Genomic DNA, 144,179 nt, shown 5'->3' with positions numbered 1-144,179 from the left:
AGGGCCTGACTGGTTCTGAGAAAAATAGTGAGGCTGAATTTCTGAATCTACACCACTGATCAGAGTTTGTCCCGTGGGTCCCAGGGCTTTCGGCATGCACCTGCCAACCTCCCCCCTCTCTTGTGAAGATTTGCACACGCATGGGGGGTTATCTTAGTTTGTCCCTTGCTGTCTTAATTCTCCCTTTTTTCTAACTTGTTGGCTTCAGTGACGTGATGTTCTGTCCTCTGCATCTTAGAAGAGAAGGGTGTTCAGGTTGACTGCTTTGTCATGAACCGAAGAGTGTGGGCCACAGGTGCTGTGTTAGGATGAATCCAAGTCAAGTCTCATGATACAGTATCGGACTTCTGCTTTCAGAATTAGGGAGCAACTAGAACCCTGTGGAGCGGACATAAGGCAGAGACTGTAGAGGGATTGGCCCTCTGTGATGGAGCGATGGAGGCTCAGGTGGTGGAAAATAGTGCTTGGTAGATCTCGTAGGGCTGACTGGGATGAGGCTCAAGCCTTTCCACACAGCTCTCTTCCAGTGAGAACTGGCTGACACCAAGCCAGCACTGACTAGACGGTGCTTTCCTTGATATGTGTCAGCTTCTGTGGTTCCGAGTCTCTCAGATTTCCTCATGGTCTTCATGCTCTCTCTTGGTCATTTTTATTTTATATATTCCATTCTATGAATTTTAGTATCTGAATCTGACCTTGCTCTTCCTCTTCTATTTTTTGACTTCTTTTGGTCATCTTGTATTGATCTCTTATTCAGATCTTCATATTAATAACTGAGTGCAATGGACATTGAGCTTGGGCAAACATCGGGAGACGGTGAGGGGCAGAGAGGTCTGGTGCGCTGCTGTCCATGGGGTCACAAAGAGTCAGACATGACCGGGCAACTGAACAACAACAACAATTAATAACTCACAGTGAGCTGGCTCCAGTATAAGGCAACAGAAGAGCAGTTTCTACAAATTATAATGACATATTCTAGCTCAGGATTCTAGCATCTAGCCTGTCATAGATAGGCATTCCACAAATATTTGTTGAATGAATGAATAAATAAATGAATCAAAAATAGTCTTTAAGCTTCCATAACATGCACAAAACCACATATTTTTAGCAATAATCACACATTTTTATAACATAATTATCAGTCATATTACCTTGAAAAGAGAGTATAAATGTATGGATATTTTTGATATGTTTGAAAGCAAAGCAGAGCATACACAAAACATAATAATAGTAGGTAACTCAGACATCTATAGGTCAGTGCCGAAAGAAGGGTGTTACAGGTTAAATGTATAAGTGATAAACATGTTAAGTAAATCTCAATGGCTCATAAATAATAAAGCATAATGTACTTTACATACAGCAAACTGTGTAAGTAATATTGCACTTCACTTTTTTTTTATTTTATTTATTTTATTTTTTTTTTATTTTTTTTCCCCTAATTTTATTTTATTTTTAAACTTTACATAATTGTATTAGTTTTGCCAAATATCAAAATGAATCCACCACAGGTATACATGTGTTCCCCATCCCGAACCCTCCTCCCTCCTCCCTCCCCATACCATCCCTCTGGGCCGTCCCAGTGCACCAGCCCCAAGCATCCAGCATCATGCATCGAACCTGGACTGGCAACTCGTTTCCTACATGATATTTTACATGTTTCATTGCCATTCTCCCAAATCTTCCCACCCTCTCCCTCTCCCACAGAGTCCATAAGACTGTTCTATACATCAGTGTCTCTTTTGCTGTCTCGTACACCGGGTTATTGTTACCATCTTTCTAAATTCCATATATATGCGTTAGTATACTGTATTTATGTTTTTCCTTCTGGTTTACTTCACTCTGTATAATAGGCTCCAGTTTTATCCACCTCATCAGAACTGATTCAAATGTATTCTTTTTAATGGCTGAGTAATACTCCATGGTGTATATGTACCACAGCTTTCTTATCCATTCATCTGCTGATGGACATCTAGGTTGCTTCCATGTCTTGGCTATTATAAACAGTGCTGCGATGAACATTGGGGTACACGTGTCTCTTTCCCTTCTGGTTTCCTCAGTGTGTATGCCCAGCAGTGGGGTTGCTGGATCATAAGGCAGTTCTATTTCCAGTTTTTTAAGGAATCTCCACACTGTTCTCCATAGTGGCTGTACTAGTTTGCATTCCCACCAACAGTGTAAAAGGGTTCCCTTTTCTCCACACCCTCTCCAGCATTTATTATTTGTAGACTTTTGGATCGCAGCCATTCTGACTGGTGTGAAATGGTACCTCATAGTGGTTTTGATTTGCATTTCTCTGATAATGAGTGATGTTGAGCATCTTTTCATGTGTTTGTTAGCCATCTGTATGTCTTTTTTGGAGAAATGTCTATTTAGTTCTTTGGCCCATTTTTTGATTGGGTCGTTTATTTTTCTGGAGTTGAGCTGTAGGAGTTGCTTGTATATTTTTTAGATTAGTTGTTTGTCGGTTGCTTCATTTGCTATTATTTTCTCCCATTATGAAGGCTGTCTTTTAACCTTGCTAATAGTTTACTTTGATGTGCAGAAGCTTTTAAGGTTAATTAGGTCCCATTTGTTTATTTTTGCTTTTATTTCCAATATTCTGGGAGGTGGGTCATAGAGGATCCTGCTGTGATGTATGTCGGAGAGTGTTTTGCCTATGTTCTCCTCTAGGAGTTTTATAGTTTCTGGTCTTAGGTTTAGATCTTTAATCCATTTTGAGTTTATTTTTGTGTATGGTGTTAGAAAGTGGTCCAGTTTCATTCTTTTACAAGTGGTTGACCAGATTTCCCAGCACCACTTGTTAAAGAGATTGTCTTTAATCCATTGTATATTCTTGCCTCTTTTGTCAAAGATAAGGTGTCCATATGTGCGTGGATTTATCTCTGGGCTTTCTATTTTATTCCATTGATCAATATTTCTGTCTTTGTGCCAGTACCATACTGTCTTGATAACTGTGGCTTTGTAGTAGAGCCTGAAGTCAGGTAGGTTGATTCCTCCAGTTCCATTCTTCTTTCTCAAGATCGCTTTGGCTATTCGAGGTTTTTTGTATTTCCATACAAATTGTGAAATTATTTGTTCTAGCTCTGTGAAGAATACCGTTGGTAGCTTGATAGGGATTGCGTTGAATCTATAAATTGCTTTGGGTAGTATACTCATTTTCACTATATTGATTCTTCCAATCCATGAACATGGTATATTTCTCCATCTATTAGTGTCCTCTTTGATTTCTTTCACCAGTGTTTTATAGTTTTCTATATATAGGTCTTTAGTTTCTTTAGGTAGATATATTCCTAAGTATTTTATTCTTTCCGTTGCAATGGTGAATGGAATTGTTTCCTTAATTTCTCTTTCTGTTTTCTCATTATTAGTGTATAGGAATGCAAGGGATTTCTGTGTGTTGATTTTATATCCTGCAACTTTACTGTAGTCATTGATTATTTCTAGTAATTTTCTGGTGGATTCTTTAGGGTTTTCTATGTAGAGGATCATGTCATCTGCAAATAGTGAGAGTTTTACTTCTTCTTTTCTAATTTGGATTCCTTTTATTTCTTTTTCTGCTCTGATTGCTGTGGCCAAAACTTCCAAAACTATGTTGAATAGTAATGGTGAAAGTGGGCACCCTTGTCTTGTTCCTGATTTTAGAGGAAATGCTTTCAATTTTTCCCCATTGAGGATAATGTTTGCTGTGGGTTTGTCATATATAGCTTTTATTATGTTGAGGTATGTTCCTTCTATTCCTGCTTTCTGGAGAGTTTTTATCATAAATGGATGTTGAATTTTGTCAAAGGCTTTCTCTGCATCTATTGAGATAATCATATGGTTTTTATTTTTCAATTTGTTAATGTGGTGTATTACATTGATTGATTTGCGGATATTGAAGAATCCTTGCATCCCTGGGATAAAGCCCACTTGATCATGGTGTACGATCTTTTTAATGTGTTGTTGGATTCTGATTGCTAGAATTTTGTTAAGGATTTTTGCATCTATGTTCATCAGTGATATTGGCCTGTAGTTTTCTTTTTTTGTGGGATCTTTGTCAGGTTTTGGTATTAGGGTGATGGTGGCCTCATAGAATGAGTTTGGAAGTTTACCTTCCTCTGCAATTTTCTGGAAGAGTTTGAGCAGGATAGGTGTCAGCTCTTCTCTAAATTTTTGGTAGAATTCAGCTGTGAAGCCGTCTGGACCGGGGCTTTTGTTTGCTGGAAGATTTTTGATTACAGTTTCAATTCCCATGCTTGTGATGGGTCTGTTAAGATTTTCTATTTCTTCCTGGTCCAGTTTTGGAAAGTTGTACTTTTCTAAGAATTTGTCCATTTCTTCCACGTTGTCCATTTTATTGGCATATAGTTGTTGATAGTAGTCTCTTATGATCCTTTGTATTTCTGTGTTGTCTGTTGTGATCTCTCCATTTTCGTTTCTAATTTTGTTGATTTGATTTTTCTCCCTTTGTTTCTTGATGAGTCTGGCTAATGGTTTGTCAATTTTATTTATCCTTTCAAAGAACCAGCTTTTGGTTTTGTTGATTTTTGCTATGGTCTCTTTTGTTTCTTTTGCATTTATTTCTGCTCTAATTTTTAAGATTTCTTTCCTTCTACTAACCCTGGGGTTCTTCATTTCTTCCTTTTCTAGTTGCTTTAGGTGTAGAGTTAGGTTATTTATTTGACTTTTTTCTTGTTTCTTGAGGTGTGCCTGTATTGCTATGAACTTTCCCCTTAGGACTGCTTTTACCGTGTCCCACAGGTTTTGGGTTGTTGTGTTTTCATTTTCATTCGTTTCTATACAAATTTTGATTTCTTTTTTGATTTCTTCTGTGATTTGTTGGTTATTCAGCAGCGTGTTGTTCAGCCTCCATATGTTGGAATTTTTAATAGTTTTTCTCCTGTAATTGAGATCTAATCTTACTGCATTGTGGTCAGAAAAAATGCTTGGAATGATTTCTATTTTTTTGAATTTACCAAGGCTAGCTTTATGGCCCAGCATGTGATCTATCCTGGAGAAGGTTCCATGTGCGCTTGAGAAAAAGGTGAAATTCATTGTTTTGGGATGAAATGACCTATAGATATCAATTAGGTCTAACTGGTCTATTGTATCGTTTAAAGTTTGTGTTTCCTTGTTAATTTTCTGTTTAGTTGATCTATCCATAGGTGTAAGTGGGGTATTAAAGTCTCTCACTATTATTGTGCTATTGTTAATTTCTCCTTTCATACTTGTTAGCATTTGTCTTACGTACTGTGGTGCTCCCGTGTTGGGTGCATATATATTTATAATTGTTATATCTTCTTCTTGGATTGATCCTTTGATCATTATGTAGTGACCTTCTTTGTCTCTTTTCACAGCCTTTGTTTTAAAGTCTATTTTATCTGATATGAGTATTGCTACTCCTGCTTTCTTTTGGTCCCTATTTGCGTGGAAAATCTTTTTCCAGCCCTTCACTTTCAGTCTGTATGTGTCCCCTGTTTTGAGGTGGGTCTCTTGTAGACAACATATGTAGGGGTCTTGTTTTTGTATCCATTCAGCCAGTCTTTGTCTTTTGGTTGGGGCATTCAACCCATTTACATTTAATGTAATTACTGATAAGTATGTTCCCGTTGCCATTTACTTTATTGTTTTGGGTTCGAGTTTATACACCGTTTTTGTGTTTCCTGTCTAGAGAATATCCTTTAGTATTTGTTGGAGAGCTGGTTTGGTGGTGCAGAATTCTCTCAGCTTTTGCTTGTCTGAAAAGCTTTTGATTTCTCCTTCATACTTGAATGAGATCCTTGCTGGGTACAATAATCTGGGCTGTAGGTTATTTTCTTTCATCATTTTAAGTATGTCTTGCCATTCCCTCCTGGCTTGAAGAGTTTCTATTGAAAGATCAGCTGTTATCCTTATGGGAATTCCCTTGTGTGTTATTTGTTGTTTTTCCCTTGCTGCTTTTAATATTTGTTCTTTGTGTTTGATCTTTGTTAATTTGATTAATATGTGTCTTGGGGTGTTTCTCCTTGGGTTTATCCTGTTTGGTACTCTCTGGGTTTCTTGGACTTGGGTGATTATTTCCTTCCCCATTTTAGGGAAGTTTTCCACTATTATCTCCTCAAGTATTTTCTCATGGTCTTTCTTTTTGTCTTCTTCTTCTGGGACCCCTATGATTCGAATGTTGTAGCGTTTAATATTGTCCTGGAGGTCTCTGAGATTGTCCTCATTTCTTTTAATTCGTTTTTCTTTTATCCTCTCTGATTCATTTATTTCTACCATTCTATCTTCTAATTCACTAATCCTGTCTTCTGCCTCTGTTATTCTACTATTTGTTGCCTCCAGAGTGTTTTTAATTTCACTTATTGCATTATTCATTATATATTGACTCTTTTTTATTTCTTCTAGGTCCTTGTTAAACCTTTCTTGCATCTTCTCAATCCTTGTCTCCAGGCTATTTATCTGTGATTCCATTTTAGATTCAAGATTTTGGATCAATTTCACTATCATTATTCGGAATTCTTTATCAGGTAGATTCCCTATCTCTTCCTCTTTTGTTTGGTTTGGTGGGCATTTATCCTGTTCCTTTATCTGCTGAGTATTCCTCTGTCTCTTCATCTTGTTTAAATTGCTGAGTTTGGGGTGTCCTTTCTGTATTCTGGCAGTTTGTGGAGTTCTCTTTATTGTGGCGTTTCCTCACTGTGTGTGGGTTTGTACAGGTGGCTTGTCAAGGTTTCCTGCTTAGGGAAGCTTGTGTCGGTGTTCTGGTGGGTGGAGCTGTATTTCTTCTCTCTCCTTTCTAAGAGTTGGGTTGCTTTTCTGGGTGCCTGATGTCCTCTGCCGGCATTCAGAAGTTGTTTTGTGGAATTTACTCGACGTTTAAATGCTCTTTTGCTGAATTTGTGGGGGAGAAAGTGTTCTCCCCGTCCTACTCCTCCGCCATCTTGGCTCCTCCCCCCCTTTTTATTTTATTTTTAAACTTTACAATATTGTATCGGTTTTGCCATATATCAACATGAATCCGCCACAGGTATACATGTGTTCCCCATCCTGAACCCCCCTTCCTCCTCCCTCCCGGTACCATCCCTCTGGGTCGTCCCAGTGCACCAGCCCCAAGCATCCAGTATCGTGCATCGAACCTGGACTGGCGACTCGTTTCATATATGATATTATTCGTTTCAATGCCATTCTCCCAAATCATCCCACCCTCTCCCTCTCCCACAGGGTCAAGAGATGTTTGGATCAATTTATAAGCTTGACACTCAGAAATGAGTGATTCCTTCAGGATTCTGTTTTTCTGGCACAAATTCCAAGAGAAACAAGTATAGTTTTACACTTTGTCTCTGTTCTTCTTTAGTTATAAAATAATTTCTTCCTGAGGGATAAAGGGATGTCAAGACTTCCCTACTTCCAAGTTTTCCTGACACTAAGCTATAGCAAATGGGTATCTGGCTAACATCCTTCCCATGCCTGGGAAAATACCACAATACTTTTTCTCCATATGAGCACAGACTTATCAATACTGAATTCCAGGTAACTCTTTTACTGATCTTACCTGACATCTTCAACTTAGGTTGTTTCTTACTTGAGGAAAAATATCATTTGATAAATACTAGTCTCCATCTCATTGGCATATTTTTTTTTTATAATAGTGATTTTTCTTTTCTAAAGGGCCATTTTACCGAACACTGCCCAGTTCACAGGGTTCCAGTGAGGATTCTGAGGGGTTTTCTTTCTTTGGGGGACACTTAGTTACTGATACTGCCTGAGGCCTAGAGTCATTCTCAGCTCCTTGGAAGCCCAGAGTTGAGATGTCTATGTTTTGGGGAAGAGAGCAGCAGAAAGAGCATCCAAGTGCCTCCATGGCATTTTAGTCAGGCCCTACATGGGGCTACCTTCTTCTTGCTCCAAAATGCACTGCTGGACTCCAACTTGCTAGTGATCCTCTTGGGTGCAACTTCCCAAGGGCTATGGCTATGTCAGTCCTGCTCACTACTAAGAGCTCAGTTCCTAGAAGTGCCTGGAATAGAGTGTGTGCTCACAGATGGTGGAGGGAAAGAAGGAAGGAAGAAAGGGGGGAAGGGAAGAAAGGGGGGAGGGAGGGAAGGAGAGAGGAAGATCAGCTTATTACCCATTCTTACTGCCCTGTTTCTCAGGCCTGCACATTCTGGTGCTGTTCGCCACTCTTATTCAGTGATTTGAGTCCATCCCCTGTACCATTCTACTGAATCATTTGTCTTGATGTCTGTCTGTCCCCTTTTGTCTCTTGATTCCCATTCTAGTCAGTCAGTTCAGTTGTTCAGTCATGTCCGACTCCTTGTGACCCCATGGAATGCAGCATGCCAGGCTTCGCTGTCCATCACCAACTCCTGTATTTTGCTCAAACTCATGTCCATCATCGGTGATGACATCCAACCATGTCATCCTCTGTCGTTCCCTCCTCCTCCTGCCTTCAATCTTTCCCAGCATCAGGGTCTTTTCCAATGAGTCAGTTCTTCCCATCATGTGGCCACAGTATTGGAGCTTCAGCTTCAGCATCAGTCCTTCCAATGAATATTCAGGACTTATTTCCTTTAGGATTGACTGGTTTGATCTCCTTGCAGTCCAGGGGACTCTCAAGAGTCTTCTCCAACACCACAGTTCAAAAGCATCAATTCTTCGGTGCTCAGCTTTCTTCATAGTCCAACTCTCACATCCATACATGACTACTGGAAAAAGCATAGTTTTGACTAGATGGACCTTTGTTGGCAAAATGATGTCTTTGCTTTTTAGCATCCTGTCTAGGTTGGTCATAGCTTTTCTTCCAAGGAGGAAGCATCTTTAATTTCATGGCTGAAGCCCCCATCTGCAGTGGTTTTGGAGCCCCCCAAAATAAAGTCTGTCATTGTTTCCATTGTTTCACCATCTATTTGCCATGAACTGATGGGACCAGATGCCATGATCTTGGTTTTCTGAATGTTGAGTTTTAAGCCAACTTTTTCACTCTCCTCTTTCACTTTCATCAAGAGGCTCTTTAGTTCTTCACTTTCTGCCATAAGGGTGGTGTCATCTACATATCTGAGGTTATTGCTATTTCTCCCGGCAATCTTGATTCCAGCTTGTGCTTCATCCAGCCAGGCATTTCGCATGATGTATTCTGCATAGAAGTTAAATAAGCAGTGTGACAATATACAACCTTGATGTTCTCCTCTCCCAAATTGGAACCAGTCTGTTCTTCCATGTCTGGTTTTAACTTCTGCTTCTTGACCTGTGTACAGATTTCTCAGTAGGCAGGTAAGGTGGTCTGGTATTCTCATATCTTTAAGAATTTTCCACAGTTTGTTGTGATTCACACAGTCAAAGGCTTTGGCATAGTCAATAAAGCAGTAGATACTTTTCTGGAACTTTCTTGTCTTTTTGATGATCCGGTTGATGTTGGCAATTTGATCTCTGGTTTCTCTGCCTTTTCTAAATCCAGCTTGAACATCTGGAAGTTCATGGTTCATGTACTGTTGAAGATTGGCTTGGAGAATTTTGAGCATTACTTTGCTAGCATGTGAGATGAGTGTAATCGTGTGGTAATTTGAATGTTCTTTGGCACTGCCTTTCTTTGGGATTGGAATGAAAACTGACCTTTTCCAGTCCTGTGGCCACTGCTGAGTTTTCCAAATTTGCTGGCATATTGAGTTCAGCATTCTCACAGCATCATCTTTTAGGATTTGAAATAGCTCCACTGGAATTCCATCACCTCCACTAGCTTTGTTTGTAGTGATGCTTCCTAAGGCTCACTTGACTTCTCATTCCAGGATGTCTGGCTCTAGGTAAGTGATCACACCATCATGATTATCTAGGTCATGAAGATTATTTTTGTATAGTTCTTCTGTGTATTCTTGCCACCTGTTCTTAATATCTTCTGTTTCCATTAGGTCCATCCCATTTCTGTCCTTTATTGTACCCATCTTTGCACAAAATATTCCCTTGGTATCTCTAATTTTCCTGAAGCCATCTCTAGTCTTTATCATCCTATTTCCCTGTATTTCTTTGCATTGATCACTGAAGAAGGCTTTCTTACCTCTCCTTGCTATTCTTGGAACTCTGCATTCAAATGGGTATATCTTTCCTTTCCTCCTTTGCCTTTAGCTTCTCTTCTTTTCTCAGCTTTTTGTAAGCCCTCCTCAGACAACTATTTTGTTTCTTGCATTTTTTTTTTCCCTTGGGGATGGTCTTGATCCCTGCCTCCTGTACAATGTCACAAACCTCTGTCTATAGTTCTTCAGGCACTCTATCAGATCTAATGCCTTGAATCTATTTGTCACTGGCACTGTATAATCATAAGGGATTCGATTTAGGTCATACATGAATGGTCTAGTGGTTTTCCTTACTTTCTTCAATTTGAGTCTGAATTTGGCAATAAGGAGTTCATGATCTGAGCCACAGTCGGCTCCTAACCTTGTTTTTTGCTGACTGTATAGAGCTTCTCCATCTTTGGCTGCAAAGAATATCACCAGTCTGATTTTGGTATTGACCATCTGGTGATTTCCATGTGTAGATTCTTCTCCTGTGTTGTTGGAAGAGGGTGTTTGAATGACCAGTGCATTCTCTTGACAAAACTCTGTTAGCCTTTATCCTGCTCCATTTTCTACTCAAGGCCAAATTTGCCTGTTACTCCAGGTACCTCTTGACTTCCTATTTTTGCATTCCAGTCCCCTATGATGAAAAGGACATCTTTTTCAGGTGTTAGTTCTAGAAGTTTTTTGTAGATCTTCATAGAACCATCTAACTTCAGCTTCTTCAGTGTTACTGGTTGGGGCATAGACTTGGATTACTGTGATATTGAATGGTTTGCCTTGGTAAAGAACAGAGATCATTCTGTCGTTTTTGAGATTGCATCCAAGTACTGCATTTCAGACTCTTATGATGGCTACTCCATTTCTTCTAAGGGATTCTTGCCCACAATAGTAGATATAATGGTCATCTGAGTTAAACTCAATCATTCCAGTTTATTTTAGTTCAACGATTCTTAAAATGTTGATGCTCAATCTTGCTATCTCCTGTTTGATCACTTCCAGTTTACCTTGATTCATGGACCTAACATTCCAGGTTCTTATGCAATATTTTTCTTTTACTTCCATCGCCAGTCACATCCACAATTGGGCACTGTTTTCACTTTGGCTCCATCTCTTCATTGTTTCTGGAGTTATTTGTCCACTCTTCTCCAGTACCATATTGGGCACCTACCTACCTTGGACGTTCATCTTTCAGTGTCATATCTTTTTGCCTTTTCATATTCTAGTGGACACATCTAATTTCTTGACGCTCTAAGGGTTGTGGCTTTTGTATTCTCTAGTCATTAAAATGTACTAAGTAGATTGCTTTTTGCCTGGGGTAACAATAAACCCTGACTAAATTACTTTAAATGGCAGGAATTATTAATATTTCCCAGAATAAGAACTCCAGAGGCAGAGCAGCTCTGGGTGTGATCTGATAAGGGCTCTGCCTCCTCTGTGTTCACTCTTCCCCCTGACCTTCCCCTAACTTCCCCACCACCACCCCAGTGTCTTCACTAAACCACCTGTTTATGTAGAACCAGAGCCCTGCACTGGGTCTACACCAACCAGAGTCCCTTCCTTGGGGCTTGGGAGAGACAGACTCCCTTGAAGTCTTTGAACTTGAACTTAAAGCTGGGGAACTCCAGGAAAATTGACCTCTCATTAACAAGGAAGAAGGGAGTAAGTGTTAGGAAAACAATGGTCTTAGTTAAGTTACTCCAGCAGCAGATCCTAAAGCACTGTATAAGTTAGGAGAAGGAACCAGGAAACACTGGGGAAGAAGGGAAGTGAGAAAAAGAAGGGGAGGTCGCTAATAAAGGGCACATCGTAGGTCAAGTTACAAGAATGGGCGGTGAAGTTAACCAGGCTAGGGGTGCTGGGGTGGATTTGGTTCTTCTCAGAGTTACCCCACCAGGTTGTGCTGGGGGTTCCTCCAAGGGGTGCTCACCCCCGCCTCCGCCCCCCACTTCCAGCCTATGCCGGGGGAGGCCCTCTGACTGGGAGCTGTGGATGCTTCCGGTAGAACCGGTGCCCACCGGATGTGGGAGGGGCGCTGACAGCATCTGCTCCAGGTCAGGGCAGGCTGTGCCGCAAACACTTGCTGTTTAAATTTGTAATTTCATTCTTAGACTTTTGGAACCCCAGGGCCAGACCCCAGTCTAATCTAAAATAAATGTAATCTTCATCAAACCATGTGCCTTATAAACAGGAACAGTTGTTCCTACTGAGCCGCAGAGATTTTTGGAAGGAATTCCGTGTTCCTGATTACCCTTGAGACTCAGATGTCAACTTGGAGAACAAGTGGTGGCAGGGGTGGGCCTGTGGGGAGGCCTGCATCAGATGCTTTTCCATTTTTAATTCTTTTGTATAGTGCTGTATATATTTTTTTAACAAGGCATAATGTTTTCAAAGGAAATATCTTTTTAAACGGGAATGACAAGTAGCTATAAGAACTTTTTCAAAGACTCAGTTTTTAAAAATTAAGACAATACTTTTAGAGCAGTTTAAGGTTCACAGCAAATTTTAGGGGAAGGTAGAGATTTCCTGTATACCTCTGACCCCACACAAACATAACCTCCCCCATTATCAAGTTCCGCCCCCTCCCCAACCCTGCCACTATGGGGCGGAAGGGGAGGGTGGTACATTATAGTCACCCCAAGTCCACAGTTTACCTTACCACTCACTCTTAGTGTTATACATTCTATGGGTTCGGACCGTGATGTAGTCATTATGGTACCCAAAGTATTTTTAATGCTCTGTTCATCTCTTTATCCTCAACCAATCTCTGGCAACCACCAATCTTTTCACTATTTCCATAGTTTTGCCTTTTCTAGAACACTATACAGTTGAAATCATGCAATATATATTCTTTTAAAATTTCTTTCACTTAGTAATATGCATTTATGGTTTCTCCATGGCCTTTCATGGTTTCTCCATGGCCTTTCATGGTTTCTCCATGGCCTTTCATGGTTTGATAGCTCATTTCTTTTTATTCCTGAATAATGTTCCATTGTATGGATGAACCACAGTTTGTTTATCCACTCACCTCCTGAAGGACATCTTGATTGTTTCCAGTTTTTAACAATTATGCATTAAGCTACTATAAATATCCATGTGCAGGTTTTAATTTCAACTCCTTTGGGTAAATACTAAGGCACATAATTGCTTAATTGTTTCAGAGTATACTTATTCTTGTAAGAAACTGTACAAATGTCTTCAAGAATGGCTTTCCCAGTTTTCATCCCCCAGCTATGAATAAGAGCTCCTGTTACTCCATATCCTCACCAGCATTTGGTGTTGTCAGTATTCTGGATTTTGCTATTTTAATAAGTGTATAGTAGTAGCTCATACTTTTAACTTGCATTTCCATGATAACATATGATATGGAGCATCTTTTCATATGCTAACTTGCCATGTATATATCTTCTTTGGTGAGGAGTCTGTTAAGGTCTATGGGTCTAGTTTTAAAATCAGGCTTTTTGCTTCTTACTGTTGAGCTTAAGAGTTGTTTGCATATTTTGGGTAACAGTTGGGTTTTGCAAATACTTTCTCCCAGTCTGTAGCTTGTGTTTCTGTTCTCTTGACAACATGTTTCACAGAGCAAATCTTTTAGTTGTAATGAAGTCTAACTTACCAATTATTTCTTTGCTGCTATCTGAAAAGTCATTTTCATACCCAAGGTCATCTAGATTTTCTCTTATATAATCTTCTAGAAGTTTTATAGCTTTGCATTTCACATTTAGGTCTATGATCTGATTTGAATTAATTTTTGTGAAGGGGTAAGGTCTGTTTCTAATTTCACTTTTTTATGTTTATTTTTATGTTTATGGGAGGTCCAGTTGTTCCCCCACTATTTGTTGAAAGACTATCTTTACTGTATATTGTCTTTGCTCTCCTATCAAAGATTCAGTTCAGTCACTCAGTCGTGTCCAACTCTTTGCAACCCCATGGACTGCAGCACGCCAGGTTTTCCTGTTCATTACCAACTCCCGGGGCCTACTCAACACATGTCCATCGAGTTGGTGATGCCATCCTACCATCTCATCCTCTGTCATTCCCTTCTCCTCCTGCCCTCAAGCTTTCGCAGCATCAAGGTCTTCTTCAATGATTTAGTTCTTCGCATCAAGTGGCCAAAGTATTGGAGCTTCAGCATCAGTCCTTCCAATGAATATTCAGGACTGATTTCCTTTAGAATGGACTGGTTGGATCTCCTTGCAGTCCAAGGGACTCTCAAGAGTCTTCTCCTACACCACAGTTGAAAAGCATCAATTCTTAGATGCTCAGCTCTCTTTATAGTCCAACTCTCACATCCATACATGAGTACTGGAAAAACCATAGCTTTGATTAGATGGACCTTTGTTGGCAAAGTAAAGTCTTTGCTTTTTAGTATGCTGTGTAGGTTGGCCATAGCTTTTCTTCCAAGCAATGTCTTTTAATTTCATGGCTGCAGTCACCATATGCAGTGATTTTGGAGCCCCCCAAAATAAAGTCTGTCATTGTTTCCATTGTTTCCCCATCTATTTGCCCTGAAGTGTCAACGATTACTTGATTATATTTATGTGGGTCTATTTCTGAGCTCTCTATTCTGTTTCATTGATCTAGCTGTCCATTCTTTCATCAATACCACACTGTCTTGATCATTGTAGCTTTAAAGTAAGACCTGAAGATGGGTGGATTTGATACTCCAACATTTTTGTGTTTCTTTCTTATCTTCCTTTGGGTCATGATTCACCTTTTTAAAATTTTCTCCTTTCCACAATATTTTGTCTTTCAATATTATATTGGTTATTCTGAATGTTTTGCCTCTCCATATAAATTTTGTAACCAATTTGTCAATATTCAGAAAATAACAAGCTGGGATTTTGATCAGGATTGCACTGATCATATAGATCAAGTTGGAAAGAACTGATATCTTAATAATATTAAGTCTTCTTATCCACGAACTTGAAATATCTTTCCATTTATTCAGTTTTCCTTTGATTTTGTTCATCAGAGTTTTATAGTTTTTCTCATATATCTCATGTACATATTTTGTTAGATTTATACCAAAGTATTTCATTTTGGGGGGTGTTAATGTAATGGTGCTGTGTTTTTAATTTCCAATTCCACCTGTTTGTTGCTGGTATATAGGAAAGTGATTGGTTTTGCATATTAATCTTGTATTCTTCACCCTGACTATTATCACTTATTGGTTTCTATAGGTTTTTGTTGACTCTTTTGGATTTTTACACTGTCAGTCATATCATCTTCAAACAAAAGAGAGTTTTATTTTTCATTCTCTCTCTATATGTGTATTATATATATATATATCCTTTATATACACATACATATATACCATTTTATGTCTTATTGCATTGGTTAGAATTTTCAGTATAATGTTGGAGTGGTAAGAGGGAGCATCCTTATCTTGCACCTGATCTTAGTGGGAAAACTTAAGAGTTTTTCCACCAGGAAGTATATTTTTGCACTGGCCATTAGCTATAGATTTTTTAATAGATATTCTTTATCAAGTTGAGGAAGTTACTCTTTCACATTTTTCTAAACTAGGAAAGTTCAAATGGAATCTCTTTCTGGAGAGGGCATCAATAACTGTGAAATAAGGAGATTCATTTCGGTGTTGTGATGGGTTGAATTGTGTCACTCCCATGTTTACAGGTTGGTGTCCTAACCCCAGCACCTCAGAATGTAACCTTATTTGGAAATACGGTTGTTGTGGTGTGACTTGTTAGGGTAAAATGAGGTCATCCTGGAGCGGGTGAGCCCCTACTCCAATAGAACTGGTGTTCTTATAAAAATAAGTGGTGAAGGGACAGACCCACAGCAAGAAGGCCATGTAAACGTGAAGACAAAGGTGCAGGAGATAAGCCTGCATCTGGAAGCCAAGCAATGCCAGAGAAGTGCCAGCAGCCAGGAGGCAGGCTGGGAGCAAGTTCTCTCTCAGAAAGAACCACCCCTACTCAGACCTGATCCTGAACTCCTAGCCTCCAGAACTGTGAGATTATACACTTTCAATAACTTTCAATGATTTTCTTCAGTAATTTTCTTTTGTGAAGCTGTGTAACCCCTCCCTTGCTGTGACTGATGACCAGATATGACCTGTTTGTTTAGTGAGGCTGGTTAGACCAATGTTAGAGAAGGCGAGTGAGCCTCAGAGGGGAGATTAGGTCACCTTGCCAGGAAATTTGGGATACCAGGGCTGCGGTTGGGGGTGGGGAAGGAGATGAACTACAGTTCTGTGATTCAGCTCAATTTCTGTTTTAAAAGGAGTCTTTGGGACTTCCTGGTGGTCCACTGGTTAAGAATCTCTTTTCCAATATAGGGAACTTGGCTTTGATCCCTAGTGAGGGACTAAGACCCCCACATGCCATGGAGCAACTAAGCCCAGTACGCTCTGGAGCCCGAGCCCCCAACTAGAGAACCTGAAAGTCGAACTAAGACCTGACACAACCAAATAATAAATATTTAAAAGAAGAAGTGACTTTAAAAAAAAAAGGAATCCTTCAACGGCTTCTCAAAAATTATTCAGCTCCCCCATTCAATAAATGTTTCTGCAAAAGTTCATGTGCATATCAAGTGTGCTACTCTGCGGGGAGAATGTATTGTTTTCAGCAGACGTTCAGTGCAAAGTAGAAAAAGTGACGTTGACAATGCTTTGAAAATCTCTTTGTCAGATAGTATTGGTTTTTTGAAATGGTGTTAAAGAAACTGTATTGGGGCTTCCCAGGTGGCGCTAGTGGTAAAGAACCTACCTGCCAACGCAGGAGATGTATGAGATATGGGTTCAATCCCTGGGTTGGGAAGATCCCCTGGAGGAGGGCATGGCAACCCACTTCAGCATTCTTCCTGGAGAATCCCATGGACAGAGGAGCCTGGAGAGCTACAGTCCATAGGGTCGCAAAGAGTTGGACACGACTGAGCAACTTAGCATGCATGCATTGTTTATGTTTATGATATTGAAATACTCTGCACCAAGCAATTCTTTGCATTCCTTGCTCATAATGCTTTAAAGGCACCCAGGTGGTTATTATTGTTTCTACTTTGCAGATGATAAATCAGAGGCTTAGAGAGGCTAAGTAATTTACCTGAGTTCATGAAGCACATAGAGGGTCAGGACTCGTATCTGCCTCTGTCTTGCTCTGAAGTCATGTTCTTCTTAATCTCAGTCTCCTGCCTCCTAATTTGATAGTAGTCTTTTTTGTTTTTCCTGGCTGCACCCTGCGGCATGTGGGATCTTAGTTCCCCCACCAGGGATTGAACCCTCACCCCCTGCACTGGAAGTGTAGAGTCTTAACCCCTGGACAGCCAGGGAAGTCCCTTGATAGTAGTCTTTTGTTTGGGTTTCATTAAAGCCAGCTGTAAGTGCCAACTATGGTAGGAGGCATTTTTACATGGTAAGGGACTATAAACAAAGTCATCTGAATGGTGTTCAGGCCTCCCTACCCTACTCCATAAGCGTTAGAGAGGGAGGGAGGGTGTTATTACTGGTACATTGGGCTCCAGAGTGATAACTGGGTTTACTTGGGGCCAACCTGGACATCTGGTCCTCTTCCTTCAAGTTTCCCTGGGTTTTCCTCACCTCTCCCACATCATATCCCTTAAACCTCCCTCCAACCTTCCTCTTGGCCACATGGGCCTCATTTCTGGGTGGTGAACACATGCCTGCTGGTTTCTGTCTCAAGGAGTTGGCTGTCCTGCTTGGAATGCTTCTCCCGACCTTCACAGGCCTCCCTTCTCACTGCTGAGTGTTTGTGTGTGCTCAGTCACGTCTGACTCTGTGGCCCCATGGACTGTAGCCCACAAGGCACCTCTGTCCATGGGATTTCCCAGGACAATACTGGGAGAATACTGGAGTGGGTTGCCATTTCCTACTCCAGGGGATCTTCCCAACCCAGGGACTGACACTGCATCTCTTACATCTCCTGCACTGGCAGGTGGGCTGTTTACCACCAATGCCTCCTGGGAAGCCTGCCACTGCTGAGACTTCAATTCAGATATTCCCCCACAACAGCTGCCATGGTGGATGTCCAGGGCTCTGCATCCCCATCCTTCACTCACCCACTTCCATCACAGCCTCCTTCATCTCCTCCCCAGCAGCTGGCATGTTTCTTTTTCTGTGGGTCCACTGTCTGAGTTCCTCCACCAATGACAAGCTTCTGGGGAGGGGGATACTTTATCTTATTCACTGCATGACTGGTAGCAGTTTCTCAAAACACGCATGTTGCTTAGCGGGCTGCCTTTTAGAAATAGCAGCTATGCAAAAAGCTCTCCTGTCTGGAAGAACAGAGATGCTTTTGTATGGAGCATAAGGATCTGGGCCCGTCTGCCTCTTCATCCTCACTAACCATCCAGCTCCTGCCAGCTCTAGTCCTTCTTATAGTCCCTCCTGGTGGAACTTTCCTTCCTCTTTCATTATCACACCTTTCCTTCTTGTCCTGGGCTGGCACCTCCACTGGAATTTTTTCATTTCTCTAAGCCACACCCTCATCATGTCCTGCATTTCTATGACGCCAGCACCCACCACACTTTGTAATCTTTGTCTGGCTAATTGTACCTAGATGCTACCTGGGGCATTGCCCTTGCTCAGTGAATGAATGAATACACAAGCATGCAGATCTCTTAACATATCTGCTTCACTCCACACTCTCTTGGATTTTTACATCTTTGCCTTTATCCTAAAAATATAACAGTTCTACACACCAGGCATCAGCGCCGGATTTATCACCACCTCCTGATTCATCTTCAATTTCTAGATGTTACGAGATCCTGCTGCCCGCAGCATTAGTGCTAAGCTAAAAACCTGCAGCCTCTTATTAGCTCTCCACATCTAATGAGTCACCACATGCGGTACTTGTTTGAAACTGTCTTGCTTTTTTTCCAGTGCCTGCTGCCAGGTATCTGCTCTCTTTTCCCTTTAACAGAAAGTCTCCTTATTGCCATCATTATGGTCAAAATTGGTGACTACACCTGCTGTCGGATTTTAGTGGCTCTCATGGAGTGCAATCAGCTGTTGCTTGAGCTGTCTCATTTCAGCATTAGAATATTGGTAGATCACATCCTGCCTGGCACAGGGCAGCAGATACACTGTCCCAGAAGCAAGCTAGATGTCCTAAATATCTCTGAATTAGTCTGATGCTGAAGTCAAGATTATGGGTGTACATGTACCCCCTGACCTCTGCCAGCTGTACACCAGATGATCGTGGAGGATGGGTGTGAAATAGTGGAAACTTTTACTTCTCATTTTCTTATTTGTAGTCAGGCTAGGGATTCTAATTCTTTAAGGATGTTTGTATATACAGAGACCATTCATCATCGTTCCTGTGGAGAAGCCATGTATTAGGAGCCCTGGACCAGGACTGTATGAGTCAGACCTCAGCCCCTACATGCTTGTTATCAGGGCTTCCCTGATAGCTCAGTTGGTAAAGAATCTGCCTGTACTTCAGGAGACCCCAGTTCAATTCCTGGGTTGGGAAGATGTGCTGGAGAAGGGATAGGCCACCCACTCCAGTATTCTGGGGCTTCCCTTGTAGCTCGGCTGGTAAAGAAACTGCCTGCAATGTGGGAGACCTGGGTTCAATCCCTGGATTGGGGGAAATCCCCTGGAGAAGGGCAAGGCTACCCATTCCAGCATTCTGGCCTAGAGAATTCCATGGACTCACGGAGTTGGACACGACTGAGTGACTTTCACTTTCATGTGCTGCTTACCTGACCCAGGGTAAGGGTCAGTTTCCTTGCTTGCAAAGTATAAATTTTAGAAGTAGACAATCTGGAGGACTCCCGAACACGTGATGTGTTTCCCATGTATGATGGACTACATCCTCCTCCTCTTCCTGCTCATCATTCCATTCTGGTTGCTACTCAGTCAACAAAAGCAGAGACACATCCATCTGGTAGATCGTGTGTGTGTGTGTGTGTGTGTGTGTGAAAACAGATTAAATTTTAATTACTACCAACATCACACTTGCATTTGGCCTAGGACAAATCACATTCAGTGGAGGAAGAAATGATGAAAGTATCTCATCACATTTTAAAGCTATTTAAAAAGTCATTACAATTCATATCCCTGTTCTATTTCTGCTTACCTGTCCCCCTTCCACAGCACGCTGTTTTGGCAAATCGCAGTCAACAGGTGGTTTATTGCAGCTGCTCACAGGTCTGTACAGTGAACTAAAGGAAATTTCTGAATACTTTTTATTTTTAAGAAAACTACAGAAGTAACACATGCTAGCTGTAACAAATTTAAAGAATACAAAAGAGAAAATAAAAATTGTAGCCCAAACCAAGCAATTAAAAAGAAACCTTTTCCATTCCAATCCCGGAAGGCTTGCATGTTAAGTCATTTCGGTCGTGTCTGACTCTTTGTGACCCCATGGACTGTAGCCCACCAGGCTCCTCTGTCCATGGGATTCTCCAGGCAGGAATACTGGAGTGGGTTGCCATGCTCTTCTCCAGGGGATCTTCCTGACCCAGGGATTGAACCTGAGCCTCTTATGTCTCCTGCATTGGCAGGCAGGTTCTTTACCAATAGTGCCGTCTGGGAAGCTCAATTCCAATCCCAACTCCAAGGAATTACCATGGATAACATTTAGAAGTGTATTGGAGTATATCCTTGTATATGTCTCTGTTTGTCTCTCTATGTGCTCGTCCCTAAAAACCAACAAGTCTCATTTTATCTGTGACTCAGGGCCCAATTCAAATGGCATCTTAATGTCCTTGATTGTTCAGATAATTACTTCTGTAAGTAAACCTGGGTTCCCTGAAGTCTTTATTTTTTAAAAATATTATTTCTAACTTTATATTTAGTGTTTTATTTACATACCGATCTTCCCTGTTACACACAAACTTCTTGAGGATAATGTATGAGTCAAGACTCATCCTGTTGTAAGAGAGACAGCCACAGCTTCAGCAAAACAAGACAAGTATTACCTCAGGACTCCGAGTCCAGAAGGCTTCAGCTATGGCAGTCCAGGGCCTCCACCTCCTTCTCTCCTGAGCTCTGCTTTTCTCAGCAGGACCTCTTCCTTCTCATAGGCTTTTGTTCCCATCCTTTTCACTGAAAAATTCCTTTTGAAAGAGCATCTCTTTCTTGATAAATCTGGCAGAACAGTCCCAAACAAGACTCTTACTGGTCTATCTTCAGAAGCTGATCTGTCCTGAGCCTGTTACACAGAGTAGAAGACAAGAATGTGCTGATAGAAGGCCTGGGTCGTGGTTACTAACTTGTGCCTGAGTACATGCTGGAGGAGAAAGCAGAAATGGATGCCAGGGATCCAGAGATGCACTGGTGATGGGTCCTCATCTGACTTTGCGTCATCTATGGTTCTCATGGGGTGGTCTGTTGTGCACTTGCTTAGTACTGAATAAATATTTGCTGAGTGAAATGACCACATTCATTAATTACTTTCTACTCAGCAGCAGGTAAAGAAGGTACAGTGATCTTTCTTCAGGTATGGAAGAGAAGTATAGAACTCTTTGAGGTCTATTAATAGAATTAAGAGGACCACGTTTGCTGTTTAGAATTGTTTCTTTAAAAGAGTTCCATGAAGGACTTCTCTGGCAGTCCAGTGATCAAGACACTGCCTTCCAATGCAAGGAGTGCTGGTTCTATCCCTGGTTGGGGCGCTAAGATATCACCTGCCTCACAGGCAAAAAACCAAAAGATAAAACAGAAGCAATATTGTAACAAATTCAATAAAGACTTTTAAAAAATGGTTCACGTTTAAAAAAAATTCCATGTAACTGATTTCTTGTAGAAGGAAAAGAAAGTTGAGGGGGAAGGGGTACCTATCTCTTGTAGCAAAAAATGGAGAGAGAAAGGTACTTATCTGAGATTGCTTCCCTGTGCCCTCCTGTCTCACTGTCCCCTGGCTCTGCAGCAAGATGGCACTGGCAGCTTCCTCCCCACTCTGGTTTCCCACCGGCGTGGCTTACGGGCAGCCCCTGTGGAAAATCAGGGGCAGGAAGTGGGCAGGGGAGGGTGTGGGCTCCTCTCACCTTTGCATTGCCAGGTCATTCTGGGCTGGCTGCAAGGCTCTTCAAAAAGCCAGAGTGTTTCATCAGATCAGATTAGTTGCTCACTCGTGTCCGACTCTTTGCGACCCCACGAATCGCAGCACGCCAGGCCTCCCTATCCATCACCAATTCCCAGAGTTCACTCAGACTCACGTCCATCGAGTCAGTGATGCCATCCAGCCATCTCATCCTCTGTCATCCCCTTCCCCTCTCACCCCCAATCTCTCCCAGCATCAGAGTCTTTTCCAATGAGTCAACTCTTTGCATGAGGTGGCCAAAGTACTCGAGTTTCAGCTTTAGCATCATTCCTTCCAAAGAAATCCCAGGGCTGATCTCCTTCAGAATGGACAGGTTGGATCTCCTTGCAGTCCAAGGGACTCTCAAGAGTCTTCTCCAACACCACCGTTCAAAAGCATCAATTCTTCGGTGCTCAGCCTTCTTCACAGTCCAACTCTCACATCCATATATGACCACAGGAAAAACCATAGCCTTGACTAGATGAACCTTTGTTGGCAAAGTAATGTCTCTGCTTTTCAATATGCTCTCTAGGTTGGTCATAACTTTCCTTCCAAGGAGTAAGCGTCTTTTAATTTCATGGCTGCAATCACCATCTGCAGTAATTTTGGAGCCCAGAAAAATAAAGTCTGATACTGTTTCCACTGTTTCCCCATCCATTTGTCATGAAGTGATGGGACCAGATGCCATGATCTTCGTTTTCTGAATGTTGAGCTTTAAGCCAACTTTTTCACTCTCCACTGTTACCTTCATCAAGAGGCTTTTTAGTTTCTCTTCACTTTCTGCCATAAGGGTGATGTCATATGCATATCTGAGGTTATTGATATTTCTCCCCCAAATCTTGATTCCAGCTTGTGTTTCTTCCAGTCCAGCGTTTCTCATCATATACTCTGCATATGAGTTAAATAAGCAGGGTGACAATATACAGCCTTGACGTACTCCTTTTCCTATTTGGAACCAGTCTGTTGTTTCACGTCCAGTTCTAACTGTTGCTTTCTGACCTGCATACAAATTTCTCAAGAGGCAGATCAGGTGGTCTGGTATTCCAACCTCTTTCAGAATTTTCCACAGTTTATTGTGATCCACACAGTCAAAGGCTTTGGCATAGTCAATAAAGCAGAAATAGATGTTTTTCTGGAACTCTCTTGCTTTTTCCATGATCCAGCGGATGTTGGCAATCTGAGCTCTGGTTCCTCTGCCTTTTCTAAAACCAGCTTGAACACCAGGAAGTTCACGGTTCACATATTGGTGAAGCCTGGCTTGGAGAATTTTGAGCATTACTTTACTAGTGTGTGAGATGAGTCCAATTGTGTGGTAGTTTGAGCATTCTTTGGCATTGCCTTTCTTTGGGATTGGAATGAAAACTGACTTTTTCAGTTCTATGGCCACTGCTGAGTTTTCCAAATTTGTTGGCATATTGAGTGCAGCACTTTCACAGCATCATCTTTCAGGATTTGGAATAGCTCAACTGGAATTCCACCACCTCCACTAGCTTTGTTCGTAGTGATGCTTTCTAAGGCCCACTTGACTTCACATTCCAGGATGTCTGGCTCTAGGTCAGTGATCACACCATCGTGATTATCTGGGTCATGAAGATCTTTTTTGTACAGTTCTTCTGTGTATTCTTGCCATCTCTTCTTAATATCGTCTGCTTCTGTTAGGTCCATAGCATTTCTGTCCTTTATTGAGCCCATCTTTGCATGAAATGTTCCTTTGGTATCTCTGATTTTCTTGAAGAGATCTCTAGTCTTTCCCATTCTGTTGTTTTCCTCTATTTCTTTGCACTGATTGCTGAAGAAGGCTTTCTTATCTCTTCTTGCTATTCTTTGGAACTCTGCATTCAGATGCTTATATCTTTCCTTTTCTGCTTTGCTTTTCACTTCTCTTCTTTTCACAGCTATTTGTAAGGCCTCCCCAGACAGCCATTTTGCTTTTTTGCATTTCTTTTCTATGGGGATGGTCTTGATCCCTGTCTCGTGTACAATGTCACGAACCTCATTCCATAGCTCATCAGGCACTCTATCTATCAGATCTAGGCCCTTAAATCTATTTCTCACTTCCACTGTATAATCATAAGGGATTTGATTTAGGTCATACCTGAATGGTCTAGTGGTTTTCCCTACTTTCTTCAATTTCAGTCTGAATTTGGCAATAAGGAGTTCATGGTCTGAGCCACAGTCAGCTCCTGGTCTTGTTTTTGCTGACTGTGTAGAGCTTCTCCATCTTTGGCTGCAAAGAATATAATCAATCTGATTTTGGTGTTGACCATTTGGTGATGTCCATGTATAGAGTCTTCTCTTGTGTTGTTGGAAGAGGGTGTTTGTTATGACCAGTGCATTTTCTTGGCAAAACTCTATTAGTCTTTGCCCTGCTTCATTCCATATTCCAAGGCCAAATTTGCCTGTTACTCCAGGTGTTTCTTGATTTCCTACTTTTGCATTCCAGTCCCCTATAATGAAAAGGACATCTTTTTTGAGTGTTAGTTCTAAAAGGTCTTGTAGGTCTTCATAGAACCGTTCAACTTCAGCTTCTTCAGCATTACTGGTTGGGGCATAGACTTGGATTACTGTGATATTGAATGGTTTGCCTTGGAAACGAACAGAGATCATTCTGTCATTTTTGAGATTGCATCCAAGTACTGCATTTCGGACTCTTGTTGACCATGATGGCTACTCCATTTCTTCTGAGGGATTCCTGCCTGCAGTAGTAGATATAATGGTCATCTGAGTTAAATTCACTCATTCCAGTCCATTTCAGTTCGCTGATTCCTAGAATGTCAACATTCACTCTTGCCATCTCTTGTTTGACCACTTCCAATTTGCCTTGATTCATGGACCTGACATTCCAGGTTCCTATGCAATATTGCTCTTTACAGCATCGGACCTTGCTTCTATCACCAGTCACATCCACAGCTGGGCATTGTTTTTGCTTTGACTCCATCCCTTCATTCTTTCTGGAGTTATTTCTCCACTGATCTCCAGTAGCATATTGGGCACCTACTGACCTGGGGAGTTTCTCTTTCAGTATCCTATCATTTTGCCTTTTCATACTGTTCATGTGGTTCTCAAGGCAAGAATACTGAAGTGGTTGGCCATTCCCTTCTCCAGTGGACCACATTCTGTCAGATTTCTCCACCATGACCCGCCCATCTTGGGTTGGGTGTTTCATAGGTTTGGATAATAGTTCTTTCTGTTTGCTGTTTCAGTCCCAAGGATGACAGTGGTTACCAATACTGCGTGTGGATGGTTTTCATAAACCCCCCTCACACCTTTATAAACACAGCTGATCCTTGAATAACACAATTTGAGCTGCACGGGCCCATTTACATACAGATTGTTTTCAGTACTAAATACTACAATCTATACGGTCTGCAGTGGGTTGACTCCAAGGATACCAGGGAACCGAGGATAGTGAGTTATACTGAGGTTTTGACTATGTGGAGGGTTGGCACCCCCAGCTCCTGTGATGGGGGGGTCAACTGTACTGTACTCCCCTAACCCTCTTTAAATTTTCAGGTAGATTCATATATATGCATTTAATATACTATATTTTTTTCCTCTTTCTGACTTACTTCACCCTGTATGACATGGCCTAGATTCAACTACATCACTACAATGGACTCAATTCCATCCCTTTTTATGCCTGAGTAATATTCCATTGGGTATGTGTCCCACTTCTTTATCCATTCATCTGTTGATGGACTTCTAAGTTGTTTCTATGTTCTGGGCTATTGCAAACAGTGCTGATATGAACATCAGGGTACACGTGGAATCTAGAAAATGGTACTGATGAACCTACTGTGGGGCAGGGAGAGAGACGCAGGCCACGGGGGATGGGCTTGTGGACACAGGGTGGGAAGGAGAGGGTGGGAGGAACTGAGAGAACAGCAGTGACATATACACCGTCACTGTACAATAGATAGCCAGGCGAAAGCTGCTGTACAGCACAGAGAGCTCAGCTCAGTGCTCAGTGATGACATAGATGGGTGGAATGAAAGGGTGGGAGGGAGGTGCAAGACAAGGGAAATATATATATACATATGGCTGATCCATGTTGCTGTACAGCAGAAACTAACACGACATTGTAAGGCAATTATATTCCAATAAATAAAAACCGTCAGATAGAGTGTTCTCTACATTCCTGCTGGTACTTGCCCAACGAAAATGGAAAACAAACAAAAAATCAAAGCCTATATGCTGATAAACTTAAGGTGTTTATTTTAGAGGGTGGAGTGGGGAGGATGACAAGTTGGTTTCTTGAGAGCTGCATCTTTGGAACCCTGAGTCTTCATACACTGTAACATTTGCCTCATTAAAACTGCCTTTGATGGTCTTTTTTTCTGAAATCTATTGGTACAAAAAACTTTTTAAGAAATAACATTATTCCAGGCCCAATAGTCTGTGGCATTTATGAATTTTAATATTTTGAAAGCTAGAGTTTTACTTCTAGAGACAGAGAAAGCATAAATCCATTGGTTCTCTTAACTTAACGATATAAGAAAAGAGGAGGTAGAGAAAATGTTTCATTGATCACCACTGCATTGAAATTGTTTTTATGAACCTATTTTCAAGGAACTAGCGAACAAGTCCATTTTTGTGGGGCTCGAATGAGAAAAGATGCCAGGAGTTTTAAAAAAGAAAAGTGTTTCTCTCCTTTCAAGTAAAGAAAATTAATATTAAGGGATTTCAAATGACTGTCTGCAAGCATTGTGACCAGGTACGTAGTTTCATCACGTTCTTTGGTTTTAAAGTGAGTTACTTCTGCAGCGAAGGTAAGGATGTATTATTCTCCTTCACCGTGACATTTACTCCCAGGCTGTTTATGCCAATGTGGCTGCTGAGAAAGTCAGTGCTTTTTCTTGTTCTTTCTTTTTTCATTCTCTTTCCATTTTAAAGGCATACATGTGAGTCATCTGACCCAGGTTGCTCACGAACTATACAGCATATGGTTGGGGTAAAGAACGTCGTCTTTTGTTCAACAGTTTTTTTATTTCTTTCCAGTCTTTTGCTTCTCTGGTCCTCAAATAAGGCTAATTACAAAGGGGAAAAAAAAAAGTGGGACTGTTGGAGAGGGAGGCTTTAAAACCATTCCTTTTGCAGCAAGGAACAAAAGAGAGTACCAAGGGCATGGCTAGGCCTTAACAAAAAAGAAAAGAGAAAAATCACCTAATGAGGATGTCGAGATAAGTGCTTGTGAAGAAAACTGGCAAAAAAGAGCTTTTAGTCTAAAATCCATAAATAAGTGTGCATCAGATGGGTACTAGAACATTTTTAACAAGACAGGCCATGAAAACTCTATCCCTCTATGCAAGAGCTGCACGCCTGACAAAAATCTCCTTTCTTTACAAGACATTTTTTCTTTCAAATATTAATTTAAAAAGAAATACTTGAAAATTAAGATGTTTTATTCATGTCTCTGAATCCATTATAGAGTGGGTACCACATAAAGAATTGTTTTTGAGATATAATTATCAATGCTGCTGGCTTCTTAGAGGTCAAAGGTTTTGCATGAATATATGAAGAAAAGCTGAACGGAGGATATGTTGACCTTGGAGACTTTCGTAGCATTTTCACTGTTCAAATGGAAGAAGCAGTAGACAGCGTTGAAGTTGTTAACTCTATACAGCTCTTCTGTCTTTTCTGATATGTTTGAGCATTGCCTCCTCTCCTGAAATTGGGAGACTTGTTTTGCTGTATTGGAAGCAATGATGATTCAGACATACAGAATATGACCTGCCCACCTTTGGTTGTTCCCTCAGCCAGTGCAAGAATCTTTTCTAAATCAGTGGTTTACCTGGGCAGAAGCACCTCGGCTCTGAGATCAAGCAGATTTGTATTCAAACGATGCTGTTACTGTCCTCCCTCTGTATCTGCAGGACCCCTGTGGATACCCAAATTAGTAAACATTCAGGTCCCTCATATAAAATGGCTCACTGAACTCTGCCTTCTGTGCCCATAGGTTCTACACCCCCAGATTCTGCATTTGCAGGTATGGAGTGCCAACTACATTTACTATCAGTATTGGCCAGATTACTTTTGTAGGCTCACTTATCTCATTTATAAAACTGGAGATAAAAAATATGCCTATCAAATATTTATTGTGAAAATCAAATGAGAAGATATTTGCAAAGTGATTAGCATACTGCTTTGGTGCATGGAAACAACCCAGTCGCTCAGTAGTATCTGACTCTTTGTGACCCCATGGACTATACAGTCCATGGAATTCTCCAGGCCAGAATACTGGAGTGGGCAGCTATTCGCTTTTCCAGGATATCTTCCCAACCCACGAATTGAACCCAGGTCTCCCACATTGCAGGCAGATTCTTTCCCAGCTGAGCCATGAGGGAAGCCCAAGAATACTGGAGTGGATAGCCTATCCCTTCCCCAGGGGATCTTCCCAACCCAGGAATCGAACCAGAGTCTCCAGCACTGCAGGCGATTATTTACCAACTGAGTGATCAGGGAAGCCCTAATAAATGCTATCATCATAATTACAATCTCATTGCAATCCTGAGAACCTGCACTGTCCTAAACAGTGGTTCACAACCCTTCCAGACTCAGTGCCACAAAGATGAATATCAGGCTCCTGATACTCATAGGTTACAAAAAAAAAAAAAACAAACAAGAAACCCTACCTGTAAATAAAGGAGAGAGAAAAAGAAAGTAGTTTATAATGAAAGAGCCACATGTTTACTTAAATTAGAATCCATACCAGTTTGAGAACTACAAAACTGACTGTCTGGTATTGAAACACCAGAACCAACTTTGCAGTTAGGAGCATGATATTTCAAAATGGAGAACATGTCTTTGTAAAATTATGAACAAAACTAAGGGCAGTCTTCCACGGATTTACATGATAGATACATTTCTGGAAAGGTCAGTGAATCTAAGAGTTGTGCTAAATATACTTTGTGTTACTATGAAAAGCAAAGTTAAGTTTTCATCATTTTAGCTTTCATCATTAAGGCTGACAAGTGACATAACTGAGTGGAATGCAAACTAAGAGGGGATATCCAAGAAATAACTACATACTTGTGTTACCGAAAGTGGGTCTGGCTGCTTACCACTCAGAAGTCAATAAAGAGGCAAGGATGGTGGAAAGGAACGTTAGATTTATTTCAGAGGCTGGTGGACTTCTGTCCAAAGGCTGAATCCCCAACCACTGACGATCAGTGAGCAAGAGCTTTTATAGGCAGTGGGAGGGGCTACATGCAGAGCATGGTCAGCTCTGAAATGTGCTTTAAGCCATAAACATAAAACCAGCAGTGATACACATTGTAAGCAGTTATACTCTAACAACTTCATTAGATAATTTCTTTATCCTAAACACTGGAGTCAAAAGGAAAATGATAAAATCTTTTCATTAGAGTTAAAAAAATTTTTTTTACTAATTTTTTTTTTCTGAGATGACTCAGGGGCCCTCTGGAAAACTCAAAGTTAGCTAGAGAAACAAACTTACAATCTTATCAAAAGCAGCTCAATATTCCAGGAGAACTTTTGTTCTCTTAACAGAGAGAGAAAACAAAATTGTCTTGCATCATTTCTCTGTTAATAACAAAATTCATTTACTTACCTAATTAAATTCAATCTAATCTTAATTCTGACAGTGCAAAGAATTTTTTCTTAAAGTTCCTTTTTCACAAATATTTTATCACTTTGGATCCATATTAATTTATCCCTTATTTTCCTATACATAAGCAACCAGCCCCAGGACAAAATTATTATTTTTTTCTCAACAAAAATCTCTAGTCTTTATAACTTCTCTTGCTGGCAGCACATATCCTACTTCCTGTACACAGTGAAATGCATCCCTTGTCATTTTTACATGTTACAATTTTTAACCCTTGAAAACCTTAACAAAACCAAGAAACAAGTAATTGAATGGTTATACCAGAACTTTCTGACTGGCAAACTTAAGAACATATTTCATAAACTCTAAGAAATATATTTTTTCATAATACAATGTCTCTTTTATGGTACAAGATGTGTGTTTAATAAACCTAGCCTTCTTTCCTCTCTTTTGTTTCCTTGGCTTGTAGTTTTACTTATTAACCCAAAGCTGAAGTCTCCACAAAGTGGGTTGTTTGCATCTTAAGGACATGATAAGAGTTAACTTCAAGCTTTCTCTTAGTCATGTTTCTGTTCTCTCAGGGTCAGAATTCTGAAAGCAACATTTTATCAACCTAACTTTCTTTAATTGCATATGCAGAGAGAATCAGTTTTGGAGTTTTGAAAGTTTCATCTTAGACAATTTTCTCCAGAGCCTAAATAATACATGGGCAAAAAGTCATCCTTCTTTTTTTTTAGTCATGGTTTCATAGCTTAATTTTTTCTGAGTTGAACCTGAATTCCTCATTTTACAAAAAGCAGCAAGAATACCAATCCCACAAATGGAATACACACTCACACACCAGAAGACAGAACTATCACAAACCCTCCAGAGGAGGACCGACATGGAGTCCCAGACAAACACTTGTCAACACAAATGAGCCTCAATCGCAGACACACGTCAGAACCAACTGGCAAAAATGCCCAAACAGCACACTTGGTGCTCAGAAGAGAAGCTGGCCGGATGCACACTGGTGGACTTACTGTCTCTCGTCCAGAGGCGTCTTTCCACTCTACCAAGGAAAGACTACCCTGGCCACCAGGGCTGAGCAGGGGAGAAACAGGGAGGAACCCAGAAACAAAGCTTTGGCAGCTGCTAGGAATGGCCCTCAAGTCCACTCCTGCGGCCAGGAAGCCAGGAGCAATAGGCTTCTCACGGGCTTCCCAGGTGTCATCATGGCGGTGGCTCCACTTGGGAAAGCCTCCGGAACAAGATACCGTGAGAAACGCAGCTTCCTGTTGGTGCCAAACTCTGTTATTGAAAGTGGTTCCAGGTGCCCACAGCTCAAAAGCCAACAAAGAGGCAAGGCTGGTGGAAAGGAAAGTTTGCTTGTTTTCAAAGGTTGGTAACCAAGGGGTGGGAGGACACCTGTCCAAAGGCCAACTCCTTCCTCCCCCTGCTGACAAGCAGTGGGCAAGAGCTTCTATAGGTGGAGGGAGGGGTGGCATGCAGACAGCGCAGTAAGCTCGGCAGTCATGGTGAAACTGGTCATCAGTTATCTGACCAGTGCCATTCTGATTATTTTCAGTACAGTTCATCTTCAGTCCCAGGGCCAGTTTGCTCCCATTTCTTTGAGGCCAGTTCTCAGAATTGTGGGAGCTTATGTAATGGCTACAGTCTGATCATCACGTAGTTAATTTCTTCCACCTGGTGAAGGTTTTAGTCTCTATAAGACAGCTCACAGGATATGGCTCAGAATATTATCTGTAGCCTTTGAAAAAGAACTAATAAATGTCCTTCACTATGCGTAATGACTAAACTATTACTATTTAGTCTTATTGGGACTGTTTTTCTTTGCTTCTGCATTTTCTCACCTCTGTGACTAAATTTATTCTTTGGCCAAAGATTTTCTACATACGAAAGACTGGCGAAGGACGTGGCAGGGAAGGACCATAGAGTCCTGCTCTGTATCCGTTTCTCTTCTGGGTATGTATCTGGAAGAGATGGAAAGCTCGAATCTGAAAAGATACATGCACGCCGTTGTTCACAGCAGCACCAGTCACAATAGCCAAGACATGGGAACGACTACATGCCCATCAACAACAACTGGCTTAAGAAGATGTGCTGTGTGTGTATACACACATCTTCTTAAGTGTATATATATACCCACACTCAATGGAATGCTATTCAGCCATAAAAGAATGAAATAATGCCATTTGTAGCAACATAGATGAGCCTAGGCATATTATACTGAGTGAAGTAAGTCAGACACAGAAAGACAAATATCGTATGATATAACCTGTATGTGGAATATAAAAAAAAAATACAAATGAATCTACATACAAAATAGAAACAGACTCACGTAGAAAAACTTACGGTTACCAAAGAGGAAAGGGAGGAGTGGAGGATAAATTAGGAATTTAGGATTGACAGATACACACTAGTATACATACAATAGATAATTAATAAGGATTTACTGTAGAGCATAGGAACTATATTCCATATCTTATAATATCTTGTAATAATCTGAAATATATATGTGTATATACATGACTGAATCACTATGTTGTATACCTGAAACTAGAACAATATTGTAAATTTATGTTTACAACTATACTCCAATTTAAAAAAGTTATATTGCTGAAAATCAAAACCAAAAAACCTGAATCTGGTGACTTTTAACAGCAGAGGTATATTCCTTGCTCATCCTTGTCATCACAGTTCAGCCAGGTTCTCTGCTTCTAACCTGGTTTGATACCCATCATTCCCAAAATCGCTGGGCTCACAGCAGAGGGACTGGAGCTCTGGAGGCCTTGCACAGTAGTTTAATGTTCTAGCCTGTAAGTGACACAAGTTACTTTCACTCACTGGTGGCACCCCTGCCCAACCAGAGGAAGTCAAGCCATTGTGCAGAAGACTACAGGTTGGAAGTGAAATGAAGTGAAGTGAAGTCGCTCAGTCGTGACCGACTCTTTGTGACCTTATGGACTGTAACCTACCAGGCTCCTCTGTCCGTGGGATTTTCCAGGCAAGAATACTGGAGTGGGTTGCCATTTCCTTCTCCAGACAGATTGGAACTATTGGATAAATAGCAGCAAAAATTACCGAGGCAGACTGAATAATGGCCCCAAAGATATAAGGTCCTAATACTTAGAACCTGTGAAAATCACCTTATTGGAAAAGGTGGGATTAAGGTAAGGAGCCTGAGCTAGATCCTAAATACACAAAAAGTATTCAAATAAGATGGAGAAGTTGTGATATTGTAATTTATTATAGGAAATATATATATTTTATCTTAATTCTGTTCCTGACACGGAACCCCTAAAGCTCTTCAAATTTCCTGTGTTGAGAGCTATCAAGGTGTCTTTTGTTGTGTTAATGAATGACTTAATAAGCCTCTGGGCTCCTCCCCACAAACCTGACCGGTGTGCCTCTTCTATCTTTCTGTTCCTGAGCTCTATTTTTCCACAATAAATGGGTGGTCCAGTAAGTACAATGTTTCTTTGAATTTTGTGAGCTGCTCTAGCAAGTTAATCAGACCCAAGGAGGGGCTTCATCAGAAGCGCCCATGGCAACTTGGACTTGCAGTTAGCACGACTTTGGGGGAGGGGCAGAACGGCCATCCTGCAGGACTGGGCCCTTGACTTGTAGTATCTAACACACCTTCCAGATAGATGGTGTCAGAGTTGAGTTCAATTACAGGACACCCTGGTGACAGAGAGGTGCTTGGCAGTGTGGAGTAAAAACAGATATCGGAATCAGTGTGGAAATCTTAGAGACCAAGGGAGATTTGACACACAGAAGAGCAGGAGACAATGAGATCTTGGAGGTAGAGTGGAGGGATGTGGCCACAAGCCAAGGATCCTGGTGTTCACTGGGAGCAATTCTCCCCTAAGCCTCCAGAGGGAGCACTACCCTGCTGGCACCTTGGTTTCTGCCCAGGGATACTGTTTTGGATTTCTGGCCTCCAGATCCGGAGGGAATAAATCCCTGTTGTTCTGCACCACCCGGTTTGTAGTAAAACAAATAGAACGAAAGTATGGGGTACTGTAAATGTGTTTAAGACTCACTTTGGGACAGCTAAACCAGTCTCTTGAATAGTCACATGACCATGACCACATTAAAAGCAAGCCAAGATGCTAAGCTGCTAAACATAGAGGCAGGAGAGACACGTGGACTCAGGGACTTACAGGACTGAAAGAATCACAGTGGCATTCTGCAGCAGTTGGCACCGCACTATCCTCAAGACCTGGGAAAATTCTCATTACAAGTTATAGTGTTAAGTTTGGAAACAACCAAAATTTTCAATGACAGATAAACAGATAAAGAAGATGTGGTACATATTAATATATACAATGGAATATTAGTCAGCCATAAAAGGAACAAAACTGGGTCATTTGTAGAGATGTGGGTGGACCTAGAGTCTGTCATACAGAATGAAGTTAAGTCAGAAAGAGAAAAATAAATATATATTAACGAATATATGTGGAATCTAGAAAAACAGTACAGATGAGCCTACATATAGGACAGCACTAGAGATGCAGACACAGAGACTGGACATGTGGATCTGAGCTGGGGGAGGGGGAAGAGGAGGGTGGGACGAATTAGGAGCTTGAGATTGACATATATTCATTACCATACGTAAAACAGGTAGTAGGGAGCCGTTTTATAGCACAAGGAGCTCAGCTTGGTGCTCTGTGATGACCTAGGGGGTGGGATGCAGCAGTGCGGGGAGGAAGGTCCAAGAGGGAGGGAATATATGTATATATATAGCTGATTCACTTTTTGTACAGGAGAAGCTAACACATTGTAAAGCAATTGTGTGTGTATTAGTCGCTCAGTCATGTCTGACTCTTTGTGACCCCATGGACTGTAGCCAGTCAGGCTCCTCTGTCCATGGAATTCTCCAGGCAAGAATACTGGAGTGGGTTGCCATTCCCTTCTCCAGCAGATCTTCCTACCCAGGGATTGAAACTGGGTCTCCTGAATTGCAGGCAGATTCTTTATCTTCTAGGCCATTTATCTTTACAGGGAAGCCCTGTAAAGCAGTTATACTCCAATAATTAAAAAAAAAAAAAAATAAGAACACAGAAAGAAAGAAGTTTATCTGTGGATAACCTTTCAAAAAAAAAATACTATGGTCCAGGGGAATGTAGATGTGTGCAAGAAACTGGCCCAAAACTGGCAAGAAGAGAACAGCAATAGATGAGTCTCTGGTCTGTAGTCTGGGAGAAAGTCGACTGACTGACAACCAAGATCTCTGGAGGGTCTGGGTGCTTCTCAGGTGTTGCTGGCAGAAGGAAATCTAGTCGGCACCTGGATTCCTGAGGTCAAACAGATGGAGACACAAACCACCGTGACCTGGCATTTAAAGGAAATGTGACAAGAAAACAAATTTTAAGATCACAGTCCTTACAAAGCTTGGAAAAACATACAACACTATGGTCTCATTATACTAACAGAGAGACTTAGGCTCACAGGAGTCAGAGTCTCAGTTTCTCTGTCTTTACAGTCAGTAAGGTAGACAAGATCGTATTAAGGTTCTGCTTGGTGGAGGGAACCCAGCAGGGAGCCGGGAAGCGGGGTGGACAGTGAAGGAGTGTTTGCTGCAAATCTTGCTAAGTGCAGACAATCATTCAATACCTGCTTCTTTTTTTATTTAATCCAGGCTTCTAGGGTTTTGTTTTGTTTTTTAAAGTCTTGTATTGAATTTGTTCCAATATTGTTTTATTTTGGTTTTTTGGCTGCAAGGCATGTGGGATCTTGGTTCCCCGACCAGGGATTGAACCACTGGACCACCAGGGGAGTCCCTAGTACCTGCTTTCCTGTAAAACTTTAAGGTTGAGAATTACTGCCTTGTTGCTAAAATGTAGTATTTATTGCTGAGGCTTTTGTTGCCTGTTGTTTCTGCCTTCTGACAAACCTGCTTTGGGAATTGGCCAAGAAATGCTAGCTTGCTCCTGGACCAAGCCAGGGCATGTCACTTTCTCACCTGGAAAGAACCCCTCCAGAAAAGGCCATTTCTCCTTGTATTACCTACTGGTCTACCACCAACCTCTAGGCCAAAGCTGTGAATATATATTTTCTGTCAGCCTCCTGTGTGTCTGCTCCAGGACCCAGCCTGAGCCTGAAACTTCCTTTGTGCCGGGGAAACTTTCAGACTGGCCCCACACTCCCCACTCAGCTTCTCCGTGGGCAATAAAGCAGCAATTTCTGGCACCAATGTCCAAACAGCAAATGAGAAGTGATGGTTTGCGTGGAAAGTACTGTCTGGGAGACAAGAGAAAGAGGCAGCGCTTGTGACAGAGCTGTTCACACTTTCCCTGCACAGCTGGGAGACATTAGCTGATCTCTCCAGACTGGTCTGCTTTCTGGCACCGGTGAGTTAAAACCCCCCAGAGCCTCCAAGGTAAGCTGGACTTCTATCATATGCATTTAGCAGCTAAATCAGCAAAAGTCATTTTCAAATATTCATGCAAAGCTGAATCTTTACCCAAGGTCAGAAGTTCAATAGAAGTTAGCACACACACACGCGCACACACACAAAAAGGATTTGCGGGCAGGAGGCAAGAAAAGAAACAGAAAATATGGATAGATTATCTCAGTTCAAAATCTGCTTTTTCTTGGAGGGGGCTTGTGCTCTGGAAAGTAGATAAAAAATAGTTCTGCAATAAATAGTGTGGAGTATATAATATGATAGAATGATGGATATAAATAACATTTCTATGTATGTCGAATTCCACATCTGACACTATTAAAAGCAGGTTAAACACTTGAAATTTAGTAAATAACCCCCATTTTAGAATGTTTTCTTCACTATACTTATATTGAGCAGTCTGGTCTACCTCCATCAAAAGCTGTCAACTGATTCTATACAAAAGTAATAGGAAAAATATGTTTACAATAAAATCTATTTAGTAGCAAAATGTGGGGGGCTCAGTCGCTTCAGTCATGTCCTACTCTTTGTGACCCCAAGGACTGTAGCCCACCAGGCTCCTCTGTCCATGGGGAGTCTCCAGGCAAGAATACTGGAGTGGGGTGCCATGTCCACCTTCAGGGGATCTTCCTGACCCAGGGATTGAACCTGTGTCTCCTGCGTCTCCTGCATTGTAGGTGAATTCTTTACCCACTCAACCACCTGGGAAGCCCCAGTAGCAAAATATGCAGTCTGTATTGCTTTTGTTGACATATCTTAAATCAGATACCAGAAATGTTTTTTATGAACACCTTTAAGATCTTGTGTTATTTGCATAGTGGAAGGGAAAAATACAAAACAGAGCCTCAGAATAGAAAAGGCTGGATTCCAGCCCTACCTCATGATCAATTAACAGTGAGATTTTCAGAGTGTCATGTGACTCTGAAGCTCAGTGTCCTGCTTCCTTCACTATAATGGGAACTTAATTATGAAAAATTCTACTTTTCTCAATATCAAGTGATCTACTAACAGCTTTTGATACCATAGTCAGGTGCTATCTCTTTTTGTTTCAGTTCAGTTCAGTTCGGTTGCTCAGTCGTGTCTGATTCTTTGTGACCCTATGGACTGCAGCATGCCAGGCTTCCCTGTCCATCATCAACTCCCGGAGCTTACTCAAACTCCCGTCCATTGAGTCAGTGATGCCATCCAACCATCTCATCCTCTGTCATCCCCTTCTCCTCCTGCCTTCAATCTTTCCCAGCATCAGGGACTTTTCCAGTGAGTTAGTTCTTCACATCAGCTGGCCAAAGTATTGGAGTTTCAGCTTTAGCATCAGTCCTTCTAATGAATATTCAGGACTGATTTCCTTTGGGATGGACTGGTTGGATCTCCTTGCAGTCCAAGGGACTCTCAAAAGTCTTCTCCAACACCGCAGTTCAAAAGCATCAATTCTTCAGCGCTCAGCTTTCTTCACAGTCCAACTCTCACATGCATACATGACCACTGGAAAAACCATAGCCTCGACTAGATGGACCTTTGTTGGCAAAGGTCCTTTTGTTTATACCCACCTTATTCCAGAAGAAATTCCAAGTTGCTCTATGGGCAGCTTATAGGATTTTGAGGTAGCCCCTAGATTTTAAGTGGTTTTCTTAATCTAAATGGCAACATCAGAATGGATATTGAAAGTGTCAGTTCTACCTTAAGATGGCTTGCAACAGAGTTGAATCTAGAAATTTTCATTTATAACTTGCACCTAAATAATTTCATCTTGCTCACTTAAATGATTTATGTATTCCCTTCTGCCCCAACATAGATAAAAATTTTAAAAAGACAAACATCTTTCCATATGTTAATGATATAATCTTAATATTACAATACAAGAATGGCCTCAAGGACTAATGGGGGCTTCCCTGGTGGCTCAGATGGTAAAGAATCTGCCTGCAATGCAGGAGACCCATGTTTGATCCCTGGGTCAGGAAGATGCCCTGAAGAAGGGAATGGCAACCCACTCCAGTATTCTTGCCTGGAGAATCCCATGGACAGAGGAGCCTAGTGGGCTACAGTCCATGCATCGCAATGAGTTGGACATGACCGAGCGACTAACACACACAAGGAGTAATGGCACCTGCTGGCAAATTGCTAATTTAAACAAAAAGAAAAAAGAATTCTACTCAAAAAGACCATACTTTTGGCGTTTATTTAATAGATCTGTGGTTTCTCTCTTTTCTAGAGCCAGGGGCTCATCAGAGCAGAGCTAGAGAGACTGAGAGACAAATAGAAACAGCTCTGGCCTGGCCCATTCCTCAAAGAGGAGCATTTTTATTGGTGGTAGTTTTATTTATTGGACTTGCACATAAAATTCATTTAAAGATAAGGATTTCTTTTTTAATTTTTATATTGGAGTAGAGTTGATTTACAATGTTGTATTAGTTTCAGGTATACAGCAAAGTAATTCAGTTATACATACACATATATCTCTGCTTTTTCAAATTCTCTCTCCTTTTTTTTTTGCCTTACCACCCCATGTGGCATGCGGGATCCTAGTTCCCTCACCAGGGATTGGGAGTACAAAGTCTTAACCACTAGACCACCAGGGAAGTTTCTCAAATTCTTTTCCCATTTCTCTGTTTTTAATGTTACAAAAGCTTTTTATTTTATTATATTATTTTTTATTGACATATAGTTGATTTACAATGTTGTATCAGTCTCAGTTGTACAGCAAAAGTGACTCAGTTTTACACATATATACATTTGTTTTTCAAAATATTCTTTTCCATATTCTGTTTACCCCCAGGAGATAGGATATAGCTACCAGTGCTATACAGAGGGCTTCCCAGGTGATTCAGTGGTAAAGAATCTCCTGACAAGCAGGAGACTTGGGTTTGATCCCTGGGTTGAGAAGATCCCCTGGAAAAGGAAATGGCAACGCACTCCAATATTCTTGCCTGGGAAATCCCATGGAGAGAGGAGCCTGGTGGGCTACAGTCTCTGGGGTGGCAAAGAGTTGGACACGACTGAGTGACTGACAGCAGTGGCATCAGCAGCTGTACGGTAGGACCTTGTTCATCCATTCTCAATGCAATAGTTTGCATCTGCTGCTGCTGCTAAGTCACTTCAGTCGTGTCCGACTCTGTGCAACCCCATAGACGGCAGCCCACCAGGCTCCCCGTCCCCGGGATTCTCCAGGCAAGAACACTGGAGTGGGTTGCCATTTCCTTCTCCAATGCATGAAAGTGAAAAGTGAAAGTGAAGTTGCTCAGTCGTGTCTGACTCTTCGAGACCCCATGGACTGCAGCCTACCACGCTCCTCCGTCCATGGGATTTTCCAGGCAAAAGTACTGGAGTGAGTTGACATTGCCTTCTCTGAGTTTGCATCTACCAACCGCAAATTCCCATCTTTCCCCATTCCTTGACAAAACAAAACAAAAAACAAGAACAAGAGTAAAAAAGCAAACAAAAAACCTGATTTAGTTGAAAAGAGGCAAACCAGGAGCAAGGAGAGCAAATGTTGACCATATTTTTTGGCCCATGATTAAATTTTTAAAACTGTGTTGCCAATATTAAAAGACAAGTCATTTTACACAAAAATCTGGATTTCTGGGTCTCTTGACAATTGGGGAGAACTGAAATCATTGGTATTTCATTCCCATAGATAACCCGAGCTGGGTGCTGGCTGCCCCTTTAGAAAGTCAGAACCCACCAGGTCACCAGGTCCCCACACATCTGTAGCCAGAGTTGAGGTGTTCTGTAAAGAGAGCACTCTGAGAGTACAAAGAAAGAAGCAACAGAGGGTTAGTTCTGACAGCACCCAGCTCACTACATCTGGCATGTCGCCCAAGAGGCACGCCTGCTCCAACTCCAGCTTTGTGGCTTAGACAAATTGAGCTTGAAGGAACAGAACTCAACAGCTTTCACCAGGGCATGGTGCAGCTTCAGACAGATGGGGGTTCAGCTGCCTGATCTCCTTGGTAGCATTTTATGAAGAGAGGCTGGTGCTGGAAGGGTTAACTTCAGGTAGAACCAGGACGGCATCAGTTTCCTATCACGTATCTAAGGATGGTTGATTGCAGCCCTGATTATATCTGGAGCTTCCCTGGTGGCTCAGCAGTAAAGAAAGAATTCGCTTTCAATGCAGGAGCTGCAGGAGACATGGGTTCGATCCCAGGTTTGGAAAGATCCCCTGGAGAAGGAAATGTCAAACCTCTCCAGTATTCTTGCCTGGAGAATCCCATGGACAGAGGAGCTTGGTGGGCTACAGTCTATAGGGTTGCAGGGTCAGATGTGACTGAAGCAACTTAGCATGCATTGCTTTTATCCAACAGTCCGGCATTTTCCTCCTTCTCCACCTTACAGTGGTCTCAGAATCTCAGCGGAGATGAGTCAGTTCTGGAGGGTTGTGTAAAGAGTTTTTCAAACCTATTTGTATCGTGACCTGCAGTATGGACTGTATTGGGCCCTGTATACACACAAACTCACATGCACACAAGTTTTGTGTTCTGGCACTTGCCCTTGCTGAGTACAAATATCCCATTTTCTATTCAAATCTAGTGTTTCATTTTAGAAGTGCCGGTTTTCATCTACTACGCTGATTTCACAACTCCTTCTAGATCATGATCTGAAGTTTGAAAAACATGATTTAAGAGACACGTTTATTTATCTCCTAGGTTTTTAAAGTTCTCTCTCTACACTAGTGGTCATAAGAAAGTAAGGTCTATCTGTTATTATCTTAGGTCCTTTTAGATGTGCTATAGTTATGTGAATTATGTGAAATAATTATGTTCCACTTTGCTTTTATTTTTAGGGATTTAAAGGAAATCTGATGTATTAGTCAGGGTTCTCCAGAGAAACAGAACCATGAGAATATCTACTGATATATAAGAGGAGATTTATTGGGCTTCCCTAGTGGTTCAGACAGTAAAGAATCTGCCTGCAATGTGGGAGATTGTAGGTTTGATCCCTGGGTCAAGAAAATCCACTGGAGAAGGGAATGGCTACCCACTCCAGTATTCTCACCTGGAGAATTCCATGGACAGGGGGCCTACAGTCCACAGGGTTGCAAAGAGTTGGACACGACTGAGCACTTTCCTTTTCAAGAAGAGATTTATTATAGGAATTGGCTCCGTGATTAGGGAGGCTGAGAAGTCTCATGATATGCCATCTGCAAGCTGGAGACCAGGAAAGCTGAGGTGTAGTTCATTCTCAGTCCAAAGTCCTGAAGAGACAGATGGTAGAAGTCCCATCTAAGCCTGAAGGCCTGTGAACCAGGACCACTGCTGGGGGTGAAGACAGTGGGTGCTCAGTTCAGACTGAGAGTCAATTCGCCCTTCCTCCACCTCTTGTTCTCTGGCCCTCCGTGGACCGCCTGACGCCCACCTGCACAAAGGAGGTAGAGAATCTGGTTCAGACCGGTCACCAACTCAAATGCTAGTCTCATTCACAAACACCATCACAGACACACCTGGGAGGGATCTTCAGCCATCTGTCTGGGAATCCCTTAGCCCAGGAAAATGAGCACACAAAATCGACGATCACTTTTGGGCTAACTTGGTTTTCTTTAACATAAAATGTTTTCATGAAATCAAAGACAAACTACGAAACTGATTGCACTCAGATAAGTGGGGATTCCATCTCCTTCATTTTCACCTTGTGTCTGCCTTCCCTTTATACGTAACTATTTATTTTTATTTTTGGTTTATTGTTCCATTTAAAAGATCACATGTACATTTATACACCTTATCTTTTAGAAAGGCAGTGTAGTATAAACACTATTCTAAAGAGGATCATGCTTAGAAGGCTATAGGAGAAAGTTCTCCAGGTTTTAAGTTGCAACTCTTATAAAAATAGTTGTTTTTATTATTAAAATTCAGTACATTTGATATAAAATCACAACTGTTAGGCTAGAACTCTGGTAACCTGAAGAGAAACATTTCATTCAGTTAATGATTATATTTTCAGCATTTGCTATATGCCAGGTACTGTTTTCTTGATCCTCATGGTATCATCATTAGTTATCCATTTTATGTACATGTGTGCTAAGTCACTTCAGTCGTATCTGACTCTTTGTGACTCTGTAGACTGTAGCCCACCAGGCTCCTCTGTCCCTGGGATTCTTCAGGCAAGAATACTTGAGTGGGTTGCCATGCCCTGCTCCAGGGATCAAACCCACATCTCCGGCATTGCAGGTGGATTCTTTACCGATGAGCCACCAGGGAAGCCCCTATCTATTTTATAGATAGTGTCAATAGTGTATATACGTCAATCCCAATTCATCCAGCACAGGCAACTCTACTCAACGCTCTGTGGTGACCTAAATGGAAAGGAAATCCAAAAAAGAGGATGTATATGGAAACAAAGTGAATGTCTGATTCACTTTGCCGTACACAGAAACTAACACAATATTGTAAAGTAACTATACTCCAATAAAAAGTAATTAAAAACATAATAATCCTCATGACTACCCTATGAGTAGTGTCATTATAAACTTCATTTTGGAAATGGGGAAACTAAGGCAAGATGGGTTAAGAAACTTGCATTCTGAAATCCCAGCTACTAAACAGCAGAGCTGGGCCCTGTGCTAACATGCTGGGCTCAGAGCTCAGGCTCTTAGCTGGCACCTGCCCTCCAAGGCCAAACCGTTACCAGTGTCCTCTTGCTTCCTATTGTCAGCAGCTTTCCCGTGAACATCCTGAACATTAGTTTTAGTTCTCATCATTTAGGATTTTCTTGTAGGATCATTTCTCTAAATGAATTTTTGAGTTGAAAGGTAAACATATTTTAAATTAAGTATTTTGTAATTTTTTAAAAATTATCTTTAGCTCAAGAAAGTGAGAAAGAATCCTTTTGAGTATACTGACAATGTGTCCCCATGAGGTTTTTTTAAATTCAACATAGAGTAAAAACTATCAAATTTAACTATATGGTTCAGTGTTTTGACAAATGTATACAAATGTGTAAACCCAGGTAACCACAAACATAATCAAGAAATAGAACATTTCCAACAACCCCAGAAGTTTCCTTGTGCCCACTTGCACATCCTGCAAGTTTTGAGAACTGATTTATTTTACTTGAAGTGCTCTGTTTAGAGAGAGAGAGAAACTCTTTGGAAACAGGCCATCTCATTCCCAAATGAAATATCTCCAGGCAGAAATTAATTTTTGTAATTGTCTGTCTTCTTTTCTGCTAGAATCCATGTCAGAAAGCATGGACTTGAAGCTGTCAATATTGAAACTGCTTTCACTATGGGAGCTGAAGGCCGCATCCACTGGGCTCTTGACACCAAGCCTAAATTTCTCATGTTTCATGGCCACGCCTACCACAAGCCCTGACTTTTTGTATGTGTATATTTGACTTTCATTTTGATATAGAAACACTTAAGTAGCTATAATGCCTGTTTCCCTGTGGAAGTGTTGTATATCTGTCCAAAAGATGGGAAATTTCAGTTGTTGAGTGATCAGGAAATGTCACTTTTAATCCAAATATAAAAATAAATCCTATAGACATGACCAACTAAACTAGTGTGTAATTATGGAATTTTATAACTTTAAATGGTCATCTATGTACAAGAAAACTAAAAGCCAAAATTAAGTGAAAATGGCTGGTACAAGGTCCTGCTATTTAAGGAATAGTTGGGATACTGCTGGGGATATATCCAGAAGGAAAACTGTAATTCAGAAAGATACATGCATCCCAAATGTTCACTGCAGCTCTGCTTACAATGGAAGCAACCTAGGTATCCATCAACAGATGGCTGGATAAAGAAGATGTGGCACATGTACTACTCAGCGATAAAAAAGAGTGAAATAATGCCATTTGCAGTGACACGGATGGACCCAGAGATGATCACACTAAGTGAAGTTAGAAAGACAAATAGCGTATGATATCAATCATATGTGGAATCTAATTTTGAAAATGATATAAATGCACTTATTTACAAAACAGAAACATTTCAAAAACAAACTTAGGGTTATGAAAAGGGAAATATTAGGGGAAGGGAAAAATTAGGAGCTTGGGATTAACATACACACACTACTATTTATAAAATAAATAACAAAGACCTTCTGTATAGCTCGGGGAATTCTACTCAATATAAAGACCTGTGTGGGTAAAGAATCTAAAAAAGAATGAATATATGCATATGTATTAATACAACTGAATTACTTCGTTGTATGCCCCAAACTAACACAACATAAATCAACTGTACTTCAGTAAAATAACAGGAAAAAAGAGAAGTTGGGGTAAAAACTTTTCCAATGGGGTAACCTGCCTCTTCTTCTCACACCCCAGCCCACCAGCCCCATCTCGTGTTCTTTTCATTGGTATTATGCTGCCATTCCACATTGGCATTCCTCGGGTATGACAGTTCCCAGACAAAAATGACAAGCATTGTATTCACCGCACTATGAGGAACTTCTCCTGGCCCTCATTCGGCACTGTCACTCAGACATCACTTACAAATCAGCCTTACTGTACCCATCGTCCACTGATTTGGTACAGCACACATCTGCTCAGGGCTTCCCTGTGGCTCACCTGGTAAAGAATCCGCTACAATGCGGGAGACCTGGGTTACAACATGTGTCAGAACTGTGGAAAACATGTAGGACACTTCTCTGCAAAACCGAACTTTTGCTGCCAATCGCCACAGAATGGTTCCACCTAGTTACCAGTTAGAAAGGAAGCTGCTGCATGCTTTCTGGAACATTCCCTTGTGACCACGTGGGGAGTCCCACAAAACAGTTTGAACTCTGTAACCTTGAAAACTAGGGACTTTTTAATTGAAAAACAAAGCATGTCTTTTTGAAAATAAGAATAATAAAATAGTAAATAAATACAATGAAAATTGTCCCCAATATTTAAAGATTGAATCTCAGGTTTAAAGATTGTAACCCAGGTCTCCCGCATTGTAGCGGTTTCTTTACCAGGTGAGCCACAAGGGAAGCCCTGAGCAGATGTTTATTAATATTTTGATGTATACTTCCCCAAACTTAAAATTTCAAGTATTTACTAGTTTAGTTTTCATAGCACAATCTATACATGAGCAACATTTCTTCCTATTAGACATAATACGGTACATTGATCAATGGCACAGACCCAAGATTACCTGATGACCATCTAGGATCTGCCAATTACTAGTTGTGTGACCGTGAGTAAGTTAATCTTCCTGTGCTTCAGCTTCCTCATCTGAAACACAGTGATAATTTCAGTGCTTGCTTCCTAGGGTTGTGGCCAGAAGGAGACGAGTTAATATATGTAAAGTATTTAGTAGCAAATGACATATTATCATTGCAATACCATCATAACTGAATTTATTTCTAGGGCAGGAATAGAGACACAGACATGGAGAATGAACTTGTGGACACGGGCTGGAGCCAGGAGGGTGGGATGAATTGAGAGAGTAGCATTGACTTATATACCCTGCTGCTGCTGCTAAGTCGCTTCAGTCATGTCCGACTCTTAGCGACCCCATGGACTGCAGCCTAACAGGCTCCTCCATCCATGGGATTTTCCAGGTAAGAGTACTGGAGTGGGTTGCCGTTGCCTTCTCCGATATATACCCTACTCTGTGTAAATAGCCAGCTAGCAGAAAGCTGCTGCATAGCTCAGCTCAGTGCTCTGTGATGACCTAGAGGGGTGGAATGGGAGGGGTGGGAGGGAGGCTAAGAAGGGAGGGCACATATGTGTATTTAAGCCTGATTGTTGTATGGCAGAAACCAACACAACATTGTAAAGCAAATATCCTTCAGTTAGAAAATTTGTAAGGAACCAATATTATCACGACTATAAAACCCTTTAGCCAACACAGTTTCACTGAACATCCCCCTTGCTCACCATCTCCCCAGTTCCGACCCCCTCTGCAGGGATGACCCAGATTAGACTCACAGCAAAGAATCCAACCTTCCCAGTGGTGTGATCTCTAAGGATAAATTTATGAGCGAGTTCTGGCTCCCACTAGCGTTAAGAAGATTAAGAGAAGGAAACACTTTGAGCATCTTAAGGATGCTTTGTGGATGGAGTGAAAGTAGAGAGGGGCAGGAATTGTTGGGCCGAAGTGAAATGGTTTCTCAAATGGAGAAAGTGACTGACTGTAAAACGCCCTGCTTCTTCTGCAGCTTTGGGCTGGAAAAAGCAAATAACCTCAGGGCTGCTCTGGTCAATCTTGACTGTTGCTGCCAAGGCTGGGTACCATGGTCTTTACACACTTCTACGATGATACGTCAAAGTTTGTACCTTTACCTGCATAATTAGGGACAGTAAAGTCAGACTGTCCTCTCTTCCATTGCAGAGACTTTTGTCCTCTGAGACTCAACCTCAAACATCTTCCTCCTTGTTTCGTGCTGTAGGATTTGTCATCCTCCCTGACTGTGGGCCAGTTTCCTCCCCGTGGCTGGAGACATCGCTTCTTGACAGTTCACAGTTTCTCACCTTGTGCTTCTCACCATGCTTAGAGAAGGCAGATCTCTTTTTACTTAGTTCAAATTCTGGGCAAGGTGGGTCTGCATTGGGTCAGGCGCTAGGCCCCTGAAATCATCAGCTAAGGATGCTGGGGCTGGTGGGAGAGCACGTCCCCCAACAGGGGTTAGAGCCGTGGGACAGTGCTCGCTCAGTGCTGGTGGGGGCTGAGCACCTCCGCCATGAGCCTTCCTTAATTTCCTTCTGCTCTCTGCCCTGCGTCCCTCAGTTTCATTACTCAGCGCATGCTGTGGGTGTGACTTCTGCTCTTGTGTGCCATTGGCGCCATCTGCTCCCGCCTCTCCCCTTTGATGTCCTGATACAGATGGCAGGGCCACACTGGGAAGTGGCACTTAGTTCAATATGGCAGCGCTGGCTCCGTCCCGCCCGCCCCTGCCTCGTGCTGCTGGTGAGTAATCCAGCTCGTGTGAAAGTCTAATAATGGAATCACTCTTACATTTAGGTTCAGCCTCTGAAATCCCATTATAAATGACTGGAACTACATGCACTCCTTCCAAAATAGGCATCTTCTACAATAGGAGCGAATATCTAGGATTGTTTAAAAGGTAATCCAATCGATTTTTTAAGGACTCATGGCAACTTGCTATTAACAACCCAGGAAAGTTCAGGAATATTGTTCCTGTTATAAACAATAGAAAATATCTTACAAATATGCTTGTTAATTTGACCATGTAGGTGTCAGAGCTAATCAGTCAACAGCTTCAGCTAATGCAGGAAAGAAGAAAAATTAATATTCATTAGACTCTTGTTTACACTTCTGTTGTCAAGGTTAATCAGTTTGCTTTAAGCACAACATTTCGCTCTTATTAAAGTCATTAGTACCCTTCAGTACATAAAGAACACTTGGGCTCACTAGTGTTTGATTTATACATAGCATACATTGCAAAGGGAGCCATGCTTAGGCCGTATTTTTCTGGGATGTAGACATAAATCTTTTTTAGATCAATCAATTATTATTCTTCACAATAGAATAATAGTTAAAAAATGGAACCAACATTTAGGTATTTGGTCATATTCTCAGTTGCAGAAACTAACAATGATTCCACTTTTCAGCTTTAATGCATGCACTGCTGCTGCTAAGTCGCTTCAGTTGTGTCCATCTCTGTGCGACCCCATAGACGGCAGCCCACCACGCTCCTCTGTCCCTGGGATTCTCCAGGCAAGAATATTGGAGTGGTGTGCCATTTCCTTCTCCAAACACATGTACTACGTAGACTCAAATCAAAGCAATCTCTACCAGCACTGGCAACGCAAAAAGGAGAATTTGGTATTCTGTTTACCCTTGTGTCAGAAATGATCATTGTAAACAACTGCGATTAAAGTTTTTTTTTTTTTTTTTTTTAACTGAAGAATAGTAAACATAGCTTGTATTCCACGGTTGTAATCTTATCAGGGGCTTCCATTGTGACTCAGTGGTAAAAAATCCACCTGGAATTCAGGTTTAATCCCTGGGTTGGGAAGGTCCCTGGAGAAAGAAATGATGACCCACTCCAGTATTCCTGCCTGGAAAATCCCATGGACAGAGGAGCCTGGCAAGCTACAGTCCATGGGTTCAAAGAAGAGTCAGACACGACTTAGCGACTAACCAACAACAAATCTTATCAGAGGATTCACTTTCCCTTTTTCAAATAGGAAATGGCTCTTTTTAGTAATTTTTCACACCCCTCCAAGTGTGGAGCTCGTAATATGATGGATATCCCAGCCGGACATCATTCTGGTTTACTTCGCAACAGCAGTTTGCACAGGAGAAGTGAACCTGGGAAAAACTCTGTCCGCTCTTAATCTCATGGAGAGAGCTGATAGACATCATGTAATGTGGATCTCAGCTTTCACCTGTGCTTCCTTAGTGCTTAGTTCCAGAAACAGGAATTATGATGGCTTACTCAGCAAAGACTCATCCTGACACCCAGGTACGTCGAACTCTGAAGCCTGCTCAGGATGCATGAGCATAAGGCTCAGACTCCATGGAAACAGTTTGTTCTTTGAGCTGTGTTGTTTTTCCTTTTTTTTTCATCCTGTTTCCCAGTGACTAGGATGCTCTGGAGGAAATACCCCTTAGCAATAAGAAGTAGAACAAACAACATTTCTTCTGTATCCAAGTTTACATATTTTCATGACAGTGAATATGGAGGGGCCTCAGAGGACAAAGATTTGTTTCAGTAACTGCTGTGAGAGTTAATATTGAGAATATTAATATTAATTATTCTCAAACTAAAAAGTTATTTTTAGCATACTGCTTCTAAGACTTAATATATTTATACAGTAGGAGATTTCATTCATTCTTTGGTGGGCCATTTGTCATCCATTCTGGTAGTTTTTTTTTTTTTTCCTGAAAGCTCTTAAAAATAACTGGACATTCCATTGGAGCACTCTTGACATTTTCTGTAGACAGATGACATATAGAAATTTCAGCAAAAAATAATCACAGCACCATAGAAATGTTGAGGACAGTATTTGGGAGTAGCATTAATTATTTATGAGTGAGAAAAGACTGAATTTGCTGCCATATTGAAAACAGCCATCTATCTGGCCTGGAGTCTTGGTTTGGCTTCTCAAGTTATTTACCACCTAAATTTGCACTGCCCAATACAATGGCCACTAGCTACTTGTAGGTATTAAATTAAAGTTTAAATTAATTTAAACTAAATAAGATGAAAACTTAAGTTCCTCATCCATATTTAAGTATTGAGTATCCACAGGGGCTGGTGGCCACCCTATTGAATGGTACCAGAAGATAATATTCCTGTCATCTCAAAAACCTATATTGGACAATGTTCATATAAAACTTAGGCAGTCCTCATCAATCACAAAAATGATCTATTCTTCAATCATTTTAGAGGTTTTCATTTGTTTTGCTGAACAAAAATCTTTGCTAACTATAATTATTTGTATGTACTATATGATAAAAAATAAATTTAAAGCAAAACAAAACCCGGTCCAAGAAAATAACTGCAAATTATTTAATATCCAATTAAAAAAAAAATCAAAATCCCTGTTTAAAGAATAAGCAGGCAAACAAATAACAAACTTTTGGATTCAAATCGGGAAGAGTATCAGTTACATAGTTTCAAAGTGTAAGTTGTATGAAGTAAATAAGCTAATAAATAAGTATATGGACCCCCTTTTTTGTGAGGATTTGAAGATATAAAATACATAGACATCATTGACGCAACACAACACTGCCGTGCTAAAAACAACTATAGCCACATTTCTAATCTTACCCTCAGAATTCACACCAAGGACTCCTGCATTCATTAATAGGCACAGAAAATAGCCTAACTGACTGACAAGGAATCCTCTTTCAGGTTCAGTTTGTCAAAAATGCACCAATACTAGTTAGCCTAACCTTGACCACATTTGTTGTGTCAATGATTATATAAAAATTCTTAGAGCACTCTTTTTCAGGAGATTGAGACTGCCTAAGAAGGAATACTACTACTACTAAGTCACTTCAGTCGTGTCCGACTCTGTGCGACCCCATAGACGGCAGCCCACCAGGCTCCTCCATCCCTGGGATTCTCCAGGCAAGAACCCTGGAGTGGGTCGCCATTTCCTTCTCCAATGCAGGAAAGTGCAAAGTGAAAGTGAAGTTGCTCAGTCATGTTCAACCCTCAGCGACCCCATGGACTGCAGCCTACCAGGCTCCTCCGCCCATGGGATTTTCCAGGCAAGAGTACTGGAGTGGGGTGCCATTGCTTTCTCCAAGAAGGAATACAAAAACCCAAATTACCATGAAGCATTATCATGAACCCCTGGAACTCCTGTTTCCCACCAGGTCATCCTTTGGGACACTGGTGATGCCTCCAGACTTTAATGGCACAGAAGTTGTTAGGTTTTTGATGAGGACAGATTGAAAAAGGAAGCCTAGTGACTTCTCTGCTGGTCCAGTGGTTAAGGCTCCACACTTTCAGTGGAGGGGAGGTGGGTCTGACCCCTGATTGGGGAACTAAGATCCCACATGCTACGGGGCAAGTAAGCCCATGTGCCGCAGCTACTGAGCTCACAAGCTCTGGGTCCCTGAGCTACAACTAGAGAGAAGCCTGCATGCCACAGTGAAGATACTCCACACACCACAACTATGGCCAGATGCAGATAAAGAAATAAATGTAAATGGATTCACACTTACAGTTTCTTCTGAAATCCTACGTAAAGAACTGAGTCCATGGCTAATCTCAGGGTGATTAGGTATTCATGGAGATCTAGAGAAATTCTTTAAGATTAGATTTTAGAAGTAATGCATTATGGGAAACAGAAAATCCAGACCTTAGAGACTAATTTTGATTCTTATGTAAACAGTGGGAATCAGGAAAACATTTGGGTATTTGGGAAAACACCCAAAAGGTTTGTCTAGATATAAATCCTTCTGTTCTCCCCTCCTGGAAAGGAGCTAAGACTGACTGATCAGAGGGAATCTGTAACTACAATAGATCTTGATTTTTCTCTTCTCTTCCTTCCACCTGGTCACTGGCTCCAACACAGCTCTCAGTTCTAATCACAGTATTTATTCCTATGTCATATGTGTTCTGGGCACATTAGCAGTTATGGGGCCCAAAAATAACTGGTTAGACTGAGGGTTGTGGTAAATGGTGCATTTTTGATATGCACTTAAGATATTTTCAACTTACTATGGGTTGATCAGGACATAACCCCATTATAAGTCAAGGAAGATCCTTATATTCATACACACACACAAAAGGCATCCATATTGCCTTTCGTGACATGGATGAACCTTGAGGGCACTGTGGTAAGTGAAAACGTCAGAGAGAGAAAAACAAAAATTAAATGCTCTCATTGATATGTGGAAAATAAAGAACCTGAATCATCCAGGGAACTGTGTGCAATATTCTGTAATAACTTCTATGGCAAAGAATCTGAGAAAGAATGGAGACATGTATATGTATAATCGAATCACTTTGCTGCACGTCTGAACCTCGCACAACATTGTAAATCGACTATGCGCTAAGTCACTCCGGTTTTGATGCCTCACCCCACCTTGCCCTGTCCTAGGGCACTGAAAAGTGTATCAAAGTGTTGGTTGCTTTGTCGTGTCCAACTCTTTGCGACCCCATGGACTGTAGCCTGCCAGGCTCCTCTGTCCAGCGGATTCTCCAGGCAAGAACACTGGAGTGGGTTGTTCCCTTCTCCAGGGGATCTTCCCAACCTAAGGATCGCACCCATGTCTCCTGTGGCTCCTGCATTGCAAGCAGATTTTTTCACCACTGAGCCACCAGGGAAGCCCCATATGCAAATATAAAATCAAAATTACATTAAATTTTTTTTTCTAAAAAGCTGAATCATAGAAATAAAGAGCAGAATGATGGCTGTCAAGGGTATGAGAGAGAAATGAGGATGTGAGAGACATGAGAGTTGTTGCTCAGGGGCGGATGCTTTCAGTTATGAGATGAATGAGCTCTGGGCACCTAATGTACTGCCTCATGGCTATAGTTCACACAGAATTGTATACTTCAAAGTTGCTCAGAGGTGTTCTTAAATGTTCTCACCACCAAAAAGAAACAGTAATTGTGTGACTAGATGGAGGAATTAATGACCCTTATTGCTGTAATCATTTTGCAATATATATATGTGTTTATTAAACCTATGCAGTGTTATATGTCAAGTGTATCTTAATAAAGCTGGAAAAAGAAGAATGCTACATTATCCCACATGTACATATGAAAGCAAATGATGAAAGGAGATACTTCTTCTATGACTCTTTTAATTGTCTAAAATTAGTCATTATCTAGATGTTGGAAGATCAGAGGAAAGTTGGAGAAAAAATAAATCTTAACACGAGTCAACACGAGAGCAAGTAGAAGCTCATGGAAATCCAGCCTGCATTCATGGACGTGTTCCAAATGTGATGACTGATGTCTATACTAGTCACGTTACGGAGGGGCTGTACTTGCTCCAAGATCCCAAAAAGACAAAGATTTTTTTTTTTGGTGGTACCATGCAGCACGTGGGATCTTAGTTCTCCAACCAGGGATCAAACCAGAACCCTTGCAGTGGAAGCTCAGAGTCCTAATCACTGGACCACCAGGTAAGTCCCAAGAATCTCAAAGGAGAGAAACAGAGAACAAGCTGACAATCTCTCTTTAGCATAAGGCAGAACCTGAAAATTTTGATTCAGGGAACTGGAGAAGTTTTTGTTCTGTATCATTCTGAGTCAGGATTCTGCCCTCTGCTGTCTGGGATATCCCTCAGGATATTCATCTTCCTGTCTGTTTCAAGTCATTTGTGAAATTTGAGGCTAATAATACTGTATACTCATCAGTCAGGATGACCATGCCTTCAGGTGACTGAAGAGCCAGCTAACCTGGGCTCAGTCCATGAAGATATCGCCTGTTCATGCAGGAAAAACCTGCTGCTGAAGGTGAGTGGTTCTTGGGCTACCCTGGCAGTTTTCTCCCATCCAAGTACTGATCAGGCCCGACCCCGCTTAGCTTCCAAGATCAGACAAGATTGGCCATGTTCATGGTGGTACGGCTGTAGACCCCAGGAGCTTCCTGACGGGAAGTGTGCAGGTCCTCTGGGCCTCCTTGACTTGAAATGGCAACAGTGGTTCCAGATGTCTCATTCTCACACTTTGTAGTTCAAGTTTCAAGCTGGGAGCAGCGAGAGCAGGTGGGAGAATGAGAGAAAGAAAATCCCCCAAACTGCCCATCTCCCTTCAAGAAAGAGGAAGTACCTTCCAAGGACCCCCTGGGCAGATTTTCCTGTGTCTCCTTGGCCAAAACAGTTCTCTCGCTGCAAGAGAAGGGGGGAAAAAAGCATCTGGTTTGCTATCCTCTGGGGCAGGAGAGATGGAAACACACAGAGCTGGCCACCTCAGACCAGAGCCATGAATATTAAATGAGATAAAGCATGTAAAACAATGTTCACAGGCACACGTTGTGAATATTCAACAAGAAAACAGCACTTAGTTGCTATTGTTATTTGCCTTGAAGAGATAGCATTTTAATGGAGAGACTTTTTTTTTTGCTTCCTTTACATGTTTGAGTGTTGTGATATCTGTGATGAGAACAGAATCGAAATCATAGTAAGTTTCTGTTAGATCTGTTTCAAAATGGTGTTGGCTTTGATGGTGAGTGCACCATCAACATGGTTTTCAAGCAGGATTAAAAGGATCTCTGTTCTTTAGGTGGGAACGTGAAGTCTGGGATTCCTTCTAGAGTGAAAGTGAAGTCGCTCAGTTGTGTCCGACTCTTTTCGACCCCGTGGATTGTAGCCTGCCAGGCTCCTCCATCCATGGGATTCTCCAGGCAAGAATACTTGAGTGGGTTGCCATTTCCTTCTCCAGGGGATCTTCCCGACCCAGGGATCGAACCCAGGTCTCCCATATTGCAGGCAGACGCTTTTAACCTCTGAGCCACCAGGGAAGACTTCTAGTGTAAGCGTCCACAATTCTACACTGCAACCACTAGACACAAGACACAAGGTCTTTCTCTTAGCTTAAAATGGACTTAATTTATGCTTCCTTAGTGGCTCAAATGGTAAAGAGTCTGCAGGAGACCAGGGTTTGATCCCTGGGTTGGGAAGATCCCCTGGAGAAGGAAATGGCAACCCACTCTAGTATTCTTGCCTGTAGAATTCTGTGGACAGAGGAGCCTGGCAGGCTATAGTCCATGGGGTCGCATAGAGTCAGACATGACTGAGCGACTAACACACACACTTTATGCTTGGGGTTAAATTGCAGTGTTCTGGCTGGGTCCAGAATTTCTATTATGAGGACATAAGCGATGATTAAAAGTCCACAATTGTGGTGAGATATGCAGTTCTTTCATAATTATCAGGAGAAACTTTGCCTAGATACTGATGACTACAAAATAACATTAATTTTTTTTTCATGTTGAGAGGTACAGAACTCATTTTAGTTCTAGATCTTGAAATTCCAAACACTGTTATCTCTTCAAATTAAAAATGAGCAATAGAGAGAAACACATTCCACAGACAAGAGTGTGGGCCATCTCAGAAGCTGAGAACAGCCTAGAAGTACCGTGTGGTTAGTTTTTATGGGCTATGTAATTTCATAGGCTGATGAATGGGAGGATTATGCCAACTGTTTGGGGGAAGAGGCAGAAATTTCCAGAAATTGGGCCACCGCCTACTTTTTGGTCTTTGGTGGCCAGGCTTGGAACTGTCATTGTGACTGTGGGTGTGACATTTAGCCTGCTGATGTATTACAAAGATCATCCATTCTTAAAGTGATGATATATTTCCCATTTTATGAGCTTCTGTGACCCACGTGCATTCTCCACCCCTTTGTTAGGATTTTGTGAGTGCACTATGAATGTGTTGCTGCTGCTGCTGCTAAGTCGCGTCAGTCATGTCCGACTCTGTGCGACCCCATAGACGGCAGCCCGCCAGGCTCCCCTGTCTCTGGGATTCTCCAGGCAAGAAAACTGGAGTGGGTTGCCATTTCCTTCTCCAATGCATGAAAGTGAAAAGTGAAAGTGAAGTCACTCAGTCGTGTCCAACTCTTAGCGACCCCATGGACTGCAGCCCACCAGACTCCTCCATCCATGGGATTTTCCAGGCAAGAGTACTGGAGTAGGGTGCCATTGCCTTCTCCGATGAACGTGTTAGGATGGCATAAATGATATTTGCTTTGTATGATTTGTTTCCCCGCCTCAAGCCTGCCAGGAGAAGGCAAGTGTTATATCTCAAGAGACTGTCTTACCAAGCCCAAGTTTTAAATCAATTAAACTTGTACAGACACCAACATACCTTCTTGATATAACCCTGGGCCCTGAAGTACGTGGATGAGCAGAATGACAGCCATGTTGGAAAACTATCTCTGACAAGAGTAGCTGGTTGAAAAACACCAGCAGTGACTCAACCAGGGACAAGGGTGAGTCTCTCAAATGAAAAGAGGTGCTGAAAGTAGCATAAACTCTCCCTGCGCTATTTCACGCTTCTCTAAGCTATCCGAGGAGCTCACAGCAGACATGCAGAGCTGCTTACCGAGAAGCTCAGTTACTTGCTTCATCCATCATCAACATCTTCTCCGCACATGTTCTCTTCAACCTCTTTCCATCTGGCATCCGTGCTGCCACTCACCAAAGCTGTTCTGTTTGAGGCACCAAGGACTCACACTTGGTGACACTCTACGGTTGGTTTTCTATGCTCACCTTCCTTGTCCTCTGAGCATCATTCAATGAGGGTGACGATGCCTTCTTCCTGTGTGGCTCTGGTGATGTCACACTCTCCCTGTGCTTTTCTTCCAGTCCAGCTGTTCCTCCTCAAGACATTTTCCTTGGCTGCTGTTCCGTCGCTAACTCACGTATGACTCCTTGCCACCCCATGGACTAGAGCACTCTAGGTTTTCCTGTCCTTCACTGCCTCCCAGAGTTTGCTCACATTCATATCCATTGAGTCAGTGATGCTATCCAACCATCTTGTCCTCTGCTGCTGCCTTCTCCTTTGGCCTTCAATCTTACCCAGCATCAGGGTGTTTTGTTTTTTTTTTTTCCAATGAATTGGTTCTTTGCATCAGGTGACCAAAGTATTAGAGCTTCAGCTTCAGCATCAGTCCTTCCAATGAATATTCAGGGTTGATTTCCTTTAGAATTGACTGGTGTGATCTCCTTGCAGTCCAAGGGACTCCCAAGAGTCTCCTCCAGCACCACAATTCAAAAGGATCAATTCTTTAGCGCTCAGCCATCTTTATGGTCAAACTCTCACATCCATACATGACTACTGGAAAAACAATAGCTTTGACTATATGGACCTTTGCTGGTAAAGTGATGTCTCTGCTTTCTAATACACTGTGTGCTAAGTTGCCTCAGTCATGTCCAATTCTTTGCAACCCTATGCACAGTAACCCACCAGGCTCCTCTGTCTACGGGATTCTCCAAGCAAGAATACTGGAGTAGGTTGCCATGTGCTCCTCCAGGGGATCTTCCCGACCCAGGGATCGAACAGCATCTCTTACATCTCCTGCATTGGCAGGCAGGTTCTTTACCACTAGCGCCACCTGGGAAGCAATGCACTGTCTAGGTTTGTCGTAACTTTCCTTCCAAGAAGAAAACATCTTTTAATTTTATGGCTGCAGTCACCATCCACAGTGATTTTGGAGCCCAAGAAAATGGGCTCCTTCTTTAACTCTTCCTGCTTTACTCCAGCTCCTATTATTGCAGGTCACTGATCTTCAGTTGTGTTCCTCCTCTTTTCTGTCCACACTCTCACTAAGTCTTGACATTTCATCTTTAGCCAAGGCTGACCTGTCTCCAGGGAGGAACTTCTCCTCCAAATCCCATGTCCGTGAGTAACCAGTGGATTTCACACCAGACAATTGCAGAAGGAGTCTGATTCTCCCTTCCCCTACTACCACCATGTGACTTAATTCATGTCCCACCCCCACCCCCCACCCCCTGCCTTTCCTGGAAAATGGTACCATCACCCGCTCAGTTAATAACTCCTTAAACCTGGGAGTGATCCTTGAATACTCCTTTTCTAGTGCCTTCACGACCAGCCAAGCAGCAATTCCTGTCAGTTCGCTCTCCAAACTTGTATCACGTTCATCCACTCACTTTCTCCACCCCCACCACTGCACCTGGTCTAACAACCAGCATCCCTCACCTTGTGAGATGCAGCAGCCTCCTAGCAATGTTCTCAGCGTCTTTCCTTGGCTCCCCAATAATTTATTCTCGGGCAATGGTCAAAACTAGGATCATATACAGCATCCCCTACTCAAAACTCTGAAAGGGTTCTTACCACTCGTTAAATAAAACCCAGACTCCTTACTGGGGCTAGAGGTGCTTTACATTCCACCCCCTGGCAATGTTTTCAACATCACGGTCATTCTTGCTCTTTCTGACTGAGCCTCTGTCAAGCTGATCTAACACATCAGCCTCTTCTTTGCTGCAGGCCCTTTGCACTTGCTGTTTCTTCTCTTAGAATAGACTTTGGTGCTTTGCCTAGCTCACTCTTCCAGCTTCAAGTCTCAGTTTAAATGCCACCTGATCAGGAATGCTGTTCTTACTACTTTACCTATGGATTTATTACTTTGTTTGTTTACTTCTTATTTAGACTGGTAGGAAAACAGTCCTTTCCTCTGGAATTTCAGGCACATTTAGAGTAAAACCTGGAAAGGATATGAGAAGCAGACACAGCACTAGGACTGGGGAGACAAAATCAATTATGATGAGAAGGACCCCATTTGAACACCTCTTGAAGAATTGATGCTTTTGAACTGTGGTGTTGGAGAAGACTCTTGAGCGTCCCTTGGACTGCAAGGAGATCCAACCAGTCCATTCTGAAGGAGATCAGCCCTGGGATTTCTTTGGAAGGAATGATGCTAAAGCTGAAACTCGAGTACTTTGGCCACCTCATGCGAAGAGTTGACTCATTAGAAAAGACTGATGCTGGGAGGGATTGGGAGCAGGAGGAGAAGGGGACGACAGCGGATGAGATGGCTGGATGGCATCACTGACTCGATGAACATGAGTCTGAGTGAACTCCGGGAGTTGGTGATGGACAGGGAGGCCTGACGTGCTGCGATTCATGGGGTTACAAAGAGTCAGACATGACTGAGCAACTGAACTGAACTGAACTGTGGACCTTTTAACTTTTTACCAAGAATGATAAGTTCTAACCCACCTGGGGTCTTGCAGTCACTGAAATAAATGTGGTGGACTGTGAGTAGAGTAGTCAGGTGTAGTATATCTGTCAGTAGATATCTTTGTAAAAGGACTCAAGATGCAATGCTAAAATGCTGTCCAGGGACTTCCTGGTGGTCCAGTGGCTAAGACGTTGACTTCAATGTAGTGGGTGCAGGTTTGATTCCTGGTAGTCCACCTACCTCACCACCAAAAAAACAAAACATAAAACAGAAGCAGGAATGTAACATATTCAATAAAGACTTTACAAATGGTCCATCTAAAAATAAACTTAAAATAAAATGCTGCGCATAAGAAGCTAAGCCTGGCTAATGGCTGAATTTGGCCAGTGAGTCACCAATTCAAGGTCCATACCTAGATATCTCTCATTTGTTGAATAAATGAGAGCATTCCAAGTTCTATACACATCAGTTTTATATGCTTCTATATGTACATTACTAAAAAATATCTAGTCATAAATAAAAGTCTGGAACCATATATTCTTTACCTGCCCTTTAGACATTTTCCTCTTTTTCTATCCATGTTTTTTAAGTATTACAAATTATAATTTTATATAAGCATATTTACGTAACTTAGTTTCTAGCCTGCATGCTTGCAGGTGACCTTGAAAGGGACTGCGGAAAGCTCTGAACCATCAGAGAGATCATTTTTGTGTGTTTGATCACCACATCTGGGTTTTGGAAAAATCACTCCAGAGCAGTGTGGAGTAAGAATTAGAAATAGAGGAAGTTGGGACAGTGGTTAGTAATGACTGTAGTCATTTAAATGAGAACTGATGGCAGCAAAGACAGTGACTTCGGAGAGATGGTGAAGAAATAAACTAGAAAGTCCAAGTTAAGAAAAGCTACATCAGACATGAATTCAAGTTTCCCAACAGTCATGGAAAAAACAGAATATGAAAGATGTTATTCTACAAGAATCATCTTGTAAAATACTGTATACCAGCCAGGACCCAACTTTTTCTTGAACTCCAGGAGGAATACATCAAGAATGCTGTGCTGTGCTTAGTTACTCAGTTTTGTCCAGCTCTTTGCCACCCCATGGACTATCGTCCACCAGGCTCCTTTGTCTATGGGCAAGAATACTGGAGTGGGCTGCCATGCTCTCCTTCAGGAGATCTTCCTGATCCAGGGATCAAACCCAGGTCTCCCTCATTGCAGGTGGATTCTTTACCAACTGAGCCATCAGGGAAGCCCAAGAATACTGGAGTGGGTAGCCATTCCTGTCGCCAGGGTTTCTTCCCAACCCAGGAATCAAACTGGGGTCTCCTGCATTGCAGGTGGATTCTTTATCAGCTGAGATACCAGGGAAGCCCATGTAAGGACTATCACCCTGCAGAGAACCCTGTGCATGCATATGGTTGTGTCTTATCTCAGCCTTTGATGAAAGACAAGGGTGAAATATTAATTCATATTGTTAGTAATAATCATGATTATTTTGAAACTGTATATTGTTAGAATCAGGCAAAGAAATAATTTTGCTAATTGAATATCATTAGAAACCAAAATTCACAGTTTATGAGAAAGGAGATACAACTATAAAAACAAATAAGTTAAATAAAAAATTGTAAATTTATTATAATATTAGTTCATACTCATGAAACCATTTTTTTTCTTGAAAAAAAAAAAAAACATCCTAGTTCTGCCCTTTGAAAGGCCTGTGGCAATAAGCACCTTTGTGCTTAGACTGTGGTTTCTAAATACCATTTACCAGTAAAGGAAACAGGGTTGTTGGAGTAAATGGCTGAATCCAGACTCAGGTAAATACCAAAAGAGCCTCTTCCGCCAAAAATCAAGGAAGCTATCAAAAAAAAAAAAAAAAACTAAAGGAAAGTGAAAAAGAAGAAGATATTTTGAGGCATCTGACTTTGAGAAAGGTGGAATAATTTGTCCACTCAAAATATATGATTTCTATGTATTGAAACACATCAGATTTTTTTAAAATACATGAGTTCCTAATAACAGGCATTTTTAAAACCATCAAACATTTGTTCTATTTTTATTTTATATACTTTTGCTTCGAGGTAACTGGTGGAGAACTTTATAATAGTTGGATCAGGTTGAAAACCCATTAACCCATTTATTTCTCTTAGTATCACCAAAAGAAGAGACAAGACATAAAGCCTACTGATGTGATATGAAAAAATTCAGGACCACTCATGAAATACTCTTGCAAAAATAGTAAAACCAATTCTGATCAAGCCTCTGGGTCTAACTATCAGTTTATTGGAAAACCAGGCACCAAAGTAAATGATACACATGACTAGTCAGTAAATCTATAAGGCAGGAAACTATACATGACAAATGACCTTGTTTGTTCAATAAATAAATAGGAAACAAAAAAGTGGAGACCCTATTAATTAAATGAGACAAGAGCTATATTGACCTCTTGTCACGTGTCTCGTTGCATCTTCATTTGAATAAGAAAGAAAATATATCAGATAAATATTATAAGACAACTGGAGAAATTTAAACCATGACCACATATTTAACGATATTGAAGAATAATTATTATTTTTATTTTAGGCATTGTGATGGTTTTGTGCCTGTATTAAAATAAAAATTTTTCTTTAAAAGATACATTTTGAAGTCCCTATAGGTGAAATAAAGGATGCTGAAGATTTGCTTTAAAGTAATCCAGATTGGGGATGAAGGATAAAAGTAGGTGGGATTATAAATGAAGGAAGTTGCACCATGTGATGATAATTGTAGAAACTGAGTGATGCATTCAGGGGTTTATTATACTAGTCTCTCTACTTTGGTATATGGTTGAAATGTTCCATAATAAAAAGGCACCACCTGATTCCTAGTGTAGTTTTTGGATTCTTTGTTCTTTTTAAACTGTTACTGTTTTATGGTGGGTGTCTGTAATTAAATTATGGGCTGAGGCTTCTTACAATTGAATCAAAACAAGATACAGGAGTGGGTGGTAGGTAGGGAGCCACTGGTACATTAAACCTAGAAAGTTCCTGGTTTTTGAGTAATAATCTATTACTGTATAATTGCATGTGTCCTCACTTTCATTTGACTTCCAATGAAGTGGCATTTCTTCATTTTGCTGCCCCTGGGTAAAAGTGTGGGATGAATGTCAAGCATAATTAAAACATAGCAGAGCACAAGGAAAGACATTGTCAGCAGCTGGTGAATACAGTGCTGTTTTCCATCTAGTAAAAAACGGGGCCACAGGCAGCTGAACAGATGCCGCATTTAACTCTGAGGAGTTTGCGGAGAAGGGAAGCAGTTTCACAATGCAGTGTAACCCTGTTCATCTCCTCTCCCAGCCCGTCCTTACCTGGACCATTCATAGAGTCTCTTATTCACGGAGTCTCTTACCTGTTTTCCTTGTCTCGAGGTTATTCCTCTCTAATTCTTCTCAGTTTCCTAAAACTTGTCGGCTCAGATCCTGCTCTGGCTACTCAGGACCCCACAGTTGTTCCTGACGATCATTGCCTCTGACCCAGGCGTTCAAAGCCTCCTGCCATCTGGCTCCAACCTGTGTTTCTGGCCCTGGCTCTACTCAGTCACTCTGTCCTGCATTCCGTGCCCCAGACAAGGTGATTCCTTATGGATCTTTTGGATACTTGTTAGTGAGTTCACACACACCTCCAACAGAGCATTCCTGTTATTATTGCTGTTTCTCTAGGAACAGACGATTTTCCTTCAGGCTTTTATCTTAACCTTGTGACCTTACACCTTCTTATCTGGAGGGTCCCTAGACATTGACACAAGTTCATTGTGTAGCTCAAACTGCATTACCTAGAGAGGTCTTTCCTCTTCTAAACACAACCAAACTCCTTATTTTAAAATCGCTACCCCGTTACAGCCACCTTCCACCCTTTGCTGCTCTCCACCCTCCATCCATCCATTCCCCACCTCACCACCTCACCCTCTTAGTTAATCTGACAGCTCATTGAAATTTTTAAAAATATTCTTAAAAAACCTCCCAATTTTTCGACTGTCATTCCCTACCTCAAGATCTGCCACTGGCCTTTCAAAGTTATGTACATTTGTGTTCAACGGTCTTCTCCAGACTCCAAAGCCATCTGTCAGTTTCCTCCCACTGCCATCACTTTCCAGCATCTTCTCACTCTCACAATCCCTTCTTCCTAGTTAGGCTTTGGTTTTTACCCTGTAACCACCAGGTCCCTACATTCTTCACCCTTTGTAGTAATTACTTGTTAAATGTGTATCTGCCCATTTAAACCATCATTTCTGAAATGGTACCACGTTTGTCTTTTTCACATTATAATCCCTAGGTCTGGAGCAAAGAGATAAAAACAAATATTTTCAGTGGATGAATAAATGCAGCACATGTCTTCACTTTATTGCCTATTAATTATCCAATGTTGATTTTGTTTTATCCTTACGTTAGTGCATCCTTCACTCCATGTCAGGAATCATTTTTTTCTTCCTCTCCTTCTTAGAAAACATTTCCCAAATCCAAAGTTCCCTTACACCAATTTTTTTCTGCATATGCCTAAACTCCAATAGTCATAAAATATCTAATAGAGTATGTACTTGTCCTTTACATATCCATATTGAGGCTCCACAACAGGAAAATTGAAGAATAGATGAATGTTTGGGGAAAAGTTCAATCTAATCATAGAAAATGATTAATGTATAAGATCAGTCTTGGTACACTGCAGCCTATGAACCAGATCTAGCCTACAGACTATCTTTGAAGATGATGTCTTATTAGAACCCAGCCACACTTATTCATTTAAGACTGTTTATGGCCAGGACAGAGTTGAGTAGTTGGGACAGAGACTGTGTGGCCCACACAGCCTGAACTGTTTACTATCTGCCCTTTACAGAAAAAAGTTTGAGGACACCTGGTATAAAAGATTTTTTTTTAAGGGAATAATGTAGGGAGGATTTGAGTTCTGGTTGATTGAGAGGAAAGACAATGACTTCCCCAGAAGACAAAGGAATTGTTCTTACATGGTACTTTTCTTTGTCCTTCTAGAGAGTCTCCCAGGTGCCAGATATTCTTCTCGGACTTCAATGTATAATAGTGAACCTTAGTATTTCTTACAGGAATACTTGTTGCTATAATGAATAAACTCCAAACCTCAATGGGTTAAGCCAACAAACATGTATTTCTGGTTTCTGTAAAGTCCATGATACAGGAAAAGGGAGGGGGTTCTCTGCACCACAGAGTGATTCAGAGACTAGGATGATGGAGGATTTGCTATCTTCTATCCATGGTTTCCAAAAGGTCCTAAATTAGCAGATGAGGGGTCAGAGAGAATGGAGGATGAGCCAAGTCTGGAAGGGATACACCTGTCTTCCATGCACCTTCCATTAGTCAAAAGTCGGTCGTGTGGCCCTGTCTAGATGCAGGATGCACTGAGCAATGATGTCAATGGCTAGAAACCCCTTCCTTGCAACAATTGTATGCTGTTAAAGAGATGCATGAAATTCTGCCAGCTGACCATGCTGCCTCCCTTTCCTATAAAGATGAGACACCATTAACAATGACATGTATAAATATTTGAGTGGGAGCCCAGTCCTGAAAAAGCAACCTTGATAAGAGGGCAATAGAAGCTCACATCTTCTGCCAGAAAAGGGAAATTTTAATAAGCTGTATCAGACCCTCTGGATGCAAGTTAGGGTGGTTTCACACCGAAAGTAGAAAAAGACAAATACACACAAAACAAAAATTAATGCAGAGGTTTTGTATTTTTCAGTGTAACTTTATTTTATCAGTTTCATTAGATTATTCCACTGTTTTCTCAAAATTTTTTCTTCTTGAATTTGCTACTATAATCTCAGAGGATGCATCAATCAATCAATCAGTCAATCTTTGTTGGAAATTTACTTGATGAGTATCAGTCATAGTACTTAATTATATATTAACAGCAACCATAAAAATGCATTAATAACATTTGCAGTCCTGAACTGATTATCATGAAATTTTGTGGCTCGTGTCATATTATGATGTTTTTGCCAGAGAAAAAATTCAGAAGTTTTCGACTATCACAGAACTCTAGGTTTTAATTAAGTAATCAGATTCCACAAAGTGTGTATTAATGTATGATCACACGCCTGGGGGGCATTAAAAAGCTGAAATCTGTTATCTGAAAGTCAATTACAATTTGTAGTGTCACAGTATCACTGTAAAATGTCCTAAATTGTAACTTCTTTCCAGAGTTGAGAAGAGAAAGTTTCAATCCTTCTTCTGTGGATCACTCAGTCTGAAAGGCATTTACTTCTAGGTCTGTGCATAACTCTACTGTGCAAGAGTTTTTACCTAACTAACATACAAGTGAAATGGAGCAGGACCCTATGATCCTTGCCTGCCATGTTCTCAGCTTGCTCTTGTCTGTGGACAAACTTTAGCCAAACAATACGTTTAATTAGTGAAACAAAGGAAAATGGTCAAACTAGACCAAACAGTAATAGTTTTGTCAAAACAAAGTCAAGAATCTTTAGTTTCTTCTCAAGGGCTATCAATAATACTCTGAGCTATATGCTGGGAGCTGTCTTCTAGATACAGAAACTCCCATCGGGTGGAAGAAGTTAACTACATGATGACCAGACTATAGTCATGACATAAGCCACCACAATTTCAAGAACTGGCCCCCCAAAAATGGAACAAATGGACCCTGGAACTGATGATTAACTATTCCTGAAACAATCAAATAACACTGATCAGACCACTGCACGACTCATTTCAACATGAGCATCAGAGCCGATTGCGCTGTTTCTTCACGGACCCCTTCCTTGCCTCCATCTAAAAAATCTCTTGCCCACTGATTGTCAGTGGGGAAGGGGAGTCAGCCTTTGGACAGAAGTCCATCCTACTCATTCCACTCCCGCCCTCCAGTTGCCAGTCTTCAAAATAAAGCAAACTTCCCTTTCCACCAACCTCGCGTCTTTACTGACTTTTGAACTATGAGCAGCTGGACTCACTTTTGCTAACAGATTTTGGCACCAACGTGAGGACGAGCTCTCGCAATAACTGGCTTATGGAGTTTTCTGAGCAGAGCTGCCACCATGACATTGCATCTGGATGGTTGCAATCAGCCACTGCTTGTGGCTTGCTGGCCCTGGAGGGGATTGGGAGGGTGTTCCTAGCAGCTTCTAAAACCATTCGTTTTGGGATCCTCGCTGTTTCTCCCCTGCTTGGCACTGGTGACCAAGGTACGCTTTTCCTTGGTGGATCAGAAAGATGCCTTTGGATGAGCTGATGAACTCCAAGATTCAGTAAGTCCACCGGTGTGCACCCAGCTACCTTCTCTTTTGATCTCGAAGTGCTATTTGGGCATTTTTGCAAGTTGGTTCTGATGTGTGTCTGAGGTTAAGGCCCATTTGTGTTGGGAAGTGTTTGGGTCCTGTATTAGTCACCTTCTGTAGAGTTTGTGACAGTTCTTTCCTCGAGTATGTGAGTGTGCATTTGTGTAATTGGTATTCTTGTTGCCTTTTGTAAAGTGGGAAATTCAGGTTCAATTTATTAGAAAAATCTCAGCCTCCCAAATGTTAAAAAGGAAGTTCCATTGTTCATTTCACCCAGGGAAAATTGTACCTCCAAAATTTATATCAGAACTCAATAACTGATCACCAGTACATGTCCCCAAATGTGGATTATTTCATATTTTTATTAATAACAGCTTTCTTGAGATACAGTTGTATATAATTCACATACCTTAACATTCAGTATTTTAGCATATATAATTTAGTGCTTTTTAGTATATTCACCTGGGGCTTCCCACGTGATGCTAGTGGTAAAGAACCCGCCTGCCAATGCAGGTTAGACGTAAGACACACCAGTTCGATCCCTGGGTTAGGAAGATCCCCTGGAGAAGGGAATGGCAATCCACTCCAGTATTCTTACCTGGAGGATCCTGGGGACAGAGGAGCCTGGTGGGCTACAGTTCATAGGGTTGCACAGAGTTGGACACAATTGAAGCAACTTATCACAGACACATACACAGTATATTCACAGAGTTGTGCAACCATTGGTACTATCTAATTTTAGAACATTATTACTGTCCCCCAATGGAATCATGTTCCATTAGCAGTTATTCCCTTCTTCTGCCCCCTGCTCTCAGCTTCTGGTAACAACTAATCTACTTTCTGCCTCTATGGAGTGTCTATTTTCAACATTTCATATGAATGAGACTCCAACCTATGTGGTCTCTTGTGACTGACCTCTTTAACATAATGTCTTTGGGTTCATCCATGTAGTAGCAGGTATCAGTACTTCCTTTCTTTTTACGGATGAATAGTATTCTATTGTATAGATGTACCACACTTCATTCATTAAACAAAACGGATAATGGACATTTAGGTTGTTCCCACTCTTTAGTTATCAAGAATGATGCTGCTGTGAACATCTGTGTACCAGTTTTTGTATAGGCATATGTTTTCAATCTTAGAATTATTAATACATGTGGACCATAAACAGTCTTGTCCCTTTTTAAAATCTTTATCCTAGTTTGAGAGGGTAAATCTACACAACAGTAGTAATTCCCTGTAACTGGTATAATAAATTGCCACTTTTTGGTTTAAAACAATACAAATTTATAAAAAGTTCTAGAGTTTAGAAGTTTAAAATGGATCCTGAGGCCGAACTTAAGGTGTTGGCAGGTTCCTTTTCTGACTTCTACAAGTTGTTTGTGGGGCTTCCCTGGTGGCTCAGATGGTAAAGAATCCGCCTGCAATGCGGGAGACCTGGGTTCAATCCCTGGGTTGGGAAGATCCCCTGGAGGAAGGCATGGCAACCCACTCTAGTATTCTTGCCTGGAGAATCCCCATGGACAGAGGAGCCTGCCAGGCTACAGTCCACAGGGTCACAAAGAGTCACACATGACTGAGCGACTAAGCACAGCACAGCACGAGGTGTTTGCATTCCTTGTCTCCTCAGGTTACATCTCAATGATTCTTCTGCCTATTTCTTCATTTAAAGGACTCCTGTGGTTATGCTGATCTCACCTGGAGAGTTTAGGATGATCTTCTTATTTTAAGGTCAGCTGATTAGCAACTTTAATTTCTCACCACGTAACACAGCATATTCATAGATAACACAGCATATTCACAGAAATCATTGTGGGGAGGTGGGGCGTTATTGTCCTGCCACAATACCTCTTCAGCTGGCTTAGTCTCTGCTCCTAAGACTTGAAACACACACACACAAATGAAAAGCAATAAACTGTAGATACAAGATGGTCTAAATTGATGTCTAAAAAAATCTATCTTGTGGGAATGCAAAATATACAGCTACCTTGGAAGATAGTATAGCAATTCCTTACAAAGCTAACCATATGCTTACCATATGCTTCAGAAATCATGCTTCTTGATATTTAATCAAATGAATTGAATATTTGTGACCGCACACAAACTTGCAACTTTATTCAGAACTACTAAAACTCAGAAGCAACTGAGATATCTTTCAGTGGGTGAATACACCAGCTGTGGAACATGCAGAAGATGAAATATGACTCAATGATAAAAAATGAGCTATGAACAAAATGAAAGATATAGAGGAAATTTAAATGGATATTGCCAAGTAAAAGAAGCCGATCTGAAAATGCTACATAGTGTGTGATACCAACTATGAGACATACTGGAAAAGGCAAAAATATGGAGATGGTAAAAAGATCAGTGGTTCCTGAAAGGTTGAAGGGAAAGACTGAGAGATGAAGAGGTCTCGGAATATTTAGGGCAGTGAAACTTCTATCTTTGACACTAAGACCATAGAAACATGTCATCATACATTTGTCAAAACCCTTACCACGTAAAACGGGAAGAGTGAACCTAAGGTAAACTGTGGACTTCAATTAATAATCTACCAACATTTGCTCATCATTTGTAACAAATGTTCATACTAAAGAGAGATGTTAATAATAGGGGAAACTGTGTACTGGGGGAGTGAGTGGGTACAAGGGAACTTTATACCTCCTCTCAATTTTCTATGAACCTAAAACTGCTCTAAATATAAATTTCGTTAATTATTTAAAAATTTAAACTATAGACATGTACTCTTACCACTATAAAAGTCAGGTTTCACATTATTTCTCAAAACAGTGTAGGTCCTTGGATCTACCCTTCTCAAATGTCTAGATTTCAGAAATCTTTTTCTCACGTGTACAGTTAAAAGCCCATCGGTGTGGATTACCCCAAACAAGAGGTCTGGTGGCTTTAAAAATAAATTGGAGCCCTTAGCTAATAAAACACAAAACTTCTAAATGTCTGGCTTTTTGCAGTCCATGTGGTCACAAACAGTTGGACACAACTGAGCGTCTAAATAACATTTTTAAAAAAACCACAAAATAAGCTTATTAATGTTTCAGACACTCACAGGGCCCACTCAGTCTCCATCACCTTGTTATACCTATAACATGATTCAGAAACCCAAGAGCGGGTTTCGGCGCTCAGTAGCTATTTGTATTAGCTGAAATTCAGAGGAATTTCATCTCAGACAACAGCCGCTGTACATTTAATCTCAAAGTAAGCTATTTTTGCACCTTTTAAGTCATTGTCAGACCCTCTGGGATTTGCTTCTTTACAAAAGGAAAAAGTCTCTCCCTGTGAGTCCTAAAATAGACATCTGAGCACTGCCTCCATCTCCTGTTTCCTGTGAGGATTTCTAGCAGGTCAGATTCACTCATCATTAACACTTCTCTTCAAAAATTATGAAAATGCAAGTCAGTCACCAAGAGAGTGAGTTCATTTAAATCTTAGGCATGATTCAAGGCTGAGAATGGGGATACAATCTTTGAGGAGATAAAAACAATTACAATTAGTTTAATTCAAAACTGCTCAACTTAGTTGTTCTTTTGTATTAAGCACATCACAGTTAGAAATCTCTGTGACTTTTTATGAAGTGGGACTTCCCTGGAGGTCCAGTGGTTAGGACTTTGCTTTTCAATGCAGGGATGCATGTTTGATTCCTGGTCAGGGAGCTAAGATCCACATGCCTTTGGGGCCAAAATATCAAAACATAAAAAAACAGAGATAATATTGTAACAAATTCAGTAAGGACTTAATAATTGTCCATATCAAAAAATATCTTTTAGAATGGATAAAGAAGCTGTGGTACATATATACAATAGAATACTACTCAGCCATAAAAAGGAATGCATTTGAGTCAGTTTGGCCACCTGATGTGAAGAGCTGACTCATTGGAAAAGACCCTGATGCTGGGAAAGATTGAAGGCAGGAGGAGAAGGGCACAACAGAGGATGAGATGGTTGTATGGCATCACTGACTCAATGGACATGAGTTTGAGTAAACTCTGGGGGTTGACGATGGACAGGGAGGCCTGTTGTGCTGCAGCCCATGGGGTCGCAAAGAGTTGGACATGACTGAGTGACTGAACTGAAATGAATGAATTGGATGAAGCTAGAGCTTATTATACAGAGTGAAGTAAGTCAGAAAGAGAAAGATAAATATCATGTACTAACTTCCAGATGTTCAAGCTGGTTTTAGAAAAGACAGAGAAACCAGAGATCAAATTGCCAATATCCGATGGATCATCGAAAAAGCAAGAGAGTCCCAGAAAAACATCTATTTCTGCTTTACTGACTATGCCAAAGCCTTTGACTGTGTGGATCACAATAAACTGTGGAAAATTCTGAAAGAGATGGGGATAGCAGACCTACCTCTTGAGAAACCTATATGCAGGTCAGGAAGCAACAGTTAGAACTGGACATGGAACAACAGACTGGTTCCAAATAGGAAAAGGAGTCCGTCAAGGCTGTATATTGTCACCCTGCTTATTTAAGTTATATGCAGAGTACATCATGAGAAACACTGGACTGGAAAAAGCACAAGCTGGAATCCAGATTGCCGGGAGAAATATCAATAACCTCAGATATGCAGATGACACCACCCTCATGGCAGAAAGTGAAGAGGAACTCAAAAGCCTCTTGATGAAAGTGAAAGAGGAGAGTGAAAAAGTTGGCTTAAAGCTCAACATTCAGAAAACGAAGATCATGGCATCCAGTCCCATCACTTCATGGGAAATAGATGGGGAAACAATGGAAACAGTGGCTGACTTTATTTTGGGGGGCTCCAAAATCACTGCAGATGGTGATTGCAGCCATGAAATTAAAAGATGCTTACTCCTTGGAAGGAAAGTTATGACCAACCTAGATAGCATATTGAAAAGCAGAGACATTACTTTGCCAACAAAGGTCCATCTAGTCAAGGCTATGTTTTTTTCAGTAGTCATGTATGGATGTGAGAGTTGGACTGTGAAGAAGGCTGAATGCTGAAGAATTGATGTTTTGAAATGTGGTATTGGAGAAGACTCTTGAGAGTCCCTTGAACTGCAAGAAGATCCAACCAGTCCATTCTAAAGGAGATCAGTCCTGGGTGTTCATTGGAAGGATTGATGCTAAAGCTGAAACTCCAGTACTTTGGCCACCTCATGCAAAGAGTTGACTCATTGGAAAAGACTGTGATGCTGGGAGGGATTGGGGTCAGGAGGAGAAGGGGACGATAGAGGATGAGATGGCTGGATGGCATCACCGACTCAATGGACGTGAGTTTGGGTGAACTCCGGGAGATGGTTATGGACAGGGAGGCCTGGCGTGCTGCAATTCATGGGGTCGCAAAGAGTCGGACATGACTGAGCGACTGAACTGAACTGAATGCATATAAATGGAATCTAGAAAGATGGTACTGACAAATTTATTTTCAGGGCAGCAATGGAGAAACAGACATAGAGAACAGACTTATGGAACCAGGGGGAAGGGAGGAGAGAGAGGGAACAGATCAGCACTTTCCTCTGAGGAAGACTAGCTTCAAGGCTGCAAGCACATCTTTCTCTGGAGGGAGGCATAGTCTCTGTCTTTCAAGGATTTTCACTGTAGAAACTTCTTTGAAAGAATATTCTGGGCAAAGGGCTTGTAAGACATGCAACAGCGTATGACCCAAGGAGAACCATCTCCTCACTTTCCTTGAAGTTCCTGATCTATGTGTGCTCCCCCAATAAGGTAATCTTATTGACCTGACAAATCCACACCCACATGTTTATTTTTAATTTTATTTTTTATTGTATATTGGAATGGAGTATAGTAGATTTACAGTGTTGTGTTAATTTTAGGTGCACAGATCAGATCAGTTGCTCAGTCGTGTCCGACTCTTTGCGACCCCATGAATCCCAGCACACCAGGCCTCCCTGTCCATCACCAACTCCCGGAGTTCACTCAGACTCACATCCATCGAGTCAGTGATGCCATCCGGCCATCTCATCCTCTGTCGTCCTCTTCTCCTCCTGCCCCCAATCCCTCCCAGCATCAGAGTCTTTTCCAATGAGTCAACTCTTTGCATGAGGTGGCCAAAGTACTCGAGTTTCAGCTTTAGCATCATTCCTTCCAAAGAAATCCCAGGGCTGATCTCCTTCAGAATGGACTGGTTGGATCTCCTTGCAGTCCAAGGGACTCTCAAGAGTCTTCTCCAACACCACAGTTCAAAAGCATCAATTCTTCGGCACTCAGCCTTCTTCACAGTCCAACTCTCACATCCATACATGACCACAGGAAAAACCATAGCCTTGACTAGACAAACCGTTGTTGGCAAAGTAATGTCTCTGCTTTTGAATATGCTATCTAGGTTGGTCATAACTTTCCTTCCAGGGAGTAAGCATCTTTTAATTTCATGGCTGCCGTCACCATCTGTAGTGATTTTGGAGCCCAGAAAAATAAAGTCAGCCACTGTTTCCACTGTTTCTCCATCTATTTCCCATGAAGTGATGGGACCAGATGCCATGATCTTCGTTTTCTGAATGTTGAGCTTTAAGCCAACTTTTTCACTCTCCACTTTCACTTTCATCAAGAGGCTTCTGAGTTCCTCTTCACTTTCTGCCATAAGGGTGATGTCATCTGCATATCTGAGGTTATTGACATTTCTCCCAGCAATCTTGATTCCAGTTTGTGTTTCTTCCAGTTCAGCGTTTCTCATGATGTACTCTGCATATAACTTAAATAAACAGGGTGACAATATACAGCCTTGATGTACTCCTTTTCCTATTTGGAACCAGTCTGTTGTTCCATGTCCAGTTCTAACTGTTGCTTCCTGACCTGCATACAAATTTCTCAAGAGGCAGATCAGATGGTCTGGTATTCCCATCTCTTTCAGAATTTTCCACAGTTTATTGTGATCCACACAGTCAAAGGCTTTGGCATAGTCAATGAAACAGAAATAGATGTTTTTCTGGAACTTTCTTGCTTTTTCCATGATCCAGCAGATGTTGGCAATTTGATCTCTGGTTCCTCTGCCTTTTCTAAAACCAGCTTGAACATCAGGAAGTTCACAGTTCACATATTGCTGAAGCCTGGCTTGGAGAATTTTGAGCATTACTTTACTAGTGTGTGAGATGAGTGCAGTTGTGCAGTAGTTTGAGCATTCTTTGGCATTGCCTTTCTTTGGGATTGGAATGAAAACTGACCTTTTAGAGAGGTCTAAATTTTCACCTAGTGCCCCTTGTAATTGAAGTCTGGTTCATGATGGTGTTGGTGGTCAGACATGAATCCAGGCTAATAGATGGATGGGCACTAAAACAACAGTTTGAATCTGAGCTAGAAACCATCTGTTAGATTCAGCCAGACACAGGGAGCCACTGTGACTGCCACCTGACCCTAACCCTGCCATCTAACCCTAATTCTGCCACCTATCTCTAACCCAAGCTCTAACCTACACCCAACCACTCACCAATCCCATTGACACACTTGGATGCGTGTCCAGCCCTTCTCCAGTGGTTCATGTCCTCACCCAGCCTTGTTAGACCTGTCATATTTTCTCCTCACTGGCTCCTTTCTCTCCCAGTTGCCTCCTCTCTTCCCAGTCTTATCCAGCTCCACTTCACCACTCACAGAGCTGCCAGAATAAACTTCTAAAATACAACTCTCACCATGACACTTCTGAAAAATCTATAATACCTCACAGACTGCAGGGTACAGTTCAACTTCTTAGCATGAAACATGGATCCTCCTTTAGTTTGGCTTCCGATTAAAACTTTACATACAACACCCATTTTATCCTGCCTTCTGCCTCTAGCACTTTTACCTGCAAAATAGATAATAACAGTATCTGCCACCTAGGTTGCTATGAGCATTATAGGTGTTAATACATGTTAATTGATTAGGACAATGCCTCATAATAATTGCTTGAGAAAAGTCAGGAGAAAAGTAATTCACTAACCACATCAAACTGCTATGAATGTGTCTAGATGACCCATTATCAACACCCTGTGGACTTTTGGGATGCTCTTATTACTTTGGACACTACTTTTTTTCATTATAGAACCTCTAATAAAATATTGCCTTAAAAGTGCCCCTAGTCTACTCTCCACGTTGTAGAATAAAATCCAGGAGACAGGTTTATATTTTACTGGTATTTGGATTCCTAAGGCCATTCCATTGTCTGACGCATAAAAGGCACTTCATTTGTCAACAGTGGTGTTTCTGTTTTTATGGATGTAATACTACCAGGAGATCTTTCCATGTACTTTTCAACTCTAGATTTTGTAACTGTAGCCTTTACTTACAGGTCTTCTGGATGTCTTTGTTCTACTTTTTTTTAGTTTTAATAGTCTTTATTTAAGTATAATTGACTTACAATGTTGTGTTAATGTGTGTCTGCTGTATAGCAAAGTGATTCAGTTACATGTGTGTGTATATATATATATACACACACATTTTAAATATTCTTTTCCATTATGGTTTATCATAGGATAATAAATATTGTTCTCTGTGCTACACAGTAGGATCTTGTTTATCCATTCCATATATAGAAGCTTGTACCTGCTAACCCCATCCTCCTACTCCATCCTTCTCCCATCCCCCTCCCCCTGGCAACCTCAAGTCTCTTCTCTGTCTGTAATTCTGTTTCTCTTTCACTGATACATTCATTTGTGCCATATTTTAGATTCCACATATAACTGATATCATATGGTATTTGTCTTTCTTTTTCTGACATTTAGTATGATCATCTCTAGTTGTATCCATGTTGCTGCAAAGGCATTTTTTCATGTTTTAATGGCTGAGTAGTATTCCATTGTCACCCTGCTTATTTAACGTCTATGCAGAGTACAACATGTGAAATGCCCTGCTGGATGAATCACAAGCTAGAATCAAGATTGCCAGGAGAAATATCAACAACCCCAGATATGCAGATGATATCACTCTAATAGAAGAAAGTGAAGAGGAACTATAGAGCCTCTTGATGAGGGTGAAAGAGGAAGAGTGAAAAAGCTGGCTTAAAACTCAACATTCAAAAAACTAAGATCATGGCACCCAATCTCATCACTTCATGGCAAATAGAAGGGGAAAAATTAGAAGCAGTGACAGAGTTTATTTTCTTGGGCTCCAAAATCACTGCAGATGGTGACTGCAGCCATGAAATTAAAAGACGCTCGCTCCTTGGAATAAAAGCTATGACCAACCTAGACAGCATATTAAAAAGCAGAGATATTACTTTGCCCACAAAGGTCCGTCTCATCAAGGCTATGGTTTTTCCAGTAGTCATGTATGGATGTGAGAGTTGGACCATAAAGAAGGTGAGTGCTGTAGAATTGATGCTTTTGAACTGTGGTGCTGGAGAAGACTTTTGAGAGTCCCTTGGACTGCAAGGAGATCAAATCAGTCAGTACTAAAGGAAATCAATCCTGAATATTCCCTGGAAGGACTGATGCTGAAGCTGAAGCTCCAGTACTTTGGCCACCTGATGAAAAGAGCCGACTCATTGGAAAAGACCCTGATGCTGGGAAAGATTGAAGGCAAAAGGAGAAGGGGGTGGCAGAGGATGAGATGGTTAGATACCATCACTGACTCAATGGATGTGAATTTGAGCAAACTCTTGGAGAGTGAAGGGCAGAGGAGTCTAGCATCCTGCAGTCCATGGGCTCACAAAGAGTTGGACATGACTTAGCAACTGAACAGCAACAAGTATCCCACTGAATATATGTACCACACCTTTTTAATCTATTCATCTGTAGAAGGGCATTTAGGTTGTTTCCATTACTTGGCTACTGTGAATAGTGCTGCTCTGAACACAGGGGTGCGTGTATATTTTTGAATTACAGTTTTGTCTGAATATATGCCTAGGAGTGGGATTGCTGGATCATAGAATAATTCAATTTTAAGTTCTCTTTAAATCTTTTGCTCAGAAACCTAATAGTTTCTGATTGTCACATCTTATCTGCAACCCTCCCTCCCCATACTTCCACTGTGGCTAGAATATTATATGTGAATAATTCAGGAGTCATATTCACACTCTTTCTCATTGATAAATCTATCAGGCAGGATTTTGGGTACTGATTTTTTTAGTTAGTCCAGAAACTCAACATAGAAATATCTCAACTTATAAGATCCATTTACTTAGGACTTAAGTGAAAGGAAAGTGTTCTTTGCTGCTATATATTTTGTCTCACTACACCTTGTTAGTTTTCATTTTTGTATATAGTTTTCTATGTAGATGATGGAAAATAAAAGAAGAAACATTTCAAGGAATCTCCTATATACTCAATTATCTTTAAGAATACATAATTTTGATCACTTTGTTAAGATGGTATCCACCAGCTTTCTCTTTGCAAAGCTGGTATTTATCCTTTTGTAATTAATCAGTATTCTTATGGAGATGCTTGGAGACTATATAAATATTCTATTCCTCATCAGACTTTTTTTAAAACCTTTTTATTTTGTGCTAGGGTATATAGCCAATTAACAAAAGGTTGTGATAGTTTCAGGTGAAAAGCAAAGGGATTCAGTCATACATATACATGTATCCATTCTTCCCCTAAGTGCCCTCCCATCCAAGCTGCCGCATAACATTGAGCAGAGTTCCATGTGCTATACAGTAGGTCCTTGTTGGTTATCCTTTTAAAATAAATCAGTGTGTACAGGCAATCATAAATTCACCCTCTAAGTCTGTGAGTCTCTTTCTGTTTTGTAAATAAGTTCATTTGTATCATTTCTTTTTAGATTCCATATATAAGGGATGTCATACAACATTTCTCCTTCTCTGTCTGACTTATTTCACTCAGTATGACACTCTCTAGGTCCTTCCATGTTGCCACAAATGGCATTATTTCATTTTTTTAAATGATGGAATAATATTCCATTGTATAAATGTTCCACATCTTCTTTATCCACTCTGTCTATGGACATTTAAGTTGCTTACATATCTTGGCTATTGTAAACAGTGCTGCAGTAAACATTGGGATGCATGTATCCTTTTGAATCATGTGTATCTCCAGATATATGACCAGAAGTGGGATTGCAGGGTCATATATTAAAAAGCAGAGATAGTCCTCTGCCAACAAAGGCCCGTCTAGTCAAGGCTATGGTTTTTCCAGTGGTCATCTATGGATGTGAGAGTTGGACTGTGAAGAAAGCTGAGCGCCGAAGAATTGATGCTTTTGAACTGTGGTGTTGGAGAAGATTCTTGAGAATTCTTTGGACTGCAAGGAGATCCAACCAGTCCATTCTAAAGGAGATCAGTCCTGGGTGTTCTTTGGAAGGAATGATGCTAAAGCTGAAACTCCAATACTTTGGCCACCTTATGCGAAGAGTCGACTCATTGGAAAAGACCCTGGTGCTGGGAGGGACTGGGGGCAGGAGGAGAAGGGGACGACAGAGGATGAGATGGCTGGATGGCATCACCGACTCGATGGACGTGAGTTTGAGTGAACTCTGGGAGTTGGTGATGCACAGGGAGGCCTGGCGTGCTGTGATTCATGGGGTCCGCAAAGAGTTGGACACGACTAAGCAACTGAACTGAACTAATGGTAGCTATAGTTTTAGTTTTTTAAGGAAGTTCCATACTGTTCTCCATAGTGTCTGTACCAGTTTACATTTCCACCAACAGTGTAGGAGGGTTCCTTTCTCTCCACACCCTCTCCAGCATTTATTGTTTGTGGATTTCTTTTGATGATAGCCATTCTGGCTGGTATGAGGTGACACCTCATTGTAATTTTGATTTGCAGTTCTCTAATAATTAGTGATGTTGTACATCTTGTCATGTGCCTCTTGGGGATCTGCATGTCTTCTTTGGAGAAATATCTATGTAAGTCCTCTGCCCATTTGTTGCTTGAGTTGTTTGTTTTGATGTTGTTAAGCATTGTGAGCTGTTTGTAAATTTTGGAGACTAATCCCTTTTCAGCCATATCATTTGCAAATATTTTCTCCCAATCATGGGTTGTCTTTTCATTTTGTTTATTGTTTCCTTTGCTTGAAAAAGCTTTTGAGTGTAAGTAGGTCCCATTTGTTTATTTTTGTTTTTATTTCCATTATTCTGGGAGGTGGGTCAAAAAAGATGATGTGATTTATGTCAGAGAGTGTTCTGCCTATATTTTATTCTAGAATTTTTAGAGTGTCCAGGCTCACAGTTAGATGTTTAATCAAGTTTGAAGTTACTTTTGTGTGTGGTGTTAAAGAAGGATCTACTTTCTTTCTTTCTTTTTTAACCTGTAGCTGTTCAGTTTTCCCAGCACCATTTGTTGAAGAACATGTCTTTCCAACATTGTGTCGTCTTGCCTCCTTTGTCGTAGATTAAGTGACCATACTTAGTTTCTGTTGATAATTGTTGCCTGGATCAGTTATTACTATGCAGAGTTCCAAAAGTGATGACTTTCACACCCACATCAGGTGTGCATTAATGACAAAACATCACATAAGTGCTTGTTCCTACCCAAAATGTGTACCTTCAGTCTGATATGCAAAAACATCAGACAAGTCCACATTGAGTATATTCTACAAAAGAAATTGCATTATTGTAATTGCATTACAAATCAAAGGAGCACTAAGAAACATAACATTTAAATGCGATATGTAATTTTGGATAAGGTACAAAACCAGAAAAATTCACTATAAAGGGCCTTATTTGGGACAACTGGTGAAATTGGGATGTTGACTATGGATTAGACAATCATATTGTATCAGTTTTAAATTTCACAAATATGGTAACTTGATTGTGGTCATGTGAAGAGGACATCATTATTTAATAAACATATACTTGGTACTAATGAGCAATGCAGGATGATGTAGGCAACTTACTCTCATGGTTCAGAACAAACAGTTTACATATATATTCAGTTATGAGAATGATAAGAGCATAAGAGCAGTGTAGCAAAATGTTAAGAATGGGTGAGTCCAGATAAAAGGCTCGTGTGCTACTCTTGCAATTTTTCTTTTAAGTTTGAAGTTATTTTTAAAGCAATTCAACTCTTGTTCTGCATGAAAAAGAATATATGATTTTGTGACCTTGGACATTTATTACTATTTTTGAATGTGACAAAGCTTTTTAAAATACTCAATAAGAAATCTGTCCTTCCTTTAGTTTATACTTCTTAACTGCGAGAAACTTGTATATGTACTCCCCAATTGCAGAGAAACCCCTATTTAACAAGACAAAACAGGTGTGAGACTATAAAGCCAGTAAAGGACACTAAAAATATTGACACAATCAGGCCTTTGAAAGCCTGGAACATCAATGATTGTAATGAATGATTCAAAAGCATCTCTGGAAAGCCATATCTCTTTACTTCCCCTTAGCAGCTGGTAGCCACCGGTCTCTTACCTAAAGTATATGCTATTGCTATTCTCAGGACTTGGCTTCTTTTTTTTTTTTTTTCTATCACTGATCTCTTCTACTATATCTGTTTCTCCTTGTGTGTCTTGCCTTGAAAATTTTTCAGAGGAAGGTTTGGTTGGTCATTTAGTCACCATCTAATCTTGAGCCTTGCCATTGGGCAGGGACCTCTCTCCAGAGCATCTCAAAGGCTCAAAGGACTCCCCTTGTCACGCTCAGGATCCCAGTTCAATGTGCATCAGCAGCAACCATATACAAATTCGTATGTAAATTCATAGCAGAGAGAGTATTCTATATTGTAGCATGAATTCAGGTTGTGGTCAGTGGATCATAGAACACAAAGAAAAGAAGTATATGAGAATAGGACCACCTGTGTCACTTTCTTCAAAGGGGACATTCCCTGCCCTCTCACTCAGACCTGTCAGGGGAAATGAAGACTGGCTGCCTATCTGAATAAATCTATTTATCCCTAATGGAAAAACCAGATGTACTTTGTCTGTGCCGTAGGGCAGGTGTAAGAAAGCATGATCGTTTGTGCCATGAAGCACATAAGAGTTTGAAGTCAAAGAAACTGGTTCCAGTTCCCACCCCCATCACTTGTTGGATACATGACTTTGGAAAATTAACTTGTCTAAATTTTGAATTTCTCATTGACAGAACAAAGATGACAACAATAGTCCCCTGGAGGACTAACTGACCCTGTGAGAGGAAAGCTGTGGAGATTAAATAAGGTGATATATATAATTGTGGAGATTAAATAACATGATATATAGAAAGCATTTACATAGTGTTTGGCACATAATAGGAGGTCAGTAATCTATAATAGTTGTTATTATTACTATAAAACTCTGCTTTAGGGCTTGTGTGCAGCTAAGGGCATCAAGAAAGCTTTTTTCAGTATTTGAACCTGTGTTAATTAATCTACTATGAGGGTCTGCTCTGTATTTTCAGTTCCTTTTCTTTCTATTCATTTTTTTTAATTATTTATTTTTTTAATAAATAATTAAATAATTGTTTTAATTATGGTAATTGCTTTACAGAATTTTGCTGTTTACTGTCAAACCTCATCATGGATCAGCCATAGGTATACATATATCCCCTCCCTTTTGAACCTCCCTCTCATCTTCCTCCCCATCCCACTCCTCTAGGTTGATACAGAGCCCCTGTTTGAGTTTCCTGAACCATGCAGCAAATTCCCGTTGGCTATCTATTTTCCATATGGTAATTTTAAGTTTCCATATTAATCTTTACTTACATCTCACCCTCTCCTCCCCTCTCCCTATGTCAATATGTCTATTCTCTATCTCTGTTTCTCCATTGTTGCCCTGTAAATAAATTCTTCAGAACCATTTTTCTAGATTTTGTATATATGTGTTAGAATACAGTATTTATCTTTCTCTTTCTGACTCACTTCACTCTGTATAATAGATTCTGTGTTCACCCACCTCATTGGAGCTGACTCAAATGTGTTCGTTTTTTAGCTGAATAATATTCCATCTTCTACGTGTACCACAATTTCTTTATCTATTCATCTGTTGATGAACATCTAGGTTGCTTCCATGTTCTAGCTATTGTAAGTAGTGCTGCAGTGAACAATGGGATACATGTGTCTCTTTCAATTTTGGTTTCCTCAGGGTGTATGCCTAGGAGTGGGATTGATGGGTCATATGGTGGTTTTTTTTCCTAGTTTCTCTCCATACTGTCTTCCATAGTGGCTATATCAGCTTACATTCCCACCAGCAGTGCAAGAGCATTCCCTTTTCTCCACACCCTCTCCAGCATTTATTGTTTGTAGACTTTTTGATGAAGACCATTCTGACTGGTGTGAGGTGATATCTCATTATAGTTTTGATTTGCATTTTTCTAGTAATGAGCTATGTGGAGCATATTTTCATATGTTTGTTAGCCATCTGTATGTCTTCTTTGGAGAAATGTCTGTTTGGGTTTTTCCCAATTTTTGATTGGGTTGCTGGTTTTTCTAGTGTTGAGTTTTATGAGCTGCTTGTATATTTTGGAAATTAATCCCTTGTCAGTTGTTTCATTGGCTATTATTTTCTCCCCTTCTGAGGGTTGTCTTTTCACCTTGCTTATAGTTTCCTCTGCTGTGCAAAAGCTTTTAAGTTTAATCAGGTCCCACTTGTTTACTTTTGTTTTTATTTCCATTACTCTAGGAGGTGGGTCATAGAGGATCTTGCTTTGATTTATGTCATCAAGTGTTCTGCCTATGTTTTCCTCTAAGAGTTTTATAGTTTCTGGGCTTACATTTAGGTCTTTAATCTGTTTTGAGTTTATCTTTGTGTATGGTGTTAGGAATTGTTCTAATTTCATTCTTTTACATGTAGCTGTCCTGTTTTGCCAGCACTATTTATTGAAGAGGCTGTCTTTGCCCCATTGTATATTCCTGCCTCCTCTGTCAAAAGTAAGGTGCATGGGTTTGTTTCTATCTTGTTCCATTGATCTATATTTCTGTTTTTGTGCCAGTACCATACAGTCTTGATGGCTGTAGCTTTGTGGTATAATCTGAAGTCAGGAAGGTGATTCTTCCAGCTCCATTCTTCTTTCTCAAGACTGCTTTGGCTATTTGGGGTCTTTTGTGTTTCCATATGAATTATGAAATTTTTTGCTCTAGTTCTGTGAAAAATGCCATTGGTAATTTGATAGGTATCGCATGAAATCTGTAGATTGCATTTGGTAGTATAGTCATTTCCACAATATTGATTCTTCCGACCCAGTAACATGGACTATCTCTCCATCTGTTTATGTTGTCTTTGATTTCTTTCATTAGTGTAATTTTCTTTATACAATGCTTTTGTCTCCTTAGGTAAGTTTATTCCTAGATATTTAATTCTTTTTGCTGCAATGATGAATGGGGTTGATTCCTTAATTTCTCTTTCTGATTTTTCATTGTTAGTATATAGAAATGCAAGTGATTTCTGTGTATTGATTTTGTATCCTGCAACTTCGTTAAATTCACTGATTAGCTCTAGTAATTTTCTGATACTATCTTTAGGGTTTTCTATGTACAGTATCATGTCATCTGCAAACAGTGAGAGCTTTACTTCTTTTCCAATCTGGATTCCTTTTATTTCTTTTTCTTCTCTGATTGCTGTAGCTAGGACTTCCAGAACTATATTGAATAATAGTGGTGAAAGTGGACACCTAAGTCTTGTTCCTGGTCTTAGGGGGAATGCTTTCGGTTTTTCACCATTGAGAATAATATTTCCTGTAAGCTTATCATATATGGCCTTTACTATGTTGAGGTAGGTTCTTCTATGTCCATTTTTGAAGAGTTTCAATCATAAATGGGTACTGAATTTTGTCAAAGGCTTTTTCTGCATCTATTGAGATTATCATATGATTTTTATCTTTCAATTTGTTAATATGGTGTATCACATTGATTGGTTTATATATATTGAAGAATCCTTGCATCCCTGGAATAAACCCAACTTGATCCTGGTGTATGAGCTTTTTGATGTGTTGCTGAATTCTGTTAGCTAAAATTCTGTGGAGGATTTTTGCATCTATGTTCATCAGTGATATTGGCCTGTAGTTTTCTTTTTTTGTGTTGTCTTTGCCTGGTTTTGGAATCAGGGTGATTGTGGCCTCGTAGAATGAGTTTGGAAGTGTTCCTTCCACTGCAATTTTTTGAAAGAGTTTTAGAAGGATGGGCATTAGTCCTCTAAATGTCTGATAGAATTCTCCTATGAAGCCATCTGGTCCTGGGCTTTTGTTTTTTGGGAGATTTTAAATCATAACTTCAATTTCAGTGCCTGTAATTGTGTTGTTCATAATTTCTATTTCTTCCTGGTTCAGTCTTGGATGATGGAACTTTTCTAAGAATCTGTTTCTTCCAGGTTATCTATTTTATTGCCATATAGTTGTTCTTAATAGTCTCTTTAATCCTTTGTATTTCTGCATTGTCTGTTGTAACCTCTCCTTTTTAATTTCTAGATTTGTTGATTTGATTCTTCTCTTTTTTCTTGATGAGTCTGGCTAGAGGTTTGTCAATTTTGTTTATCTCCTCAAAGAACAAGATTTTAGTTTTATTAATCTTTACTATTGTTTCTTCATTTCTTTTCCATTTATTTCTGCTCAGATATTTATGATTTTTTTCCTTCTACTAATTTTTGGAGGTTTTTGTTCTTCTTTTTCCACTTGTTTTAGGTGTAAAGTTAGGTTGTCTATTCGATGCTTTTCTTGTTTCTTGAGGTAGGATTGTACTACTATTAACTTTGCTCTTAGAACTGCTTTTGCTGCATCCCATACGTTTTGAGTTGTCATGTTTTCATTGTCATTTGATTCAAGAAATTTTTTGATTTCCCTGTTGATTTCTTCAGTAACCTGTTGGTTATTTAGATATGTGTTGGTTAATCTTCATGTGTTTGTATTTCTTACACTTTTTTTCTTGTATTTGATATCTAGTCTCATAGCACTTCAGTTGGAGAAGATGCTTGATACAATTGCAATTTTCTTAAATTTAGTGAGGTTTGATTTGTGACCCAAGATGTGGTCTATCCTGGAGAATATTCCATGTGCACTTGAGAAGAAGGTGTATTCTTCTGCACTTGGATGGAATGTCCTGAGGATATCAATGAGATCTGTTTCAACTAATGTATCATTTAAGACTTGTGTTTCCTTATTAATTTTCTGTTTTGATGATCTGTCCATTGGTGTGAGTGGGGGGGGTTAAAGTCTCCTACTATTATTGTGTTACTATCAGTTTCTCCTTTTATATCTGTTAATGTTTATCTTATATAGTGAGGTGCTTCTATGTTGGGTGCATAGATATTTACAATTGTATGTCTTCCTCTTGGATCTATCCCTTGATCATTATGTAGTGTCCTTCCTTATCTCTTGTAACATTCTTTAAGGTCTACTTTGTCTGATATGAGGATTGCTAATTGAGCTTTCTCTTGCTTTCCATTTGCATGAAATGTATTTTTCCATCCTCTCACTTTCAGTCTATATGTGTCTTTAGGTCTGAAGTGGGTTTCTTTTAGACAGAATATATATGTGTCTTGTTTTTGTATCCATTGATCCAGTCTGTGTATTTTGGTTGGAGCATTTAATCCATTTACATTTAAAGTAATTATATATATAATAATTAATAATATGTGTGTATATATATATATCTTGAAGATGTGTATATATATATATATATCTATATATATATCTATATCTTGAATTATATATATATCTATATATCTGGAAGCCCTGGTGGCTCAGACAGTAAAGTGTCTGTCTACAATGTGGGAGACCCAGATTTGATCCCTGGGTCGAGAAGATCCCCTGGAGAAGGAAATGGCAATCCACTCCAGTACTCTTGCCTGGAAAATTCCATGGACAGAGGAACTTGGTAGGCTACAGTCCACGGTGTCACAAAGAGTCGGACACAACTGAGCGACTTCACTTTCATATATACATATATAAAAATATATATATATATATATATATAAATTATATATATATGTGTGTGTATATATAGATAGATAGATAGATAGATAGATAAGTTCCTATTGCCATTTTCTTAATTGTTTGGGGTTGATTTTGTAGATCCTTTTTCTTCTCTTGTATTTCTTGACTATATAAGTCCCTTTAACATTTATTGTAAATCTGGTTTGGTGGTTCTGAATTCTCTTAACTTTTGCTTGTCTGAAAAGCTTTTTATTTCTCCATCAATTTTGGATGAGATCCTTGCTGGGTACACTAATCTTGGTTGTAGATTTTTCCCTTTCAGTACTTTAACTATATCCTGCCATTCCCTTCTGGCCTGCAGAATTTCTGCTGAAAGATCAGCTGTTAAGCGTATGGGGTTTCCCTTGTATGTTACTTGTTGCTTCTCCCTTGCTGCTTTTAATATTCTTTCTTTGTGTTTAGTCTTTGTTTGTTTGATTAGTATGTGTCTTGGTGTGTTTCTCCTTGGGTTTATCCTGTATGAGACTCTTTGTGCCTCTTGGACTTCATTGTCTATTTCTTTTTCCATATTGGGGACATTTTCAACTATAATCTCTTCAAAATTTTTCTCATACCCTTTCTTTTTCTCTTCTTCTTCTGGGACCCCTATAATTCAAATGTTGGTGCTTTTGATATTGTCCCAGAGGCCTCTGAGACTGTCCTCAGTTCGTTTCATTCTTTTTACTTTATTCTGCTCTTCAGAAGTTATTTTCACCATTTTGTCTTCCAGCTCAATGATTTGTTCTTCTGCTTCAGATATTCTGCTATTGATTCCTTCTAGAGTATTTTTAATTTCAGTAATTGTGTTGTTTGTTTCTGTATGTTTATTCTTTAATTCTTCTAGGTCTTTGTTAATTGATTCTTGCATTTTCTCCATTTTGTTTTCAACGTTTTTGATCATCTTTACTATCATTATTCTGAATTCTTTTTCAGGTAGTTTGCCTATTTGTTCTTCATTTATTTGGACTTCTGTGTTTCCAGTTTGTTCCTTCATTGGTGCAGTATTTCTCTGTCTTTTCATTATTATTTTTTAAGCTATTGTGTTTGAGGTCTCCTTTCCCAGGCTTCAAGGAAAGTTGAATTCTTTCCTTGAAGAAGGTTGAATTCTTTCTTCCTTTGGTTTCTGCCCTCCTAAGATTGGTCCAGTGGTTTGTGTGAGGTTTGTATAGGGTGAGATTTGTGCTAACATTTTGTTTGTTTGTTTTGCCTCTTGTGGGCAAGGCTGAGTAAGGTGGTAATCCTGTCTGCTGATGATTGGGTTTGTATTTTTGTTTTGTTTGCTGTTTAGATGAGGCATCCCACACAGGGTGCTACTGGTGGTTGGTGACGCAGGGGCTGTATGTATTCAGTGGTTTCCTTTGTGTCAGTTCTCACTATTTGATCCTCCCTAGGGTTAGTTATCTGGTAGTCTAGGGTCTTTGAGTCAGTGCTCCTACTCCAAAGGCTCAGGGCTTGGTTTCTGGTCAGGAACAAAGATTCCACAAGTGGTTTGTTATGGCATTAAGTGAAATTAAAACAACTATTCAAAAATGAGAAACCAAATATGAACCCCAGACAAATGGCAGTTACAAAGTCAGGCAAATAATAATTAAAATAATGGAATATACACATACACCCATAAGCAAAATCAAAACAGTCCAACAAAAATAAAGTACAATAGACTGACCCAGTGAACAAAGGAAACCAAAAATTATATCTACCAGTTAAGGACAAAACTAATTAAAGCACAAACTGGAAACAAAACTAAAGCAAGGTGGCAATTGAGGAATAAAGCGATGCAAAACTAACAAATATGTTGAAAGGAAAGAAGAGAAAGAAAAGAAAGAATAGATATGCAAAGTTAAACAGAGGTGGATAAAGAAGATTTATATACATTAAAGATTAACTGCAAGGGGAAAAGAACAGTAGCAAAAGCAAACAAAGGAATAAATGTAGAAAATAATAATAAGTTTAAAAACTTAAAATTAAAAAAAGAGAAAAGAAAAAAAAAAAGAGGAAAGCTCCACAGAACTGCAAAAGCCCAACGTAGATGCAGAGGTTTATGACAACAATAAAAAATGTGACTGAGGGGGAAAAAAATCTCAAAAGCTTAATTGGATTTCTTCGTGCCAATAAAATCAACAACTATAACAGGGGGGGAAAAGGAGAAGAAAAAATAAAAAAATCCAAAAGAATCTACAGAAGAAGTGAAAAAAATAAGAATAATAAGTATTTTTCTTGGGTCACTGCTGTCAGAGTCCTTTCCCTCGCTGGGAGTCACAGTTCCCCTCACCTCTCTAGGATGCCCTCCAACACTGTGCTGGTCTCTGGACCTGCTGTGGGTGCAGCTCAGATTCTAATCTGGTCCCACTCCTGTGTGTTCTTGCCTCCAATGTCCACAGCTATCAGAGCTAGTGCTTTTTCTTTTGTGGGAGCTCTCAATGGCCTTTTATATATCCCATCAACATAGAGTTTGCTTAGTTGATCGTGTGGATTTAATCTGCAGCTTGTACAGCTGGTGGGAAGGTTTTGGGTCTTCTTCTTTGGCTGCCTGCCCCTAGGTTTCAATTGTGGTTTTATTTCCACCTCTGCATGTGGGTTGTCCACTGGGGTTTGGCTCCTGAGACTTCCCTGGAGGGCTTGGGTTTGCCCCTGTGGGGGCCAGGTGTAGAGGCGGTGCAGCTGCTTGGATTGCAGGGATTTTGGCAGCACCAGGTACTCAGCGGGGTTGGCGGCTAGGGCAGCAGGAAATATAGTGCTCTAGAAGGATATGGCAACCAGTATTGGCCAATACGCTCCAATATTCTTGCCTGGAGAACCCAGTCTCTGACAGAGAAGCCTGGCAGGCTACAGCTTACAGGGTCGCAAAGTAATCCTGCGTGCAGATGCAAGACTTTTTTTGCCTGTGGCAGCTCTGCCTCAGTGAGAGTCAAGTGTGAAGGTGGCGCAGCTGCTTGGATTGCGGGGACCCTGGCTGTGCCAAGTGTGCAGGGACACGGACTGCCTCTGCTCCAGGAGTTATGGCCCTATCAGAGTCTTTTTTTGAGCCTCTTGTAGCTGGCGATCAGAAGGCCTCTTTGGCCAGTCTTTCTTCGTAGCTCCACCTGTTCAGGCACTTAGAGGGCTCCCTTGCCTGGGGTCCTTCTCTGTTGTCCAGCGCGTTAGCCACGTAGAGGGCACCCCCCTGGCTGGGGTCCTACTCTGTAGATTGGCACGTCAGGCACTTAAAGGGGCACCCTGAGTGGGGTCCTATTCTGTAGTTCATCGCATCAGTCACTGAAAGGAGCACCTCGGGTGTGGTACTACTCTGTAGTTCAGTGCATCAGGCATTTGATGGCCCAGCTTCTCTATTGTCCAGTTGCTGATGCTGGTGTGTGGTGAAAGAGAGGCTATGGTGATGGCTCCAGCCCCTACACATGACTCAGCAGTATTGCCTTGCTCCATGGCTGCCTGGCTTTCCTCCACTGGCATTTCCCACCACAGTCTCCTTCCTCACACGCCCTCGATCTGACTCTGCATATTCAACAGCAGCCTTCGCCCTGGGATTGCTCCACAATCCCTAAACTTGAGCTCCCAGCTGCTGCGCCTTCCAGGAGACCAGTGTTCCTGTCCGGGGTATGTATGGCTGCGGCAAGGACTGTCTGATTCTCATTCCATTTAGGCTGCCACAGATCAGCTGTTTCCTTCTCAGCCTTAAATGTTTCTCTTCTGACTCAGACAGTTGCCCCGCTGTGGGGATCGGACCCCTGCTTCAGTTCCCCCACCTGCTGAGGGCATGTCCAGTCCTACTAACACTCCTGTTTTCCCCCTAGTTCCTCATCCTACTGAGTTTTGCGTGGTTCTATATATTCTTTTCCACTGGTCAGGTCCTCCTGTCTGCTCTCTGCTGGTGTTCTTCATGCACGTCTGTGTCTGAAGGTGTATTCCTGATGTATCTGTGGAGAGAGATGTACTCCATGTCCACCTACTCCTCCACCATCTTGTTCTCCAACCTCTGATTTCTTTTTAAAAAGAATATTGCTTTTTTCTTTTTGGAAGTCCTTGGACTCACAAGAATTTGCACAATTACTTTCAAGGTATCCTTTAGGCTGCTTCACTCAAAGGTAACATCTTATATCAACACTGTATTTCCTAAACCAGGAAATTGACATTGAAACAAACTATGAACTCAGCTGTAGAACTCATCTGAGTTCACTGGTTGGTTTCTTTTCTCCTTTCTTTCAATTCTCTTCTACCCCAGTCCATTTCTTTCTCTTATTCCTGATGCATTTCTAGAGTACAGAGACACATTTCAAACTTAGAATTAACAAAAACGAAGCACCCTGTTTCATTGCACAGTTGCACAGGGTGCTTGCGAGCCCTCCATTGTCATAGTCATCATGCTCCCAGAAAGGTGAACTGTGACCGCTCTGTAAAACGCTGGTTTCTCTCTCTGAGCATGTCCTGAAGACTCACAGAATGGCTCTACCAGTTCCTCTTCTTAATAAGAAAGAACCACACAGTGTCTGGTTGGAGGGGAGGAGAAGCCGTCTAGTGGATTCAAGCCCCGTATTTGGCACCCCAGCCCTGGGGTGAACATTGTAACCCAAAGTTCATAGGACCCTTATGTACAATAGCCAAGATAAGAAAACAGCATAAATATCCATCAACAGATAAATGGATAAAGAAGATGTGGTACATATATAAAATGGAATACCACTCTGCCATAAAATGGAACAAAATTCTGCTATTTGCAGCAACATGGATAGAGTTGGAAGGTATTACACTCAGTTAGAACTGGACATGGAACAACAGACTGGTTCCAAATAGGAAAAGGAATACATCAAGGATATATATTGTCACCATGCTTATTTAACTTTTATGCAGAGCACATCATGAGAAATGCTGGACTGGAAGAAACACAAGCTGGAATCAAGATTGCTGGGAGAAATATCAATAACCTCAGATATGCAGATAACACCACCCTTATGGCAGAAAGTGAAGAGGAACTAAAAAGCCTCTTGATGAAAGTGAAAGTGGAGAGTGAAAAAGTTGGCTTAAAGCTCAACATTCAGAAAATGAAGATCATGGCATCCGGTCCCATCACTTTATGGGAAATAGATGGGGAAACAGTGGAAACAGTGTCAGACTTTATTTTTTGGGCTCCAAAATCACTACAGATGGTGACTGCAGCCATGAAATTAAAAGACGCTTACTCCTTGGAAGGACAGTTATGTCCAATCTAGATAGCATATTGAAAAGCAGAGACATTACTTTGCCAACAAAGGTCCGTCTAGTCAAGGCTATGGTTTTTCCTGTGGTCATGTATGGATGTGAGAGTTGGACTGTGAAGAAGGCTGAGCGCCAAAGTATTGATGCTTTTGAACTGTGGTTTTGGAGAAGACTCTTGAGAGTCCCTTGGACTGCAAGGAGATCCAACCAGTCCATTCTGAAGGAGATCAGCCCTGGGATTTCTTTGGAAGGAATGATGCTAAAGCTGAAACTCCAGTACTTTGGCCACCTCATGCGAAGAGTTGACTCATTGGAAAAGACTCTGATGCTGGGAGGGATTGGGGGCAAGAGGAGAAGGGGACGACAGGATGAGATGGCTGGATGGCATCACTGACTTGATGGACGTGAGTCTGAGTGAACTCCGGGAGTTGGTGATGGACAGGGAGGTCTGGTGTGCTGCGATTCATGGGGTCGCAAAGAGTCAGACACGACTGAGCAACTGAACTGAACTAAACTGATGCTTAGTAAAATAAGTCATACAGAGAAAGACACATACCTATGTTTTCACTTCTATGTGAAATATAAAAAATAAATAAAATAACAGAAACATATTCACAGATATAGAGAATAAACTAGTGATTACCTGTAAGGAGAGGAGTCGGGGGAGGGGCAAAACATGTGAAGGGGATTAAGATGCAAACAACTACTATTAAACAAATGTAGGACAGGGAATATAGGCAATATGTTATAATAACTTTGTCTGGAGTGTAAGCTCCCAAAGAATCAAATATCATATACCTGAAAGTAATATTGCAAGTCAACTACTCAATAAAACTAAAGGAAGCTCCTACTTGTTGGGATTAGGGTAGTCTTTGACTTATATCTGTTAACTGAATAAATAGATTCTATCTGGGATAGAAGAATTAAGTGTTAAGTTTTCTTAATTTAAGAAAACTTAAGATTTTGATTTTATACCACTTTTACTTAATGATCTAAAGAAGTGGAGAAATTTTTACCTTTGAAGAGTAGATAAGTGCGTGCATGCTCAGTCACTTCAGTCATGTTTAACTCTGCAACCCCATGGACTGTAACCCACCAGGCTTCTCTGTACATGGGGATTCTCCAGGCAAGAATGCTGGAGTGGGTTGCCGCATCCTCCTCCAAGGGCTCTTCCCAACCCAGGGATCAAACCCAGATCTGTTATGTCTAACTGCATTGGTAGGTGGGTTCTTTACCACTTGTCTCTAAAGGAAAGAACTGTCTTTGGAAAAACATATTGGGAGTGCCGGGGCAGAATGTGAATCCTCAAAAAATGAGTCTAAGTTGATGCCAGAAGTCCTGAAGAAGGGAAAACTCCTCTTCCTAAAACAAGAGCGGGAGTTGGTTGTTCTCATCTCAAAGAGGAAAGTCTTGAGAAGGTGGATGCTTGTGGTTCCTCTTAAGATAATTTATATTGCTGTAGTTTGAGCCCCTCTTTATTTTAGCCCAAAACTCTTCAGTGAAGTCTGTTAAACTCACGTTCATTCATGTTCATTCAGCAGACTTTAATTGATCAACTTTTATATCCTCAGTATATTCTGAACATTGTCTGAGTCCAGTGATCTCCTGGGGCTTATATGCTAGTTGGGTGACAGACAAACAGATGAATAAATACGTAATATATCAACAACCATCAAACATGGTGAAAAATATTAAAGCAGGGTATTGAGGTAGAGACTGAGATGGGGGTGTGTTATTTTAGGTAGGGTCTGGAGGAGGTGATATTCCAGCAGTGACTTGCATGATGCGAGGGTGCAATCTGGACGAACAGCATTCCAGACAGAGGGACCAGCAGGTGTAAAGGTCTTTGAGGAAGAAGAAGTCCGATTGGTTTGTTTAGTAGAAAGTAGCCTTGTGTGCCTTGAGAGTTGTGAAAAATGGGACGAGTTTTAGGACATGATGTGCGTGATTGCTATGGACAATAAGAAACATCGACATTCTGTGTAGTGAAATGAGTGGGACAGAGGAAACTTCAGGACTCATGGGCTTGAAAGTTGTGCCAGCTTTGAGAGTATAAGCCATCATCTCACACCATCCCAGAAAACTGAGGTGCTAGTTGGGACTTCTGAAGAAAAGGCACTATTGAATGCTGAAGCCACTGTGGTCTCATTATGGAGGGGCAAGGAGACACTAAATAATATGTGTTTTCCTCTGATGTAACCCTTTAGAAACACTTGAACCTTATCAAAATTTTAATTTTAGGTCATCACAGTTTTCAAGAAGCTATTGTGTCACTACTGTTTAATAAGACACATTAAATTCTGGTAATAAAATCAAGCAACAGCATCATACTTCCATACTTCTCAGGTCCTACAGAAATGCCTGGCACATATCAGGAGCTCAGTATATTTGCTAGAGGAGTGAAGTAGCAAAAAAGTCATTCAAGTTTGAAATCCAAACAGTATGCATACTCCTCTTTAAAGCAGTCAGTTTGTTTATTTATTTAAAGCTTTGCTGCTATGGATAATTATGTGTTGGTGATTTTTCTCTAGCTCAAGGGTAAACAGCACACAGCCCATGACTTCATCTTGACTTGTAAGAAGAATAGTTTTATTAAAAAATATAATTTGATCACAGAACATCTGTAATAGCTGCCAATATTTTCAAATAATAAATGCTCTTAATTTAAATAGCCAGTGTTCTCATCCAGATTTTATGACATATCAATTTGAATAGTGTCAATCTAAATTGAAAATATGCCAGGTTTGTTAACACCATCATTAACAGACTTTTTAATTAAGTTGCTGATTCTGTCAATAATACTGTTTACTGTTGTTTCTGAAAAGAGTTGTATAAGCATTTTTAAAATAACTCTTGTTCAGTAACTTTCATTTCATACAGGTGTGGAATGGGGTGAAGTTTCAACAAAAGTGCAAGAATCCAAACAAAATTTCATGATGTTGTTTTATTGCAGTAAAAATAAAGGTGTTTTAAATTGCTCCTCCGAACAGAAGTCTTGCTTATCAGAAATTTAAATGTACTAATGAATTCATTGGAATTTGTTTCTTTACACTTACAGATTGCATCTATGGAAATCTGGTTCTTGGATCCATGGTTGATGGAATCCTCAACATTTGTTTATCTTATAGCTTTCAGTGTGCTAGAAGTGAAAAGTGAGGGGAGCGAGCTCCGCCCGTGGCAAAGGTCATGAGGAAGGAGGCTCGGCATATGCAAAGGCGGGATCGAGCTTCAGGAGTCCCCCTGGAAATTCTCGAGCATCTACCCCCAAAACCAGAGTCTGCCTACTTTCTGCTTTGTGCCTTCACCTACACCTCTGACTTTACGGGGGGCTGTCCCCCACTACCTCTCTCTGAAAAAAGAGTTAGCTTACAACTCCAGTAAATAATTCCTGGGTGTGACAGTGTTTCAACCTACAAACTCCTTTGGAAATCCTCTAGCCTGCTGAATAGGTTTTTCCGGCCACATGTGATTGTTCAGAGCCTCCCAACTGTGAGAGGCAGGAGATGTTCTAAACTGTCTAAACACAGATTCCTTTGAGTAGTTAAAAGATTGGTTAGAAATTGTATTGGTGAAGGGTTTTTCGCTTATTGAGCCAATGTTTGCTGCTAAGTCTCCATACTCCTTACCTACTGTGTCCTTGGCAGTGTATTGATTGATATAATGGGTGTATAGAAATGTAAGTAGTAGCTCAATATTTGTAACCTTGGACCCTTGAGTTAAGTCTTTTCTTGACTGAGCCCACCTCACCTTTGCCCTATAGGAATGCAGCTTTGTCCAATGCTTTTTGGAGGCTGGTGCCTGACTTTGGAATAATCACCTTTAGAGAAAGATAAGTTTCTTAAAATGTTAACAGGCCTCCTGGCCAGAAGATGATGTAATTCACCTGAACTTTTGCATATGATAAGTTTGAAAGCCTGGCTTCGATTAGGACCAGGAGCTGCTGTCCTTGCATGACTCCACCCCTTCCCCCATTATCCTCTATGCACAATTTAAGGTATAAAAACTACTTTGGAAAATAAAGTGCGGGCCTTGTTCACTGAAACTTGGTCTCCCCATGTCGCTCTTCCTCTCAAATTCTGGCTGAGTCTCCATCTGGAGCGCAGAACCTGCCATGCTTGCTAATTATGCCTGGGCTTCTAAGATCCGACCAGGGAGGCCTCAGTGTCTCCTCTCCTTCGGGAGAACGGAAGGACGCCTGCGGCCTACGTAAGTGGTGCAAACTTCTTGTCTTGAAGTTTTATTGGTCTCCCGCGTAAACCAAGCTACTCAGCCTCTTTTCTCCACTGAATTTCCTCACTGAGCTATCCTCATCCTATTACTCTTTATATCTTTGATAAAATATTTAAATAAATAGGTCGCCGACGCCGTCCCTGCTTCGAATACCCTGGATCAGCCAGGGCTGGTCCCCGGCAGAAAAGCACATTTCTCATACATTTTTCATACTTATAGGATTTCTACCTCTACTGTCTCATGCTGTAATAAATGTTCTTTGTGTCAAATATATGGTACAAAAAAGATCAACATCCTTAAAAACTGGATAAGATGTAATATTCCAACCTTGTTAGATAATTCATGTGTGTGTGCTTAGACATTCAGTCATGTCTGACTCTTTATGACCCCATGGACTGCAGCCTACCAGGCTCCTCTGTCCATGGGAATTCTCCAGGCAAGAATACTAGAATGGGTTTCCATGCCCTCCTCCAGGGGATTTTCCCTACCCAGGGATCAAACCCAGGTCTCTCGCATTACAGGTGGATTCTTTACTGTCTGAGCCACCAGGGAAGAGTAGCCTATCTCTTCTCCACGGGCTCTTCCTGACCCAGGAATTGAACCAAGGTCTCCTGTATAGCAGGTAGATTCTTTACCTGCTTAGCTACCAGGGAAGCCCTATATAATTCATGAGTGAATGAGTGAAGTTGCTCAGTCGTGTCTGACTCTTTGCAACCCCATGGACTGTAGCCTACCAGGCTCCTCTGTCCATGGGATTCTCCAGGCAAGAATACTGGAGTTAATTCATACACCCTATCAAAAAAGCAGAAACTTCATTTTCTTCACTGGAAGGAACAGTATTTGAAAGATTCATACTCTGAATGTTGGCGCCATGTAGTCCCAATGAAAATATTTCCTTAGATACACTGCCATTAACAGTCATTAATTTTCCTGTCAATTTTTTTTACTTCCCTGGTGGTCCAGTGACTAAAGCTTTGTGCTCCCAATGCAAGGGGCCCTGATTTGATCCCTAGTCAGGGAACTAGATTTAATAGGGTCTGAGAAACATGATTAATGGTCACTGATGTGGGCCATCTTGTCTACCCCAATGAAGACAGGAGATCAGAAACAGTTATGGTTAGACAGCACAGTCAAGAAGTGTCTAACAGACAGGTTTGCCTCCAGCTGGCAGCTGCTGGAGGGTGGGCTTAGCTGCAGAGAGCTGCCCTGACTGAGGTCACACCCTCTGGGGCCACCTGTATGCAGGGATTGAGCCAGGCAAGGCTGTATGGGCCCAGCATCCCACCTGACCCTGGACAGTACAGCACAGCCACTGCTTTCCAAGTTTGCCATCTCTCTGCCCAATCCTGCTGCTCCCCGTTTCTTTGGTACATGTTGATTGTGACTCTCATAAATACCTTGTACCCCACAATCTGCCTTAGCATCTGCTGTTCTAGAGAATCCCAACCGTGACCCCCCTGACCCCCACAGGCCATGCAGCAGCACAAATTCAGATGTGACACAAGCCCATGAACTTTCAAAGGTTTAGCTGTGCAGACTCACTCTCACCATGTTATTAATATCCCTGTGATTCAACCGTATGTTTGACCCCATTGAATGTTTAGGGCTCTATTTATAGTGTCCTGATAGATTTTTTTTTTGTTGTGTTGTGTTGTATTTTATTGTATAGTATTAATCAGTACTTAAATCCTCCTCTGAATTGTCATCAAAACAAGGGTTTTCCCAGTTCCTTCACCCTCTCCAGGACAATGGCAGAGGAAGGACTGGCTGTTTTTCTGCTTCCTTCTTAACTGACTCATGGAGCATCAGCCTCCTCCAGGCCCGAGGCCCAGGGCACACACTGCCCTTTGCTCCAGTGGTTGGGACAAGTGCACGCACCTCCTGGATGCTTGCAGGGTATTGGATATTTACCATGTCTGAGCACTCCAGCTGAATCTTTAATTTGAAATCCTGTGTGCCAGAGCTATTTCTACTTTCTTCTGTGTAGTATTTGTGTGGTCTATCTTTTATATTCTTTCATTTTCAGTTTTTCTGCATGTTTATTCCCTGGAGATATCTCTTGTGAAAAACATGTAGGTGGATATTTTTGCATTCAGTCTGTCAGTGTAGGTAGCAGAATTGGCCAGCTTTCCAGACAATTCTGTGGCTGGCATATGTGAGTAGTAGGGGCTCACTGCCTTTCCAGGAGCAGTCACGGGGCTTTCAGAGGTTGCTTGTGGCGGCCTTAGCTTCATCTTTCTCTTTTATCTTCATAGGTCTCAGCTTGTCCAGCTAATCAGCCCATGGCTTCAGCCTCTTTATTGCCTTTCCCCAAGCATCAGGGGATGATCTGATGGTTCATCCACAGGCAGACACCAAACAAATGTTCACTTTCTCAGAGGAAAACTGCATTCTAGTGGACAAGAGAACTGCTGTTTGATTTAAAGCTAGAGGAGAAAACACTTAAATATTGACTGGAGAAAGTTTTGTAGAGGTATCACAGAGGCCAGAAGAGAGAGATTATCCTAAATATCTGACTAGGCAAGAAAAGCTAACCTTTGATATGTTTCCCTATGAAGGACATCTACAAGGAATAGATTGAGTTTTGATGGACACCAAACACAAAGATGTAACATGATTAAAATGTTAAAGTGGAAGGGATGAAATTGTGATGTTTTATTCTTTATGTTGGGAAAACAAGACTAATATATAAATTAGAAAGCTTGTAGCTGCAAGTAAAAGATTCCCCAACTAACAGTGACTTAAGTACTATGACAGTTATTTCACATAGCAAGGAATCTAGAGGTTCCAGTTCAGTTAAAAAAATGTCTTTACAGCTCCAAATTCTTTTCCATCCTTCTTTTTATTATTCTCAGAAATAATAATAAGAAAATATTCTTATTATTACTGGGTCTTGGTTCTTGTGCCACATGGTCAGAAGATGGCTGCTGTGGCTCCAGTCATCATGGTTACATTTAAAGGAAAGAAATCATAAGTAAGGTGGCCAGAGAAGCAAAACAAACAAAAAACTTGTTGCAGGGTTTATTTCTCTTTTTATTAGAGAAGAGAAAATATTTTAAGAACCAATTTCCTCCTTAGCAGACTTGCCCTTAGATCTCATTATAGAAAACAGAATTAACTTTTTAAAGCAACAAAATTCTGTTTTTATAAATACTTTTTATAGGGAGTCATTAATGTTCACAGTTAGGATGTACATGGCACTTGAGGTTCACCTGCCTCGAGAAACTTGCCTCTGAGCAGAGCATGCTGGCAGACCTTGCATAGGACATGGATACAAATTACAGGACCACCAGCTGGGTCAGAATCAGCTGCTAGGCTTAAGAGGCCACCCAGGGATCTATAATATAAAAATTTACCAGCTTTTAAGGACAGTTTGAAACTCAGTAAAGTTAGTTACTTTTCCTCTTCAAAGTTCATTCTTTCCTTGTAAATCATCCCAAGGCATTATCAGTTTACTCTGAAGCAACCACAGAATTCTGACATAATCTTGATATTACTTTCCGAACATTTGTTGTTGAGCTGCTCAATCGTGTACAACTCTTTGAGACTCCATGGTCTGCAGCATGCCAGGCTTCTCCATTCTTCACTATCTCCCAGAGTTTGTTCAACCTCATATCCATTGAGTTGATGATGCCATCCAACCGTCTCTTCCTCTGTTGCCACCTTTCCTCCTGTCTTCAATTTTTCCCAGCATCATGGTCTTTTCCAATGAGTTAGCTCTTTGTATCAGGTGGCCAGAGTATTGGAGCTTCAGTGTCAGCATCAGTCCTTCCAACGAGTTCCTTTAGGAGTGACTGGTTTGATCTCCTTGCAGTCCAAAGGACTCTCAAGAGCCTTCTCCAACATCACAATTTGAAAGCATCAGTTCTTTCTCAGCCTTCTTTATGGTCCAGCTCTCACCTCCATACATGAATACTTAGAACAAGGATATTGTTCAAAGTCTGACTGAGATCACTCTTTGCTTGATTACCTGGATGCTGCCTTGGAATCTTTCTCAACATGGTGATTTAGGCTGCAATTTCCAAGAGATAAGAGTTGGTACTCAGGATAAAATGACACCCGACTTTTTGTCCTAATGGTAGTTTTATAGCTTTAAACAGGGATAACTGAGATAAACAATGCACACTTATTGAAAGCAAACCCATCTCTTACCAAGTTCCAGGTACTTTATTAAGGCTCAGGTATATTATGTAAATTAATCATAGAAGAAAGGAATGAAAATAAAAACTAAATCTTCAGCTCCACACCACTGCCACGTTCAGTAGGCATGAAATAACAAGCCCTAGATATGAAGTTTGGTTTGCTAGTCTCTTGATTCAGCTTAGGAAGGTAATGCTGGGCTGCCATTTTCCAGTGAAGCCCTTTTATAAAGAACCTGGAGAAAAACAAGGCATCCTGGAGCATTCAAGTGTCTCCTCTGTCCCTTTTAAAACAGAGCAAACCAAACACAATGCAACACACCAGGAGTTCAGCCTGCAGAAGAACACAGGGCATCCAGGAACCTCCCCAAATGAAAAACCCAGGTTCTCAGGGAGCCCAGCTGTGTCTAACGGTGAAGCGGTTGGGATGTCAGTTTCCCATCAGTGGTTGAGGCGATGGCAGAGGTGTGGGGACAGTGTGCTCTGAAGAAGCTGGTCTGCTTTTCCCACTCTGTGAGAGCTCCTGCCATCGCAGTGCAGTTTGACAGTCCCAGGAAAACGCTTGCAGACCTGACCCCTCGGCAGCGGCTCTGTAACCGTGGGGCTCACGCAGGCAGATTGGCATCTGCAGGCACATCTTTAGCGAGTTGGCAGCCTCCGTGCCCTTCGCAGGTTGCAATCAAACCTGCCTTCTACAGTGGCCTCTTTCTGGTTGATTAACTTTAATGTAATTTTAATTAAAAACCACAGTGTCAAAGGGTTTAGCTACTCGAGAAATGAGCACAGACTGTGGCCCAGTGGCAGCAGTCACTTGGAAAATGGAAATGTGTCTTGACAACGTTGTGCGGGGGCCAGATAAACAGGGTCGCTGCAGTGCTTTGCGGGCAAGGCAGCATCCAAACGAGAGGCCGTGTGGACAGCAAGGGCTCTAACTATGAATTTCAGGGGCCATTGACAGATTTCAGAGCACGTCCAGTCCTAGCACAACACGCACTGCACCATGGCTGGCTGAGTCCATTCTGTTCTCCTCTAAAGCCAACACATGAATCTGAGTTGAATATGAACCAAATTTCAGATGAGAAAAAACAGCCAAGCATCACTATAGTCCTCAAGTGGAGAGCCTCTCTGTCTCTTTTTTATTATGTATCTTTTCTAGGAGATCGGGGCTTTTAAATATTAAAGATAGACTTTCCTTTCAAGGAAATGGTTCCTTTGGGTTATGATTCCCTGCCTTCTTTACAAACAGTGCCAAGGAAGGAAATCAGAATGATGTCTTCCACGAAGGCTTGCCTCACTGCTTGAATTGGACAAATGGGAGGGGATAACCTTGCAAATGTGTTTGCTCACACCACGTTTAGGAAACAGATTTTATCCACTGGATCTTCTTATGCATCAAAATATAAACCCTGTGCCCTTTCTAGTTAGCCTGAAGATCTTTTCTTTTTCTATTCCTCTTTTTCTGGCAATGCTTCTAAAGGTGAAAGGCGTGCTGTGTGGCAGAAGCATTTTGTCCATGCCAGCACGGTGAGCCCCTGTACTCCACGCTGCAGTGCCCTTTATTCTTCTTCAATGTAGCTACATTTTCAGGACACAACTCTCAGGAGAGCACCTAGTGACGTCAATTCTTCAGAGGAGAATTTCCTCCACCAGGTTCAGGAGATGCTGGGGCTGCTTTGCTGACAGATGGGGCTGGTACAGGTGGGCCCCGAGCCATCCGAACAGAAGGGGCCCCGGCTCCTGACAGAGAGGATAGACAGAGCGGTGGGGGAGAGTTTAGGGCAGTGGACAGGGGGGGCGAGAGGAGGCCTGGAGGATTTCTACCCCACATCCAGCAGAGAGGAAGAAAAGCAAAAACAAGCAGATGGGTGGACAGAGAGAGGTGATTTGAATTGTATAACTTGCTTAAGAGACTAATAAAAAAAAATCCATCTCAGGGGATAGAACTTCACTGCAGGCAATCTTGGAAAATTAGAAATTTATCTGAGATTGCCAAAGCAGAGACACACACTAGGAAAATCAACACGAAACAAAGGTAGCACAGTGAACCGTGTGTCAGCTTGTGGGGTGAGTCCTTCACAGGCCCCAGGCAGTCATTCTGTGGCTCTTTGGAGGGTAAAGAGACACTGTTGCCTCTCATCTGGGTTGCTTTCTCTGTTAAAGGGCAAAACAGAATTTTGGTTGTCAGTTCAGCACATGATGTAATTGATCACAATGGACTTAGGAAAATGCTCTACCTTTACAAAGTTCCTCTGATGACAATCAGCACAACCAAACAAACAGCTACCTGAGTAGGATCTGAATGAGTTAAACCGGAGCATTCCAAAGATACCTTCCCTGGAATATTCTTTTTTCAGTATATTTATAGATATTTTGGAGAAATGGTCCTATGGTGAATGAACGTGGGAAGGCCTGGGTTACACGCCAAACAGATTTTTGATTTTAACTGCAGGACCTCTCAGAAGCATTGTGTGCTCACTAATGTATGAAGCTTTTCTTTCATTGTTGTTGTTGTTGTTTTTTCCAGAGAGTCTCTCTTTTTTAAATGTATTTCTTGGGGCTACTTTGCAAAGTACATACATCAGGAAACAGAGTGAGACTCTTAGATCAGGCAGCAGAGTCTGGGGCTTTGTCCCTGGCAATGAGGTTTTCTGTGTGGGTGCATCTACAGTGGACGTGGGTCTGCGCCTAGGCTGTGGCTTGTAGTCAGCAATGGCTGACACTGACTGATCAGTCTATATCTAATAATCAAAATCAAAATACTAAAAAACTCTCTTTACAGGTGACTACAGGAGTGGTATTTTTTTTTATCTCCTTTGCAGTAGATATTAATATTTTGAATTAAAGAGTCTGTATTTGGGGACTTCCCTGGTGGTCCAGTGATCCTTGCAATGCAGTGGACGTGGGTTTGATCCCTGGTCAGAGAACTAAGATCCCGCGTGCTGAGGGGCACCCAAGCCTGAGCAATGCAAGTACTGAACCCAAGCGCCGCAACGAAAATCCCTCATGATGCACCTGAGACCTGATGCAGCCAAATAAATAAATATATAAATATTTAAAAAGAGAAAAAGTCTATATTTGGTTAGAAGTGATAATAAAAACTCATCTCTAAAAGTTTTGGCTGAAACACTGACCAGAATGGATTCTGGCCATATACACAGTTGGACCTGAGTGTGCCCACAGAATGCCAAATCCTCTGTTTTTTTTTTGGTGTCATTTATAATTTACAGTGTTCTCATTTACGATTAATAGCAACCAGCCCTTAAGCACTATGAGAACAGAAACATGGACGTCTTTGCTTACTCTCGTGTCTCTAACACTGATGCCATCTCAACTCAAAAATACGATCAAAACCAATGAATTATCCCTCTGGATAATGTTGGATGGTCATTCAAGCACAAGAAACTTTGGTTTCCAACCAAAAAATGTTGGAAATAAACAGCTAAAATGAAGTTTTCTTTCTCTTTGTTAAGGATAATATTGAGCATAAGTGCAATGGAAGTCACTCGGCCATGTACCCTAGGAGATGAAAAGGTGAAGGCAACAGGAGAGGGGCTCTTTAGGGAGCAGATAATTTGGTGGGGTGCAACTTTAACATGGGAAGGATTAAACCAAATTTGGCGGGGAGGCTGGAGGGGCCTGGGATTGGGGAGTGTGGGATGAATATGGGACTAGCCATGCTCAAGCTTCCAAATGGGGAAAACGCACTGCATTTAGCCTCCATTCATCTAATAATCAATGTTAGGGTTACCTCAGTTGTGAGAACAACCAGGGCTCTTGGCCTCTTTAATCAATAGAAATTGATCAGAGGCCAGACAAGGAATTCAGGCAAAGCTTTACTGGGGCCCCTGCAGTGGCAGGGGGAGGGAGAACAGACAACATGTTCCCTGGCTCGGCCACTCACTGCGAGGCTGTGAGCTGCATCCTTACAGGGGTGAGGTTAGGGGGTTTGTCCAGGGTCGGGCTGGAGGCGGGGCTTAGGTGGTCTGCCCGCCCCTTAGATGACGTTGAGTGTGCGTGACACGTGCAGTACCCTGCCTTTGCTTCAGAAATGGCAGTAGGAGGTTTTATTTTATTTTTTTGAGGGGATGGTCATTTTGTATCTTGTGGTAATAATTTGTCCCAACTGCACATGCACGCAGTTATTTTTAGTCCCTTCTAGTTTCTTTGTATTTTGTTGCTTGGAGGAGGCCTTTGTCCAGATGCAAGCACTGCAGCCAAGGTCGCCGGTCCCAGCCTGTCTCAGCTGGGGAGAGCAGGACAAGCCAGAGGTCCGGAGGGAAAGCGTCTTTGATGAGGCAACACCTTTTCTGTCCTTAAGCAGGCGGAGTCCAGGTCTTAGGAGATGGTCCAGTGGGTGTGAAACGTCTCAGCATTCCTCCTCCCAGAAGACAACAATAATCCTCATATTTGCATAACAGATTTTTCAGTACTTTAAAATCCATTATTGCACTTAATCCTGAGGACAGCTCTGAGTGTAAAGTATTTTTATTCTAATTTTACAGATAAAAGGAAACAGGCTCCCAGCAGTGGAACTCTTAAAGGTGCTACAACCAGTACTGTTGACAGGAATAGCATTTAAATCCCATTGGCCTGTGTCTGAGTCCTTCATCCTGAGGACTGCACTTCCATCAGCACAACCATCTTAAAGGCAGGCAGTTTTATCTTTGCCTCGAGGCCCCACTGAATGCAAATCTAGAGGAATCTGGCTTCTCTTGAGCCTGGGGCCGTGTTTGGTGGTATTGCACCTGGCCGGAGCGCCCAGCCGGAGAAGGCAATGGCACCCCACTCCAGTACTCTTGCCTGGAAAATCCCATGGATGGAGGAGCCTGGTGCGCTGCAGACCATGGGGTCGTGCAGAGTCGGACACGACTGAAGCAACTTAGCAGCAGCAGGAGCACCCAGCAGGGCTGACACTGGCTTCCTCCACACCCTGTGCTTTGTGTATTATTTGCCTCTCTATATCCACTGAGGACAGATCTCCTGGAGAGACAGTGTTGTTACTCACCTGTGAATCTTAAAACCTTTTGAGACCTGGACGAAAGGAAAAGTCATACTCTAACTTTCAAATGCTTATTGCTTACAAGCATTGTTTAGGACTAGAAAGATAGTACCATGCAAACATAGTTTGATCTCTATCCTTGAGAAAAATTTCAGTTTTGTAATTCCAGAATAAACTGATCCCCAGCCACTGTTGTAATATAAGCTTCATAAAGCTAGAGCAAGATTTGTCTTTTCTATTCCTTGTCTCGAGCATCTTTCTTGCCCTGGAACACAGTGCTGTTGTTGTTGTTTCGTTGCTAAATAGTGTGCAGCTCTTTGTGACCCGTTGACTGCCAGGCTCCTCTGTCCATAGGATTTCCCAGGCAAGAATACTGGAGTGGGTTGCCATTCTCTTCTCCAGGGGATCTTCCCAACCCAGGGATCGAACCTGCAACTCTTAATGTCTCCTGCGTTGGCAGGCAAGTTCTTTACCACTGAGTCAGCTGGGAAGCCCTGGAACACAGTAAAGATACTCAAAAATTGTTCACTACATGATTAACATTGTATTTTTTCCTTTCGGGGGAGATAAGATTTTGCTAAGTGCTGGAAGTAGAATATGGTAGTGACTGCTAATGGTAAAGCTCTGTTTTCCCTGGTAAATTTGACTGCCAACCTGATGTGTGCAAATGTTGAACAAAATCCATCCTGGAACTTCCTTGGTAGCCAGTGAATCTGGAAAACAGAAATGAGACATTAGATTATAATCGATATTCATTATCAGCTAGTAAAGCAGATTTGGGAAGACAATGGTTATTGCTGTAAAGCTTGGGATTCCACATTCTGATATCTTATTACATATTCTTTTAACCTTCTATATCCTGAGAAAGTTTAGATAAGGAGCACTAAGGATAAACTGAGAGAAGGCAATGGCACCCCACTGCAGTACTCTCGCCTGGAAAATCCCATGGATGGAGGAGCCTGGTAGGCTACAGTCCATGGGGTAGCCAAGAGTAGGACACGACTGAGCGACTTCCCTTTCACTTTTCACTTTCATGCATTGGAGAAGGAAATGGCAACCCACTCCAGTGTTCTTGCCTGGAGAATCCCAGGGACGGGGGAGCCTGGTGGGCTGCCGTCTATGGGGTCACACAGAGTCGGACACGACTGAAGCGACTTAGCAGCAGCAAGGATAAACGACTGCTGCTTGAGCTCAGGATTCTATGCTGGATACTTTCAGTTTCCATGATTTTATTTAATTGGTATGACTCATCAGGGAGGATCCCCTGGAGGAGGAAATGGCAACTCACTCCAATATTCTTGCCTTGTCCTCATGGACAGAGGATCCTGGCCTGCTATAGTCATAGGGTCACAAGAGTCAGACACAACTTAGAACTGAGCACAAGTATAACTCATCAGAATGGGTATTATTAGTTCCAACCTAGAAATGGGGAAGTTAAGGCTCAGAGAGACAACTAACTAAAATAAGTCATAAGTACAACCTAGTCAGTGGGAAAATACACTCAGCAATTCCCTCACTGACAGTTAGCTTTCTTTTCTCTCTGCAGTTCTGTGCCATGTGTGAATAATGATTCTAACATGCCATATGTTCCACCTTATTTTAGTCATTTGTGTACATGCTTATCTTCCCTGACAGACCATTACTGTTTCCTGAGGAGTCAAGCCAGGCTCAGGGTGCATTCCTGAGCTTCTATCATGATTCCTCTTCATGGAGTAAATCAGTGACTCTCAGACTTGAGCAGTCATTAGAATCAGTGGCAGGGCATATTAAAATTCAGAATCAGTAATGAAGATTTTGGCTTCATTAGGTCTGGGATGAAGCCCATGATTCTGAATTTCTAACCATTTCCAGGTACTGTTTCTGCTGTGGTCTAGGGATGGCCCTTTGGTTGAAAGCACTCGATGAATATTTATTTGTTTAAATGTATGCTCACTGGGGAAAATGTAAGCCTCAAACACTTACCAGCTCCTTCTAGGTGTTAACAATCTCCTTGGTTATGATAGCTCATCAACCATAGGTAGTGAAAATGGCATTTATGAAATTGAAAGACCTCAAAGTAAAAGTGAAAGTATTAGATGCTCAGTCACGTCTGACTCTTTGTGACCGCGTAGACTGTAGCCTACCAGGCTCCTCTGTCCATGGAATTCTCCAGGAAAGAATACTGGAGTGGGTTGCCATTCCCTTCTCCAGGGGAACTTCCTGACCCAGGGATTGAACCCCATGTCTCCTGCATTGCAGGCAGATTCTTTACCATCTGAGCCAAAACATTACATTGCCTTTTGCCTCTTCCCATTCTCAAGGCCCCCAAGGAGATGCATCCCAAACAGAGTCTTTATTTTGCTGCCTGGGACCTTGGATGTGTCACGAAAGGGTGAGGATAAGAAAGCTGCATCCACTTACATCAGATGAGGACAGTGATTGGAGTGGTGGGTGGGGGAAGCACAGAGATGGCGAGGGCCAAGGAGGCTGCAGGGAGACAGTAAGAGGGGGAAGAGGAAAGGGAACCATCGCAGCTGGCAAAGAGGATGGAAGATTGTCAAGAACAGGAAAGATTTCCAAGAGGCTTTTAAGAAAAATGTGTCGTGTTATATGAGATATAGCTGCTTCCTCTTTCTTTCCACCAAACTGTAGGTAAAAATGCCCACTGCATTCCACTTCTGGAACTGCAGTGTGGGGACCTCTGCAGGCTCCCTCCTCAGAGAAACAAATGTGGCAAATATATTTTAAAGAGAAGCAACAATTTACCGCTGAAATTGTACTGAGGTCACTCAGCAAAGGAGGCAGCATGTACTCAAGAAGACCCACTAAGTCAGGAAAGCGCATGTCTGTGGCACTTGAGCAAAGGGTGGTGAGGAATTGGTTTCGATAATAAGTGTGACAGAGCCTGGCCTTCAGCTTCTGCCCTCAATCTGGTCATTTTCATGCATAACTCTTCCCAGTGGCAGAATGATTTTTTTTTTTTTTTTTAAATTAGACTTGGAAAAGAACAATGAATGGAAGTGTAGTGGTCTCAGTAGTGATGTATTTGTATTCTGTTTTAGATGTGAAAGGGGAAAATAAATGAGTATTCCTCTCATATCTGAGATGTAGATAGATGATAGATTGATAGATAGGTATAAATAGACAGATGATAGATGATATGTCTATACCTATATAGATATATTTGATATATATACAGGGCTTCCCTAGTGGCTCAGACAGTAAAGAATCTGCCTGCACTGCAAGAGACCCAGATTCAAGCAGAATCCCTAGAAAAGGGAATGGCTACCCACTCCAGTATTCTTGCCATGGACAGAGGAGCCATATATAGAGAGATGATAGATGATAGAAAAGAGATGGAGATAGAGCTATATATGATAAATATATACATAGGGAAAGAGATGCTATATGTTAATATATAGATAGGGGCTTCCTTGGTGACTCAGCAGTAAAGAATCTGCCTGCAATGCAGGAGTCACAGGAGACGCAGGTTCGATCCCTGGGTCAGGAAGATCCCCTGGAGGAGGGCAGAGTAACCCACTCCAGTATTCTTGCCTGGAGAATCCCATGGACAGAGGAGCCTGGTGGGCTACAGTTCATAGTGTCAGAAAAAGTTGGACATGACTGATGTGACTTAGCATGCATGTACACATAGATAGATAAATGGATAGATACTCTATATAAGGATAACAAGAAATCTGAGCCCAAGCAAGAGTGACCAGATGTCCCACAATCCAGACAGACAAAAGAAATGATGAAGTTAAGCATCCCACCTGGCCTGATTCCAGGTCTGGTTCTCACTGTGCTAAGAGGGGGCAGACCCTGGTGTGAGCTCCTCTGCGTTGGTTGGAATCTGCTGAACCTAAGCAGTGTGGCTGAACCACAGTAGTGGTGGCAGCCAGCCAGCTCCAACCATTCCACAGCTGGAGCCCTTGGGGCCCAAGCCTGGAGGGGAATCCCTCTATGGAATACCAGTAGGCATCTTACTGTTGTATGCTAAGTTGCTTCAGTCATGTCCGAATATTTGCAACCCTATGGGTTGTAGCCCACCAGGCTCCCCTCTGCCCGTGGGATTCTCCAGCAAGAATACTGGAGTGGGTTGCCATTTTCTTCTCTAGGAGGTCTTCCTGACCCAGGGATCAAACTCACATCTCTTATGTCTCCTGCATAGCAGGCAGGTTCTTTACCACTAATGCCACTTGGGAAGCCCCTCTTATTGCTAGATAAGAACTCAAAGGTCAATCTTGACCCCTCATCCTCACCTTGAGTCTTTCGACTAGGTCTTGTTCAATATTGTTTCACCTTGGTGAGGTTTTACTTGTCGAGGAATACTCTGCAATAGTCCTGTAGGCAGAAGTGGTACAGACAAATAAGTCACTTAACAAGGATTTACTGAGCCATCAATGGCCAAAACAAAGATAGTGTCCTCTTAACCTTCAAATCACCAGATCTCTTGATCATTCCTTCCTGCTCGTCCCTCCTTTGCCTTTTCTTTTAATCAAACTATAGTTGATTTACAATGTTATATTAGTTCCAGGTGTATAGCATAGTGATTCAGTATTTTTGAGGATTTTATTCTTAGTTATTACAAGAGAATGGCTATAATTCCTTGTGCTAAAAAACAAATCCTGGTTGCTTATCTATTTTGTGTACAGTGGTTTGTATCTATTAATCCCTAATTTGTCTCTCCCTGCCTTCTCTTCCCTTTGGTAATCATGTTTTTTTTTTTCTGTATGTCTGTGAGTCTATTTCTGTTTTGCTTATATGTTGACTTGTATTATTTTTAGATTTTACATGTAAGTGACATAGTACTTGACTTTCTCTGACTTATTTCACTAAACATAATATTCTCTAGGTCCGTCTGTGTTGCTGCATATGGCAGTATTTCCTTCTTTTTTATGGCTGAGTAATATTTCATTGTGATTATATACCACATCTTCTTTATCCGTTCATCCGTTGATGGACACTTAGGTTCCTTCCATGTCTTGGCTCTTGTAAATAGGGCTGCAGTGAATCTTCATTGCCTCCTCACCTTTGACACTTTAGCAGACTCTTCATGGCAAGCTTTCTCATCCCCCTTCACCATTATTTAGCAACTGTAAGGAATTGAATCTGTCCCCAGTAGTGCATGACTAGCGTAAGTTAGAACTATGGCTGGAACCCAGGTCTGTATGAAATCAAAGATCAAGAGGCAAGCACATCTTGGTGATTTTATTCATGGGGAGGCAGCCCAGATGGCCCAGTGCACAATACATGCTTCTAAATCAGAGAACATTTCCCCCAAGGACATTGTTAGGACACTGTCCAGCTAGAAGATATTCAGAGAAAATTCACTCCTTTACCTGCCCTAGGGAAATGGGAAAATTCAATGCCTGAACAATTTACCCTAGAGAATAATCCATGCTGGAAATTTTGCTTAAAGTATTCTTTTAAAAGGCCCTTCTGTCTTTATTATGACTATACGGCTGCTGAGTCTGCCTGAGCATATGAGATTGCAAAGACTATTTCTTTTGATTCAGACCTTGCATTCTCTATAAAATGAAAAGATCCTTGGCACATAGTTGGCAATTACTATCTAGGGTTTCTGCATAACATAGGTTTTTTTCACTAAGCTTTTAACTCAATAGACATCAGGCTCCAGTGAAAATACATGTGGACTAACACGAGCAGAAATAAACACAATTCTAATCAATTTAGTTGTTGACAAAAGCATGTGGTTTCATTGCTTGGGGCCAACGTCTTACGAGTGGACTCTGATTTCTTGCAGGCACACCCCTTATTTATGTGTGCAAATAGGGTAATTAAGTGTCCAATTACCAGCGTTGCATTGGCAAATGGGCGCTTTGTGTGAGTAAAATTCTCCGTGGTTTGGGACCAGCTGAAACTTAGGTCTTTTATTTTTGAATCCATCCCCCACAGTCACGCAGGCACGATGAAGTTCCCATCTTGTCTCCATCTGAAGCCGTGATTCAGGACTTCCTTATAGTGTGGTGATTCAGTGAAGCCGACACCCAGTGTCGGGAACTAGAGATTTTTCTTTCATGCTCTCTATGCTGGAAAATAACAAAGCATTTCAAGTGCTTTCAGATTGTCCTTTTTTCCTGCCAGCTCTGTAGAATGGATGATCAAAAGTGAAATACCTGTAAACATTCCTCACAAAGATTTAAGCGTAGGTAACTGCAAAATTGAAAGACGACTGATAAAAAAGCTTTCTTCTTTTCTTCCTTAACCTTTGGGTGAAATCTAATAAGTCCTGGGACTGTTTTTCAAACTTCAGTTAAGACATTTTCAGGACACTTTCAGTCACTAAGCTGGTCTCTTCATGGTGATTAAGGCATTCTTTCTTAATCTCTCTCCAGTTCAGAGAGAGTCCATATATTCCCTCCTGTCTCAGTGAATGCAGTGGAACATCCTGGATGTTAAACTCCCTGAGGAGCCTGAACAGTAAACAGTGGCTGGCAGATAGGGGAGGACACCAGGATTCAGGCACCACTGAGCCCGTGCTGAGTACAGCTGTGTTCCCACCAGCCGGCTCCTGCTCCAGAGGCAACAGGAAAGCCAGAACCATGCGCTGGGGCTTACAGAAAGAGCTCCAAGAAAGTTCTTTAGTTTTGGTCTGAAGAAGGAGAAAGGGGGCGCTGGGGTCCAAGAGGCAGGAAAGCTCTGCCCCTGTTTTTCTTCTTCTTTTACGCTCCTTCCGCCCCAGCTCCCAGGACGTCCTGTGGCATGGCAGTGGCGGCTCGTCAGGGACCCCAAGCTCCAAAGAAGAGACCTTCTCTTACCTGACAAGGTGAGATAAGAATTCACATGCTTCCCCTTCTCTGTCTTCTCGCTGCTTGACCTTGGAAGCAGAAAGAACTGGCCCTTTACTCTTTGTCTCATAACCTTTAATTTGCCAACAGCCTATATGCTTCTGGAATATTCCTTGGCTACACTGAGCTCCAAATGTGTGCCTGTATTTCATGTCCAGAATAAAGCTCCTTCAACTGAAAAAGTCTCCTTTCAGAGGCAGCCTCACCTCGCCCTGTCGTAGGACGTTGTTACGATTCTCCAACGGTTGTGTGTGGCTCACAGGCTGCCATCGTCCTCCGTGGCTTCATCCCCACCTTCCAGTGCTGGGTGTAGTACTTTTGATAAATGTTTAAATAAATCATCACATTGGTTGCCCTCTAAATGAATCCGCAGAAATATGAAAAGGTATGCATTAGAATATCAGTTCAACATTGAAAGTCCTAAAACAGAAATGAATGGATATGAACATTTTATTTATAGGTAACACTGCCATACAATTTGTCAAACTGGGACATCTTTGAGATTGAAAGGGGGAAGAGGCACAGAAATAAAGGACAGTATTTCGTCTACAACAGGTGAAAACTGGAACATACTAGAACTCTCATCATAGCCTTTGTGGCAAATGCCACTACATCTCTTGTTAGAATTTTTCTCCATCCACAGTTCTGGACACGTATACATACTTGTTAAAACCTCCACAGAGAGGACTTCCCTGATGGTCCAGTGGTTGAGACTTCACCTTCCACTGCAGGGGCTATGGGTTCGATCCCTGGTCAGGAAGCTAGAATCCCACATGTCTTGAGGCCAAAAAACCAGACCATAAACAGCAGAAGCAATATTGTAACAAATTCAATAATGACTTTAAAAGCAGTCCACATCAAGAAAAAATATTAAAAAAAAAAAACCCATAGAAATGGACATTCTAACCTCATAGATTAGACTAAGGAAGAAAAAGATGTGGAAACTTTGATACTGCTAGTAAAGTAACCATGCAGCTTCTATTTTTCTTTCTTTTTCTCTTACTTTTTTCTAAACATGATTTTTCCCAACCAGAAGAAGACAGCTCCCTGACACCTAGCTCTATTGTGGTGTTTGTGGCCAAGCACCCTGACTTTTAGAATCATTCGCATGGGTGAATATCTATGTTTTGCTATGTACCATCTATGTAACCTCAGTTTGCTCATCTGTAAAGTGAAAATAATTCTGGTAGAATCTCTGACGGATGCTATCCAGATTTAATGAAATAATTTGCATTGAGGTTCTGAGCAGAGTGCTTAGCTGATGTCAGTGGTCAATTTGGGTCACCCTTTGTTTGAGCGACCAAAGAATTCATATAATTTGTTTGCAACTTGACACTGCACACATAATTTTGTAGGGATAGCAGGTGTATCCTGGGGACACAGGCTTGAAAGAGGTTATCGCTGTTAAATCAGAACATGTGTTTGCCTCACCTTGCTTTGTAAATGACCCTCTAGGGAAGCATCCTAGTCAGCAGTTTAATACAATGCCGTGGAAGGGGAGTTGTTGCATGCTCTACACAAGCCCAGCATCCTAACAGAGGTTGTTTTAAACCTAAGATATTTTCTTAGAGATATTTCATGTCTTCTAAAACAAAATCTAACTCTTGGGCTGAAATGTGCAAATCCAGTTTGCCCAGTATTGAACTGGGAGTTGCTCCTTTCTAGTTCATTCAGTTCAGTTCAGTCACTTCGTTGTGTTTGACTCTTGGTGACCCCACGGGCTGCAGCACTCCAGGCTTCCCTGTCCATCACCAATTCCCAGAGCATGCTCAAACTCATGACCATAGAATCAGTGATGCCATCCAACCATCTCACCCTCTGTCATTCCCTTCTCCTCCTGCCTTCAATCTTTCTCAGCATCAGGGTCTTTTCCAGTGAGTCAGTTCTTTGCATGAGGTGGCCAAAGTACTGGAGTTTCAGCCTCAGCATCATTCCTTCCAAAGAAATCCCAGGGCTGATCTCCTTCAGAATGGACTGGTTGGATCTCCTTGCAGTCCACGGGACTCTCAAGAGTCTTCTCCAACACCACAGTTCAAAAGCATCAATTCCTCGGCTCTCAGCTTTCTTTATAGTCCAACTCTCACATCCATACATGACCACAGGAAAAAACCATAGTTTTGACTAGATGGACCTTTGTTGACAAAGTAATGTCTCTGCTTTTTAATATGCTGTCTAGGTTGGTCATAGCTTTTCTTTCAAGGAACAAGCATCTTTTGATTACATGGCTACAGTCACCATCTGCAGTGATTTTAGAGCCCCCCAAAATAAAGTCTGCCACTGTTTCCATTGTTTTCCCATCTATTTGCCATGAAGTGATGGGACCAGGTGCCAGGATCTTCATTTTCTGAATGTTGAGCTTTAAACCAACTTTTTCACTCTCCTCTTTCACTTTCATCAAGAGGCTTTTCAGTTCCTCTTCACTTTCTGCCATAAGGGTGGTGTCATCTGCATATCTGAGGTTATTGATATTTCTCCTGGCAATCTTGATTCCAGCTTGTGCTTCATCCAGCCCAGCATTTTGCATGATGTAGTCTGCATATAAGTTAAATAAGCAGGGTGACAATATACAGCCTCGATGTACTCCTTTCCCAATTTGGAACCAGTCTGTTGTTCCATGTCCATTTCTAACTGTTGCTTCTTGACCTGCATACAGATTTCTCAGGAGGCAGGTCAGGTGATCTGGTATTTCCATCTCTTTCAGAATTTTCCACAGTTAGTTGTGATCCACACAGTCAAAGGCTTTGGAGTAGTCAATAAAGCAGAAGTAGATGTTTTTCTGGAACACTCTTGCTTTTTTGATAATCCAACGGTTGTTGGCAATTTGATCTCTGGTTCCTCTGCCTTTTCTAAATCCAGCTTGAACATCTAGAAGTTCACAGTTTACGTACTGTTGAAACCTGGCTTGGAGAATTTTGAGTATTACTTTGCTAGAGTGTAAGATGAGTGCAATTGTGTGGTAGTGTGAGCATTCTTTGGCATTGCCTTTCTTTGGGGTTCAGTTCAGTTCAGTCACTCAGTCGTGTCCAACTCTTTGCGACCCCATGAATCGCAGCACGCCAGGCCTCCCTGTCCATCACCAACTCCCGGAGTTCACTCAGACTCACGTCCATCGAGTCAGTGATGCCATCCAGCCATCTCATCCTCTGTCATCCCCTTCTCCTCCTCCTCTTCTCCCAATCCCTCCCAGCATCAGAGTCTTTTCCAATGAGTCAACTCTTCACATGAGGTGGCCAAAGTACTGGAGTTTCAGCTTCAGCATCATTCCCTCCAAAGAAATCCCAGGCTGATCTCCTTCAGAATGGACTGGTTGGGTCTCCTTGCAGTCCAAGGGACTCTCAAGAGTCTTCTCCAACACCACAGTTCAAAAGCATCAATTCTTTGGCGCTCAGCTTTCTTCACAGTCCGACTCTCACATCCACACATGACTACTGGAAAAACCATAGCCTTGACTAGACGGACCTTTGTTGGCAAAGTAATGTCTCTGCTTTTCAATATGCTCTCTAGGTTGGTCATAACTTTCCTTCCAAGGAGTAAGCATCTTTTAATTTCATGGCTGCAATCACCATCTGCAGTGTTTTTGGAGCCCCAAAAATAAAGTCTGACACTGTTTCCACTGTTTCCCCATCTACTTCCCATGAAGTGATGGGACCAGAGCCATGATCTTTGTAGCAAGTATCATTTAAATAGCTATTGCATTGGAGGAAGGATCCTTTTAGGATGGAGGAAGAGGAAGGAGCTGGCAAAGAAGTTAATAACCAAATCTTAAGCCAAACCCCAAGGAAAGCCAACACCACCACCACGACCACAGCAAAAAAAAAAAAAAAATCACACCAGATTGCTGAATTCCTGAATGAAACTAAGCTTCTTTTTCAAATTTAGACTATTTCCCCGGAGTACACTCTAACAATCAAATCTCATGAAGCCTAAACCTATGTGTTCTAAAATTATCAAACCAGATCAGAGTTAGGGGACTATCTGCGTTAGACCAAAGTGAAAGTGAAAGTGAAGTTGCTCAGTCGTGTCCGACTCTTTGCGACCCTATGAACTGTAGCCTACCAGGCTCCTTCGTCCCTGGGATTCTCCAGGCAAGAGTACTGGAGTGGGTTGCCGTTTCCTTCTCCAGGAGATCTTCCCAATGCAAGGATCGAACCCGGGTCTCCCGCATTGCAGGCAGACGCTCTACCATCTGAGCCACCAGGGAAGACTTGCCTTAGACCAAGCTGATATTTAAATGTACTTAATTTGCTTCAGAAATGTATTTTTTTAAGTTAAAAATTTTTTTAAATTGGAAGATGATTGCTTTACAAAGTTGTGTTACTTTCTGCCATACAATAACATGAAACGGCCATATACATATATCTCCTCCCTCCTAAACCTCCCTCGCCACCCCATCTCACAGCTAGGTTGTCACAGGGCACCAGGCTGGGCTTCCTGTGAGCAGCTTCCCACTAGCTCGATGTCTTACAGGCTGTACATGTGTCAGTGCTGCTCTCTCAGTTCATCCCATCCTCTCCTTCTCCCCCTGTGTCCACAAGACCACCCTCTCTGTCTGTGTCTGTGTTCCTGCCCTGCAAGGAGGTTCACCAGCCTCATTTCTCTTGATTCCATCAGATCAGATCAGTTGCTCAGTCGTGTCTGACTCTTTGCGACCCCATGAATCGCAGCACGCCAGGCCTCCCTGTCCATCACCAACTCCCAGAGTTCACTCAGACTCACGCCCATTGAGTCAGTGGTGCCATCCAGCCATCTCATCCTCTGTCATCCCCTTCTCCTCTTGCCCCCAATCCCTCCCAGCATCAGAGTCTTTTCCAATGAGTCAACTCTTCACATGAGGTGGCCAAAGTACTGGAGTTTCAGCTTTAGCATCATTCCTTCCAAAGAAATCCCAGGGCTGATCTCCTTCAGAATGGACTGGTTGGATCTCCTTGCAGTCCAAGGGACTCTCAAGAGTCTTCTCCAACACCACAGTTCAAAAGCATCAATTCTTCGATTCTCAGCCTTCTTCACAGTCCAACTCTCACATCCACACATGACCACAGGAAAAACCATAGCCTTGACTAGATGGACCTTTGTTGGCAAAGTAATGTCTCTGCTTTTCAATATGCTCTCTAGGTTGGTCATAACTTTCCTTCCAAGGAGTAAGCGTCTTTTAATTTCATGGCTGCAGTCACCATCTGTAGTGATTTTGGAGCCCAGAAAAATAAAGTCTGCCACTGTTTCCACTGTTTCCCCATCTATTTCCCATGAAGTGATGGGACTGGATGCCATGATCTTCATTTTCTGAATGTTGAGCTTTAAGCCAACTTTTTCACTCTCCTGTTTCACTTTCATCAAGAGGCTTTTGAGTTCCTCTTCACTTTCTGCCATAAGGGTGGTGTCATCTGCATATCTGAGGTTATTGATATTTCTCCTGGCAATCTTGATTCCAGCTTGTGTTTCTTCCAGTCCAGCGTTTCTCATCATGTACTCTGCATATAAGTTAAATAAGCAGGGTGACAATATACAGCCTTGACGAACTCCTTTTCCTATTTGGAACGAGTCTGTTGTTCCATGACCAGTTCTAACTGTTGCTTCCTGACCTGCATACAAATTTCTCAAGAGGCAGATCAGGTGGTTTGATATTCCCATCTCTTTCAGAATTTTCCACAGTTTATTGTGATCCATACAGTCAAAGGCTTTGGCATGGTCGATAAAGCAGAAATAGATGTTTTTCTGGAACTCTCTTGCTTTTTCTATGACCCAGCAGATGTTGGCCATTTGATCTCTGGTTCCTCTGCCTTTTCTAAAACCAGTTTGAACATCTGAAAGTTCACGGTTCACATAATGCTGAAACCTGGCTTGGAGAATTTTGAGCATTACTTTACTAGCGTGTGAGATGAGTGCAATTGTGCAGTAGTTTGAGCATTCTTTGGCGTTGCCTTTCTTTGGGATTGGAATGAAAACTGACCTTTTCCAGTGCTGTGGCCCCTGCTGAGTTTCCAAATTTGCTGGCATACTGAGTGCAGCACTTTCTGTACTTGTTTTTCCTCTGACTTACTTCATTCTGTATAACAGGCTGTAGATTCCTCCACCTCATTTCAGCTGATTCACATTTATTCCTTTCTATTGTGTACATGTACCACAACTTCTTTGCCTGTTCATCTGTTGATGAACATGTAGGTTCCTTCCATGTCCTGGCTGTTGTAAATAGTGCTGCAATGAACATTGGGGTACATGTTTCTTTTTGAATTATGGTTTTCTCAGGGCATATGCCAATAGTGGAATTGCTGGGTCATATAGTAGTTTTATTCCTATTTTTTTGAGAAATTTCAAGAAACATATTTTTATGTGATACATTCTTATTTGAAAACAGGTGGTGAAGGCAAGTGATTTAGAACTCGTCAAGGGACCTACTGGAGAAGGCAATGGCAGGCCACTCCAGTACTCTTGCCTGGAAAATCCCATGGACGGAGGAGCCTGGTAGGCTGCAGTCCATGGGGTTGCTAGAGTCGGACACGACTGAGCGACTTCACTTTCACTTTTCACTTTCTTGCACTAAAGAAGGAAATGGCAACCCACTCCAGTGTTCTTGCCTGGAGAATCCCAGGGACGGGGGAGCCTGGTGGGCTGCCGTCTATGGGGTCGCACAGAGCTGGACAGGACTGAAGCGACTTAGCAGCAGCAGCAGCAAGGGACCTACCACAGCATCCTAGGCTGGGCTGAGTTTCCTCTGGGGCTAATTGCTATAGCTTTTATTCATCTGAAGGAAAGATGCCTGAAATGACCAGGGAAGCTCATGCTCTTTGCCTATTCACTGAGGACTCAGTAATCACAATCCTGAAATGCTCTCACATTACTTCATAGATCAAAAGGCTAAGAGCATTTTTAGTAAAATATTTTGGTTATCTGTGTTTCCATTGTCTCCTGACTGGCTTTCGCATTTTCTGAATTCCTCCAGAAAACTAGAGAGGGTCTAGTTCCAGTTCAGCTGCTCAAGATGTCACATGTTCTTTCTGTAATGAAAAGAAAATATCATTTTAGATGTAACAAGTATTAAAAAGTAATTATGGGTAACCTGATTTATTTGAGGACTATCACACTCTGGTTGATTACGTATTCTATTAACTTACAGGTTAACAGAGCATCTTTCTGCTGCCTCCCCTTAATAACATTGCCTATAAAACTTCCGGCCAGGACTTCACTTTTCTATCTGAAAATATTACCTGCTGCTGCTGCTGCTAAGTTGCTTCAGTCGTGTCCGACTCTGTGTGACCCCATAGATGGCAGCCCACCAGCTCTCCTGTCCCTGGGATTCTCAAAGCAAGAACACTGGAGTGGGTTGCCATTTCCTTCTCCAATGCATGAGAGTGAAAAGTGAAAGTGAAGTCGCTCAGTCGTGTCCAACTCTTAGCAACCCCATGGACTGCAGCCCACCAGGCTCCTCCATCCATGGGATTTTCCGTATATGTATATCACTTTTGTGCAGTTGTTTTATTTTATTTTTTTCCCAAAACTCATTTATGTTGCCTTTGTAAGTAAGCTTATCCCGTTTTACTCTTAAATAGTAAATTTCTTACAGCCTTGTAAGTAGGGGTTGGAACATACATTGCCTGGGCCAAATCCACCTATTTTTACAAATAAAGTTTTAATAGAACACAAGTACCACCACTTGCTTACTTATGGTCTAAGACTGTTTCTTACACTGTAACATAAGGGTTATACTGTTCCTACAGACTTCATAGTATGTGAAGCCAAAAGTATTTATTATCTGGTCCTTTACAGAAAACCTATGCTGACCCCTTCTCTAGATCGTTCTAAACACTGATGGTCATTGGACAGATTTATAGGAAGTAAAGTGCAGTGTATTCTGCTGAGTATGTTCTAAACCTAGAACATACCTTAGGATCAAGAGAATTTATTCCTAACATCAACTTTTATTTTTCCTTGCTTGCTGAGTTCCCATTAATCAAGATTTCTTCCTTCCTTCCTTTCTTTCTTTAACTGGCACATAGTTGATTACAATGTTGTATTATTTTTAGGTTTACAATGTAGTGATTCAGTATTGTTATAGATTATACTCCATTCGTGACATTGTACAGGAGACAGGGATCAAGACCATCCCCATGGAAAAGAAATGCAAAACAAGCAAAATGGCTGTCTGGGGAGGCCTTACAAATAGCTGTGAAAGAAGAGAAGTGAAAAGCAAAGGAGAAAAGGAAAGATATAAGCATCTGAATGCAGAGTTCCAAAGAATAGCAAGAAGAGATAAGAAAGCCTTCTTCAGCAATCAATGCAAAGAAATAGAGGAAAACAACAGAATGGGAAAGACTAGAGATCTCTTCAAGAAAATTAGAGATACCAAGGGAACATTTCATGCAAAGATGGGTTCGATAAAGGACAGAAATGGTATGGACCTAACGGAAGCAGAAGATATTAAGAAGAGATGGCAAGAATACACAGAAGAACTGTACAAAAAAGATCTTCATGACTCAGATAATCACAATGGTGTGATCACTCACCTAGAGCAAGACATCCTGGAATGTGAAGTCAAGTGGGCCTTAGAAAGAATCACTACGAACAAAGCTAGTGGAGGTGATGGAATTCCAGTTGAGCTCTTTCAAATCCTGAAAGATGATGCTGTGAAAGTGCTGCACTCAATATGCCAGCAAATTTGGAAAACTCAGCAGTGGCCACAGGACTGGAAAAGGTCTGTTTTCATTCCAATCCCAAAGAAAGGCAATGCCAAAGAATGCTCAAACTACTGCACAATTGCACTCATTTCACACGCTAGTAAAGTAATGCTCAAAATTCTCCAAGCCAGGCTTCAGCAATATGTGAACCGTGAACTTCCTGATGTTTAAGCTGGTTTTAGAAAAGGCATAGGAACCAGAGATCAAATGGCCAACATCTGCTGGGTCATGGAAAAAGCAAGAGAGTTCCAGAAAAACATCTATTTCTGTTTTATCGACTATGCCAAAGCCTTTGACTGTATGGATCACAATAAACTGTGGAAAATTCTTCAAGAAATGGGAATACCAGACCACCTGATCTGCCTCTTGAGAAATTTGTATGCAGGTCAGGAAGCAACAGTTAGAGCTGGTCATGAAACAACAGACTCGTTCCAAATAGGAAAAGGAGTTCGTCAAGGCTGTATATTGTCACCCTGCTTATTTAACTTAGATGCAGAGTACATGATGAGAAACGCTGGACTGGAAGAAACACAAGCTGGAATCAAGATTGCCAGGAGAAATATCAATAACCTCAGATATGCAGATGACACCACCCTTATGGCAGAAAGTGAGGAGGAACTCAAAAGCCTCTTGATGAAAGTGAAAGTGGAGAGTGAAAAAGTTGGCTTAGAGCTCAACATTCAGAAAACGAAGATCATGGCATCCAGTCCCATCACTTCATGGGAAATAGATGGGGAAACAGTGGAAACAGTGTCAGACTTTATTTTTCTGGGCTCCAAAATCACTGCAGATGGTGACAGCAGCCATGAAATTGAAAGATGCTTACTCCCTGGAAGGAAAGTTATGACCAACCTAGATAGCATATTGAAAAGCAGAGACATTACTTTGCCAACAAAGGTCTGTCTAGTCAAGGCTATGGTTTTTCCTGTGGTCATGTGTGGATGTGAGAGTTGGACTGTGAAGAAGGCTGAGCACCGAAGAATTGATGCTTTTGAACTGTGGTGTTGGAGAAGACTCTTGAGAGTCCCTTGGACTGCAAGGAGATCCAACCAGTCCATTCTGAAGGAGATCAGCCCTGGGATTTCTTTGGAAGGAATGATGCTAAAGCTGAAACTCCAGTACTTTGGCCACCTCATGTGAAGAGTTGACTCATTGGAAAAGACTCTGATGCTGGGAGGGATTGGGGGCAAGAGGAGAAGGGGATGACAGAGGATGAGATGGCTGGATGGCATCACTGACTCAATGGACGTGTGTCTGAGTGAACTCTGGGAGTTGGTGATGGACAGGGAGGCCTGACGTGGTGTGATTCATGGGGTCACAAAGAGTCGGACACGAAAGAGCGACTGAACTGAACTGAACTGAAAGTTATTACAAAATATTGGCTATATTCCCTATGTTATACAATATATTTTTGTTGCTTTTTAATTTCATAAACAGTTGTTTGTATCTTTTAATCGTCTTTGTCTTTTCTTTCCACTAGTAACCAGTGTTACTAGTTCTGTCTGTGAGCTTTTTTCTGTTTTGTTATATACATTTGCTTGTTTTATTTGTTAGATTCCACATATAATGTAGAATATTTGCCTTTGATCACTAAGCATAATGCCCTCTAGGTTCATCCACATTGTTGCAAATGGCAGAATTTCATCCTTATCATGGCCGAATAATATTCCATTATATCTATATCTATATATATCTCACCTTCTTTCTCAATTCACTTGTGTATGGACACTTAATATTGCTTCCATATCTTAACTATTGTAAGTAGTGCTGCTATGAACATTGGGCATAGTAGTTTTATTTATTTTATTTAATTTTTAGTTTAATTTAGTAAATTTAGTTCAGTAAATTTTTAGTTTAATTTTTATTTAGTTTTATTTAATTTTAAAAGATACATCTTTTAAAATTAGTATTTTTATAATAAGTGCTTTCGTTTTCTTTGAATATATACCCAGGTGTAGAGTTCTGGATCATGTGGTAGGTCTATTTTTAGAGTTGTGAAGACCCTCCCTCCTGTTTTCCGTAGTACCTGGAACAGTTTACTTTCCCACCAGTGGCGTGCAGGACTCCCTTTTCTCCACGTTCTCTCCAACTTTGATTATTTGTAGACTTTTTGTTGATGGCCATTCTGACTGGTGTGAGGTGATAACTGATTGTGGTTTTGATTGTATTTTCCTGATTATTCGCAATGTTGAGCATCTTTTCATGTGCCTGTTGGTCATTTGCATGTCTTTTTTTGAAAAATATCTATTTAGATCTTCTGCCGATTTTTTAATTGGGTTGTTTGTTGTTGTTGTTGATATTGAGTTGTATGAGCTGTTTATATATTTTGGATATTAAGCCTTTATAGTCATATCATCTGCAAATATTTTCTCCCATTCAGTAGGCTGTCTTCTCATTTTGTTGATGATTTTCTTTGCTGTGCAAAAGCTTTTGAGTCTAGTTAGATCCCATTTGTTTATTCTTGCTGTTGTTTTCTTTGCCTTAGAAGACAGATCCAAAAACAATATTGTTATGATTTATATGAAAGTCTTCTGTGTATGTTGTCTTCTAGGAGTTTTATGGTTTTGGGTCTTACATTTAGATCTTTAATCCATTTTGACTTTATTTTTGTACATGGTGTTAGAAAACATTTTAATTTCATTGTTTTACATGTAGCGCACCCTTTATTGAAGAGACTGTCTTTTCTCCATTGTACATTCTCGCCTCCTTTGTCAAAGATTAATTGACCATAGGAGTGAGGATGAATTTATTACTGGGCTTTCTACTTGGTTCCATTGATCTATGTTCCTGTTTTTGTGCCAGAATCATATTGTTTTGACCTCTGTAGCTTTGTAGTCAAAGTTTGATACCCCCAGCTTTGTTCTTTTTTTCCTCAAGACTGTTTTGTCCCATTAATCAAGATTTCTCATATAAGATACATCAAATTCCCACCAAAGCATAGTTCATGATTACACAGATTCAGTTGTTCCTCATGGAGAATCTTGTCTCTAAGTTACATAAAAACTTGAGGCTATTCAATGAAACTTACCTGTACTGAATATATCCTTTGTGTTCATTAATATGCTACATATTTGGATGGAAAGGGGAGCAGAAAGCTTTAAATATGTTCTATTTATAGTCTTAATGTGGAAACATAATCCTAATAATGCCTTCAACAATTGAAATGTACAAAGGAAAAAATGTACACAGAGAAGCCAGAATTTGACCTCTATTTTATTATCAATAATTTACACACATTTGTGCCACACCTACTCCAGCCTAAGCCCTTTGATTGGTTGGCCTGAAGTCTAATGTAAAATAGAATAAGTTTGGCTCCTGATCCCAGGAAGCACATAGCTAGAAAATTCATTACCAGAACAGAATACAGTTAGTCTTTAAGAGAGTTATAAGCCAGGTCTTCCAACAGCTGCCTTAAAGTGTTTGTCATATGCATCAGTGTCTTGTTTTCCAACTAGTCAAAGGACTCAATCTGAGGGGAAAAGAGAGGTCATATTTTTATATTTCATTTTAGATCTATGGTTCCTAAAAATGGCTGCTAACTGAAATCTTCAAGTGACACCAGTGTGCAGCCAGAATTGTGATTCTTTGGTTTAGAGCAGTTCTTCTCAAACTTTAATGTGCCTATTAATGACCTGGAGTTCTTGTTAAAATATAGCACAGGGAACTGTATTCAATATCCTACAGGAGACCATAATGGAAAAGAATTTTTTTAAATGTATATAAATGTATAAATGAGTCACTTTGTAATTTCTGTACAGCAGAGATTAACAAAAAATTGTTAATCAACTAAAGGAATGAAATTGGATCATTTGCAGAGACGTGAATAGATCTAGAGACTGCCATACTGATTGAAATAGGTCAGAGAGAGAAAAAGAAATATCATGTATTAATTCATATATGTGGAACCTGAAAAAATTGATATAGATGATCTTATTTACAAAGCAGAAATAGAGACACAGATGTAGAGAACAAACGAATGGATATTAAGGAGGAAAGGCAGGGGCATGGGGTGAACTGGAAGATTGGGATTGATATATATACACTATTGATACTATGCATAAAATAGATTACTAATGAGAACCTACTGTATAGCGCAGGGAACTGCTCAATGCTCTGTGGTGACCTAAATGGGAAGGAAATTAAAATACACACACACGCACGCACATGCACACACACACACACACACACATATGGCTGATTCACTTTACTACATAGTAGAAACTAAATACAACAGTGTAAAGCAACTATGCCCCAGTAAAATTTTTTTATTTTTTTATTTTTTATTTTATTTTATTTTTATTTTTTTATTCAATTTTAATTAAAAAAAAATTATACATGTGTTCCCCATCCTGAACCTTCCTCCTTTAAAATTTTTTTAAAAAGCTACATTCAGTTAAAAAAAGCAAGGGGTGGGTGCAGACTCTTAAACAGTAAGTATGGAACTGGTGCCAGACAATGCTGCTGTTTCTGGTCCATGGAACTCATTTTGAGTAGGAAGAGGTGTGGTTTGGAGTAGGTGTGGTCATGTGTGTTAGTCGCTCAGTCGTATCCAACTCTTTGTGACCCCATGGACTGTAGCCTGTCAGGCTCCTCTGTCCTGGAGTTCTCCAGGCAAGAATACTGGAGTGGATTGCCATTCCCTTCTCCAGGGGATCTTCCTGACCCAGGCATTGAACTTGGCTCTCCTACAGTGCAGGCAGATTCTTTACCATCTAAGCCATCAGGGAAGCCCTGTTTGTGTACCTGAGTGCGTTTGTGTATGTGCATATTCCTAACAGAGATGTTGCCATTCCCTCTGAAAACCAGACTTGTCTTCTTTTTGGGTTTCAACACAGCATGGCCAGGGGAGATTTTCCTCTTGTTTGTGAAGGATTCCTGATGAACCCACCTACACAAGTACCTTCTGACTCATGCGCATAGAACCCTCCTTAAGCCATCAGGACATTTCTTTTTGCAGCTAGCTCAGGTTTCTGCTCAGACGTGCTTGTGCTGCTTGCTCTGGAGGGGCTCTGCTGATAATGGATGAGGGCATTCAATTAGCACGTCCAGGTCCCTCTGCTTGTAGATACCTCCTAATTTCTTCACTAATGCAGTTGGATCTTTTCTTTTTCCAAATCATTAGGCATCTCTTCCATTTTTACTTTTCACTTTTCAGCCTGTAATGGATAAAGATTCTATTTTAATATACCATTTCAACACATTTGCGTGTTAGGGTAATTTGGGAAGAAGCCAGGTGCTAACATTTTTGTTAAAGGAAAGTTTTCTGAATCCCACTGGGACATTGATCCTGCTTCCTGTCTTTGTTGAAAGCCAAGTAGGAAGGCTTGGCCTTGATCATCAGAGCAGGAAGTTTGTGTCTGTAGATGAGACTGAATCTGGGGAGACAGGTGGGCAGAGAGCACAGACTCCTCTCACGTGCCTACAGAGTGGGAGGTAAGGACCGCCCCCCTCTTTGGGGAAGAGACAGAGGTGGTACGTTCCTCATTTTGTCCTGAATCTTAGCATCTTAGGAAGGAGAATCTTAAGTGGGGCCAAGGTGAGACCTGGGGGTGCTCCCTCCTATGTGAATCAGGTGGGAGGCGCCATGTTTTAGGGTTTCTCACGCTTTAATATGCACAGGGATCCTCTGCAGATGGTGTTACAGACATAGGTGCTTCTTGGTTGGGTGTTAGGGTAATTTGGGAAGAAGCCAGGTGCTAACATTTTTGTTAAAGGAAAGCTTTAACAGGGCCTAAGTGCGAGTTTCTGACAAGCAACTGATGCTGATGCTGAGGACCACACTTCCAGAGGCAAAGGCTCGGGGGCAAAGTCTTCAGCCTTGGCTTCTCCTCAGAATCATCTGGAAAGCTTTAAAAAACCCAATAGCCAGGCCTTACTCTACTTGTTGTTCAGTCACTCAGTTGTGTCTGACTCTTTGTGACCCCATGGACTGTAGCACACCAGGCTTCCCTGTCCTTCACCATCTCCTGGAGTTTGCTCAAATTCATGTCCATTAAGTTGGTGATGCCATCCAACCATCTCATCCTCTGTTGTCCCCTTCTCTTCCTGCCCTCAATCTTTCCCAACATCAGGGTCTTTTCCAATGAGTCAGCTCTTTGCATCAAGTGGCCAGTGTATTGGAGATTCAGCATCACTCCTTCCAATTCAGGGTTGATTTCCTTTAAGATTGCCCAATTTGATCTCCTTGCCATCCAAGGGACTCTCAAGAATCTTCTCCAGCTCCACATTTCTAGACATATTTGTATATCAGAAGTCCATGGTGGTGAGCCCAGGAGTCAGGAGTTTGGGAAACTGCTTGTATGATCCCAGCTTGCAGTGGCCTGGGCTGGGGAGGAATGAAAGGGAAGAGGGAGTCAGTTCTCAGTGTGGTGCCTGGACCAGCAGCATCAGCCTCACCCAGGAAGTTGTTAGAGATGCACATTCCTGGACTCTACCCTAGAACGGGAAACTAGTTCTGGTGCAGCAATCCGTGTGGCAGAGACCATCCATATGGTCACCCTGCACACCAATATGTGAGAGCCTCTGCTTTCTATACTTAGCATCTCAGAGCAGCACGGTGGTGGGAATAAATGCCCTGTAGATACTAACATGTTTCCCAGCAGAACCCACCTACCAGTTATCGAGTGCGCACTGTTTCCTAGGTAAGAATGTCAAGCAATCAACTCACAAAATTTCACTTACTGGCGTAACATCCTTGACAGGTCAATATTAATGTTCCCATAATGCAAATGAGGAAACAAGATTACAAAGATCAGGCAATTTTCAAAAAGTCACAGAGCTGGTAAATCAGGATTCCATCTTTCTGATCCACATGTTATCTCCTAATCTAGGCTAGGCTTCACAGAGAATAAACAGATGTGCCATCCACCCATTCCGCAACCATTGTGAGCATGTAATGTAGGCTAGGTGTCCAGCTACAGCTGTCCAGAAGTGGTGTTTGTTGGGAGAGCAGCACTGACATATACACACTCCCGTGTGTAAAGCAGAGAGCTGGTGGGGAGCTGCTGCACAGCACGGGGCGCTCAGCGCAGTGCTCTGCCGTGGCCTAGAGGCGCACGACCAGGGGCTGGGAAGGAGGCGCAAGAGGGAGGGGGCATGTGTATACATATAGCTGATCCACGTTGTTGTATAGCAGAAAATAACACAGCATTGTAGCAGTTTTACTCCAGTTAAACAAATAAAAAAGTCAAGAAGTCCTTGTCTTCATGAGCTAGTGGGATTGAGAGAAGAAGCTGGCATCTATTACACAGATGGATGCCTTCTGTGGTAGGATGCCTCCTTTGAGCTGTGGGCTTGAATACCTTCATGGGAATTGGCCTGTGGGGTACCAGAATGGGAAAAATAATCCCTAGAGGAAATTACACATAAACTGAAATCTGAAGGATGACTGAAGAATAGGATGCTGGGGGGTGGGGTGGGCTGGCGGAATGTTCCAGAGAGAGAGGGGGGCTTGTGTATTCAAAAGCCCAGAGACAAAACGGAGTGTGACCCCAAGGTGGCTGGAATGTTACTGTGACTTATAACCAGTAGAATCACTTTTAAATTCCTTTTGCAACTGCTTCAGTTTAATTAAACGTATTAATTGGATTTTTGTTTAAAAGCTATTCCTGTTCTTCCAAAATAATGAATTCTGTGTGATGTTAACACCCCACCAGATGACTCTCGTTTGCACGCGTGGCTTTCGCTGAACGAGCGTGATCACTGAAATGGCTTCTGTGTGTTTGTTTGTTTTTCAGATCAAGGGGTAGAAGGTGGAAGGTCATGAAGTCCTTGGAATAACTTTTCGGAAAATTACAAGTCTCCAAAATGTCAGGATTTAACTGTTAATGTCATTTAGAATTTGATCAGCCCCTGCTAGGATCCAGTGGCTTTGCTTGAAGCAACAGCAAGTAAGTGATGTTCTGTCATACTTCAGTTGGGAAAACAAATGCTTTTCATTGGAATGAATGAGGAACAAATGTTCTGATTATTCAGCATCTGGGCAGGATCAGTGGAAGGAGAGATTTAATATCTGTGCTCTCATCAGTCTTTGAAGTAAACGTAACCACTCCTTCCTAGAACTTGCTGAAAGTTTAGCTTACAAAACTTCCCAGTTCATTCTTACTATGTGTGACACATACAGTGAAGCTAGTAACTTGATGGCAGTCCGTGGTCCCAACTCCTCCTCCTTCCTCCTTCATATGCCGCCCCCCATCCCCCCACCCCCCACTCCATTCACCTTGGAGGATGCTTTCCAGATACAGTATTGCTCAGTTATCAATAGCTGGTATTGAACATTTGTGTTAGTGTTTTGTGATCAGAACCTAAACTTTGGGACCAAAGAGGAAGAGAAAGTGTTAGTCATTCACTTGTGTCTGACTCTTTACAAGCCGGTGGACTGTAGACCACCAGGAGCGCATATACCTGTATTCAACTCACAGATTCAGCCCCTACCGACAGACTGCAGTCATTCAACCACTGTTCCATGGGCTCCTTGTCCATAAGATGAGGACAGCAAGTGTCTGCCTGGCAGGCTTTGTGAATGTAGCAGAGAGAGTGATTGTGTCCTCCTTCAATCATGCTGTTTTGTGATCTTTTGATTTTCAAGGTTGTATTGGGAGACTGCTCTCCTCAGAGGAGAGGGTAGGTCCTACGTGGATCTAACAACTTGTTGTTCACCTTCTAATCTCAAAGCTAACTTCTTTCCCCACTTCTGTCTTTCCTTCCTCACTCCCTTCCTCCTTCCCTTCTTACTTCTTTCCCATTTATATATAAAACTTACATGTAGTAATTTTTTAATGTGTGTACAGTTCTATAAAAATTTTTAAGTAGATTTTATTTTTTAAAGCAGTTTTAGGTTCACAGGAAAATTAAAGGGAAAATATGGACACTTACCGTATACCCCTGTCCTCACACAAGCACAGCCTCCCCTCCTATTAACATCCTCTACTGGTATAATACCTTTGCTATAGTTGAAGAACATATGTTGACTCATCATTATCATTCAAAGTTCATAGCTTACATGAGAGGTCATTCTTAGCATTAAATCCTATGGGATTTGACATTATATGTTTATAATGACATGATGCACCCCACCTGATTGGACTGGCCATTGTTGTCATAAGAACCTGTAGCAGCTGGTCTAGGGGGAGCAGAAAAAAAAATCACAGGTCTTAGTTCTATTGTCGTTCTTTCAAAAATGCTCAGCTTTTTAGTTAGATGGAGACGAGATTGGGTCCAGAGCAGTGACTGATTGAAGGCACGAGGCAAGTTGCTTCCGGGTCCTAGAGCTGGATTTGATTCACTTGTGTTGAAGAGTTTGTGTTAGAACTCACTTATATTGGAAAGCTGATATTCAGATTAACTCAGAGACCATTTGCCTCTTAATTCCCCCACTAGTTTTAAATTCAGCATCAAGAGAGGCATCAAAAAACAACAAAGACCACAGTATGCAGCTGAAAGATCTCTGTCCAGTTTCTTGCCTTCTGCTTGCCACTACAGGCAGATTAAAAAGGCATCATTTTCTTTGACACATGCAGCGTGCAGTCATTTTGCCTGTTAGACTGAGGGAGGGGTGGGCTTCAGGGGGAATTTGCATACGCATTTCCATCAGGACTCAAGACACTGAAATCCGCATCACCCTGGACCGCAGAATCGTGAATGCGCCGCTACGGAACCAGGCTGAGCCCGTGTCACTGCCGTCTTTGGCAGGTTCAAGTCTTGCTCTGGGTGTAATATTTTGTGACTCATTTTTCCTCAAGCATAGCGTAATAGGCTTTAACTTCGCTAAGCTTTTTTGCCAGCCCTTCGCCCCCTGCTGTTCCATTATATTGAACTTGTAAGCGGGACGCTTGGTCAGCCTCACCCAGATTACTGCAGCAAGGCGCCCCCCGCCGAGGGGCTGGTGTCAGGATAAGTGATGGGGAGGGAGGTCTCCATCTTGGCATGCTGTTCGCAGCTTATTAAATTCAGCTTTGTGGAAGCGGGGAGTCTGCCTCTCAGTCACACTGGCTCCAGCCTGATCCAACTGCTACTGTCAGACAATATGAAAAGAGGAGCCACCACAGCTCATGGCAGGTGCTCCTTCACAGCTGAAAAAATAAAAAGGGAAGAAGAAGGAGTCCAGGGTTAGGGGTAGGGTGATTACCGTTAGGATTTCATGAGCCCGTGTGAGCACGCTTTATTTTCCTCTTCCAGACGCTTCACTGGATTGAAGGGCTGATTCACACAGCCTCATGTTTTTGTGAAACGCACAGGTTTCGGTGCTTTTGGGCATGGAGACAGATATGTGGGATTGGAAGGCTGCTTTTATCTCCATTCTTTGCTGTAGGTTTCACGGAAGCTCCCGTCTAGATGAAAAGAACGACAGCTACAGACAAACACTCTTTACATCCCCAGGTGTCACGAAGGACTAAAATTCTTCCCCGTGAAATCACTTAAGTATCTTGGTGTAACAAGATGGCAGAGGCTCTGCTCAGAGACACCCAGTGAACAAAATAGAGAACCCAGCCCTGGAACGAAGTCACTGGGTGAGTCCTTGTCTTCACCGCCCATTTCCGCCTCACCCTGCATTCTGGTTACATGGAAACCACTCCAGCATTTAGTGGCTTACACTGACGGGCATCTCCTTATTCTCTGTGCTCTGGGAGCTGGCACCCCAAAGACGGGACCCTTGAATGACTGGAGCCATCTGCGGCCTGTCCAGCCCTGACCTGACACGTGGGGCTGTTTCTCTGGTTAAACGGGCCTTGTCAGATGCTCTTCTGCTGGCCTCACTGGGTTCTGCTTGGAGCTTCACGGGTTAGGATGGGGCTGGGCATCCAGGGTCCTTCACTCCAGGTCTGACTGGCACCTTAGCAAGAGTGCCCAAGCTGGGCTTGGCAGTCAGGGGCTGAGGGGGAGTGTTCGCTTTCCCTTCTCTGCTGACATCGGCCTTTGCATGGGGTGTCTGCAAAGCAGCTGGACCTCTTATATGGTGACTCAGGCTGCCGTGCCTTGGCACTGTCCTGCCTTCCCTCCCGCATCCCATCAGCTGAAGGGAGTCACGGCCCAGGCCAGCCCAGCCTCTAAGCAGACTACACATGGGAGGGAAGACAGTGGGTGGGGCTCACTGGGAAGGGGCTTTGACAGGAGAGCAAGTGTGTTCTGGACTTTGGTCTCCAGCCTCCAGCGGGAATCTAATGATGTCATTAGGCCTGTAGGACAGACCTTCCTGCACTATTTATTTACTTTAATTTTTATTTTCCATTGCAGTGTATGGGTTGGGAAGATCCCCTGGAGAAGGGAATGGCTACCCACTCCAGGATTCTTAGGGCTTCCCTGTGGCTCAGACAGACAAGAATCCGCCTTCAATGCAGGAGACTCAGGTTCACGGGAAGATCCTCTGGAGGAGGGAATGGCAACCCACTCCAGTATTTTTGTCTAGAGAGTTCCACAGACCATGGGGTCTTAAAGAGTTGGACACATCTGAGCGACTAACACTCTTCACTTTTACAGTTGATTTACCGTGTTGTGTTAGTTTCAGAGGTATAGAAAAGTGATTCAGTTATACATATATGAATGTATATATCCATTTTTTTTTCAGATTCTTTTCCCATATTGGTTATTACAGAATATTGAGTAAGTCCTTGTTGATTGTCTATTTTATATACAGGAGTGTGTATATATATGTTAATCCCAAACTCCTGATTTATTCCTCCCCATTACCTTTCCCCTTTGCTAAGCGTAAGTTTCTCTTTGAAGTCTGTGAGTTTATTTCTATTTTATGAATAAGTTCATTGGTATCATCTTTTTAGATTTCCTGTATAAATTATATGCTATTTGTTTTTCTCTGTCTGACTTCACTCAGTATGATGATGTCTAGGTCCGTCACGTTGCTGCACATGACATTATTTTGTTCTTTTTTATGGTTGAGTGGTATTCCATTCTATATATGTACCACACTTTCTTTATCTAATCATCTGTTGATGGACATATTGGTTGCTTTCATGTCATGGCTATTGTAAGTAGTTCTGCTATGAACATTGGGGTGTGTATATCTTTTCAAATTCTGATTTTCTCCAGATGTATGCCCAAGAATAGGACTGCTGGATCATATGGTAACTCTAGTTTTAGTTTTTTTTTGTTTTTTTAACTTTTACTTATTTGGCTCCATCAGGTCTTAGTTTTGTCATACAGGATCTTTCATTTAGGCATACTCAGTTCAGTTCAGTCACTCAGTCATGTCCAACTCTTTGCAACCCCATGAATCGCAGCACTCCAGGCCTCCCTGTCCATCACCAACCCCCGGAGTTCACTGAAACCCATGTCCATTGAGTTGATGATGCCATTCAACCATCTCATCCTCTGTCATCCCCTTTTCCTCCTGCCCTCGATCTTTCCCAGCATCAGGGTCTTTTCAAATGACTCAGCTCTTCGCATCAGGTGGCCAAAGTACTGGAGTTTCAGCTTCAACATCAGTCCTTCCAATGAACACCCAGGACCGACCTCCTTTAGAATGGACTGGTTGGATCTCCTTGCAGTCCAAGGGACTCTCAAGAGTCTTCTCCAATACCACAGTTCAAAAGCATCAATTCTTCAGTGCTCAGCTTTCTTCACAGTCCAACTCTCACATCCATACATGACTACTGAAAAAACCATAGCCTTGACTAGACGGACCTTTGTTGGCAAAATAATGTCTCTGCTTTTCAATATGCTATCTAGGTTGGTTATAACTTTCCTTCCAAGGAGTAAGCATCTTTTAATTTCATGGCTTCAATTACCATCTGCAGTGATTTTGGAGCCCAGAAAAATAAAGTCAGCCACGGTTTCCACTGTTTCCCCATTTATTTGCCATGAAGTGATGGGACCAGATGCCATGATCTTAGTTTTCTGAATGTTGAGCTTTAAGCCAGCTTTTTCACTCTCCTCTTTCACTTTCATCAAGAGGCTCTTTAGGTCTTCTTCACTTTCTGCCATAAGGGTGGTGTCATCTGCATATCTGAGGTTATTGATATTTCTCCTGGCAATCTTGATTCCAGCTTGTGCTTCTTCCAGTCCAGCGTTTCTCATGATGTACTCTGCATATAAGTTAAATAAGCAGGGTGACAATATACAGCCTTGACGTACTCCTTTTCCTATTTGGAATGAGTCTGTTGTTCCATGACCAGTTCTAACTGTTGCTTCCTGACCTGCATACAGGTTTAAGGACCTGTTTAATTGTGGTCGGGGATTGTGGAACCCTAGTTCCCCGACCAGAGATTGAACCTTGTCCCCTGCATTGCATGGCAGTTTCTTAACCACTGGACCACTAGGGAAGTCCTTAGTTTTTTAAGGAATCTCCATGCTGTTTTCCATAGTGGCTATACTAATTTACATTTACACCCACAGTATAAGAGGATTCCCTTTTCTCCATACCCTCTCCGGCATTTATTGTTTGTTGAATTTTGATGAAGGCCATTCTGACTGGTGTGAGGTGATAAGCTTATTGTAGTTTGGATTTGCATTTCTCTAATAATTAGCAATATTGAAATCTTTTCATGCTACATGGATAATTTAGTCAATTATTCTATAACTATTTCAACTGAATGCAAGTTTAAGCCTCTGCTTAGCTGCCTATAAAATGGAACACTCATTGCAATATAAAGTTCCTTTTGAGATAATTGAGACTCCATATAATCAACGAGTGTGGATAGACAGAGGATGAGACTGGGGGGATGTAGAAGGCAGGTTGCTAAGTTCTTGTCAGGATGAAGCCATAGGTACACAGTTGTCCCTCAGCATCCAGGGCTGAGGTTGGTTGATTCCAGGACCCCTGTGGACACCACAATTCATGGATACTCAAGTCCCTTATATAAAATGTGACATATTTGCATGTAACTTATGTCCATCCTTCTGTATGCTTTAAATCATCTCTAGATTACTTATAATACCTAATATAGTGTAAGTGACTTTCCTGGTGGCTCAGATGGTAAAGTGTCTGCTTACAATGCGGGAGACCCAGGTTCAATCCCTGGGTTGGGAAGATCCTCTGGAGAAGAAAATGGCAGCCCACTCCAGTACTCTTGCCTGGAAAATCCCATGGATGGAGGAAGAACGTGGTAGGCTACAGTCCATGGGGTCGCAAAGAGTCAAACATGACTGAGCAACTTCACTATGCACTATGCCATGTAAATAGCTGTAAATACAATGTAAATGCTATTGAAAAGTTGCTGGTCTGTGGCAAACTGAAGTTTTGCTTTTTAGAACTTTCTGGAATCATTTTTTCAAATTTTTTAAGTCACAATTGGTTGAATTTGCAGTTGCGTTTTTAAAGTTGTCTTTTTAATTTTAGTCATTCCCGTGGCTCTAAAATGAAAACTCATGGTGGTGTAATTTGAAGGATGTCATCTTAGAAAGCCTTATCTCTGGTTTAAACCCAGTATATGTTTTTTAAAAGGCAAATGCCAGAGAGAAAGTGTCATAGAGCCATCAATCCTGTTTTTTTTTTTTTTTGTCTTTGCCCAGAATTACTTATCAGGTTATCATTATTAAGACAAATATGAGGATAAAGGAAATTCAGTGATTGCCAAGGTGTGAGATGTTGACCACTGATAATATATGTACTAGAAAATATGGTATCTGCATCTTGTTATTGTTCAGTCGCTAAGTTATGTCTGACACTTTGTGACCTCATGGACTATAGCACACCAGGCTCCTCTGTCCTTCATATTTCCCGGAGTTTGCTCAAATTTTGTCCATTGAGTCAGTAATGTTATCTAACCATCTCATCCAGTGCCATCCCCTTCTCATTTTGCCCTGAGTTTTTCCTAGCATCAAGGTCTTTTCCAATGAATTGACTCTGCATCAGGTGCCTGAAGTATTGGAGCTTCAGCTTCAGCAACAGTCTTTCCAGTGAAAATTCAGGGTTGATTCCCTTTAGGATCAACTGGTTTGATCTCCTTGCAGTCCAAGGGACTCTCAAGAGTCTTCTCTAACACCACAATTCAAAAGCATCAATTCTTTGGTGCTCAGCCTTCTTTATGGTCCAACACTCACATCCATACATGACTACTGGAAAAACCATACCTTTGACTATATGGGCCTTTGTTGGCAAAGTTATGTCTCTGCTTTTTAATACACTGTCTAGGTTTGTCATAGCTTTCCTTCCAAGGAATAAGCATCTTTTAATTTTGTGGCTGCAGTCACCAGCTGCAGTACTTTTGGAGCCCAAGAAAATACAATCTGTCACTGTTTCCACTTTTCCCCCTTCTAGGAATGTGAGAGTTGGACCATAAAGAAAGCTGAGCACTGAAGAATTGATGTTTTTGAACTGTGGTGTTGGAGAAGACTCTTGAGAGTCCCTTGGACTGCAAGGAGATCCAACCCATCCATCCTAGAGGAAATCAGTCCTGAATATTCATTGGAAGGACTGATGCTGAAGCCGAAACTCCAATACTTTGGCCAACTGATGCGAAGAACTGACTTATTTGAAAAGACCCTGATGCTCGGAAAGATTGAAGACAGGAGGAAAAGGGGACGACAGAGGATGAGATGTTTGGATGGCATCACCGACTCGATGGACATGAGTTTGAGCAAGCTAAGGGATTTGGTGATGGACAGGGAGGCCTGGCGTACTGCAGTCCACGGGGTGGCAAAGAGTCAGACACAACTGAGCTGAACTGAACTGAATTTGCCAGGAAGTGATGGATGCCATGAACTCGATGCCATGATCTTAGTTTTTGTATATTGAGTTTCAAGCCAGCTTTTTCACTCTCTTCTTTCATCCTCATCAAAAGGCCCTTCAGTTCCTCTTCACTTTCTGCCATTAGAGTGGTATTGTCTGTGTATCTGAGATTGTTGGTATTTCTGCCAGAAAGCTTGATTCCAGCTTGTGATTTATCCAGCTTGTCATTTCTCGTGATGTACTCTGCATAAATTAAATGATCAGGATGACTATATACAACCTTGACATACTCCTTCCCCAATATTGAACAAGTCAGTTGTTTCATATCCAGTTCTAACTGTTGCTTTTTGACCTGCATACAGGTTTCTCAGGAGGCAGGAAAGATGGCCTTCTACCCCCAACTCTTTAAGAATTTTCCAGTTTGTTGTGATCCACACAGTCAAAGGCTTTAATATAGTCAGTGAGTCAGAAGTTTTTCTGTAACTCCCTTGCTTTCTCCATGATCCAACAAGTGTTGGCAATTTGATCTCTGGTTCCTCTGTCTCTTCCATACCCAGCTTGTACATCTGAAAGTTCTCAGTTCAGGTACTACTGAAGCCTAGCTTGAAAGATTTTGAGCATAACCTTGCTAGCATGTGAAATGAGCACAATTGTGCAGAGTTTGGACATTCTGTGGCATTGCCTTTCTTTGAGATTGGAATGAAACTGATCTTTTCCATTAGGTCCATGAATCCATGCAATTTGGACATGGTCACGCAGGAGATGGCAAGATTGAACACCTCACAGCAAACAAAAGAGTCCAAAATGGAGTACTTGGTTGCAATCTCAAAAACAACAGAATGATTTTGGTTTGCTTCCAAGGCAAGCCATTGAACATTATGGTAACCCAAGTCTATGCCACATCCTGCATCTTAGCTCACAGAGAATATTGCTTTGGCTGAGACTATGATTTTTTTGTTGTTGTTTTAAAGTAAAGTTGATTTCCAGTGTTGCATTAATTACTGCTATATAGCAAAGTGATCCAGTTACACATTTATATATATATACATTCTTTTATAAAAATATTCTTTTCCATTATGGTTTATCATAGGATATTGGAGCCTAAGTTTTAATGAGTGGATGTTTTTAACAATAACTAGCATGCCAGTATGGTAAGAGACCTGAGAGTGGGGCCCATAAGACTCAAGTTTGGGGACCAGTGGTGCAGTGAAACAGCACTAGACTGGGGTTCAGGGTGTGAGATGGAATTGCAGTCACTCTAGAAGGATTTTAACCTCTCTGAATCTCAATTTGTCCTCATAAATGTGTTGATGATAAGGCCTCATTTCAAAGTGGTTGAGAAGATTCCACAAGATTAAAATATTTTACTTATTTTAATAAGAATAAAATGATGGCAGAGAGCAATTTCTCAGTCTCATATCTAAATCAAGTTAACATTTCCTTTTCCTGCCCACAGTGGTCTGGAGGTTGGGCGATTTTAGGCCCTGGGGTGTCAGTCCTTGATGGCACTGGAGGTTTCCGGCTGGTGTTGGGGGAGAGTAAGCTTTCTGAAGGCAGGAACAGCCAAGCCTTGCTAGCTCTTGCACAAACCCCTCCATTCATCCCCCAGGAAGAGATTTAGACCACATTTCTCGCATTTCTCATTACTGTTACCCGTGACCAAGCGACTGGCCTCTGACTGTAGAACAGAGCCCAATGACGTGTGTTCCTTAAATGCTTGGCTCCTGGAACCCTGCTCACAGGGTCCTTGGCTCCTTTTTCTCCAACTGCTGGTCTGATGAAGTGTACAACGGAGGCCCTGAAACCCTGAGTATGATGGAGCAATAAGGAGGAAGAGCCTGTGAGCCGATTTCTACACCGAAAATGTACACAAGTGAGAAGCTGATCTTGATTGTGTTCATTCAGTGAGACACTGGCCTTGTTTGTTACAGCATCTCTCCCACCCTGACTAATACAGAAGACACTGCTCGCGGCTTTCCTGTCGAACTGCCAGAAATGTAAAACATGTGCTTCTCAGGTGTCCAGAAAGTACTTACTGAATTAATGATCAAGGAGTAAACCAATAATTGATATGGAAAAATAAAAGGTATGAGTTGAGGTGTGGAGGTAGGAAAAAGTATTTTGCTTTCTCTATCAGATGGCTCAGTTTTGGCCCATGGTAGAGGAAATGATTTTAATTTCCTTGCTCCCTGGGTTTTAAAATTTTCTGTTCTCTTGTGGGCCTATTAAGAGTTGGGAAAGCTTGAGAAGGTGACATCCAAGGCTGTTTATTAGCAGCCGTTTTGTTTTTTCTCTACTAGAGTCCAATGCCTCTCTTTTAAAATATTTTACTGCTGTAGGAGTGGCACCTGGTATAGAAAAATCAAAACCAAACCAAACAAGATAATAATCATATTTTAAAAGACGATTTCCGGGGCTTATTTGAATCAGGAAGGAATGTCTCCAGCAGTCAAAGCATCAACAACAGAATGAGATTTGAAAAGTGCTGTGCCGGCTAACCCCACTTGTTTACTGCTTCTCACCTCCTTAATAATCCGCAAACTCAATACTTCTCACAGAAAACCCAGCAGTCTCACCCCACTTTTCCACCAAGATTTCATAGCCAAGAGCTGTAATGAGGTCTCCGACTAGTGTAACTCACATCCTGTTTACCAAACATGTTATGGTATCTTTACTGAAAGAGTCTTGTCAACAGTGTGTGTCTCTCTGGGCACAGTTTACAGGGTGATTCCATAAACTTGCATCATTTTTTTTTTTTCCAATTAATCCTTGCTCCCAAGAAATGTGCTAATCTGTACTGGGCCTCCTTGTCATTGGTGTGAATTCTCTGATTTTTACTGTTTTCAAAGGCGTTTTGCATAGTCATAAAATGTTATCATTCAAACGTACCATATTAACCCAGAGTACATTTTAAGCCAAAGATAATTAATTCTGTTTTGGATAAATCAATTAGAATTTGAGTAGAGACTACCCTTCTGGTTTTGTTTTATTGCTTCTAGAGAAGTATGTGCAGTACAGTGAACCGAGAACCCTATTACAGCCTTTGTGAAATCAAACATTTTCTGAATCGACTAGCAGTAAGTGAATCATGGTACATAGGTAAAGGTATGTCTAACTGTAAGATAACTCAATATAAAAAGTCAAGCTTATGATGGATTTAAATTATGGGGCAATTGTTTGCTGCTGCTGCTGCTAAATCGCTTCAGTCGTGTCCGACTCTGTGCGACCCCAGAGATGGCAGCCCACAGAGCTCCCCTGTCCCTGGGATTCTCCAGGCAAGAACACTGGAGTGGGTTGCCATTTTCCTTCTCCAATACATGAAAATGAAAAGTAAAAGTGAAGTCGCTCAGTCGTGTCTGACTCTTAGCGACCCCATGGACTGCAGCCTACCAGGCTCCTCCATCCATGGGATTTTCCAGGCAAGAGTACTGGAGTGGGGTGCCATTGCCTTCTCCGAATTATTTGCATTACAAGTTAATTATTTGCCTCACAGGAGTTTTGTAGTTTATTAGTAATTTGACCAAAGAGGCTAAGAGCTTAACTGAAGGCAGGAGTTTTCTTTTTAAAAAATGGAAATATTTTAGGTTTTATGTTCCTTATGTTCTCTATCACAACTATTCAGCTCTGCCTTGGTGAAGTATGTGTAAAATAAAATCAGCAGTGAATAACAAATACATACACATGTATTTCAATACAACTTCATTTGTGGATGCTAAATTTGAATTTCATATGATTTTATTATGTGACACAATAGTCTTATGGTTTTTTAGCTTTAGGGCTATATGAAACCCAAGGGATGGCTAGATTTGGCACAGGAATTCTATTTTGCCAACCTTTGATTTAAAGTATGATGAGCAATCAGAGAGGGATGAAGGTAAGATGCCTGCTAGCACAGTGAGCCTGGAGAGGGGGCTTCCACACAGAAGTGCAGCTTGGAATTGAACATGCATCACTGGAAGGGCTCTGGGCTCTGATCCTTCCTCAGTTATCAGTGCAAAGAAATAGAGGGAAAAAAATAGAATGGGAAAGACTAGAGATCTCTTCAAGAAAATTAGAGATACCAAGGGAACATTTCATGCAAAGATGGGCTCGATAAAGGACAGAAATGGTATGAGCCTAACAGAAGCAGAAGATATTAAGAAAAGGTGGCAAGAATACACAGAAGAATTATAATTACTCACCTAGAGCCAAACATCCTGGAATGCAAAGTCAAGTGGGCCTTAGGAAGCATCACTACAAACAAAGCTAGTGGAGGTGATGGAATTCCAGTTGAGCTAAATCCTAAAAGATGATGCTGTGAAAGTGCTGCACTCAATATGCCAGCAAACTTGGAAAACTCAGCAGTGGCCCCAGAACTGAAAAAAGGTCAGTTTTCACTCCAATTCCAAAGAAAGGCAATGCCAAAGATTGCTCAAACTACTGCACAATTGCACTCATCTCACATGCTAGTAAAGTAATGCTCAAAATTCTCCAAGCCAGGCTTCAACAGTACATGAACCATGAAATTTCAGATGTTCAGCTGGATTTAGAAAAGATGTTCAAGCTGGGTTTAGAAAAGGCAGAGGAACCAGAGATCAAATTGCCAACATCCGTTGGATTATCAAAAAAGCAAGAGAGTTCCAGAAAAAACATCTACTTCTGCTTTATTGACTACTCCAAAGCCTTTGACTGTGTGGATCACAACAAACTGTGAAAAATTCTTCAAGAGATGAAAATACCAGACCACCTGACCTGCCTCCTGAGAAATCTGTATGCAGGTCAAGAAGCAACAGTTAGAACTGGACGTGGAACGACAGACTGGTTCCAAATTGGGAAAGGAGTATGTCAAGGCTATATATTGTCACCCTGCTTATTTATCTTCTATGCAAAGTACATCATGAGAAATGCTGGGCTGGATGAAACACAAGCTGGAATCAAGATTGCGGGGAGAAATATCAATAACCTCAGGTATGTAGATGACACCACACTTATGGCAGAAAGCAAAGAACTAAAGACCCTCTTGATGAAAGTGAAAGAGGAGAGTGAAAAAGTTGGCTTAAAACTCAGCATTCAAAAAACTGAGATCATGGCATCTGGTCCCATCACTTCATGGCAAATAGATGGGGAAATGGTGGAAACAGAGACTATTTTGGGGGGCTCTAAAATGCTCTAAAATCACTGCAGATGGTGACTGTAGCCATGAAATTAAGACACTTGCTCCTTGGAAGAAAAGCTATGACCAACTAAGAGAGAAAATTAAAAAGCAGAGACAGTACTTTGCTCACAAAGGTCCGTCTAGTCAAAGCTTTGGTTTTTCCAGTAGTCATCTATGGATGTGAGAGTTGGACTATAAAGAAAGCTGAGTGCCGAAGAATTGATCCTTTTGAACTGTGGTGTTGGAGAAGACTCTTGAGAGTCCCTTGGGCTGCAAGGAGATCAAACCAGTCAATCCTAAAGAAAATCAGTCCTGAATATTCATTGGAAGGACTGATGTTGAAGCTGAAGCTTCAATACTTTGGCCACCTGATGTGAAGGACTGACTCATTGGAAAAGTCCCTGATTCTGGGAAAGATTGAAGGCAGGTGGAGAAGGGGATGACAGAGGATGAGATGGTTGGATGGCATCACCAACTTGATTGACATGAGTTTGAGCGAGCCCTGGGAGATGGTGATGGACAGGGAAGCCTGGCGTACTGCAGTCCATAGAGTTGCAAAGAGTCAGACATGACTGAGTGACTGAACTGAGCTGAGGGTTCTAGCAGCCAGGCACAGAGTAACTTTGGACATAGGGACACACCCTAGCTCAGCCTGAATAGTTTCCGCCTCATTTTCCAACTTACTTCTCTGTTATATATCTTTTTTGTCTTGGGTGACTCAGAAGAGTAAGGCAAATTCCTCAGATGCTGACTTAGAAGTTGTAGAAGAGGGTCTTGAAATCTATATGTTCAGCAAGCCAGCCAGAGTGGACTGGTGGGATTTCTTCAGCTGGTGGGCAGAACACTGAGTCCTGTCTTCTCTACCCTGGCTTTTATCTTCTTTGACCATCTTCCATCTGTTGCTCCTTCTCATGCCTTGGCCTAAAGACTCAACTGTGGCTTGGGGGTGGCTTCTTTTGGGGGTACAGCTTATAGAACAGAAGGTCAGTGCATGTTAACATCCACTGCAGCCAAAGTGATCTTTTCAAAATGTCACACTGCAATCTAAAATATCATACAAATCAGTAAGTCCATGAAACAAAAACAGATTCGTAGACATAGAGAACAGACTTGTGGTAGCCAAACGGAGGAGAGTGGGAAGGTTTGGGAGTTTGGGGTTAGCAGATGTTATTATATATAGGGTGGATAGACAACAAGCTCCTGCTGTAGAGCACAGGGAACTATATTCAGTAGCCTGTGGCAAACCATAATGAATAAGAATATGAAAAAGAATATATACATGTGTAATTGAGTCACTTTGATATACAAAAGAAAGTCACACAATATTGTAAACAAATTGTACTTCAATAAAAAACACAGCAAAACAAGAAATGCCACCCTGCCCATGTCAATATTTGCTAAGTCCTTTGTTGATTTCCTCAGCATTTGGCATAGAGATAAACTCACCAAGGCCTGCCCAATGTGGTCCCTCATCCCACCCATATTTCAGCTTGTCTTCACCCTGACTGCCCTTCTTCCCATGTCCTCTCTGTGCCTCTCCTGCCATGGGGCTTTTGCACTTGCAGGCCCCGCTGTCTGTTCCACTTTGCCTCCTCTTCCTCCTCTCAGTTGATGTTTCTATAGGTTTCACATTTCACTCAAGTGACCTTTCCTTTCAAAAGCTCTTTCTGGCCTCAGCTTTATAAAGTGTCCACGTATCAGGTGGTATATGTCGCAGGGGCAATCTTTACACTTGTTTCTGTGTAAGACGTGTCTCTTGCACTAGACTCTGGGCTCCACAAGAATGGGTTTAAGCTGAGAGTCAGCTCACAATTGTATTTTCCATGCCCAGCATAGTGCCCAGACCACAGTCCTCTGTGGAGTGAATGAACAAGGGAAAGAATGAGTGAGAAAAGACTATGCATTTTGTGTTGCTGCAGGCAGTTAGAAAGGCTGAGAATGTGTCCTGTGACCACAAGGAACACCATGCTAACCACATGGAACTGAACAAGCACAGGGCCACTCACCGCTGGAAGGGGCAGCCCTGCTGAGAGGGACCAGACAGGGCAGCGGCCCCGCCAGAGCTGACAGGTACAGGGAGGATGAGTGTAGATGAAGAAGAACTACTTGAGAATGAGGATTGTAATAAAATTACCAGTGTGGTTACCAAATACCAAAGAGAAGAAAGAGAAGGAGGTGCTCAGAATTCATAGGACAGGAAGTATTCATTCATTCATTCATTCATTCATACATACACTTTTTGGCAAAAGTTGAGTATAAGGGCACGGTACAAGGGTAGATCTGATCTATCAAGTTTCATGGGGGAAAATCAAATGATGGCCCGACATCTGCTTAAATGCCTGATTCTAGGTTTTCAACTGTTTACAAGTAGGTATTATTGAGAGAGTTACACTTCATCAGGTTGATAGGGAGTCCAGGGACCCCCAAGAAGAAGGAGGAGGCAAACACTTCTCTCCGTACATTCTTTCACCTTAGTCATGTAAGAAAGACATGTTTCTTTCTTAAGCCCTGTGTTGCTATGGCAACGGTCTAGTTCACCTGGAACTAGCCTGCTTTAAGCCTGGAGTTGATAATTACATAGCAAGACAATATATATTACTCATAAAAATGATTTCCTTAGGCTCTATGTTAATGATTACTATTGAAACAATATATTTTGTTTGGGAATCTGTTTTCTCCAAAACTGACACCCTGATGAAAGTGGCAGCAATATTTCTCACCCGGAGACGTCCTGACCGGATCCCGCGCTCCCTGACCAATCCTGTGTCAGTGTTATCTCAGGGTATATGTTGTGGGAGAAAGGCCTGGTAAAACTTCAGAGCCTTGAGGTATTCTTTTATCTGTTCTCAGCAGCTAACAGAAGAGTATATAGTGCCTTGCCTGAACTGGGGGTGGGGTACTCTCCCACCCCCTTCCAGTGCCTTTCTTCCGCTGGAAGCTTCCTCTGTCCCTTTCACTTTAATAAAGGTGAGCTTTGTGCTTCACTGAACAAAGCTCTCAGTGACTTAGACTGCATCTTTGGTCCTGGAGTGAAATGTTCTCCTTTGGAGACCATGAATCCAGTACCATTCACCATAAGCTATCATTATTACACTTAATAATACACAAATGACTTGTACATGCTATTAAAACATGTTTATAATATTTTTTTAGTAATGTCATAAAGCTGACCTGATTACTATGGAAATGTAATCTAGTAACTTAAAAAAACTTGATTTTGAATATCATCTAGTAAAAGAGGTGGGCAAACTCACACTTGTCACAAATTTTGTTTCTGCTGAGAAAGAAATAATTTCATTCTCTTAGCATCAAGCACATAGTAGGTGTACAGTAAGGTTTCTTGAATGATGAGAAGATTATGCTGTTTACTTATGAACAGAAAATAATCTTTTAGCTGGAGCTTAAAGCTCCATCTAACAAATTCGGAGAAAAATGTGTGTGAAACAAAATCTAAAGACTCCCACTTCATTCTTCCATCCCATATAGGATTTTTCCTAAGTAGTTCCCAATGGGAAGTATCTATACTGTCTTCTGGGATTTTTAAAGGAAGAGGTGCCATGGTCCTTCAGAGCCAGTCAGCTTCATGTGCAGCAAACCACCCCAAGTCCAGCAGTTGGAAATGACAATATTGATTTTAGAAAATGTTTCTATGTGTACACAATTTGGCCTGGGCTCAACTGCGTTATTTTTCAGGACTCAGATGCCAGTGAGAGAACTGGCTGCCCTTGGGTGATGGGGACACCCTCTCTTCCACCCTCCAGTGGGCTAGCTTTGCCCAGCTGGGCAGCTCCCCAAGAGCAAGGGCAGAAGTTGTAGTGTCTCATGGCTTGGACTCAGAACTGATGCATTGTTACTTTCATCAGTTACCCCCTTATAAGCAGTTTCACTTTCTGAAGTTTCCGTTACCCACTATGGTCCAAAAATATTTCATGAAAAATTCCAGAAATAGAGGAAAACAATAGAATGGGAAAGACTAGAGATCTCTTCAAGAAAATTAGAGATACCAAGGGAACATTTCATGCAAAGATGGGCTCAATAAAGGACAGAAATGGTATGGACCTAACAGAAGCAGCAGATATTAAGAAGAGGTAGCAAGAATACACAGAACTATACAAAAAATGATCTTCATGACCCAGATGATCACGATGGGATTCTCACTCACCTAGAGCCAGACATCCTGGAATGTGAAGTCAAGTGGGCCTTGGGAAGCATCACTACGAACAAAGCTAGTAGAGGTGATGGAATTCCAGTTGAGCTAAAAGATGATGCTGTGAAATGCTGCACTCAATATGCCAGCAAATTTGGAAAACTCAGCAGTGGTCACAGGACTGGAAAAGGTCAGTTTTCATTCCAATCCCAAAGAAAGGCAATGCCAAAGAATGCTCAAACTATCATATAATTGCACTCATCTCACATGCTAGTAAAGTAATGCTTAAAATTCTCCAAGCCAGGCTTCAACAGTATGTGACCTGTGAACTTCCAGATGTTCAAGCTGGTTTTAGAAAAGGCAGAGTTTATTTTGTGTATGGTGTTAGAAAGTGTTCTAGTTTCATTCTTTTACAAGTGGCTGACCAGTTTTCCCAGCACCACTTGTTAAAGAGATTGTCTTTAATCCATTGTAAAAATATTCTTGCCTCTTTTGTCAAAGATAAGGTGTCCATAGGTGCGTGGATTTATCTCTGGGCTTTCTATTTTGTTCCATTGATCTATGTTTCTGTCTTTGTGCCAGTACCATACTGTCTTGATGACTGTGGCTTTGTAGTAGAGCCTGAAGTCAGGCAGGTTGATTCCTCCAGTTCCATTCTTCTTTCTCAAGATTGCTTTGGCTATTCGAGGTTTTCTGTATTTCCATACAAATTGTGAAATTATTTGTTCTAGCTCTGTGAAGAATACCATTGGTAACTTGATAGGGATTGCATTGAATCTATAAATTGCTTTGGGTAGTATACTCATTTTCACTGTATTGATTCTTCCAATCCATGAACATGGTATATTTCTCCATCTATTAGTGTCCTCTTTGATTTCACCAGTGTTTTATAGTTTTATATATATAGGTCTTTACCTAGAGGAGAATATAAGCAAAACACACTCCGACATACATCACAGCAGGATCCTCTATGACCCACCTCCCAGAATATTGGAAATAAAAGCAAAAATAAACAAATGGGACCTAATTAAACTTAAAAGCTTCTGCACAACAAAGGAAATGATAAGCAAGGTGAAAAGACAGCCTTCAGAATGGGAGAAAATAATAGCAAATGAAGCAACTGACAAACAACTAATCTGAAAAATATACAAGCAACTCCTACAGCTCAATTCCAGAAAAATAAATGACCCAATCAAAAAATGGGCCAAA

Source organism: Bos javanicus, chromosome 22, assembly GCF_032452875.1.
Source record: "Bos javanicus breed banteng chromosome 22, ARS-OSU_banteng_1.0, whole genome shotgun sequence".
NCBI lineage: Eukaryota > Metazoa > Chordata > Mammalia > Artiodactyla > Bovidae > Bos > Bos javanicus.
Note: the sequence above shows the minus strand (reverse complement) of the source record.